The 144179-nt window shown below is 43.9% G+C and overlaps 1 protein-coding gene and 1 long non-coding RNA gene across 4 annotated transcripts; both read left to right on the top strand.

Annotated features, from left to right (window-relative positions):
* Positions 1 to 32780: 32780 nt before the first annotated feature.
* CDH11 (cadherin 11) lies at positions 32781 to 116207 on the top strand. Of its 3 annotated transcripts, none has more exons than XM_063167593.1 (13): positions 32781 to 33019; positions 74719 to 74839; positions 96861 to 97219; positions 99052 to 99346; positions 100106 to 100225; positions 100620 to 100787; positions 102989 to 103176; positions 104647 to 104900; positions 106087 to 106223; positions 106421 to 106542; positions 107510 to 107627; positions 113332 to 113583; positions 114898 to 116207. In XM_063167593.1, the coding sequence occupies exons 3-13, from the start codon at positions 97028 to 97030 to the stop codon at positions 115392 to 115394; spliced, it is 2343 nt and encodes a 780-aa protein (XP_063023663.1). In that variant the 5' UTR covers positions 32781 to 33019; positions 74719 to 74839; positions 96861 to 97027; the 3' UTR covers positions 115395 to 116207. The 3 variants fall into 3 exon arrangements, with proteins under 3 accessions (XP_063023663.1, XP_063023665.1, XP_063023664.1); XM_063167594.1 differs by lacking the exon at positions 32781 to 33019 and adding an exon at positions 45624 to 46179; XM_063167595.1 differs by lacking the exon at positions 74719 to 74839.
* Positions 116208 to 118031: 1824 nt separating this feature from the next.
* On the top strand, positions 118032 to 140456 carry LOC134424024 (uncharacterized). The gene is made up of 3 exons (XR_010029303.1): positions 118032 to 118395; positions 134822 to 134980; positions 140162 to 140456. It is a non-coding gene; the product is annotated as an uncharacterized LOC134424024 (long non-coding RNA).
* The last annotated feature ends 3723 nt before the right edge of the window (positions 140457 to 144179 follow it).

Genomic DNA, 144179 nt, shown 5'->3' with positions numbered 1-144179 from the left:
AGCTGGGGAGTGGCAGATCCATCTTCCCTGAAAGGCAATTCCTCGCTGCTCTTTAGGGTAGCAGATATTAAATATTCTTTGTTTTGCCACTCACATCTTTTAAAAGTCATAAATTGCTTTCTCCTGAGTAATTAGGGTAGCTTCAGGTAATAGGGATCTGAATTATGGATCCTTTTATTCTGCTTTTATTTTTGGAGGCAGAGGGGAAGGATGATTTTATTTTACCTTTTTAGAGAAGTAAGGCTTGCCTTACTTGGGGAAGCTGGGGCTGTGAGAAAAACATGCACTATGTCAAAATTTGCAATAACATAATGAGCTCTCATTAACACTGCATTCCACCCAAAAGTTTCCTCCTCTTCCTAATAGCTTTTCATACCAGCACAGTTTCCCCCAGTACCATTAGGGACTATGTATAGTACCTAACTTTAAAATGACAGATCCATTCAAAGACGTGATGCTGAGAGTTTTACTTACCCATTAGCTAAAATAAATACACATTTCCTTCTCATTTCCATGGCCAGCAAAGTAAAGACCCACAATTGCATATTGCTAAAATGCTACGTTTTTCAGCTTTTTTGGAGGGGAAACTTTTTCTAATATACAGATTTCTGAAAATGTGTGTGATATTTAAAGAGAAAATGTTAACTAAATTCTTGCAAGAGCTTTCAACAGGATTTCTATGAGGAAAAAGAAGCCAAAGCCCTAATAATTTGAAAGGGCATTTCAATAAAGATGGGGGTTATACATTTTTTTTTAAGTAGAGTCATTCTAGTTATTTTCTCTCAAACCATCACCAAAACCCCACCAAAGCAGAGGAGTTAAAATTATATTAATCTCCATGAAGACACAGGGACTGCATGCACATTTAGATGGCTGTGGTCTGTTTATTCAGGTCTTGAGAACCACAGAAAATTGAGTTTGCAATGGGGCAGGCAGCATGTGTGGGTGGAGAGTGGATGGGAGTGAAAGGCGAAGTGGGAGAGCGCTGGTTGCATTATAAATGTTTCAGCAGGAGGTATTTGGAATGGCTCCCTCACTCCCATGTTGTGAAGTCAGGAGGGAGTTCTGCTGCATCCCAAATGAGTGCTAATGAAACCTTTATTCTCAGCACCATCGTGGATCCTGCATATGCTACATACGAGGTGGGAAAAACTCAAATTAAGATTGAGGGAGAGGGGGAGCATGCGAGAGAGAGGCAGAAAGGGTTTATCAGCATGAGGTTGGGAGGGGGTGCCTTAGTCACAAAAGCAAAGCTGAATTTATTAGTTCACATTTTTTTCTCTCCCTCTGAGCCCTCAGTCTTGGCACTCGCTGGAGAACAGGGGCTTATGGGCACAGGCTGCAAAAATAGTCTCAAAAATCTATTTTAAAACTCCTTTTCATCTTTCAATAAATACTTTTTTTTTGACAATATATGAGATGGCTTGGGGTACAAAAGTCTTACCAGCACTTGTTTGGAATTTTCTGCATTTCTCACCCCTAATTTTAGTCTTTTGAGTCTTTTGAACTCTCATATCCCAGCCTTGGCCTTTAATCAAGCCAATGGAAATAAAAAACCCCTTCTAAGAAGGAACTCTTCTTTCTCAACCTTCCCTTCTCCACCACTAAACACTTTTTCCCTCTTCCTGGACGTACCATTTGCTCCTCCCTCCCCAAGGCCCAGCACTTGGACCCTGTGCAGTTCTGGGATGGTGAGTTTGGGGTTGTATTCCTGGGGTGATCCAAGGCTGCAGGGGCTCTCCCAGGTTCATGGAATGCTCCTGGAGTATTGCAGCTCATTTGGTAAAAAACACAAAGATTTCTGCCTTTCCAAGGTCAGCACAATTTCCAGTCATGCTGCCTTAGGAATCAATAAGTATTTAAAATACTTTAAAAAACAGCCTAAATCCATAGTTGTGAATCATTTGCCTGGTTTAATGATAGAGAAACATGCACTGTACCATCCTGATGCACCTGCCTGTCTTCACCTCTGCTTTGAGAGATATTAGTGCACCCCTCTCCCTCTGTCTGTGTCATTCTGTTTGACCTGTCTGGGGCTGTAGGAGCAGAACAAACAGCAGCAGTGGGAGCTTTTAATGCAGTGGCTGAATTCTGATTTTCCTACTGGAAATCGGCAGAAACAGTCTTTAATAGAGGTGACCTTAGTTACACTTCAAGATAGGCAGTTCCAGAGGGAGGGGAGGACACTGAAGTATGAAGGGTTTGTGGTATTAGTGACAGGAAAAGCAGTGCAAGTGTTTTATTCCTCATTAAGGTCATCTGGTCATTATGTTCTTGCATCTATTCACTCAGAGCCTTGGAAGCAGAAACTCTTTCAGATTCCACAAGGAGGGGTCAGGTGGCATGGAGGAGGATTTTTCTTCCCATGCCTTCCCCTCTTCCTGACCTGATGCTTTCTCTCAGCAGGAGCAATTCCTCACCTGGCTTTCTCCTGTGTGCCCAAATGAGTGCTCTAATTACACACCCTGCCCTCCCAAACCATTCTTTATCTACAAAGGAAAAATAAAAAGCAGATAGGAGGTCCAGAAGATTTGTGCCTATACCCAAAAAAGCTTCACCTTCTTTTTTTTTTTGTTTTATTATGGTTGTTTTTCTTGAATATATTTTCTCTGATTCATGGATAACAGGGAGAAAAAAATTCAAATAATGGAAAAATAAATGAAAACTATTCTTGCCATAAATCTTCCTTTTTCTCTATTTACTGGAACAGAAAATTGGCTGGAAGTTGAAATGTAGTGTGTATGTGTGTATTTGTGTGCCTCTGAACCTCCCTTTCCAATGTAAGTAGTGACATTTTCCTAATTTCAGTTTATATAAAAAAGGCTTTGCATGACTTTGATTTTCATAACATGAAGGTCAAACAATTCAGAATAGAAACAATAATATTCTTTAGAAATTGACCCATGAAACTGTATTTAAGTTGGGTCTGGAAAACTGCCCTTCAAAGCTCCTTCCCAAGTAAACTTGCAATGACATTTCAAAAACAGAACGTGGGCACCAGTAGCTGTGGGGAATTTTTGGATTGTTTCTACTAATTTGGACACCACACACAAAATACCTGTTACACAAATCAAAGTCCAGTAATTTACTATCCAGGAACCTGATCTTGTAACAGCCAACATGCTGAGAAACGTTTGAGGATATTCAGCTCAGCCTTATATACGTTCTCTATTGCTTTTTCTATTACTTTGATTGCTGATCTTACTTCCCAAGGCCTTTAACAATGAGAGGGATAAAGCTGCTGCCCTGTTAAGGCACAAGGCATTGAAATATCAGAGTAATTTGATGTCAAAGGGGTCATTCAGTTGGGAATTAAGGTTTCATCATGGTTTTATATCATTTTTTTATTATTGTTTGTCATGAAGAAGCAAAGCGTGGTATTGCCTACCTGGACTCGGTTGTTTGGGAAGGTGAATGTCCTGTCTGTGTGGATGTAACACCTGTGTCTGGTAACACCTGGTATTATATTGGTATTATATTATAGGCGTGGGTGAGGGGGGAATGGGGCTGGACAGAAAATGGGAAAGAAAGAAGTCTTTAATTAACCTTCTTTGGATATTCTTTGGCCTTTGCTTTGAGCTCTCTTCTCTGTTGTAGAATATTACCTGAGTACATAAATATAAAGAGTACTTTCTGAATATGTTAAATAATGTGTTGGGAGCATGCAAATCCCCACAGTGATGGAGATCTGGTGAGGGATAAAAATCCCCATTTCTGACGGGCTGTGCAGGGGTGTGGAAGGGCTCACATGCAGAGAAAGCTCTGTGCTGACAGCACAGGGAACCCAGAACACCCAATTCCTGGGGGAACTTTGCTTCATAGCAAAGTGGTTTTGCCTAGTACTGGCCTAGTGATTCTGTGTGTGCAGTGCCTGGATCCTGGGGAAGAATTTCCTGGCATCAGCTCTCATTAGTGATTATCTTCCTGCTGCATGCTAGATAGAAATTCAAAAGCTCTGTTGAATATCTGGTGGATTGTTATTTAATATATATGTATGTATGTATGTATTTAAAAGTAAAGTGTAGCCGTGGGTGAATCCATGAGTCCACTGGCCCTACAAAGACATATCCATGTCCATACCACCCCACAGCTGTCCATGTTTTATTTTTAACATTTTGGGAGTGATTTCACCATGAATCTTCTACTTTTTGCCCTCTGGATTGGGTTATTTAAATACAGATCTGACTAAATTTCCTTTTTATTTTTTCCCCCTCTGCATTTCTAAATGTTTTCAGGCTGAAAACATTATGCCACGATTTCTAGAGGAAATACCATGTATTGATCTGGAGTCATGTGGTCTGTTGTAGCTGACATTGTTTTATTGCCTGGGTTTAATGGTTTTTATTGGTTAAAGCTTTTAGTCTCAAGGCCCAGCAGTTACAAGGGAGCAGTGAGTGTCTTGTGGCTGTAGGAAGGGTATTAACCTGTCTGCTTTAACTGCCAGCTCATTCCTCTGGAGGCATCCTGTTTGTCAGATCATTTTTCAGCTGTGCCACACAGGCCTGGGAGTGATGGTCATTCTCTCTGTAACAAGTTCTTTAATTAATTTATAGATGGGACACTGAGGAGTTCCATGTTGCTGCTTACTATTGTTATTACTTTTAAAATAAATTTTGGTTAAATCTTTGTTTTGCCAATGTTTGGTATGTTTCATGGGAGGGTTTGTTCTGCATTGGATAAAATCTTGTTATGAAGAAGCTCTGAGGGTGACAGGGGTCTGCTCTGGTTTAGGTGTGAGCACAGCAGGACTGGAGGGATGGTAGGAGCCAGTGGAATTTCTGTTGTTGTTACTCCCAGCTCAGCTTCCAGTTGCTTTCAAGACTTCTTGGAGCCAAGGCAATCCCAGTGTTATCCCATGGTTTGTGTGAAGATGGATTGTGAGGACACCTCAAACTTTCCAAGGTTCCAGTTTCCCAAATTTGGGGCTGCTCAGCCTGGAGAAGAGAAGGTTGCATGGAGACTTCACAGCGCCTTCCAGAAGGAAATTGGAGAGGGGCTTCTCATCAGGAATTGGAGTGACAGGACAAGGGGGACTGGGTTCACACTGAGGGCGGGGCTGGATGGGATCTTGGGAATGAGGAATTGTTCCCTGGCAGGGTGGGCAGGCCCTGGCACAGGGTGCCCAGAGCAGCTGGGGCTGCCCCTGGATCCCTGGCAGTGCCCAAGGCCAGGCTGGACACTGGGGCTGGAGCAGCCTGGGACAGTGGGAGCTGTCCCTGCCATGGCTGGGGTGGGATGGGATGAGCTTTAAGGTCCCTCCAGCCCAAACCACTGTGTGATCCTATCCTCAGGTAATTTTTCCTCTCCTCCAGAGCTGGAGCTCCTCATTCCTGGCTGTCCCTCAGAGCTGGGTCCCCAATGCACAGAAGGAAACTCCTGGAGCCCCAGCTGGGATGGAATCCCTGAAGATCCAGCCCTGAGAGGAGCCAAGGGCAGCTCCTGTGCCTGGAAAACATCACTGAGGTGAAAAGCAGGGAAGGCTTTTTTCAACTTTAGTTTTCTGCCTCCTTGTAGCTCCTGTCAGTCACCTTTATCAGCCCAGGGTATTTATAAGGCACATATCACCTCAGGATCTAAACCTCCCATGGAAGACAGTCTAGATAAAATAACTTTGTGGAATAATGAACTGACAACTGCAGGGTGTCCTCCAATGGGAATTCACTCGGGACAATGAATACATCCCACAGCATTTAACTGCTAATATATAAACCCAATTGTAAATATTTATACTCTACACTATAACAGAGAGTTTTGGCAATTGTCCATAAAATCTTGATATTTTGAGACAAGCAGAATTTAATTTTCATATATTTCATGCAACTATATTTTTAATCAGTTTTCTACTGAATTGCGTGCTGAACTGCAGCAGGAGTAAAGTAAATATTAATGAAAATACATTTGAAATAGTATTTTAATTATTAAGATGTGCTGAAACATTATATATACAGAAATATTCATGGCTAAATCCTAAACTAATACTGCAAGATAAATTTCCAGAGCCTCAATTAGCAGATGACCAGTGGAAGAATGATAGGTTTGGAAGAGTAAATGTTTTCCTGTAGGTATGAGGTGTGATGGGTAGAAGCATTTTTGAGAATGTTGCTGAGGTATCACTGAAATGTTACTTTCTGCAGCACTAAAATTCATCACCAGAATTCTATTGCTCTTTTACTTAACTTGAATTACAGGGAGAAGTATTTCAATTTATCTCTAATAAAATACCTGGCAATCATTATAGTGGAAACCGGAATTATTCAGAAGATGGAGGTTACTTTAAGAGGAATATGGTAGGAGTAAATTAAAGAATTCTTATCACATTCTAGTGAAAATGCTTAAAAACCCCTTAAATGTGCATGCTTTAACCAGAGGTTCTGGCTCATAGCTCTTAATTGTGCTCAAAGCTGTTCCCAGAAGTGCTGAACTCTGGATTGATGTATCTGTAGTAAATATACAAATAAGAAATAAGGGCAATTTATTTAGTTAAAGTCTAGAAATTAAGAGAATTGAAAACAAGTTAGAGATTTCTCGGGTTTGCTGTTATTAGAAAAGTAAAAACTGTGGGGCTTGGAGGAGGTTTTTAGTCGCTCACATTGAGTCCATTTCATATATTTGGGTGTTCTGCAGGTAAAAATACTGCCAGTCTCTTGAGAGAGCTTCAATTTATCCTATCTCATGAGCTCTAAATCTGAAAAGGTGACAAAAATGGCTGTTTCAATGAGTTCTTTCAGAGTGTCATGCCAGCCCTAAATCGAGACCATCTATTACACATGCACTGTGCTCTGAGCAAGTAGGAAACATGTTCTGATCCCAGAAAAAAGTTCAGTATTTTTCATCTGGAGTTGGTTTACTGTCAGCAAAAAAAAAAATCAAAACCAAAACAAAAACCCAGCCATGGATGCAGTTGTGTATTTATGAGCAAGTTTTATCTCTAAACAGATTTGTAACTAAAAACAGAAATATCTTTTTATGGGAGACAGCTGGTTGGGAGATTAAAGAAACCCAACAAGGGAGGGGAGTTCAAATTAACAAACATTCCTAGACAAGGAATGCCTGTAAGCATTAGCAAGCTTTTAGCTTGCGACCTAAAACATATCTAATCTCATCCATGGGGCTGCACTGATGGCTTCCACTTGGTCATTTGCTGATAAAGAAACCTTTGAAAAGCCTGGGGTGGAGCCATAACTCTTGGATGTCTTTAAGTATCAGACAGACCTCAAAAATCTGTCAGGCTAAAAATTTCCAATTATGCCATGGGTGTCATGGAGTTAAACCTCAGAGAGCTTTGCTGGTAGTTTTTGTTGGGACACACTGCTCTGAGTCTTCAGCAGCTTCCCTGAAAACTTCCAGATCCTGGAGCAGAGCTTTGTCACCAGAGATGGATTTTTTTCCTAGGGAAAGCAGAATTGTCTCCCTGAAGAGCCAAATATCTGAAGATGGGCAGGCAGGAAGCAGCTTGTCCACAGTGTGTAAATCAGAATGTCACATCAGTAACTGAACCCCCTTTTTGTCACAGGAAACTGTGCAGGACAATGTGTGTGATGTCCCTGTTGGTACCAAGGTGCCTCCTGGGACTGGAGTCCTCAGCACATTTTTGATGGGATGCAGAAAGGCAGCTCTGCAAAACAAGGCCATTGTTCTGTGCAGAGAGGCTTGAATAGCCAGACCTTGAGTGATTTGATAAATCTCGTTGAACTTTTCTCAGAAAGTATACAGCAATGTGTCAGTTAAAAATAGTTGGAGTATGCCTGTGCATATTGTATTCTGTCTTTGCTTGTTTAAATATTATTATTGGGAATGCTGCCAGTCTCCAACAGAACTATTGCTTGTTTTTAAATCAGCATTGTTACATTTGGAATTGTGTTCTTCCTTCAGTCTGGTTGGTTTTTATATGATTTTTCAAGTTCGTCTTATAAGGGCACATCTTCTGCTGGAGGAATCCAGCTCAGATTTACTGTCTTCCAATTGCACCAGAACAGCCTTATCTATGCTCAGAAAATTCCCAGAAGTATTTAGGCCAAGGAGAGAACCAAAGTACCAGCTTACTTAATACCAACTGCTTTGAAGCCTTTTTTTTTTTTTAATATTATTTTTTAAGCTTTACCCAATGCATGACTGTGTTTTTGTGCTCTATCTCATAAATATCCCCTAAAAATTGAAGGGTGGAAAATCCTGTTCTCAGTGCAGTTAGTTAAGTCCAAGTTTCCCAGTATCCATATTTTCACCTCTTCTGCTTGACTTGTTTACAAAGCCCAAGTTTGCTCTAAAAGATTGAAGAGAATAAGGGAAATTATAATTAACTCTGATAATTAATATGTGTATAAAAGGAGCAAAATGGCCAGGATGGGACTTTTTATGTCACCGGGAAGAACTTGGAGAAAAATTTGAAGGAAATTTGTATTTGTGCTTGACCTCAGCTCCCTCAAAGAGCTCCTGAGTACTGATATTTGGCCACAAAATGTGGCTCAATGCAGGGGATGCAGGTGGAGATGAAGAGAAATGAGTTGAGCTACTCAGTACCCTGATTTCTTGTCTGTGTTTCTCTTCTGTGATGTTATTTCACCTGCTCTGCTCAGATTCCAGGTGCTACATGGAGGATAATTTATGTCTGATATCCATATTTCTCAGCAGAGATCTCTTTGAAGACTTGCAAAATCAAATCTTCCTAAAAAATATTCAAACTAATTTGGGTGTTGTCCTCACCACAAATAGGCTCTGGGCCGTTTCTGGTTATTGCCTTTTGGATAGAACAATAAACTCTGTGAATGATGAAAAACACACAAATTAAAATTTAAAGGGGAAGAGTTGTAAAATCCTTAAACTGTGTTTTAGAGAATCAGAGATCCAGTGGAGAGTTTTTGTTTGTTTCCATTGGGTTATTAAGAAATGTTTAGCTACTTAGATATATTTTAAAGATATTTTGTTCCCTGCAGGATTGGGAGTTAAACATTTTAGGGGTTAAATGTGGAATTTTAGAGCTCTTCTATTTGCTTTTTAAAGTGGATTGAGTGCAGGTGCCTGTAGCAATTTATGCTTTCACCTTCCTTGTTGCAATTATGTACATACATTACCAAATCAGAATCCTGCCTCTGAAAATCTGTTTCTTTCAGTGCTTTGTGAGAGTATCATCAGTTTAGATCTTTCTCACACATGTTCCTGATTATATCCTAAAGAGGAAACACTTTTCAAATTCATAAGTTAAAAAAAAAAGGAAACTGTATCTGATTCTTGAACCCAAGAAAGTAATATGAGAATCATTCTATTTTGACTGGAATTCTTCCTTCATTATGTGCAATTCTAATCTAGACCACATTTTTATTACCCTCAAAGTGACATTCTTTCAGCATGTGCTCGGGTGGAGAGCTACAAAAAGATTTAAATACATCCTGACGGCACAAACTTCTTTTACATAAAAATAGTATTGGTGATTATCTATTCCATATATTTATGCTGGGAATTTTTCCCAGTTTTCCAGCCATAAAAATTGGGGTGGAAGGGATCCATGCATTGTTTGATGCATTTTTCTTCTGTACAAAGATATTTGCTGGATGTTTAGAAATTCAATTTGTTGGTATGGTGGCTTTTTCTGGGTTTTGTTTTGTTGATTTTATTTCTTTCATTTGTATTTATGCCACATTAAGTAATTTTGGCAAGTCACATCTTCTAGATTTCTGTAAGAGCTCACCTTGAATGCATTCTGGTGCATTCTTTTGTCCAGAAATAAAGTGATTTTGGATTGGAAAAAAGTCAAAATGGGTTATTTTTCATAAAAATACATAAACTAAACCTTTCCTGTGAGCAGCATTCACTTTTGCGGTGTGAATGGCCTCTGATTGACTACTCCAGACCATTCACCCCCTTTGTTGGAATATTCATATTGAAAACATCAGCCATAAAATCATAAGGGAGCATATGCAATATGTATTTACACACATTGTATGTATGTTTAAATATATATTACAAAAATATATGTATTTATATTGTATATATAATGTTAAACTGTATGTATTTATTTTTTTTTTAATTAATAGATCTCTTTTGCCATCAGTTTTTTTCTCCATAACAAAAAAAAAAAAAAAAAAAGAAAGAAAATCAATTAGAGAACAATAAAAAAGGTGAGTAATGGACCACATGAAGGAAATTCCTCCTGCTGCACAGGCATTTATGAAGATGTGCATGTGTATAGAGCTCAGAGAGCAAGTAAATAAAAGTATTTTTAATTTCAGGATTGGCTGGAACCATAAGATTATCTGTTTGACCTTTTCTGTGCAATAACTCTTGCCCTTTTCTGTGCTGGGCCCGTGATGTGAGGGAGGCAGCAGCGCTTGAACAAGGGCAGCACCTCAATGGGAGAAGATGAAGGTTCCTTTCCTTAATTACTGCTGTGTTCAATTAGCCAGCACAAACCCATGCCTGGTTGGGATTTGTCTGATTTCAGCATGGTTTGTGCCAGGTGTGTTTAGGATTTCCCCAGGAAAGTTTTCTGTCTGTGAGCTCACCATGTTTGCCAGAGAATTCACACTGTAAAATCAGCATTGTCCCGTCACATCCTCCAGTTGTCACTGCAAGTCCCCGTTGTCACTGTGACATGAAGAACAGTTGGTTGGTGCAGTTCTAGTTACAAACCAGCCCTTAAATTCCAGTGTTTCCCTGTCTTTGTGCAGGGGCTGGTCAGGATAAAGCTTCCCAAGTCACCTCTTTGTGCTGTCTCATCTTCTGGGGCTCACACCATTTTCAGCAAGTGCAATCAGTTTAATTTAATTTCCTAATAGCATTCCTGTGAGTGAAATTCATGGATTTCCTTAAAATGAAGAGCCAGCAGAAAGATTCTTATTTAATTTCAGTTTGACTTCTCTGCAGCTTGTTTTAAATGCTAATGTTAATATCTTTAATGCTTTCCGGCATTTTTGCTGGTACTTTCTCAGTAGCCATAATACTTAGAGTTATTAGTTCTGTTAAGGTGATGTTTATGCTCTGCAGAACTGAAATCATAAAAGTCCCTGGTAATAGGTAATATAATAGGATATCCAGAATTACAACAAAACTGAGTAGTAGGTGTGTTATTTTTTAATTTCAGCTTGTACTTTTTCCCCTCTTTGGCAGGGCCACATCAGCACCAGTGTTCTGGCACATTTGTGTCACCCATCAGTGAGAAGCCCAAAGACTCTGATTGTTGAAGCATACAGTGGACTGAAGGATTGCTGTTATGCAAACAGGTCTAGAGTTCTGCACAAATCCAAAATAAGTCTTTGGCAGGAAGATGGAATTCTGCTGGGGGTCTCACTGCCTGGCACTGAAGTGTTTTTCAGATTTTGGGAAATAATTAGCACCAATAGAAAGCAACTCAAATAGCAGGGAATATAGCCTTATCATGCTGGAAATATTAAGAAGTGATGTTAAAAAGAAGAAAACCACCTGAGATTAATACCAAAAGCAAGAAGATTATAGAGTATGCTATGAAATTATTGCTGCTGCTTAATGGTTACTTTAATGATGAGCTGAAGGTTAAATAAGAGTAGTAGTAAAGCGGAAAGAAGGAAAAGAAGCTGAGACAAAGATGAAAAGATAAAGTGGAATAATTTTATTGATAGCCTGGATCAATTTTATTCCCCGGGAGACTTTATGAGATATCCTGTCATTGTCCATAATTATCTCCTGCTAGTGGAACAGCTTTTTCTCTCCTCTCACAGCCAGCTCTGCATCTACAACATGCAATCCAACTTATTTCTCTGTCATATTCTTCATTCGAGGCATAACAACATGGAAACATTTCATTTTTTCACAGCGTTTCCACTGCTGTTTTTCCCAGTGAATTTTCCCTGATAGAAGCACTGTGCTGTCCAGCAGAAGTCCCAGGTGTGTAACCTGTGGATGCTTTGGGGTTGGGTTGGTGCTCTGTATTGTGGTGAGCAAGCCAACACCACCACGTCACAGATGGAGTCAGACTGACAGGAGATTTTAATCAGAATGTCTAAACCAAACATTCCTTCACTGGATGTTTGAGTGTGTGTTCTGGTGGATATTTTAGTCTTTATAAATCCCTTAGTGCTGTTAAAGTTGGAGAGGTTTTTGGCTTCCTCTGGGGAGTCTGTGCTAAGACTTTATTGAGTACAAACCCTCAAGATGCTGTAGAAGGTTTGAATTATGACTTGTGGGGCTGTTTATTCTCATAAACGAGTCCTTTCATACAAGGGAATTCAGAGGAAGAAAGTGGAGATGACACAGCTTTTCCAGCTCCACAGGCTGTGTATAATTCAGGTCCCAGCATGGCCTGGCCAGAAGGATGGAGGAAAAATGGAATTCTGTAACCCTGGATAAGTGACTTAAGCTTATCTGGTTTGGAATAAGTATTTCAGCTGAAATGGGATTGACATTTTAAGGTGAAGATCAGTTCCTTCAGTATTCTTGAAGCAGGAAGATCAGGTGGAAAAGCCAAAACAGAGCCCAGTATCCCCACCTTTTGTGCTATGGAGAGCTCAGTAAAGGTTAGAACAAAAGGAGTTATGGCTGTGTAAGAATTTATCCCCAAATCCTGTGAAACACTGACAGGAAAAAAGAAAGCTAGAAGGATCTGGTGTTTCTTTCTGCATTCCACACCCCATTACCTTTATTGTCCGCAGAGGGAAAACCAGCACCGACACGACTGTGTGATTTACTAATGTAGATCATTAATTCTGCTGGCCTTAACCTATTGAAATATTTGACTTCAAACATTAGCCAAACATACTCTTGCTGTGTTCAAAGCATCTGTGGGGGAAGGCCCAGCCAGTTCTCCTGCCAGCAGAGGTTGGAGTGTGAGACCACTGGGATGGAGTTGCTCCTGCTCCACAGGCCCCCAGAACCTTCTCCAGTGAGCCACCAAGAGTGAACTCTAGCCAGTGTGTCCTGAGACAAAGGAGCAATTTCAGCCACCCAGTCAGGGCTCTAAATGTAGAGGAAGAGCTCCAAATCTTCCACACACTGCATATCTCCATGGTTCCAATGTGTACAGCTGGGAATAGATATTCCTGCAAATTTCTGTTGGCTGAGTGAGGATGATACCTAATAATCAAGCAGAAAGTGCATTCTGATGGGTTTAATTTAACAGTAAATAAAAACCATGGTTTAAAAGCAAACTTTTCTGTTTCAAAGTGATAGTGTCAGGTGAACCAGAACAGAACAGGCCCTGGGAGTCCTTAAACTATATTTTCTGTATCTCCAGATGGTTGTGCTAAATGGTACAAATAATCACGTTAACCTGCTCACTAAGTCATTACTGACAGGATGCTGCAATGATTAAACACTGAACTGGGCTCTCATGTTTTGTTTTACAAATCCAGTGAGTTTTGGTGCAATTTACACAGAATATTCTGGGGGAATTTTTTTCCTCCTTGAGGTTTGAGTCGGGTGGTTTTGCTTTGTATTTGAAGTGTTCTACCTGAAATATTATTCTTTCATCTAACAGGAAGACGAGGGCTAGTTACAGTGCCTCTGAAAATTGCCTACTTTTAAGATGAATGGCAATTAGCACCTTTTTATTTCAGGATTTTGTAATATCTCTCTTCTTTCACCTTTGTACATTGCCTTGTAGCCATTATTCTCTGCTGTTTTTTACGGTATTTGATGTCTTACCTAGGTTTCTTCTCTTTTGTGAATCAAACATCAAGTGTTTATGGTTTCTGTAGGTCACTTGAATGTTATATTCACACTGGATTCTTTCAGGCAGTCGGGGCTTTGAACAGAAGCAGCAATATGCAGCTTCCCCCTCTACCTTTCCTTTCACTTTATATTGTTTTCTTGGGCTTCCTCGACAATGTTTCAGATGAAGTTTTATTGGAGGATCAACACTTATTTACACTATTTTTTATAATCACATTGTGAACGGGAGACAGAAAAGGATCAACATAGAAAGAACCAGAACATTTCTCTTTGCCAGGGGCAAAAATGCAAATGAGTTAAGTGGTGACTTGAAGAACAGCAGCACATAAGAGAAATTGTTTTCTGAACCAGGGGAATGATCCAAATGAGTAGCCAGGGAGAGCAAATGGTGCTCTAAATCACATTATTTTCCCTGTGAACCTTGTGGCCCTTCCATAGAGAGCTGGTTGTCTGCAAGCCAAGAACCCACTGCTGGTTCTTTTACCCGGGTACAAGGATGGGAATTCCAAGCAGTTGGCACCTCTGGCAGAGCTTCCCAACAGTGGTGGTGTGGCCTGCTCTGATCCTGAGCCCTGAGTGTGTCCCAGGTGTGCCCTGCTCTGATCCTGAGCCCTGGATCCTGTCCCAGGTGCTGTGCTCTGCTCTGCTCTGATCCTGAGCCCTGAGTGTGTCCCAGGTGTGCTCTGCTCTGATCCTGAGCCCTGAGTGTGTCCCAGGTGTGCCCTGCTCTGATCCTGAGCCCTGAGTGTGTCCCAGGTGTGCTCTGCTCTGATCCTGAGCCCTGAGTGTGTCCCAGGTGTGCCCTGCTCTGATCCTGAGCCCTGAGTGTGTCCCAGGTGTGCTCTGCTCTGATCCTGAGCCCTGAGTGTGTCCCAGGTGTGCTCTGGCCTGCTCTGATCCTGAGCCCTGAGTGTGTCCCAGGTGCTGTGCCCTGCTCTGATCCTGAGCCCTGAGTGTGTCCCAGGTGTGCCCTGCTCTGATCCTGAGCCCTGAGTGTGTCCCAGGTGTGCCCTGCTCTGATCCTGAGCCCTGGATCCTGTCCCAGGTGCTGTGCCCTGCTCTGATCCTGAGCCCTGAGTGTGTCCCAGGTGCTGTGGCCTGGTCTCGTGGGAGGGGAGCAGAGCTTGCACTGCAGGGCTGCAGATGGATCTGTTCCCTGATGTTCGAGGGAGGCAGGGCATAGATAGATTTGAGGGGTGTTTAAATTCTGCATTGTCTTTGGGAATCACGTTTAGAAAGCCTCAGCCCTGTGCTTTCCTGTAGCAGGCCCTTCAGCAGGCCAGCAGAGGCAGGCTGTGGCAGACAGCTGCACGTCTGCGGTGTGGAGCTGTGGAACTGGATGACCCCAGGAGCACAATCCTTGGTTTCCTCTGTCTGATCACCACTTAGCAGACAGGATTAGCACCGTGCTGATCATCCCTCAGCACGATGAGCAGCTCTGGCCCGTTTGCTCTGCTGGCAGGGTGGGATCAGGGGGAAGAGCAGCCCCCCACCCTCTGTTCGTGCTCATGTGTCCTTTGGTTTCCCCAAACCATCCTCTGCTGAGACATGAGAATGCTGATCATTATTTCCCAAGCCATCAGAAAAAAAGCAAAAGGATCAGAAACCGCTCCCAAACTACTCTGCTGGTCTATTAAAAGTAACAAACACGTTGGTTTCCAGTGTACTCTTATGGAAAGCTCCTCTGAATATCTGATATGTTGTTTCCACAAAGAATTACTGACACCTTGAACGTTATCAAGGCAAAATGAACCCATCATTCCTTAGAGGAATTTACATCAAAATTAAGCTCTTCCACCCCCCTATTGTAAGTAATACAGTGATCCTACTCTTTATACTCCCTTGGTTTTTCAAGCCTTTTTTAAAGAGTTGTACAATACAATACACTTGATTTAAATAAACTGTTTCTTGATAAAAACAAGGAGCCTGGCAGAGCTGTTCTGTAATTGTGGGGTGTCAGAAATAATGGGCAGAATATTCTGCACATGAAAACTGGCCCAGCTCCATTAACTTCAAAACTGTTCTGTGAGTGAACAGCAGAATTAACAGCCAGAGGTGTAATTTGGGCCAGACCCTGTATGTGACTGGTCAGCTGCAGAAGTTTGCAGACTGGTTTGGGTTTAACTGGAGAAGGACAAGGATAGCTTGATCCTCTCCAAGCAGGAACAAGTTCCTTCAGCAGCAATCAATAAAAGTTCCTTTTTTTCAGGAGATTTCCAAAATCTTTAATACACATATTTTCTCTCTGCCCCAAAACTGTAACAAACAAATGCAAAGCAATTCAAGAGAGAAACAAAACAGAAAGGAGAAGTTAATTACGATTTATAAATGTATTCACTTGTTGAATATTCTAATGAACCAAAGCAGGAATTTAATTTCAGGGCAATTCTGCTAAGGTGTGCTGTCAAAACCAGCACCTATGGCAAGAAAGTAACATCCATCAGATCGTGGTTAAAGATCAGTAAAAAATGTAACCTTTTAACCATTGATGTCATTTGCTTACTTCCAGATCAGCGGGTAAAAGTGACAGATTACCAGCACGGCATAGCTGAACCTTGCAAAGAATCATTAATATTTCATCATCAGAAACAGCAGTGGCAAAAGGCAGAGCTTGGGCTCGTGGGGGCTCCTGCAAAGCTCCCCACAGATTCCTCTGCCTGGGCAGGTGCTGCCTGTGGAAATGCTGCTGCTGTGTCACAGGGGATGAGTTGCTGCTGATGTATGGGGCCACAATCTCTCCTTCAATAGCAGCACAGCCCTGTTATTTTAATGACACAGATGTCAAAGTGAGCCTGTGTTGCTGCCTAGATTGGCAAAAAAAAAATCCCTAATCCTCAGCTAATCCTGAAGAAATTTTGAAGGTATTCAGTGTAACTGTGAAGTTAAACTATTACCGTATTCAGGAGGATATTAAAATAAAAAATGCTAATATAATAATAATAAATTAAAAAGAAATGACCTTTAGCTTTTGCATATTATGCATTTGTATTATTTTTTTTTTTTTTGCACTCTCTGTGCAGTATTGTTTAGAACAGCATTTGCATGAGCTTGGAAGAAGCAGATGATTTGCCCACTGTCCTGGGTGAGAGGAGCTCTGGAATTGTCTGCCCAGTGTCCTGCAGGAGAGGAGCTCCTGAGCCAGAGCTGCTGCCCATGGAGCTGGATGCTGAATTGATGCTGCTAAGCTCTAATTCAGATCCAATTCTCTGTGCAGCAGTCTTGGGGCTGGGAGGGAAGGGTTTATTCCTGACAGTTTCCCTTCCTGGAGACAGGTTTGGATCTGATGGCAGCAGCAGCTTCCCCCAGGACTAAGTGAGGATTAAAATCCCAAATGAATTGCTGTGGGAAGTGCCCTTTCCTGAGCCACCACGTCCCATGGCAATGAGGACACCCCTCTGGATCCTCGTGGTGGTGCTTTGGCACCTTTCCTCTCAGGCTTTCAAAGCATTCTACAAAGGTGATGAATCACACCTCGTGTGAAGGGGATGAATGACAAGTCTCATCAGAACTGCCTTATTTTCAAGGCCAATTTTTAGCATTTTTGTTTCATGGAGTTATGGCATTTTGTTTGTTAACGTGGCAGTGCTTAAGTTTTTAATACATTGGCAAGCCTGTAGTTTCATTAGATGTAGTTTTATTTAAATTAGTCATTCTTCCCCTTCCTTGATGTTGATCATCATTCTGTAGATTAAAATGGCTGGGAATCTGATTAGACTTGCAAGTTTTCTTTCCTCTTGCCACTGCTAGTTTTCCAAAATATTTCAAAAAAATACTCTGGAAACATTTATTGCTCTGGACAAAAGGTCTTCTTCTTTAGAAAAAAGATGTGTGACTCTTAGAGTCACAGAACCACAGAATGGTTTGGGTTTGAAAGGGACCTTAAAGCTCATCCGATCCCACCCAGTGCCACCCCTGCCGTGGCAGGGACACCTCCCACTGTCCCAGGCTGCTCCAGCCCCAGTGTCCAGCCTGGCCCTGGGCACTGCCAGGGATCCAGGGGCAGCCCCAGCTGCTCTGGGCACCCTGTGCCAGGGCCTGCCCACCCTCACAGGGAGGAATTCCTTCCAAATATTCCATATGAACTTCCCCTCTTTCAGTCTCTCTTCCAAGCACTGAGATGTCTCTTCCCAGCTCTCAGCCACCATCAGCACACCCAGGTCAGCCCTGTATTTAATGGCTGTCCTGGGTTTTGCCCAGGAAATTTCTAATTCTGTCATTGGGGAAAGCTCTATTTTTAACAAATGAATCAATTCTTTTTTTTTCTGAGTGCAGCTCGTGGATACTACAAACCAATGCAGTGGTTTTATTTTCTGTGGAAGAACCACACTGTGTAGTTGGGAACAACACTTACTACTCAAATTTTCCTCTTATTTTTATGCATTTCTCTACTTTGCTTGTTATATAGCATTTTATAAACATGGATTAGCTAACTCCCTCTCTTTGCCATCTGGATGCACAGGTTCTCAAAGAGAACCTACACTTTCAAGGACTTGGGCTGCAATACAGGATTTTGACCTTCAATGAGTTTTTCTGTTAATTCCATCCCAAAAATGCACAATGGAGTGATGACCTCGTTATCTTGAACAGGGAACTGCTTTTGATAGACCCTCACTTTGCCATCTTCATCAGTCCTCAGATGCCTTGTAATCTGCACTGTGAATAGGGTGACATTGGCGCTCAGTCTTGATATATCTTTATAAATGTTTGGTTTTACACATTTTAGCTGCAGCCTTTCCACATACCACTGCCTTTTAGTTGTTTAATATGTATAGAGATAGGTAAAAATAGGCTGTTCTTTTTTTATTTCTGGGAGTATGTCAATTATAAAAATATATTTATATACTGGGCACATTAACATGAGAACCTATCCATAAGATCCTGGGGAACAAAGGTCATGGAAATACTTTTTTATCAAACCAGTGAATTTCATAATTTACAAGTTCAGTGGAATATTTCTGTGCATGTCATTATCATATTACTTGTTACCAACATTTATAGGTGTTCCCATAAACTGTATTTAAACTGAGAACTGTTTTTTCCACTTTGGTCACTCAATGAAACAATTTAAACTTTTTTTTTTCTGTTTGAAATGAAACTCCCAAAATGTATTTACAGTTGAAATGAATGTTTTAATGTGCTCAAAGACAGTTTTAAACATTTAGGTTTGAGAAATTTAGTTACATTTTGTTTTGATTTATATTTATAAATAACATTTTCACACATTTTGTTTAAAATATATTAAAACAGTTCTTTGACTTGTCTACAATGTTTCCCTTCCCCATTTGTCTCAATCCCATTTGCACACTGGATTTAATGTCAATTTATCAATAATTTGTTGCCAAAATGTCAGTTTAATATTTTGACTAGCAACAAAGAAAACAAGTAAGTCCATTATGGAATTGAACAATTTAAACAGAGGCTGAGAAAAGCACATACAAATTCTGGCCCAAATTGCACAAGGCACTGAATATTCTGTGCTGAAAAGAAACATCCCTGTTGTTAATTGGGGTTTTAATTGGAAAAGCTGAAGAGGAATGCTTTGAGAGGTGAGACATTGGGGGCCAGGAGGGCTGCTGGATTAGGGACAGGGAGGCGAAATCCATAGAGGCCATGGACACAACTGGAAGTAATGCAGAAATAATGACATTTAAGGGATTCCTCAGGAATGTCATGTGGGACAGGCTCCAGTACCTGCCATATTCTTGTTGGGATTTTTATTATAACAAATGAAAAAATTCCTTTCTCTATTTCCTAGTGGCAGATTTGTTTCTAGAGAATTAAGTTATATTGGCATCTGAATACTTTCTTTGATCTTTTACAGGCAGGCTCTGCCCCCTTTTTGTCTGATTTCATGCTGTAATTGCTCTGGGCAATAAAATTAAACTATTTTACTTGTATATGTATTTCAGTTTCATTTTATTCCAGAAAAAGCCCTACATAATTGTATAAAATTTGAACTAGGTCACTGTTGCATCATAAAAACACAAACAGTAAAAAAATCACTTGTAAATTAGAGAAGATGCTTTCTTTAAGGATTTTCCTCAGCCAAATTTAAGGCCAGTAGGATTCAGGGACTTTTTCAAATTAGCCCATTATATAATGTTTCATGTTTAATGTATCATGTCTGTAATGTAGTTTAGATTATTTAAAATTATTCTCTTGGTATCTTTAAAATCTGCATACTTTAGTTACTACAGCACATCTCTGAAGAGGATGATTTACAGAGCTTGATTTTCAGGGTTAAAGGTACAAAAAATTTTGTATGTCTGCTTTGTGTGTGTTTCATTCAGTTCTTTGGTGTACAGAGCCATTACAGTTGGGCTCAGAAAGCCTCTGTAGATCTGTTTAACTTGATTTCTGGGCACTTTGTACATAGGTGCATAAGGAAATTTAAAGGGCACGCGATGCTCAGAACTGCACACATAGTTGGAAGAGTGGAGCATTAATTTCTTCTTATACCTCTTACTCAAAGACCAGCACCAAACCAGGCTTCATTCTTTGTTTATCAGTTCTTTGAGGTTCTCATTTATTCAGGAAAATTTATCAACCGAGCCTATGACTTTTAAAGTATGAGAAGATGGATATGGTGTCCTCTTATGGCAGATGAGAAATTAATTTGAGTGAAATGAAACTCATCCTCTGTTTCAAGAATTACAGATTGGATTGTTGTGCTCCTCTCGCTGATGCTCTGAGAGCTCCCTGCAAATTGCACCTGGAGAGACCCAAGAGCACAGGTTCCAGACAAAAATTAGTTTTTCCATTAAATTCTGTAGAAGTCCTGTTTAATGAATGAAGGAAAAGCTAGATGAGGCATCAAGGTTGAAATCAACACTCAGACATGGAAATGCTGAATATTAATCTTGTGCCTTCTGAGTTCTTTCAGCACAAGTTTTGAACAGAAGACAGGCAGCTGAATGATATCAAAATCTGATATCTATGCTTTAAACCTAGACTCAAATTTTTACTGAATAAGTGACCAGAGCATAAATCCATCCAATATCTGAGTAGAATTAATCCAGGAATGCCCCTGTGCACCCAGAAATGCTCTCGGATCTCCTTTCCCTCATAGCCTCCCTTGTTCTGTTACACTCCCCCAGGATGTTCAGCTCCTCTGCCAACTTCCAGATCCTTAAAACAGGTTCTTTTGGCAGCTGCAAATGCTCTTATCAACAACTGCATTTGAAATTTATCCAACTCTCAGACAGTTGTAAAATCTTGCAAATTGAAAATCCTCGAATCTCCTGGGAAATCACTGTTTAAGATCATGTTTAATCTCCTTTTAATATCCTCTCAGCAATTTGATCCTGATCCTACAGTGATGTAAATTTAAAGTAACTCTCCTGAAGTCAATGTAAAATCTAAGTAAGCCAATAGTGTTATTTTGGATTTATGGTATGAGAATAGAATCTGGCATGGCCTCCTTATGTTTTAGTTCCTTGAGGGAGCAAGTGGGAAAGTTTCTGAATCCTGTGCTCTTGTTTCCTCATCTTTACCTGCCAAAAGGTTTGTTTTCTTTTTTTGAGCTTGACCTGAAGACTTCAGACATCAATAAGTAATGAATCATATTCTCTAATGTGGTGGTTTCAGTTCGAAACCAGGCAAAACCACCAATTTCATGTAGCTGGCTTCAGACCCTCCGTAGCTTCGACTCCAAAATCCCAGTGGTCGACCCCGAGTCTCCTCAGGCACCTTCTGCCAAAGGCTCCAGGACAAGCCATAGCTCCCGGCTGCAGAGTAGAGCACGTTCTTCACCTCTGGTCCTGTCCTGACTGGGCCAAGAGCCACTGCATGAGTGACCTCCTGCTTGATCTGTGCAAAGGCTTGTTGCTGCTCAGGGCCCCAGTGGAAAGTGTTCTTCTTACGGGTGACCAGATAGAGAGGGCTCACGATCTGACTGTACTCAAGAACGTGCATCCTCCAAAATCCTGTGGCACCCAGGAAAGCTTGTGTCTCCTTCTTGCTGGAATGAACACAATGTCTTCGGTGGAGACATTGATGTGATTTTATTGATGACCTCAGAGGGAATCTGATACCATCCATCTTGCCACTTCGCTCCCAGGAACTGGATCTCTCATGCAGGTCCCATGACTTTGCTGTTCCTGATAGCAAAGCCAGCTTTTAGGAGAATCTGGATGATCCTATCTCCTTTCTCAAATACTTCCATTGCCAGGTTCCCCCACACAATGATGTCATCCATGTACTGCAGATGTTCTGGAGCCTCACCCTTTTCCAGTGCAGTCTGGATCAGTCCATGGCAGATGGTGGGGCTGTGCTTCCACCCCTGGGGCAGTCGGTTCCGGGTGTACTGCACTCCCCTCCATGTGAAGGCAAACTGAGGCCTGCATTCTGCTGCCAGAGGAATGGAGAAAAATGCATTGGCAATGTCTATAGTGGCGTACCACCTTGCTGCCTTGGACTCAAGCTCATACTGCAGCTCTAATATGTCTGGCACGGCAGCGCTCAGTGGTGGAGTCGCTTCATTCAATGCACGATAGTCCACAGTCAATCTCCATTCTCCATCATACTTATGCACAGGCCAGATGGGGCTGTTGAAGGGTGAGTTGGTCTTGCTGAGCACCCCTTGGCTCTCCAGCTCAGGGATCATTTTGTGCATGGGGATCACAGCATCTCGATTCGTTCGGTACTGTCGGCGGTGCACTGTTGAGGTGGCAATTGGTACTCGTTTCTCTTCCACCTTCAGGAGAGCTACTGCAGATGGGCTTTGAGACAGTCCAGGCAAGCTGTTCAACTGCTTGACACCCTCTGTCTCTACAGCAGCTATTCCAAATGCCCATCTGAGTCCCTTTGGGTCTCTGAAATACCCACTTCAGGGGAAGTCTGTGCCCAAAATGCATGGGGCCTCTGTGCCAGTCACAGGAGAGTGTTTCTTCCAGTCATTTCCAGTCAGGCTCACCTCAGCTTCCACCAAAGTAAAATCCTGTGATCCCCCTGTCACACCAGCAATAGAAACAGACTCTGTCCCCACATGTCTTGATGGGATTGGTGTGCACTGTGCACCAGTGTTGACAAAGGCCTTATATTTTTGTGGATGTGCCAGGCCAACAAATCCACACAGTCCAGAAAACACAGTTTTCCCCAGCCTCTACCTGGCTAGAGGCAGGGCCCCTCTAAGCCTGGTTATCCTTCTTCCCTTGGACATATGTCTTGGATGTTCCTTCAAGGGGATCAGACATGTCATCATCATCATACCTGGCAGTTTGGCTATGGGCAGTTGGAGCTGCTTTCCTTCTGGTGGAGCTCCTTTTCTCAGCCCTGTCTTCCTTCAATTCACGCACCCGTCGTGCCAGAACGGCAGTAGGTTTTCCATCCCATCTCCTCATGTTTTCTCCATAATCATACAGGAAGAACCACAGCTCAGCTCGTGGGGTGTACCTTCTCTCCCCCTGCTTTGCTCTCAGAACCAGTCTGAAAGGTGCAAAACTTATTCTGGGCTAAACAGACAAACGGGGACACAAGCATCACAAAGTCAACCCAGGACATCTGACTTCTTTGCCCCATTTCTTTCGCCTCTTTATTTTGCAATTCTCATAAAGAGTCTTTTTCAGTTACCTTTTCAACAGAACAGATGCTGAAATGGTGCGGGGACAGTATTAATTTAATTGCATGAATCACAGCAATGAAAGACAATTAATCTCTCTTTTCACTGCATGATCAGGAGGTTCAAACATTCAGGCATATTTTTCTAACCTTGGTTTTGTTGGACCATCATTGTAACCACCATTATTACTAATTTTAATATAACAATTAAAAGTCAAAAATTTCACTAGATCCAGGTTTAAATGTATAAACATGTGTAACTCCTGGGGATGCAGGGGTGTTATTTATCAATATTGTATTTAAATTCTCTGTTTCTGGTAGTCTTGAGTCAAACTTTCCAATACTATGTTCTACCACAAGTAGTGCAGTCCAATTAGATCTTCAAAATAATGCCAAGCTGCATTGTCAAACTAAAAAGGAAAACATGTAGGCCTATAATATAGTTCTGTGTACTTTATCATGACACCATAAAAATCATAGAGTGGTAAAGTGGTTTGGGCTGGAAGGGACCTTACGTCCCACCCAGTGCCACCCCAGCCATGGCAGGGACCCCTCCCACTGCCCCAGGCTGCTCCAGCCCCAGTGTCCAGCCTGGCCTTGGGCACTGCCAGGGATCCAGGGGCAGCCCCAGCTGCTCTGGGCACCCTGTGCCACGGCCTGCCCACCCTCACAGGGAACAATTCCTCATTCCCAAGATCCCATCCAGCCCTGCCCTCTGGCACTGGCAGCCATTCCCTGGCTCCTGTCCCTGCAGCCCTTGGCAATTGTCTCTCTCCATCTTTCCTGCAGCTCCTCCAGGCCCTGCAGGGCCACCCTGAGCTCACCCAAAGCTTCTCCTGTGCAGGTGAGCAATGCCAGCTGTGCCAGCCTTTCCTCCCAGCAGAGCTGCTCCATCCCTCTGCTCATCCTGGTGCCTCCTCTGGGCTCTGTGCAGCAGCTCCAGCTCCTGGCTGTGCTGGCCCAGGGCTGGGGCAGCTCTGCAGGTGGGGTCTCACCTGAGGGGCAGAATCCCCTCCCTGCTGCCCACGCTGGGCAGTCCATGACTTCATTGCACAAGTCCAGATGGGACTAGGCTGAAATAACTGACTTTTAAAAGCTTAGGAAAGTGGGAACTGGGTCATTTTAACATCTTGTGGGTATGGTCTTGAAATTGGGCCAGTATCTGGGTCCCTTCAGGACAGGTCCCAGTGCCTGGTGTGGAGCACTGGGCAGGCAGCAATGGCAGAGAGCATCCACTGGATCCTGAAAAGCTGCAGGAGGCCACCCCTCTCCAAGATGCTTGGGAAAGCTACGGAGAGTCACAGTAATCAATACATCCCCAAAGGTGAAGCAACTGCAGAGAACCTCTCAGAGGTTTCTGCATGGCAGAGCATTGCAGGTGCTGCTTTCCATGGAAATGAGTTCATCTAGATGCTAAACAGTTTAGTGAGGGCTCCCTGCACATTCCTACACGGCAGCGGTGGAAAATGGAGAAAGATGAGGCTTTCTCTGAGTAGGTCTTATGGAAATGAAAGCATTTTCCATGGATTAAGGGCTCTGCAGATCCAGAACATATGTAATTTTTTCCAATACTCCTAGGAAAGAGCCATTCAGCTGTGTTAAATTGTATGAAATGCTTCTGTGAAGCGTTGCTTTGTGTTGTATAACCTGAACAGAGGCAGAAGAGGCCTAGTCCATGTGCAAATTCCCATTTGTTTCTTTTTTAAATACATAGGTTTGCTTCCTTTGTTGATTAAATTAGGAGGAAGGGTGCATTGGATTCTCAGATGGAATGTGTTTGTCTCCTGCTTGCATTTGACAGTGTGGCATTACACTTTGGGCATGTTTTTCAGGATTTCTTAGCACCCACAATATTTCACTTGGAAAAAACCCTGACATTGTTTGATGCATTAAGCATCTGTGTTAATCTACCTCCTGATTTTGAAAAACGGAAAACAAACAGCAACACATCTCCACTGTGGAATTGACAGAAGATTTGTAGGTTGGTTTTTTTGTTTTATTTTTTTTTTTCCTTAAAAGCTAAAAAACATCACCACTTATAAGGAAAAAATAACCAAAATCAGCAAAGGACCAAGCAACAGAAAGGCATTCTCATGATTTCTTATAGATGCCCAAAGGACACCATGTTTTTCCACAGAAGCTTGTTAGATATCTATCTGGGTGAGAATTAAAGGCAAATAGATGGCTGAGCTTCCTGCCTGTTATTTTCAGGCATCTCTTCTCTGAGTGGGATTTATGATCTCTGACTTCCTTGTACATGGAACTAAAAATGGTATTCAATATTTCATTTATATTATTGGAAAATAGAAAAAAAAAAAAACCCAGCAGACTCTTCAAATAATTATCTGGGCTCAAGCAAAATGATACCATATTATACACAGGATTTTAAAAAGATTGTGCTGTGTGATCAATGAGATTTTAAACCCTGTGGCAGATTTATAGTAAAGAGGTGCCATTTCATTTTTTTTTAACAAGTTTAATAACCGAGATTGTTTTCTTGTTTTATGATTGATTATTGTGTGAATCATCTGATGTTTTCAGTTGTGACTCATCTGACAAACTCCAAAGTCTGTTATATTTTTATCTCCTGATAAAATCAATAATAAAGAATTATAATCTTGGGGACTTTAAATAGTGAAGTGAACATATTTCTTTTTATAACTTTTTTACTCCATTAAAGCCACCATGTTTTTACCAATAGCAGATAGATGTGAAAGCAGTGACAGCACATGATTTATGGATAAAACTTCATAATTTTGCCATTATTTTGCTAGTCTACGCACAATTTATAGCTGTTGACTGAACCCGAGAGTGGTTGGTCTCTTGGATCATGGCTATTCACACACAGACGTGAAAATGCCTTTGATTACAGCCTTGTGTGGAGAGATAAGTAGCTCCCAGCTCCGGGTGCCTGGAATAGTGGGGGGACATGGGCAGAAATCTCCAGGAACAATCTGAAATACTCGATGCCTCGCTGGGCGAGATTGACTATCTCAAGCTGTGGGCATTCAATGAAGGAAGATCTTTGTGCTGGATAAGCATGACTGCCTGGTGTCCCTCAGCACAGGGGGCTGAGCAGGGAGATTACAGGGACAGCACTCTCCTTTAAATCTTCCTGAGCACAGCCAGGGCTGTTCACAAACTGATGCCTGGTGTGCCCAATACACACAGAAAGAATATTCCCAGCAGAAGTACATGCTAACAAATCAAACGTGATTTCTCCAAACAAAACAGGAAAATGGACAAAAAAAAAAAACCACTGTGAAGATGATCTATTTTTTCTTAGATTTTGGAAGAAATAGTCAATCATTAATTGTACAGCACATCCTGCACCAAAAAACTGACATTCAGACCTGGAATGAAAAGACATGATTATTAGCAGCTATTTAGCTGTGCTATGTCTTACTGTCAGATGTGTGTGCAAGCTGTGCATGCTCTCTAGGAAGATGCAGTGATTTTTTTTTAACTTGTTTCCTAACAAGATAAATTAATAAGCTATCAGTTGACTACATTAGTGGAATATATTCAGAGGTGTTATCCTGCTTGGCAGCCTGTGCAGACAGTGCCTTACACATGGCTGGAATCACAGAACCATGGAATTTTGGAATCTCCTGGGTTGGAAGGGACGCACAAGGATCATTTGTCCCTCCATTGCTGACTCAGATCCGCCTGGCCATCCACCAGGACCCCCAAGTCCCTTCTCATGGCTTCTCCCCAGCCTCTCATTCCCAGCCTGTCCCTTACTGTGTGTTCATACACATTAAAAAATGCATTTCTTTCTTTTAATGCACAGCGTCAGAAATAAATGAGCCTCAAGTTCCTAACTAAATAATGCCTTCTCTAAATGAGAAATTTAATTTTAGTATTTGTGTTTCTAAAGAACTTATTAGCAGATGACATTTATAGGTTAAAAAGTTTATGAGGTCAGTCTGACTCATCCATGCAAGCCTTTTTTCCCCTTGGATTCTTTGTGCTGTAATTTTTGGATACTGGGTTGAAGCTATAAATAGTTCACAGTTGTGAATCTACACTGGTCAGCAGACCCTTTAGTATACAGCATTTTTGAATTACTGCCCTTACAAATAATGTTTTCTGTGATAATCTACTTCAGTGTGGTCAAAATCACCCAGCTGGGGCTTGATCCCTGCGTGGGCCAAGTGTGTAACTCAAGGCAACTAAAAGTGTCCCTGTGCTTCTGGAAACCTCCCAGGCTTGAGAGCTCCTCAGGACAAAAAATCTGACCAGTCCAGTCCTGCCTGGCCTTCACTGCCTCCCAGCAGAGCTGAGGAAATGGGATGATGGCCAGAGTGCTGCTGCATTCACAACAGTTACTTACCACCTCATAAAACTAAATAAAATAGGGTCAAAAGATTCAGAGGACTGTATGAGGGTAAGATGATCTCAAAGCTCAGTGACAGCAATGTTTCAGTGTCCATGCATTGCCAAACATCCTCAGATTTTATAAAACAAAGCCATGAAGGGAGCTCTCCCACTAAAGCCTTAACGCAAACACACCCAGCTTTATAAGGTCTCTGAACACTGGAGAAAAATCAACTGTTGTCACTGCAGCCTAAATGAAACTGGACTGCATTCTGTTGTCTTCCGTGGGCAGGAAGGTGCTGGTTCTGTGGCCTGAGCCTGGATGCCTGGGTTTGGCTGACAGGAGGGATTTTCATCTCCATGAAGAGCTGTTCCACTTGGGATAGGTGTTTCCAGCTGACGCCTTATCGGTGTAGCCTGCGGCCTTGCAAAATGCTCCATGTGCACATCTGAAATTTAAAACCACCCCCAAATCCTCTGTCTATGATTGTACTATTTCCATAGCTCAGTTTGGTTTTACTGTGATCCTCTTCCCACTTCAAAATTTCCTTTTCCCTTCAGGTTTCAGTGCTTCAAGTCTAACCCACAGAAAATGTTTGCATTGCTAACTTTGTGGAGATTCTGTATCAGTTGTTTTGTGTATATTTGTTTTAACCTCAATTGTTTTGCCTTTGTTTTAACCTTTTTCAAGTAAACAAGGAAGACATTTGTTATTGGAAGAAATGGCTCTAGGTAGCAGCTGCTTTGAGCTGTTTATTATTTATGGTGTAAAAGCCTTGCTTCCTTGCCACAAGGAAAACACTTTTGTTACTTATACTCTTTTTACACACTTGTCTTCTCACTGGGCTGGCTTGTGACTTTAATTAGTTTTCCCTTTTTTTGGCATTATTAAGAACAAGGTTTTTTCTCTCCTTCAATCCTGGCCACCTTTCATGTTTCCACATAGGATTTAAATTGTGCTTTGATTCATTAGCAAAATGACACTGAAATTGAAGGACATTTTGAACAAAGAACTTTGTTCTGGTTTTGTGGAATATCCTTTCCTATAGACCTCTGCTTTTCCCGTTCCTTCCTGTGCTCCCAGCTCCTGCAGATAGCAATATGCTACTCATGTGCCTCTTAAATCTCTAATATTTTCCAGGTGAGAAGAAAAGTGAAGGAAATTGCAGGTCTGTTAGAGGGAGCTGAGAGAAGAGCGTGTGTTGGCAAAGCCAAACAGGACTGGGGGGGCTGCAGAAAACAGGGTCAAAGAGATGGAAAGAAGTTTCTCCTTTCCTATTCCCTGTGTAAATGCGCTCAAGCTGCTGCGTAAATGGGGTACTGATAAATTCTTTTGAGTTGCTAAAGGCTTTTTGCAGTTCAGTTCCTGAAGTTCACAGTTCAAGCTTTTCCATGCACCCCAATGCAAATGTCCAACTCAAACTTGCAGCTTTCTTACCCTTATTTATAAACTTACAGTTTCCTTGAACAATAATTCAATAAGCAGAAGTGCATGTATCCCTTTAGATGCTTAGAAAACAAAGCAGCCAGCTTATCTTCAAACAAAAAATGGGTTAATTTACCCAGCAATAAGCATAATTTTTAAAAAACTTCAGATTCTGTAAACCCACAGTAGAAAAGAAACCTTTTATTTTTTCAGTTTCACAGATTTGTTATCACAGATGTTCTTAACCTAAATATATGGATATGCAAAAACAAATACTGTTTAAAATATGTATAAACTTCCTTTATTTATGTCTGACACTGATTTTATTCTGACTCCAGGTTTCAAGCAGCTGGAAATGCTAACTGCAGGGCTCAGTGTGCTCCCCTGCTGCTCCCCATGCCTTCCTTGGCAGCAGGAGATCTCAGCCTGGTTTTTGGGGGTGCATCTAACATTTTGTGAAGAGAGCTGACAAGTGTATTTAGAGAAACTTTCCAGCAGTGAATGTGACACTGAGTTTAGCTTGGTTCAATGTGCCATTTGTAGAGGGACCACCAGCCCAGGGCTGTGAAGGTGGGGAGTCACCAAAGGCAGAAATGGGCAGTGGCAAATCCACTTTTCCCTGTGTCCGTGCGTGCTGGGAATATCAAGGTGTGGCCTGGGCAGGCTGTGAGCTCAGAGACACTGGCAGGAATCCACAGGGCAGCTCTGCAGCCACTGCAGGCTGCCCTTCCTCCCTGCCCATGTGTGCCCTGCTGTCATTCCCTGGGCAATGCTCTTCTGGAAAGATGGCATGGCGCTTTGGAGCTGCTGCAATGGGAGCTGCAGTGGCTGAAGGAAATATTCCAAATGTCGCCATTTATCAGCATCATGGGCTGACTTGGGTTTGAGCACTTCTTTTTTTTGTGTCCAACAGAGAAAACAGGTCCTGCCTCTTCCCCTCCAGCTGGCAGATAGATGGCTGTAGGTAGGGTTTTAGTGAGGAGGTTGTCTTTGGGATACAGAGAGGCTTATCCAGCTAAAGGCCTGTCCCAGCCCGAGGGACTGTCTATTGACATTGACTGGACTTTTTCTACACACAGCCTGTTAGAGATTCAATTTTTAAATGGTTTAAGGTAGGTGAAATTAATTCCACAGTGGTTATTCAGGTAATCAGCCTTGGGACTTAGCCAGAGATACAAATACAGATTCCAGCAGGAGTTTTCCTTCAATTTTGTTTGCAGATAAGGACCATCCATCCATAGATCCTACGGGAAGATGAACAAATGAGAAAAATAATAGCAGAATGTGATTAGTTTATGCTGAGATTTCAATGCAGAAGGAAGGGAAGACACAAGGCTCTCTCCAGATCAGATGTTACTGCACTCATTTGTTAACGTGCGTCCTTGAATGGAATTAATGAAACCTTTCATTATAGATCAATATGCTCTTTGACTAGAGAATATTATGGGTACCTATTGTATATGCTTAATTAGATTGAAATTGCTTTCACATTTCCTTTATATTCAAAAAAATCTGATCTCAGCAGTTTAAAAAAGGGAATTACAGAAGTCATCCCCTCTGCCATGTGCTGGAATCAGCAAGAGAAGGGGAAAAGGGAAAAGCTCCTCTGGCAGCTCTCAGGTCTCAGCTTGGTGTCAATTATGGCAGAGCTCACTTGTGCTGCCATGTACCCATGACAATACCAAATGGTAATTCTTTTACCATCACCAGGAGATTGACTGGTGTCCATTGAAGGCAACATGTTTGGAGTGGGTCTATAAAATCAATTTTGGGACATACTTGTATTTTTTGTCCAAAACCAATTTCTTGACAAAACTGTTGTCAAATTAATGTGCACCACCGTCCTTCCTCATCCACATCTCCCTAAAGACGTTCTCAAACAATCCTTTGCATCTTTCATTTCTTGATGGCCTTTATTGCTCCTTGAATTCTCTCTCAAAACCCAGTGTTAGAACGTGTTATCTTAGTCCCATAGCCCTATTCCTACAAAAATAAAGCCCTTAGACCTTCAGCACTTATCACTCTGCTGTGCTGTTACCTCATGCTTTCAGCTCAGTCCCTGGGGTGTTTCTGTGTCTGCAGGGCTGTCCCAAGCAGGGCCCTTGTTCCTCACCCCCTTCAGCCACCCAGGTCCCCAGGCATGGCCCTGGGGCTGTGTCTGTGCTCCAGCTCCATCCTCCCCACTCATGCACACCCAGACCTGTCCCTGGGCCCTTCTCAGCTCAAATGGCAGCTCTCAACCACGCTCTGAAGCACTTTGTGTCCTTAATTCTCCAATCCCTGCTCTGCAGCCAGAAGGCTCCTGCTGTTTGCCCCAGGCTGCCATGGGCCTGGAGAAAAGGAGGCTCCCTCTCCTTAGAGCTCTCCACAATTCCCTGACAGGACGTCGTGGCCTCCCGAGTAACAAGGAACAGGACAAGGGAAAATGGCCTCAGGCTGCACCAAGGGAGGTTTAGATTGGCTATTAGAGAAAATGTCTTCACTGAAAGGTTTGTCCAGGGAAATGGTGACTCAAGACTCAAAACTTTGCAGATGTGGCACTTGGGGACAGGGTTTAGTGGCAGATTTGGCAGTGCTGGGAGAGCAGTTGGACTTGATGATCTTGCAGGGCTTTTCCAACCTAAACAATTTTATGACTTAGTGTTCCACTGTGCTACGTTCAGTATCCCTCAGCCTCCTAAGGATGCATTGTTTATCAGCTTTCCTCCTTCCAGATTCTTTGTTTGTACAGTGGCAGCTTTTGTGCCAATTTTTTTCCCCTCCTTTTGCCTGGAGTTATTGGCAGAGCTAATTAGCCACAGAATATAAAAGCCTTGTTCTCCATGGGCGGGCAGTGCTGTCCCAGAGCAGAACCAGTGCTGCCTTGGGGAACGAGCACAGGGATGGGCTGCCTGAGGATGGGCAGGATGTCTTCACAGAGAGGTACCAGGTTTATTCCAGCAGTGAATGCAGCTCTTATCCTGGAGCAGCCACGTGTTGCATCCTTCCCTGCTCCACAGCCACACGGATGGCACCGGCTGTGCTCACAGGCTGGCACGGGTGGGGCACGCTGGATGCTGGTGGAGCAGAGGGGGTTTGCAGGCTCACCTGTGCCTGTGTGGGTGTGAGGGGAGGGCTGTGAGCCGCCTCTGGGCGGGGATGGGTGCCCGGGCTCGGGGTGCTGCTCCCTGCGAGCTCAGCCACACCTGGGAATCACTGCAGGTGAGGGGAACAGGCAGTGGGAGAGGGGCAGCCATGGGGCAGGCCTGGTTGGGAAGGAAAGGGCCCCCCCTCCAGATCCAGGCCTGGCCTCAGCCTCTGGCTGTGAGAGACCAAGATTTTTCCACATGCAGAAATGCTTGAAGAACTTTTTTTTTTTTTTTTTTTTTTTTTTTTTTTCCTCTTTTTTTATTCCTGGACAAATGTCTTCTCCTGACAGGAAACATGACTGGATTGAGTATAAAATGCTGGCGCTGTCGCTGCCCAGCCGAGCCCCGTGTCGGTGTCCCCACACGGAGCTCTCGGGGGGTGCCCTGGGCAAGCTCGCCCTGCAGAGAGGCGACAGCGAGGGGACAGCGGGCCCGGGCAGCAGCCGCGGCATGGGCGGGGGTCCCCGGGCCCCGCAGCCCTGCCCGTGGGTGCCTGCGTGACCGAGAGGGTGCGGAGCGACCCGTGGGGAGGGCACAGCCCCGGGGGCAAGGACGGACTGCCCCGGGCCCCTGCCCCGCTGCTCGGGCCTGCAGCCCCCGCCAGGCCCCGGAGCAGCAGCGGAGCGGGGCCTGAGGGAGGGCAGGGCCGGGGGCTGCGCTCCCCCGGGGCTGGGGGAAGGGACAGGAAAATCGAGACGAAGCAACAGTCTCCAGCTTTTCCCTTCCTCTAATCTTGCTTCACTCCCCTTGCTCCCTCTCCCTCCCTCTCCCCTTTCCCCTCCCTCCCTCTTTCTAATTCCTGCCGCTAGCTCGGAGCCTCATTCAGCAGCCGCTGCCGCTGGAGTGTAATAGGCTGAAGATGCTGCCGAGCCCGCTCCGCGGCCACTTGTGAATGGGACTTGCCGGGTGTCCCCGCTCCGCAGGCGGCCGAGGGACGCGGCCAGCCCCGCAGGTGAGCGGGGAGCGCCGGGGGCACAGCGGGAGCGGGGCAGCCCCGCCGGGGAGGGCACGGCGCCGGGGAGGACAGGGAAGCGGCGGGGCTGAGCGTGTGGGCAGCGCGGGAAGGAACGGAACGGAACGGAACGGGGGATGCTCCGGGCCCCCCGAAGTTGGCGGCGCCGGGCAGGTTCGAGGCGAGCGGGGCCGGGCGCGGTGCGGGCGCTGCGGCGGCCGCGGGGCCCCGGGGCGCGCTCGGCTCTCCGGAGGGAGAAGGAAAACGCTCTGGCAGACGCTGCTTTATTTTTTTTTTTTTTTTTTCCCTGCCTTCAGTTCTTGCTCGGGGGCGGGGAGGGGGATGGCGAGCGTTTGGATGTTTTAAAATGTTCCTCCGGGGAAGCAGATGCCGAAAGCTCCGAACTGAAAATTTTTTACTTGCGCCGTAGCTCCCAGGCACGAAATGGATATGCAGGAATTAGGAGTGCATAAAATGAAGGATATTCTAGCCAGAATGAAAAAGGCAAAGACTTTGATTTATCCCCTTTCTCTCCTCCCCCCCACCCCCCCAGTCCCTTTATTTATTTAATTAATTATTTTGCTCGCTTTCAAATGCATTACTATTCACAAGGTACCAAAATGGTATCTGTCTCTAACACAGGCTAGTCCAAAAAGCATTAGACTCCTGGGTGATGCATGCATAAGCACATCCCCAAGGAAGGTAAAATAGATCAGGCTGCGGGTCCCCATAAATACCATTAAGTTCAGAATAAAAGTGCTTCCTGTGCAGCCCTTCGGGAGCACATATAGCAGTCTGACATCATGATACAAGTGCCTTCACCTCCTATAGAAGTCTCCCTTTATTGTCTACTTTTTAAATATTCATTTGGTGAGGAGAGAACCAGTATATGCTGGGAGAGCTTCTTTGTACCGCTGCTACAAAGGACAGAGTGGCTGTGTAACACAGTATTTACCTACCCAGATATCTGTGACAAAGGAACCTCTTTAGCAAATGAGGTCACTAATTCAGAAATTGGCCCTTTATGAGGAGAACGCTCACTTCTTTTTCACGTTCCAATTACTAGCAAGTCTCTAGGAAAGACTTTCTTCCTGTTGATTTGTGACGGTGCTACGATAAGGTTTTCACAGACTCCGTGCCTCTCTATTAAGAAATTCAATGTTTTGAATTATTTACTAATGGAACTGTTGAACGAGAGCGGCAGTGCGGGCTCAGGGGCAGGGAAGCACGCATTCAGGCGCTGCTGCATGTCCGTCTCCTTCCCCCCTCGCTCTGCCGTCTGCCTCGCTGCTTCCAAAGTCTGTGTGATTCTCCAGGTAAATACTTTGTTCTCCTTTTCCACGCTGGCTAAGGAATCACAATGAATAAATTGCCTTTCAGTGTAGAAGTCCTGCAGTAATTAACGTGACTTGAGCCTCAGCCCGGTGTGTCCGGGAGGTTTGGAACACAAATCGATGCTCGTGCTCGGTCCTTGGGCTGGCTGTATCGGCAGGGATGTGTGAGCCCATAGCAGGGGATCTGCAGATGTTTGCGATCTCCCTGCACGGCTCCTGTGGCAGGGAGAGCAGGGGAAATGGGGAGCGGCAGGTCTGAGCTTCGTGCTCAACACACCAGGCGTTCTTGGAGCACGTTTCTGAGTCTAGAAAAGTCTGTGCTCTAGAAAACACAAGTTCCTGGCTGCAGTTCCAAAGCAGTTCTCCTGCCTCTTGCAGAAGAACAAAATAAAGTTACAGGACTAAGAACAAGGTATTCAGTAAAAGAATTGGAAATCCTTTAGGAAAATTTTACCTAAAGGACATCTTTCTTTGGCACGCTCTTGTTCTTAGGCCCTGAAATAGGATTTTTTTTTTTTCACCTCAGCTTTGCACATCAGAGAATGAGCATGGACAGACAATGCTATTTGTAGGTTTCTCCACATCAGCTTTAACTTTACTACAATTGTGTTGCCTGTCCAAAGAAATCAGTAGGAACTAGATTACTTCATTACCAGAAATGCTGCTACAATAGGGCATGCCAGGGGATAAGTCATTGCAATTTATCAGCAGCAGTTTCAGAGGAAAATATGTATAGAAATGGTTGATTGAGAGATAGGGCAGCTAAATTAATTTTTCTTCTGCATAAAAATATGGGGAAACTGTGAAGATTGGAGTGATTTCTGTGATTTATCTGATAAAATGATTTAAAGTGTATAATGTGATTTCAGCTTCAATTAATATGCTATTCTGACAACATCTGACATATTTAATTTAGTGTAAGAAACATATGTGAAGTTCAGACTTACAGTAGACTGAGACTAGCATTCTTATTTTCTGCAACTGCTCTAGCATAACAGCATAACTTGACAAACAAATCTTTGAGTGATGAGAATTCCACAATAGAAGCTATTTGTAGCTCAGACATCATAGAAATTTCAAATAATCTCACACCTAAAATTGGCATATCTTCTTTTTGGTGGACCCCCTAACTGAATTTTGAAGCCATTTTGTGAGCTGGATCTTTAGCAAAATATCTTCAGTGTGCGAGAAGCGGAGGTCTCATCTGGAATCAATTAATTTGAAACAGTTTAGCAACATACTTCCTGGACTTTGTGCGTGCGTCTGAGTTTTTCTACCAGCATTTTAAGCTAAAATCTCTGTACAGTTTCCTATGCCATAACAATTTCATTGTTTTTAATAGCACTTCAGCTTTCATTGTTTCTTTGTAGAGGCCAATCCAAGGCTTGGGGACAGAAATGACATGGTGGCCATTGATTTAAATGGAGATTGGGTCGGGGGCTTTGTCTGGGTGAACTAAGAGGACTTTATGGTCATTTTATGCCGTCTGTATCTGTGTACATCAGATGCGTTATCTCTTACCGGTCGAGGAGCGCTGTACCCCTCTGCTTGGATTCACGCTGGACACGGAGTGAACCCTTTTACAGTCTATGAGGGGCGAACGCAGCGGCGGCTGTGTGCGGGGTTTGGCGCCGAGGGCTCGCGCCGCGCGGCGGGCGGGAGCGATCCCCGCCGGGGAGGGCGCTGCGGCGGGCGGGCGCCAGGGGGCGCTGCTGCGCCTCCCGAGCCGCTGTGCGCCGCCATGGAGCCGGCGCTGTGCCCGGCGCTGTGCCCGCGCCGCCATGGACCCTCCGTGTGTGCCCGGTGCTGTGCCCGGCGCTGTGCCCGCGCCGCCATGGACCCTCTGTGTGTGCCCGGCGCTGTGCCCGCGCCGGGATGGACCCTCCGTGTGTGCCCGGCGCTGTGCCCGCACCGGGATGGACCCTCCGTGTGTGCCCGGCGCTGTGCCCGCACCGGGATGGACCCTCCGTGTGTGCCCGGAGCTGTGCCCGCACCGGGATGGACCCTCCGTGTGTGCCCGGCGCTGTGCCCGCACCGCCATGGACCCTCCGTGTGTGCCCGGCGCTGTGCCCGCACCGGGATGGACCCTCCGTGTGTGCCCGGTGCTGTGCCCGCACCGGGATGGACCCTCCGTGTGTGCCCGGCGCTGTGCCCGCACCGGGATGGACCCTCCGCGTGTGCCCGGTGCTGTGCCCAGTTCTGTTCCCCCATCAGGATGGACCCTCCGTGTGCCCGGTGCTGTTCCCGGTGCTGTTCCGGTTCTGTGCCCGCACAGGGATGGACCCTCCGCGTGTGCCCCGTTCTGTTCCCGGTGCTGTGCCCAGTTCTGTTCCCCAACCGGGATGGACCCTCCGTGTGCCCGGTTCTGTTCCCGCACCGCGATAGACCCTCCGTGTGTTCCCGGTTCTGTTCCGTTTCTGTTCCCGGTTCTGTTCTGGTTCTGTTCTCGCACCGGGATGGACCCTCCGCGTGTGCCCGGTGCTGTTCCCGGTTCTGTTGCCGCGCCGGGAATATCCCGCGGGATGCGGGGCCGGACCCTCCGCGTGTGCCCGGAGCCGTTCCCGGTTCTGTTCCCGGCTGTTCGCGCACCGGGAGCGCCCCGCGGGATCCCGCCCGCGCTCCCGGGGTTTCGCAGCTCTCCAGCCGCTGACCGCCTCAGCCCCGGCCTGCGCGGCCCCGTCCCGGCTCTGGCGGGGGCGGTTTGGGATGCTGGAGGTGCGGCCCGTCTGCAGACAGGCTGACTCCACAGCTGGAGGCTGGGCCCCTCTCGGGAGGGTTTCTGCTCCATCTCTCGTCCCTTTTCAAAGGCAGGGTCGGTTCGTACCATGCCAAGAGTTCAAAGTTGGAAAACAATGATACAGCAAAACAAGATGTATTTCTTTCAGAGATGGTATCGGGTTTGAGAGATCTTATAAAGAAATCCTTGATAGGAGGGAAAAAAAATTATAAAAAAAAGACATATTAAACCAAATTAGACTAGTTTTATCAGTTCACATCCAGGTCAGTGGAGCTTACAGCTGAAGGACTGAGAAAAGCAAATTGGTCCAAATCACTTCCATATATCCTGCAGCACCCTGGAATACAAAAGATGTTACTACCCACAGAATCACAGAATGGTTTGGGTTGGAAGGGACATTAAAGCTCATTTCCTTCTACCCCCTGCCATAGGCAGGGACACCTTCCACTGTCCCAGGCTGCTCCAAAACCCATCCATTCTGGATGCTAACCAGCACGGACATATATGCTCATATAGATTTGGAATGGTTGCAGGCATGGAAAGAGGCTTATTCCGGCTGCCTTCTTCTGATGTTCTTCTAAACATTCCCTTTGGGGTGTTCCTACAAACTGGACCTTTGATTTGACTCAGACCAACCACATTGCTTTATGGAAGAAGGATGTACCACAAATAACAGTACAGAACTCTACAAAATTGCAGAACATCCACTAGGTGCAGCCAGAGAAGTTCATTAATGCACCTAATCCAGGTTCTTGCCTACACCAAAGCCAGGCAGTGCCATGACAGCTGTACAGCTTTCTGTCCGTGGCCTGAGAGAGACTGTTAATTAAGAATTATCTTGAAGAAACAACCCTTGGTGAGAGCATCAGTGGCTCCTGCACAGGAGGGCACATTTCCTGGCAGGAGTCCTGTCAGTGCCCATCCTCTGTGCCGCAGGGCCGGGAACAGCCCTTCAGCTGCTCCCTGGGCTCAGGCTGGCACGGAAACTCCAGCTGCCAGCGCTGCTCGAGGCCCCCGGGAACATCCTGCATGGCAGGGACAGGGACAGCAGCAGGGACAGGGACAGCAGGAATTCAGACGGGCATGTGGAGCTTGGCCGTGCCACTGAGCAGTGCCCAGGCACGGTGACACTCAGGGCACGGTGACACTCAGGGCATGGTGGCATTCGGGGCATGGTGACACTCTGGGCACGGTAACACTCAGGGCATGGTGACAATTGGGGCATGGTGACACTCGGGGCACAGTTTCATTCAGGGCACGGTGGCACTCGAGGTACGGTGACACTCAGGGCACCATGACAATTGGGGCACCGTGACAATTGGGGCACAGTGACACTGGGCACGGTGACACTTGGGGCACAGTGGCATTTGGGGCATGGTGTCACTCGGGGCATGGTGACACTCGGGGCACGGTGACATTCGGGGCATGGTGTCACTTGGGGCACAGTGACACTCGGGGCACGGTGACACTTGGGGCACGGTGGCATTCGGGGCACGATGTCACTCGCGGCATGGTGACACTCGGGGCACGGTGGCATCCGGGGCACGGTGGCATTCGGGGCATGGTGTCACTTGGGGCACAGTGACACTCGGGGCACGGTGGCATCCGGGGCACGGTGGCATTCGGGGCACGATGTCACTCGCGGCATGGTGACACTCGGGGCACGGTGGCATCCGGGGCACGGTGGCATTCGGGCTCCTGTGCCTGCCAGAGGCACCGGGGCTCCGTCCCCCCGGCTCGGTGCCTCCCAGGCGTCCCCGTCCTGCCCAGCTCTGCTGGCTCCACCAGCCATAATTTGGCCCCTCGGTTTTGAAGTGCTGGCTTAAGCGAATTCTAAGGAGGTTTTGTGTGTGTGGCTGGTTGCTTTTTTCCCTCCGAGGTTTGGCAGTGAGTGAGAGCCCTCTCCCTTCTGAATCAGCAAGAGTTCATCAGAATTCTTAATTGGAATGCAATGGCAGGCAGAGCTGGAGTAGTAGAAATCAATGTAAATGGATTAAAAGAAAAGGACCAAGTAACCGAATGTAAAAAAGGAGCCAGTTTTCCAGAGTGATTGGTGAACAGTGCAGCAAGAGGTTTCCAAATACAATTCATTATTATAATGATGTTTAATTGTTCATCAACAGGTAGACTGTAGCCATATTATAGATACACCAACAGAAATTGTGGATCACGGAGCATGATAATGCAGACAGAATGGACAGGACTTTGATATGTGAATGTCAGCTGTAGGAAATGGTGTCTCAGACAGTAATTGCAATTAGGGTTTGATTCAGTGGTGTTGGTGCAGCCTGACACTGTTGCAGTGAGCCCTGGGTGATGCTGTGAGGACACCAGCCCATGCTGGGAAACACTGAAGGGATGAGCAGGAGGAATTTTATTCCAAACCCCTTGAAAGCAGAGTTTTTGTGTTTGTGAGCTGCAGAGCACTGCGTGTTTAACTCCCCTGCCTTTGTATGGTGCACTGGTGCAGGTTTTGGTGCCCTGTGAGCAAGCTCAGCTCGGCTCAGCCTGGCTGGGTCAGGCTTGTCCCTGGATCCAGGGGAGCAGTAAATCAGAGCTGTGCCCTCTCACAGCCTGCTCCCTCCCCCGTGAGCCCCTAACCACAGTCTGTGCTAGCCTGGAAGCCAAATCCCATTGAAGGGCTCCTTCTTCTGCCCCACATTTTAGTGCTCCTCCTTTTACAAGGGATATTCCAAGGGAGAGAGTCATGCTTAAGGTTAAACTGCTGCCATATAAACTCTAGTTCAACATAATTTTGATCCCAGTGAGGTTGCTGATATATACTTTTAAATAAAATCAAACTTCAGAAACACATTAATTGGTCTCAGTGGTTAAGTTAAATAGTTAAATACATGCATGCATATCATTCTGCCAAGGCTAAGTCATTAGTTCGGTGGAAAGCAGAAATGATGGCTCTATTGGAATCAGGAGACTAAACCCTATTTCCATTAATGCTAACTGTTTTATTAATACATGCATGTGTCAGCATTAAGTAATAAATTTAAATGGTCTGCCCCTTCTTGATTTAAAGTAATTATCTCACTGATCTTGGCTGCTGAATGAATAACTCTGTTACTCCTTTCATCTTTTATCAACTAAGGTTTTTTGGGTTTTGTTTTTGGTGGTTTGTTTGGTTTGGTAGGCAAACCAAAGAAATAGACTGTGGGCAAAGTTGGCTGGTATTTGAACCATTTATAGAGGTGGCTGGAAAACTTTGATGGAAGCAACAGGTAAAAATTGCAACCTTCATATTGCTAAAGGAAAATGCCATTCAAAAAGTTTATCCCTAATTTTTTGACACAGTTTATTTGATAAAGAGTGTCCTGAGGCAAATACAGGACTTTGAATGGCATTTAGAAATTAAGAAATGTCTCATTAGAATAGAAAGCAGTTGAAGTGTTGGATTCAATCTCACCCTCCTCAGAGCAGTGACCACACACTGGTGCAGTTAAGGATTCCCCAGCATCACTCAGCTCATGGTAGATCTTTCAAGACAAGGGTTTAGTGCATTTCTTGCTTTCAGGACACTTCCTGTTCAGGCAGGAATGGTTGTGAGCTGTTTTCCAGGAAGGAGCAATACTGAAGCAGCTGAATGGTGCCAGGTTAATTCAGCACAGCCAGAGCACTGATCCAACCCTCCCATTCCATATTGCATGAGCCACAGGGATCAGCAGCTTGGTGGAACTGAGAATCACTCCAACATTTACCCAGCGCACACAGAGAACAGACTTTTTTTATGATAATGGCTCCTTCCTATTCCCTTTCAGGATATTTTTCTTGCAATTGAAATTCCAGACATCTTCAATATTTCACATTAGTGAAAAGTCACTGTTCATTCACAGTTTCAAACCCAATTTCTCCAGACGGAAGAGGTTCCAAAATTTTGAAAAGCAGCTGAATAATTTTACTTGGGGCTCTGATTCAAATAGAAAATTTTGTCCAGTGCTGATTGTTGCCTTTTTATTTGTTACTGTTCCAATTATAGCTGGTATAGCTGGGAGAATATAGCTGATTAGTATGCATTTCAATTCTTTTTAGCACGGTGGCAATTTCCATAGCATTTCTCTTTCTAAAGCAAGAAGAAAACAGAGCAGGCAGTGGCATTTGCATGCAAACAATTTGTCATTTACATACAAAAGGGCTGATTAGGTAGCAATACAAGTGGCTGTAGGTCAGACAGCCTGTAGGTCATAATTGCTTTTTCTGTCCTTAAAATTAGGAATTTTGTAATATTTATATGAAAAAATTATACTCATAAATTCATTATGTTCATGTTTCAAGTACTGAGTTACAAATCCTCTTGGAGATCTCTGGTTTCTGTGGTGCTTTGGCTACAGCCCTGCGTGTGACACTGGTTTCAGCTGCTGCCTTGCTCAGCGCTCCCCAGCCCGGTGCTGCAGGTCCCAGTCCCCTGCTGGGACAAGGAAAGCTGCTTTGGAGCATTGGCAGCTGATGGGGCCCTGCACAGCCTGGCTCACAGGGAGCCACACTCAGCGGCTGGGCTGGTGTCTCCGTGCCCTCAGAGTCCTGCCTGCGCTCCCGGCCTTGGCCTGGGCTCTCTCAGGTTCAGCACCTTCAGCTGGAGGTCACTCACCTCACGGGGTGTGCCTGAGATTCCTTGCCCCTCAGTTTGTCAGGTTCTGCTCTCCCTGTGCAGCTCCAAATCTAATATTCAGTGAACACTTCACCCCCAGACTTTCCCACTTTGCAATGCAAACTTTGCCCTGCTGTAACCTCACCTTTAGCAGGTACAGCAGCCTCTTCTGACCTTTCTTTTTTAATTTTCATATTTCTCCTTGACTCAGCCAGCTCCATTTGTGTTCAAAAGGTGGAGACATTCTTTGAAGCTTCCTTGGGTCAGGCTTATCCAACATTTGCCTTCTCCTCTGGCTCTTCCTACTCCCTGAATTGAGCAAGGTTTCCACATCCAGCCTGCAGGGCAATCACACTCCTCACTACGAGCTTGGAGTGATGTCCAGTGACCTTCTGCTGACATTATTTCACTTTTTTGGATCCAACAGCAAAAGCTCATTTGTCTGTGTATTTGTGTCAGTAGATATCAAAGTGCTGGGAGCAGCTAAAATTAAGTCTTGGTGCATTTAATGACTTCAATAATTATTTACTTCATGACAAAGAAAACCCCACATTGAAATGAGGCAAGAGTGTGATCTGAGAAATACCTGAGCACTCTCCTGAGAGAGGAGTGGGAACCAGCCCTGCTGCCTCACTCAGAAGCGCAATATGCAGCTGTCACATGGAACTAGGACACGATGAACTCCTTGGAAAAGGTGGCACAAGGATTCACTCCGGCTGCAGTGATGTGCTGTCACTCTGGAGCACCACAAATTACCAAGTGGCTGCTGGCTTGGGCTTTAAAGGAGCAGTCAAAACACATGAGGAAAATCGAAAGTCAAAAGTAAAATTGCTGATTTTTTCCTCATGGCATGGACTTGACATTGAGTTCCACCTTATTGTGCCCTTCAGTGTGGATTTGTACTTTTGGAAGGCACTGGGAATATCCACCTTGGTTAATACATGCTCAGAACTTTGTTATTGTGGTTAGCAGCCTTTTTACAATATTTTTATGAGTGGGCAAGTTTAAGCTGTTTATCTGATGTCTGCACCTCCTGGCTAAACTCAGACTGGTGAACCTGGAGTGCTGCTGGAGTCCATGGGTTATTCAGTGACACTGGGATTACTGAGCAGCACCTTTGATGTGGCATTTCAGGGAGTTTTGGTGGTTACACTGAGTTTGTGTTAGAGTTTAGATGGAGCTGTGCATCCCAGGGCTCAGCCAGGTTTTGGAATGTGTTAGGATTGCACTCAATGCGCCATCAAATGGATGAAATTGCACTAATACATGTTTAATTATCCAATCAAGTTGAAATTAGTTGGGCTGAAATAACCAGCTCTGCAGAGGAAGTGCCAGCTCTCAGATCTACCAAGATTTACCAAGATTTGCCGTTGCTCGTGGTCCTGACCTTGGCTTTTTCGGGATGAGCTGCAAGTCAGGGAATGTGCATTTCTGTCTCCCAGGCATCCTGAGGGCTCCTACCAGACTGTGCAGTGTCCCCCATCACTGAGGGACTGGGTGCAATTCTGTATTTTGATCACAGAGCTGTGAAATCCTGCTTGTAACTGTCCCCACAAACAGTCTGGGGAACAGCTCAGCCTTTAAGGTGTTTCCCTTCAGAAATGAGTAACCAGCAAGTCATTTCTTGGAAGAGGTACATTATAGGAGAGCTACCAAAACTCAGGACTTTTAATTTCTATTTACTTTTTTCTGCCCTAAATTTACAGAAGGCCATTGATACTTTATAAAGAAAATAATGTAACTTAAATTAATCATGTCTACAAAAGACTTTGCCATTGGAATTTAGTCATTTTGCCTACTGGAGGAGAGAAGGAGAATGTTTTTGCCTAGAGGCATCTACCATCTGGAAATCACATCAATTTTTACTAGAAATGAAATAATTCAAAATAAACCAGAGTAAAGCTTGTGTTTTAACTGTTTCCATGTTCTTTAAAACATACTATATTTAACCCATAATTGCCTTGGGCATTTTATTACTCTGGGCTAATGAATGCTAATTGCGTGTTGAATTGGAGATCAGCAACTCCTCCTTTAACACTTTTCACTGGTGTTACCAGGAGTATTGGCTCAAAAAGGAAGGTTTCCCATTTCTCATGTTAGTTCTATGTGCAGCTCCTTTGGCTTTATGGAAAATGCATAAAATTGTGTGTACATTGACTCCTTTTCTCATTCTTACTAATTCATTATACATATTTCCCCTCTGGGCTTTACAGAAGGCCCCAAGTTTTATCTTCCAACAAATCAGAAACATCCCAACTTTTTAAGAACTTGTCAAGCATTCTAAAGTAAATACATGAATTTCCATCTACATCCTCATGGCCCAGAATAATTTGCCTGTTATCTAGGGAAAGGCAGGCGTGCTCGTTATGCTTTTTGCAGGCTGTACCCTGTGAATTGAGATGTCACTCTGCATGACAGGGATCCTTTCCCCAGCTGTGCTGTGAAGGACAGATGCCTTTCTGCCGTGAAAGACCAGAAAAGTCCTGTTGCAGAACTGTTTTTGTCACATCTCAGTAGTCTGGTGAGGTCATTTCCATCATCCATGCAACTGCTGCTAAAATTAGGGATGTATCCATGGCTGTTTTGTTGGAGCTGTGTAGGAACTGAGTGAGAGATTTCTATATATTAATTATGCCTTCTAATTATGTCCTTTTAGTAACCTCCTCATGTCCCAAAAGAATCTTAGAATGAATGAAGGGGAGCCTAACTCCTCATTTATGTGGAGGAATTCTCTCAGTAATCATATTCAGAATGGCAATCAGCTGAGAGCACAGTGTCTGCATTGACTAGTTTCTGCTTTTCTGCAGGCAGTACCACCAGGGCTTTGACTTGGTCATGGCACAGATTAATTCATCCAGGTGCCTGTATTTGAGGAGAGGGAAGGCTTAGATCTACTGGATTTTCCTGTTTGAGGAGTGTTCTTTCACCTGACGAGAGGAGTCTGTGCCCACTCCCATTTCTTTTGGGGGGAATTGTTGGGAAGCATGAACGTGATGAAATCTCTTGTACAGCCAAGGCAAACCCCTTTGCTCCTCAGCAGCATTTTTATGTCTCAGCGCCATTCCATCCAAAGAGCAGCTCCCAAAAATGCTTTTAACACAGGTTCACTCACTGGGAAATAATTTCAGCTTGTTTAGAAGATGAGCATCCCATCCAGTCTGGCACAGGGATCCTCCTGGACCTGCCATGCCTCCTGTGCTCCTTCTGGAGCAGCATTCCCAAACGATGCTGGGAGGCTCGCTTGGCAATGCCAGAGCACTGCTGCAGTCTGGCGCCAAAGGGGTTAAACCCCGTGCGGGCCGGTTATCCGTGCGGAGCTGCAAACAGCCTCCATCCACATCAAACACGGACCGCAGCGACTCCTTGATCAAAGCCCAGGTAATTGAATTATTTGCCTTCATGAATCAAGGGGTCCTTGAACAAGCTCGGGATGCTGGATATTAGAATATGGGAAATTTATTGTTGCACTCCTTCTAATGTTCCGACATCAAAGAGAGCCTGTTCCTATAAACAAAGCAGTGGGAAGTCAAAGAATTCAAGTAAAAGCTAATGTGGAGAGACTCAGTTTTCTAATGTCTTTGTGAGCTGGAAATTAAGATGATTCCTGTGGGGTGAGATATTTACCGCTGTGATTCTTTGTGCCTGTTTTATGTAAGGAAGCATCTGTCCCGCGCAGGAATGCTCAGTCCCACCCTGCCCAGCCCCTTGGCTGCAGTTGTTGTCCCCGTTCCTCAGTTTTGGGCGATGTTTCGCAGTTTGGGTTGCAGTCTCTGTGTGCCGAGCTCTGAGTGGCTCTCTGACCGCGTCACGCTTTGAGATTCCAATTAGCACATCGTAATTAGCGCGGGCAGCCGCGTGCGGGGGGCCGGCTCCCGCGGCACGCCGGCCAAGAGCGGGATAAATGCCGGGATAAATGCCGGGATAAATGCCGGGATAAACTCCGTGAGGGAGCGGAGCTGGCCCGGGGCTCCCGGAGCCGCTCCCGATGGATGGGGCCGGGATGGGCCGGCATTTCTGAACCCCAGAACGCCCCGACTGATGAGGCAGAAATGGACCGGCATTTCTGAACCCCAGAACGCTCCCAATTCACGAGGCAGAAAGGGACCGGCATTTCTGAACCCCAGAACGCTCCCAGTCCATGAGACACAAGTGGACCGGCATTTCTGAACGCCAGAGCGCTCCCAGTCCATGAGACACAAGTGGACCGGCATTTCTGAACCCCAGAACGCTCCCCATTGATGAGGCAGAAATGGAGCGGCATTTCTGAACCCCGGCCGAGCAGAGAACCGTGTGCTGCCCCCAGAATGGATCCTCCGCCCGCACAACTAAATGTCGCTTTATTTCTGGGAGAGATGAACTCCTTTGTATCTTTCCCTTCTCTTTTCATTTTAACATTCTCTTTTCTCGCTCTGCCGCGTTTTCTTTCGCAGCTGGGGCCTGACCCCTGTTGTTTCCTTGTTCATGGAGCAAACATAAAATGCTAGAATTTCCTCTGGTAAGTGCCAGCCTCGGTGTGTGTGTTGTGTGTTTGTGTGCTACGTCATTTCTGCATCAAGGCTCTCTCCTTGCCTGTGCTGCCCCGGTTTTGGATGCGCTTTTGGATGCGTTTGATTCGCAACCTGCACCAGTCCTGTGTGTGAAGCTGCTGCTGAAGGCAGCGAGATGTCTCTGTGCCTCCTCATAGCTCAGCAGGAGCCAAAATAAATTAGTGGGAGACAAATCAGCAGAGAGAGGAAACAAATGCAGTCACTACGTGCAGTGACAAATGTTTCTGAGAATGGTATAAAAGTTCTCTAAATAGAAAATAAAACAGTGGCTCATTCCACCTGCTCGCATTTACCTGTGCAATAAGAGCCACAAATTTCTAATGATGCAGATCCTTTTGCAAATGAATTTTTTTTCTTTAAAAATGCGATGGGAATATTTTAGAGGAAGGGCTGCAAAATGCAAAGTATGAAAAATAAACTGTTGAATTATTTTATTCAACACAGTAAATAATTAAGATAGCAGTGCAGTATTCTGCAGCTCACCGGTGAGGAGCTCTACAGAGAATTTTGTGTAAAATGGTGAGAGGATGCTTGGAGAGATGTTCCTGGCTTGGTGTAAAGGTGCAACCTTCACCTATTGATTTACTGTAGAACAGCTCTATCAGCTCTGTGCATATCAGTTCCCTGCAGATCACAGGATTTAATCAACTGAGCTCCATTCTAGTGACATTCCAAATTCCTACAGCAAAACACAGGCAACTGTTATTGGAAGAATGTTTTGTTTGAAACTTTTAAAACCTTTGGGTCCCATTTTTCTGTTTCTTTAATTTGGACAGGGAGCTTTTAGCCTGAAAGACTTAATTTTAATTTCCATGAACTAAACATGGTCAGTTTGTTACCAGGTGAAAATCCTATTCCTTATTTTCTGAGAAGTCAGCCGTAGAAAGGCGATTGTTTTGCTCAAGGGGAAGTAGCATCCAAGACAGCCAGGCAGGATTGCCAAAAAGTTTTCCAGGTTGGATGGGGTTCAGAGCAATCTGATCTTGTGGAAGGAGTCCCTGCTTGTGGCAGGGGGGATTTTTAGCATCCTTTCCCCCCAAAGCACTCCATGATCCTGTGTGAAACACTCACCCTCCTGGGTGAGTCACTGAGCTCCTGTGACTCCTGGTGCCAGCAGGGGTTTCTGGCAGCCCCAGTGTGTGCCCCGGGGCTCAGGGGCTGGTGGGCAGTGGGTGATACAGCTCATGGTCATGCCACTACCAGAGGAGGAGGAATTGATTAGCAATAACACACTTCATTAACACTGCACTTGCTCAATCATTGCAATTGTGGCTCTTCCCCTAAAACATCAAGTGGATCAGGTTTTGTTTCAACCAAATCAATCTAATGTGTTAGAATTTACATAATTTCCTCTCATTTCGTTTATGGAGCAGCAGGAATTTTAATTTGCATTGTCTGTATAGCCTATAATCAAAGTGTTAAGAGCACAAGGTTTATTCATTATGTATGGCATGTGGTGACAAATTTGCATAATGGGCCACATCTTGCTGAAATGTTCCTTCTTTCCCCACACCCACCTTGGCAATTTTGCCTATAAATGATTTTCTATAAACCTGGTAATTCAATTACACAAGACTTTGAATCCCTTGGAATATTTAGTGGGGATAAGTATCCCTATAAAAATTAAAAAGTGGATAAAATATCATACTGAAAGATGAGAAGGGCTGAGGGAAGTCCTTGAAAACTGGGCCGTGTTTTGTGATTTAGGGAGAAAGCTGATATAAAGCCATTGTTGCTGTAGAGTGAAGGTGAATATTCAGAGGATGAATTGGAAGGTGCCTTTATGTTTATTTCATGGCAACTCCTACACAGACTCCTTCCTATGAAAATTTCAGGTCTAAGTTAGGGACTAAAAAGCTATTGAGGTGCTGCAAATGAAAACCTCTATCATACACTGTTGTCTGCCAAGGCCAACATTTTCTTTATGAAAACGAAGTTCTTAGCACAATTTAATTTTTTTAATAGAAGATTATTATATTTTAGTACACAGAGAAAAAAATGTAGGAGCTAAAAATATTATCTAAATGAGGAATGCAATGCATCCTTTGGTTTGGATACCCAGGCCCTTCATGGAGCATCTCAGAGCATAAGAGTTCTCATTTAGATCTTCAGTTGGTGAGTTTTGGATTTGGAACAGTTTCATTCTCCCTTTTGCTGCCTGAGGATAGTCAGACTAAAATGTAGGAATATACATTTATTTCTATTTTATCCAGCTATCTCACAATCCAACAGTATAAACAATATCTTCTATGTGCTAACATGAACAGAAATTCAGGTAGTACAAGATTTACCCACCTTTGATCAAAGCAAAGCTCCTGACAGAAATGCAGAACATCTTTAGATACTGACAGCCATGCTCTTTGTAAGAGTACATGGACAGGTGTTTCAGTTCTTTTAGGAAACATTCATACAGATCATTTTGTTAAACACATCCTTAAATCCCTCATCTGAGGTGAAGAGTTTAAATCTCCCAAAGTGCATTGTATTATTTTAGCTAAGAAAAGGGGCTGTGGGTGTCGTACATGCATGGTGACTTGTGTTTGCAAGTTATGTAAGGAGAGGAGCAGACACAAATCTGACATTTGAATCATGAATCTTTCAATCTCTGCTTGAAACTGGAGTGAAACTTTGACAAGGCTGTTGGCACCCAAAGTCTGCCAAAAGGCTTTTAAACAGAGTTGTGTCACTGTGGATGCAACAACTGCAGACAGGAAAAGGATGGGAGGACTCTGAGTTCACACTACCACAGTGTCCAGAATAATGCCTGGAGAGAGGGTTGCTCAGTTGGTTAAGAGAGGTGCAAAGGACAAAGGTAAAGCCACTTCGCCTTTGAGAGAAAGAACATCCCAAGAGAGGGGAGGCTCATTTTGCACTGGGTTCACCACTAAGAGGTCCTATTGAGGTGATCAAGCTGCAACACTCTCAAGCCCTAACACTGGTCACTTTTTTCTCCAGCTTTTCACAGAAGTTGCTGTATGTACTGCACAGTCTTTGAAAATGCCATCTCTTCTCTCCAGCTCCTGTGGCAAGACCTCTCTTGCCTACTTTCCATCTTTTTACTTGCTTACTTATTTTCCTGCCATTTCTCCATGTCCATTAAAAGCTGTTGAAAAATCTGAAAGGATCTCCCAAGGTTTACAGAGAGAGACAAAGGGCAAGTCAGTCTTGGGTGTCTCTTAGCCCAGCCTATTCTCAGAGATAAGCCATGGGTGCTCAGGATTCACTTCCTTAGAGAGCTCCTGGATGACCTTCAGAAGAGGGGGTGAGGGAATGTGTATGGTTATTTTAATTGTGTCCCCCACCCCCCTCATACCCATTGTGGGCAGCTGCAGGCACCCCAGGCTGATCCTGGGAGCCTTGCAGAATATTCTTGTCAAATTGAAATCTCTCTTGGACCACACCAGGCTCTGGAATCTGCTCGAGCATCAGCACATGGTGCTGATGATTAAGCACCAGGTGAAAAAACACCCAAAAATGAGAATGTCCCCCGAGCTCCTGCTGGCCACCAGCAGGGAGCCAGCCTGTCCAGCTGAGAATTGCTGCTCCCAAAAGGCCAAGGAAAACCAGGGGAAAGCTGAAATATGGGAAGGGGCATGTATTAGGGGCAACACCAGCTCATCCCATCCAAGGACATGCCCTCTCTGCATGGCTGCATGGAGCTGCAGCTGGAGGCTGGGGGAATCAGGAGCAGCCCTGTATTTGTATTAAGAGAGGGAATTAAATCTGGGAAGCCACGAGCAGCCCTGTGTTTGTATTAACACAGTGAATTAAACCAGCCAGGTCAGCTTGGGTAATCTCAGTGTGCAGCAGCACCTCTGAACTGGCTCTGTCCTTTCTGGGGGAATCAGAGCTGCTGAAATCTGAGCAGTGCACTCAGCCTGCTATTGCCACGAGAATGAAATGCAATAGTCAGGGCAATATATCTTAACCCAGCTCAGCAGCTCCTGGCTGCTGCAGGTGCTATCGCTCCCAGCCTGCTCCTTGCAATTTCAGATACAGTTTTTCTTGTCCGTGGCTTCAGCAGCTGTCATGTAGATCAGGCTCCAGCCCAAATCTCTGTCTGTGGCACTCTTAGTGAATAAGAAAAATGTGTTTTACAACTCAGTGTGAGAGATGAAAGCCAAATCAGATAAAGTTAAAATGTTTTACAAGTTTAGCAAGTTGTCTCTTGAAATGGCTGCAGAACTTGGGCAGCCACTAGAACAAAATGTACATGAATCAGTTGGAATAGCAGCTATTTGTTGTGAATGCTGTTATGTACAAATAAAGAGGAGCACTTTTATTTTTGTGAAAGGCTATGGCTAGTCCATTCAGAGAAGTGCCTACATTAGGGTAATTAAAACACCAACTGTGGGGCATAGTTTGGCACCCAGGCAGGAGAACAAGGGGATGTTGTGGTTTGGACAAGACTTAGGCAGGCTTGGGTCACTCAGTGGGGTTGTTTTCCAAGTTGTACTCTTCTTCCTTTGGAACATGGAATGGGATTTTATTTTTTTTTTTAATAGTATCATCCAGGGCTTTTACATTGCAAATATGTTCCTCTTCCAGAATATGTGATTGATTTCTCAAGCTCTATTCATATGGCACTTCAGGTTTTCCATTTTCCAGTGCACATCTGAAGCTTCCTAAACTCAAACCTGTCTGCTGCTTACCTGTGATGGTGTTTCAGGAGCTGCACCTTTTCCATGTCCTTTTTTATTCAGTAGTGCATAGAGGCAATTTCTTTGATAATTTACATGATAATGTAGAAGGGAAAGTAGAACCCCTTTGCCTTAAGTGCCATTATTTATAGGGTACTTGGAAACTCTTAAAAATATTGGCGTTGATAGCTTTCAAAGGAAATAGATCTGGTGCAAATAGACAAAATATTCCACTAATGGCTCTTTCTCTCCTTGATGCTGTTTCAATCCAGGGACTATACAAAAGAAAAACCAGTGGGCTTAGACCTATTAAAACCTATTTAATAGGTTTTTGGAAACTTAATTTTAAATCAGGGAAAGATCAGCAATATGACACTGCCGGCTCGAGAGGCAAAATGAGATGTCTTGTACCTGAAATAAGTGCTACAAGTCTTTGTGAGGCAATGGCTGTATTTTTTTCCCCTGCCTGATTAGATTTTATAAATATCCTGCCTTGTTCAGGTGTGTTCTCATCTGCCCATCAGCAGCGCAGGGCTGTGCTCCCCTCGCAGCTGACAAGCAGCCAGCAGCTGTTAATGACAGCTCTGGGATTTTTGGCACCTTTTTCACACCGCTCTGACTCCGTGCTCACAGGGTAATTATCTCTGGCTCAGTTCTGTGGCACTGAGCACAGCGTGTGCATCACTGCTCCTTCCAGAAATTTCCCAAGAATTTCTGGTGATTTGAGGGGAAAAGGACCCTTCACTTCATATATGATTCATGCAGGGGTATTACCAATACCAGTTCCTTCTTTCTCTTTTCTGAAATACTTTCAGTGAATTTTGGGCAGGTTGCAGCATTGGGCTGGGAGATGATAAGCAACTTTGTATATTCTTGGATATCAAAGGAATCCCAGCACATACTTGTGTGGAAGGCATCAGAACTTTTGAGGATGATTAGTAGGGTTAAATGCGGGTAAATACAGAGATCACGGAGGTGTTGCACCTAAAGCCTTTGTTTCATGTAAAGTTTGACCCTGCAGGAAGCTCCTTGTGGGCTCCATGATGAGAGCTGAAATGTAAAATACACTGAGAAGTGCCAGAGGCAAGAGGAACATGGATCCTCTTTGCTCTATATGCCCTTTCTCAGATGAAAGACAGATATAAAATTCATTCTTATTCAAAAATTTTCACCCCAATGTTGCTTCATCTTTCACCTTTTCAGTGCCTGGATCTTTTATCCTATGTCTCTACTGCCCATTTTTCAATATCCTCTCACCATGGATTCCCTTTTCACATTCTTGATTTCCTTCAGCTCCGTGAAATTCTTCCTGCCTCAGGTCTGAGGGTTCACAGCGCCACATACAGTGGATTCCCAACTTCAGTTCAGGGTTTCCAGGACACTTAATACAGGGATCCACAGGGATCCTCCTTTTGTGTTTAGGTTTCCTTCCTCCTTCCCTTCCCTTCCCTTCCCTTCCCTTCCCTTCCCTTCCCTTCCCTTCCCTTCCCTTCCCTTCCCTTCCCTTCCCTTCCCTTCCCTTCCCTTCCCTTCCCTTCCCTTCCCTTCCCTTCCCTTCCCTTCCCTTCCCTTCCTTCTTTCTTTCCTTTTCCTTCCTTCTTTCCTTTCTTTCTTTCTCACGCTCTCTCCCTCCCTCCTGTAATTGTAATTATTTCAAGCATGATTACATACTTTAACATTTTGAGAGTAGTAAACGTTGCAAAACACTGAACCAGCCAGTTTAAATGCTCAGAACCAAACAGTGTCAGCGGTTTTTGAAGAGGCCGGGGATTGCCGAAGGCAGTGTGAGGAGTGTTGGATTTCTGCTGCCACAGCCCTCAGGTGGCTCCAGCCCAATGCTCCTCAGAGGAGTTCCTCCTGAGGAATGACCAAAATGAAGCTGTCACAGCCCCCCCAGCTCAGCTGCACAAGATTTCACTGCCTGAACCTGCACTGACCCCTCCAAACCAGGTTGTGCTGAGCCCCACCCCAAACAACATCCTGAGTCAGTTGCTCCTTGTAAAGTCACTTGGAGGAAACACCACTGGAATGGGAACTTTGAGTGAAGGAACACCAAAACTTGTCTTAAAAGATTCTGATAAATGAAAATACAGAGTGGAATTCATTTTTTATACTCATCCTGTTCAGATTTATTTGCCATCTTTTGGATCAGAGAAGCCAAATTCTATTTGCAGTGTTTTTTCTGTATAAAACATCTGTTGTGCTCTTTCAAATTAAATATTGCGTGTTTGTTAAATTCCCACAGAACCTGGGAAAACCAAGGCATGTATATTGGATTAATGGACCTCTAGTGAAATCCATAGTTTTGTCCTTACAGTTTTAAGAATAAATTTTGTAAAAATTCCTCCGAGTGTATCAGTTCACAAGATGTTCCCTGTATTTCATTTGTTCTTTTCTGACTACTTCAATATGACTATTTCAGTTCTGATTACTTGTTCCTTCATTTTAAATAGAGGAAATGGAACAATTTTATTCCTGTAGTAAAATGTTCCTTGAGGAGGTGTGAGAGTACCACAGAATGAGACAAAATTCAGATAAAACTCTGCAATAATATCTCAAGGAACCATTAAGGTTTTCAAAAGAAAGAACATTAAATTAATACAGGGTAGTCATTTCTTTCAAGTATTTTCCTCAGATAGTGAGATACAGCTTTGGTATTACTATACTACGGTATAAAATTGCAATATTTATTTTTCTTATTCTTGAACTGTTATTATTTTCTCCAGGTTCTTTTAGGATAATGTTGTCAGGTATCTATTTCACTCATAAATCCAATAGTTGCATCCTTTATGCAGAAAAGAAAGGACATTTACTACCTTGGAGTGATGGTTTCTCAGATGCTAAAACAGGCAAAAATCATAAAGCGACAGACTTGCTGTAATTTTAGCTACTTATTTCCTGGAAGAAAAAAACCTTGAATTTTTAATTCAGAAGAAAATTAATTCCATCCCTTAGTATTCTTAGTAAATGACTCATGTAACAGTTTTCAGGCACCAGCAAATCTGTCTTTGGGTAAGACATAAGATTGAACTTCAGAGGAACTGCTGACGCCCACATGGTGTCAGTTGGACTCAGTTGACACTACTTGCCAAATTTATTTCTTTGTCTGCCTCTTGTTTCTCTGTAGGAGAATATGTGGATATCTTGGAAGGCGCACAGAGCATGGAAATGTGCGTGCAGTTGGTGGGAGAGCCTTTGCTTTGTGTAACAGCAGTAGTAGCTCTGTTCAGAGGGGTGGGAACAGAGAAAAACCACTGGCACAGACCCATGGAGCTGTGGAATAGAGGTGGACTTCACAGGTCAGAGGTCTGAGATGATTCCTGTTTTTAACATTACTATTTGTAATTAGTTTTAGGTCAGGACAGTGGCAGGAAACAGAATCTTCTTCAAATGGAGACGTTATCTTCTAAAGAAATGTACTCTCACCACACCGTCTGCTCCAAGTGTGGAGGTTTTTTGTGGTTCAAATTTTAAAAAGAAAAAAATATTCTCGTGAAGAAGACATGTTTTGGGTCCTGTTCTGCAGCAGAAAGTGTTTGCTGATAGAGTTCTGCCAGGATAGCTGTATCAACAACACTCCTTATTTTAAGCACAGCATGTGCTGGCAAAGAAACGCTTTTATCGGCTCATGGATAAAACTCATATGGCAGAAAGGACTTGAGTTTTGCCAGATGAAAAACTTCTCAGGTTTTTGTCTTACACTGTCAGGAGGGGCTGAAGCAGCTCTGATGTAGGCTGAACCCAAATTTTCAGGAAGCCAGAGAAAGTGAGACATTGCTAATTTAGACATCTCTAAAGTTTCTGCTATTTTTTAGACATTATTTCTAGAGTCACAATTTTAAAGAAACACTGTTATCACCAACACAGAGAGGTGTCAGTGCAAGGGATTTAAGGTCTTGTAAAATCTGACAGAAAAGATTGATAGACTATATGGTTAATGTCACATTTGCTAATCTAGAGACATCTGAGTAAAAAATGTGGGTTCTTTTCCTACCACTGTGGATTCCTTTAGTGACTTGTTTTATGGCCTTTATCCAGGCCATTCATCTCTTTGCACCATCCCAGGTGGCTGTGCCCATCTCTTGGAATAGGTTTGCACATGGTTTTAGAAATCTAGAGGCTTTAGGGAGATAGGTCCTTCTGTCAAGGCAGGAAGAATTTCCAATCTAAGTAATCTAAAATGGATAAAGACTTTTCTTACATAAAAGCTGCGTGCTAACCTAAAAACCTGTGGATGTTACAGTGACCAGCAGTGTCCTTCAGTTCAGAACCTTCAGGAGCTGTATCTCACTAGCTCCATCATTATTAAATTAGCAAAATTAAGCACTTCATAGCTTGAAAACGCCACTAATTGCTGGTGAACAATGGGTCATTCATGCACCATGCACGACAATCCTCAGGGCAAAGCACCATTTCCATTTTCCTCTATAAGCTCCTACTTGCAGAATGTACTTACTCCAGGCCTGTGGTGTTTTTCTGAGAACAGAACTGTTTATGGAGAGGTAGGACAAAAAAAACTACAGAAAGTTCTCAAACCTCTCTGCCTGGATCCTGACAGGAATATCCCAGGTGTGTGTCTGGGTCTGCCCACAGCGGTTATGTGAGGATACTGCTGCCCCCTCTGGCTTCTCACCCACCAAGGCATTTCCCAGCAGTGGCTCCAGAGCCTCTCTCAGCTGTGCAGAGAGCTCTTCATGACTGCTGATAGCTGAGGGATGTGCCAGCCTTCTTTCAGACTCAGCTGCCTGGCTTTTCTTTGGGTCAGAGCTGTGGCTGGTGCTGTGGCTTGAGACAGGCTCGAGCGGCTGAGCAGGGATGAGACACCAAGGCAGATGTTCAAGGGGAAAAAGACGCAAGGGATGGGAGATACAAATGCAAGGAGTGTTCCTTTCCATTGGAGCCTTTGCGGGGCTATTTCCCTTTCAGCATTTTTGGTTTATAAGCAATGAAACTGTGAGTTTATACTGGGGGAGGGAGTACAAACACAGGGTGAGGATCAGCTGACACCAGATCATTTCTTTGCTGGTAGGTTGAGAAAAGTGCTAGAGAAACATATAAATTATAGCCTCATATATTGTATATATTACTGTATAGTATGTACAGCAATATGTACTCTTTTGACAATATTGTCTTTACCACGATTTCTGTTCTGTTTGTTTGTTCTTCTCTCTCCAAAAGTTACATTTAATGAAAATATGCTGCAGGTTTGGTTTTTATTTTCTGTATATAGGAGAGAGTTCTGCCCAGTGTTTTATATTCCATTTTCTTTCCTGCTCTGTATTTCATAGACTGCTTTGGATTTTATTAGTTGTCACATTCTCTACATACAAAATGCATGTGAATTAAGCAAAACGTGTTCTTTGGTTTGGGGATTTAGGACTTAGGAAGTGAGTTAGGTCAGCACAAGAGTTACCAGTGTAGATGCACAGAAGACGCTTCAGGCTGTGAAAAATAAAAGAACAAGAAAATTTTAAGGCATTTAAAACTTGCCGAGTTAGGGATGAAAGGCCTTGGCACAGCAGCTGTACTGAGGAGATCCTGGCAATGGCATTCTGGCCATCCAGAAAAGGCTGTGCTCTTCCTAAAGACACTGTGAGCCCCATCCTGCCTCCCCTTATCCTGAGCCCTGCTTGAACTGGGAGCAGTTACAGGGTGTTTCACCTCCTGCTAAAAATCTGACCTAAAACTGCTACTGAAAATGTATTCAATGCAAGGCAAGAAAAAAGTTAACATCAATTTACTGAATTGTAGTTCTTCCTTCCCAAGAACAGGAAGAATCTACTCTTTGTGCTGTTTATTTGGAGAGGTACTAAATGGTGATGAAGGAGGATAGAGTGCTTGCTAAATACTGCAGAGATGCTCCAATAGCAGCCTGAGCTTCTGCTCACATCTTACCAGGAGTGCAGAATAATACACCAGCATGGCTTCAGCTCTTAATAATTCTTCTAATGAGCTGAACTTGTGCTCAGATTGTCTCCTTTTCCCTAATTTTGTGGACCTAAAATCTGAGTATAAATCAGAAGTCACCTGACTGCCTCTCATGATATTTGTTGTTTCAGTGCAGCAAAGCCATTTATATTGTTGAATAATAAAAGTAATGCTAAAGCTAATATATCTTATCAGGCTTCATGTCAATGGAAGTAATCTTCACCAAACCTGTATTTCAGCCCAAGTGGGGGGAGTCACAAAACCTCACAGTGCTGTTTGTCATTGAGACAGCCATCATGTTTGCTAATTGGAGCTAATGATTGCTGTAAATTGGGATACAATTAGTCTGGATTTGACAGCAGAACTGTTGGGTGTTCAACTGGATGGAGCTAATGAGAAACTCTAACTGTGATTATTATGGTTTATTCAAACAGATGCTCCTACCTTGCCATAAAATCATGGTCATGCGTTCTCCTTTCCTTAGAATTTATGTGTTAAAATTAAACAGGTGGATGTGACAGGGAATGGCTCCTACTGCCAGAGGGCAGGGCTGGATGGGATCTTGGGAATGAGGAATTGTTCCCTGGCAGGGTGGGCAGGCCCTGGCACAGGGTGCCCAGAGCAGCTGGGGCTGCCCCTGGATCCCTGGCAGTGCCCAAGGCCAGGCTGGACACTGGGGCTGGAGCAGCCTGGGACAGTGGGAGGTGTCCCTGCCATGGCAGGGGTGGCACTGGGTGGGATTTAAGGTCCCTTCCAACCCAAACCATTCCGTGATTCTATGACTCTAAGAAAAATATGCTGGTTTGGTGTAATTAAGAACATACAGTAATTTTTTTAGATTATTTTAATAGCATTACTTAATTTATTACAAGAATTCATTTAGTAAAGGTCATCCTGCTTTTCCATTTGCAGTATTTTCATGCAATAATTACATGCTGACATAGTAATTGAAAATTAGTTAATCTCAGTGAAGACTCATGTATGTGATCAACTTTTCTCACCTCACTTGACTATTTGCACAAGGTCACTGACATACACTGTTGGTGGAATTGTGTTTATTTGGGGTTTTTCTGTGAGCTGCTTGGTGCATTTTGAGCTGGGTTGATGTGATGTACAAGTGATGTGTGATAACCTTCAGTTTCCTAAATAGATGTGTAGTTCTTGGAGTTTGGATCCTGACAGGAATATTAGCAATGACAACTTGAAAGGCTGCTGTGAATAGTTACACAAAATATGCTGTTTCAGCAAATGCACTTGATAATATGGATTCAGGGAAGCATTTGCAGATGTAGGACCTGAAAGTGTGTGAATTTGATCAAAATGTTTTAATCTGAAATGAATATTTATAGTGCTTTGGCAATATTTGCACAGCTTTTAAAATGGCTCGTGAGTGCATCAGACTACTTTCATTTTCTTACCATGGAAAAAGAATTAATTACGTGGGGCAAGCAGCTAAATGGAGACAAACTTTGCTCCCAGGGGGTTGGAGTGAGGTTCTCATCACAGCTGATGGCTGAAATGGTGTCCAGGAGCCCAAGGCACAGCTGCTCAGCTCCGTAAGGCAGAGCAGTGAAATCCACGGTTCTGCTTCCAGTCATAAAATCACAGAATCATTAAGTTTGGCAAAGTCCTTTAAAATCATCAAGCTCAACGAGGACCACCACCACGTTCACCACTCTGAGAAACCCCTCAGCATCCCAGCAGAAACTGTAGGGTCCCCCACTCAGCCTCGCTGTTCCATGCTCACAGTTATTTTACATTTGTTTGTGTTGTCTGCAGATCCAGAAATGAATACATCTCTTTTTTTCCTACTTAAAAATGTCAGTGGACGCAAGAATCTAACAAGCCTTTTTCCCATAACACTGGGGAACTTAAAATGCTTACATTGTTCCCTCACCCAAAGATGAAAATGAACTTGTGGGTCTTGCCTTCTGTCATGAAGCTGAGAAATTGTGGATTTAACACCAAGTGCCTGTAGAAAAAATTCATTATAAACATTTCCTAACAATTCCCAGCTTTTGATTAAAGCTATCCACCCTTGCCATTAAGGCATCAGAAAGTTTGCAGCTAAGCCTTCCTGATGGTTTTTTAATGCATCAAACTTATTTTTAACCTTTTATTTATTTGTTGCAAGCTGATGCTTTCAGGTCTCTGATGCCATTTTTTCCCTGACATCTGAATGAGTCATAAGGTGCCTTTTATTCATTGTTTTGTTATTTTTCCTGTGTTGCTGATACATCTTTTGATCTACCTGGCTCACAGATTCTTAAGCTTGGAATTCAACTGCAAGATCAAGCACTGCAGCCTTAGACTGTTTTCACCTTTTAATTTTTATTTACTTGGCCACATGAGCATTTAATTAATACTTTCCAGTTATTTCCATCAAGGTCACCAGATTCTTCATACCCTTCAATATCTTCTGTAGTCAGGGCCTTCCATCATTGTCCAATTCAGCTTTTAATTTTAAATCTCTCCCAAGTTTTAATATTTGTTCTGTGGTGACCAAAAATCAGTGGGTTTTTGATTTTGTTTCCTCTGGAGTTACTGGAACTTTCTTAGAGTAACTTTCATTTTCCTGGTTGTGATCACTACTGATAACTGGATTCTGAAATTCAGCTTTTACCTTCCCTTAATGCCTCATGCATTTTATTATTGAAGAGTTTAGAATAAAAGGTAATTTTGGATAAAGGTTAAATGTAAGCGGGTAACTTTCAGGAAATGTCAACTTAATTTTAGCAAGATTATATAAACTTTTTTTTGCAAAGCTTTAGAAGATGGGACGTGCTCTGGTTCTTAAGGGCTGCACAATCTCCAGCATTTTGGACAGTGACCCTCTAACCAAATTTGGGTGATAGTTTGGTTGAGACTATGAAAGTTGGATAAAAGTAACTTGTCCTTGAAGTTTTATTCAGATCATTTTTATGTCCACACAAATTTATTATGACAGATGTTTCTCCTCTGACTTACTTTAAATTTCAGAATATTTGATGATGTTCCAGCCTATAATTGAGTTAAAATAAGACCTATAAGGAACTTCCTTCATCTGACTGCCAGCACAGGTGATGCACCTAGACCCTGCCTGCTGCCAGCTGATGAACCCCCAAGGAAATCCTGCCTCTCTTTTCTGAACTTTCTCATCCAGAGGTTTTATTTCTTTGTGCAATTTACTTGTTAAAATTAGGCATTTTCGCTGTTTTCTCATAATTCCTATAAAATTTCTGGATCCATCTCAGTCATTCATACATGATTTTCTTATAATTTTTTCCAGCAAAGTAATCTTGGGTTCCTTCTGAGGCTCCAAAATGTTATTCAAAACCAGAGGCGTTTGTCTCCTCCTGGTTCATGTCAGTTCATGTGCTCAAGTAGATGTTAATTAACAGAACATTTTATAAATTTTATAAGAGCATAATTTCTGGATCCACTCTTCATTTTAAAAACCATGTCTGCTCTACAGCTTGGGGAAAAAAATAAACAGAGAGTGGCTCTTGCATCCTTGTTCCCAAGCAAGATCTTTCTTTTCAGCTGCTTAAAGTGCTCATTTTAAATATTGTGCTGTACAATTTACAGACAAGATTGTGGAAGGGAAAAGAGTGGCAGGAGCTCTTTTGGCTGTGAGCTGCAACCACAGAATCCCAGAGTTGGGCTGGGACGTTAAATCCCACCCAGAGCCACCCCAGCCATGGCAGGGACCCCTCCCACTGCCCCAGGCTGCTCCAGCCCCAGTGTCCAGCCTGGCCTTGGGCACTGCCAGGGATCCAGGGGCAGCCCCAGCTGCTCTGGGCACCCTGTGCCAGGGAGGAAGGGAAGAATTTCTCTCCCATGTCTGCTCTAACCCTGCCCTCCTTGAGCTTGGTGTTGCAGGAAGCCAGCAGTGAAGGAGAAAGGGGCTGTGCCTTGCCTTGGTGCTTCCCTGCCCTGCAGCTGGGTCAGGTGGGCTCCCAGTGAGGTTTTGAGGAAGTTTAATATTGTGCTGCCCTTTTTACATGACTTGAGACAAACCTGAGCTCAGCTGCTGATGTGCAATGTATTTCTCTTACCAGCCAGACCTAACGAGGCTCAGCCAGGGAGCTGCTGGGCCTTTGCTCAGCTGACTGACAGCAATGGGAGCTGAAGAACAAGACAAAGCCTTGCAAGTCTCATTTTCCTGCCTTGCAAATGCATATGTACTGCTATACATGCTGAAAACCCAGCTCATTTCATCATGTGGTTCAAAATACAAAGGTTGTATGTCCTTTAAGTGTGGGCAATAGCCTTCATTGTAGTGCTCAAGTTATCTCTTCTTTTCTCCTCCTCTTTAAATCTAAGCACATATCAAATCTGTTTCATCAGATCAAGATATTATTTGTGTGGAAGGCAGTAGAAAACATTGTGAAGTATCTCAGTATTTCTCAATATCAGCTCAGCGGGTAAGCTGCTATTGCTTTAAAAATATAATGTGGAAACTATAATGAGAAAAAGTTTGGATTTGGGCCAAAAAATGTAAAACCTTTATGGTAGATTAAACTGTTTTGCAACTAAATACTGCTTTTCTCTGAAACAACCCATTCCCTCACGCAGCTAAACACTGCCATATGTTTAAATTCTTGCAGGCCTCCTAAGGCTGACCCAGAAGAAATGTCAACAAATGTTTGTGAGTCCTTGTGGCCTTGTAACATTTCCTTTAAAAAGTGAAGAATGGAACAGCAGGAGCTGTAACACTCCCCCAGAACAGACATATGAAGGCATATGGCTGACATGGGAGCCTGCTGGCTCTTCCAAGATTGCTGGCTTCATTTTTAAGGATCCTTTTTTTTTTTTAATTCCTCAAGACAGCTAAACTTGTCTCTCTGTTTAGTGAGTTGCTCTGCTCTGCTCAGAGCAGCGTTTGGGATGCCTGGGGTCCTGTGCAGCCCCTGCTGTGCCATGAGAGGGCCCACAGGTTGTTCCTACACGCGGCAGATGGGGAAATGCAGGGAGGGTGAGACGTGGTGGCTGCGAGCTGGGGGTGCCCCAAAGGATCTTCAGGCAGCTCTGTACCCTCAGGAGCTTGGGTAGCTGGGGAGGTTTTCTCTGTAGAGCATTAACCCAGTGCTAGCTCTGGTTTTGATAATTAAAATTACATTTGCTGAGCAGCGCTGAATAGTTGCACTTTCATTGCAGATGTGGGTTTATTACTTCTTAACTATAGGGTTTGAGTTTGCTGATATGGGGAAAGATCTTTAAATGTACAGGATCTCAAGTTTTTTCCAAGCCAAAATAATTTATTTGTACAAAGCCATTACACTTCCAATAGAATTTGTGCTCAAAAAAATCTTTGATGCCTTGGATCATTTTTCTTCTTCCCTGTAAATATCCTTTCCTCCAATTATTATTTTTAATTAATTGAAATATTCCTGTGCTGTTCTGAAGTAACTCCAGCCCTGGAAATCTCAATGGCACAAAGCAACCAGAAGGGTAAAACCAGGTCCACAGCTCAACTTCCAGCAGCCTGGGCTTCATCTCCCTGATAGTGTGCATTTTCCTCCCTGTTCCTAAGGCACTTGGGAACATCTGTGTCCTTAAGTCCAGCTCTGCAGGTTTTTGTGTTCTCAGAGGCTGCTCCAGGCCAGCTGGGTGAAATTGTGGATTATCACAAAGAGAAGGAAGAGCAGTGACTGTGCCTTGGGTACTCATCCAGATTTCTTTCTTCATCTTTCTGATGAAACACCAGATCTTACTCTCCAGGTTACAACTTTTGGTCACTTTTTTCTCAGTCCATTGTTCCAGATTTGTGGATGTGCAGTGCTTTAGACCCTGAAACCTTGACCTTTTGAGTTACAGCAGTGAGTGTTTCTCAATACCACAAGATATTTCTTCACAAAATATTTTGGAAGGTAATTTATGTAATTGCTCATAAAATTATACTGTCTTGATGTGGGGACTGTTGAGGTTTGTTTTCTCCATTGTGGCTAGGGCAGTTTCTGTGCCCTGAAAGATAACATAAACCCAGCCTTTGAGTAAAATGCAAACTGTAAAAGAAAAAAATCCAACCTTTAGTGGAGTTTCTGTGGTTTTCTCCTCATGCTCTTTTTTTTCTCTGGGCACTGCCGTTACAGTAATAAGAAAACAATTATGTAAAAACAATGAACATCTTGCATGAGATTGACAGAATGAATAATTAGATTTCTTTTTTTGAAAGGGAGTGGGGAAGCATATTATTGGCGTTTGAAACCTCTCAAAAGAATTTTGTGAAGTGTTCAGCCACAATTGAGCATGCAGAATGCTGTCTGTTAGAAAGGGCTGCAGTGTAATTATCATTTCTGTGACTGGAGAACCAGCAAGGTGTTGAAGCTGAGCTGTCCACGCTCTCAGGTAAACTCAGGGGGCTTGTTTCCCTGTAACTCCAGTTGACTCTATCTGAAAATGAAATAACAGGTTTGTTTAGCCATGTTGAGCTGTCAAGTACTCATAAGTCTAACAAACTCGAAGCTGATAGCACAGACACGAGTGTGTGTTTATGTTCTCCAAGTGGAGAGCTCACCAAATTGAACATTAAGTGTGCAGACAGCTTCAGTTTGGCTCAGTTCCACAGCACACATATGGAAAAAGGTTGGCTCCCTGAAGAAATAATTATATGGCCATCTCATTCTGGGTTTAGAGCATCTCGGCGTTGGCAGTGCGAGATGCTCCCCTCCCCTGCCGGCCGCTCCCAAGCCCGGCGTTAATTGCTGTCTGCAGCTCCCGGAGCTGAGGCGCAGAGCCCGCGGTGACAGAGCTGCTGTTGGCAGATGGCACCTCAGCAGCCCCGTGCTGTCGCCGTGCCAGGGCTGGGGGAGCAGCTCTGCTCACAGCGCTGTGCCCCTGTGCCCGGGCACACCGTGCGGGCTGAGCCAGCGCCAGCTCAACCCGCAGCTCGGGCAGGAGGAGCTCGCATCTGCCCGCTGTGCCCTGTGGAGACACTCCCAGCAAAGCTGCCCAAGGCCACCCAGAATGGCCTGGAACATTCTTCCACCCCGGGCCAATTCAGCTGAAAAGGAAAAATGCTGTGGGAGAATTATTGCACTTATCTATTTTAGACAAGCCTTTGGCAAACAGGCTTCTCTGTGCTTTTGGGGAGAGTCACATTTCTGCAGAGCTGGTAAAGTGACTCCATTATTATAAAGTTATCTTTGACTTCTATTAGTAATTAGAATCATGGAATCATAAAATTATTTAGCCTGGACAAGCCCTCCCAGCCCACGGAGTGCCAGCTGTGCCCGATGCCCACCCTGTACCCAGCCCAGAGCCCTCAGTGCCACCTACAGCCCTTCCTGGGACACTCCAGGGATGGGCACTGCAAACCCCCCTGGGCAGCCCCTGCCAGGGCCTGAGCTCCCTTTCCATGGGGAAATTCCTGCTGTGCCCACCCTGAGCTGCCCTGGCCCAGCCTGAGGCCGTTCCCTCTGCTCCTGTCCCTGTGCCCTGAGCACAGCCCGGCCCCCCGGCTGTGCCCTCCTGTCAGGAGCTGTGCAGAGCCACAAGGGCCCCTGAGCCTCCTTTGCTCCAGGCTCAGCCCCTGCCCAGCTCCCAGGGAGGTTATTTCCATGCAGTCTTCCTTTTTCTCTAGGCATGCTAACACTGGGCACTCCTTGCTCAGCCCCAAAAAAGCCACTGAAACTTAGGGAGTAGCTGTGCTTCTGCAATCTGGTGAAACAGTGGAGACAGGTTCTCAGCATTTAGCCAGTGAGGGTTCTTGCTTTCTTAGTGTTGTTTTCTGTTTCATCTTTGTTTTGTTTTGGTTTTTTTTTTAATGATCCTTTTATTTTCCTAAATAGATCCTCTTGCTGGTTGAATATAAGTTTACCACATGATTGCAGTGGTACCCTGGAGCTCATTTATTGTTATTTAAAGAACTGCCTACAGCACCTAGGACTATCTCCACCAGGCAATGTCACTGACAGACACCAGCAGGAATTTTTCCCTAATTGTGCAGTTTCTCTGGAATATGCAGAGCACTTGCACTGTTATTGTTTGGTTGTGTGTATTTCTACTTCACAACCATTGTTTGGAAGAAACCTCCTAATGCACTTGCTTGTAGCTTGTTATAATTACACCACAGAAAATTAAAGCTTTGGGTGGCATATTGAAGAGCAGACAGATGTTAAATATTAATATTGTCAACTATTCTGGTTCGTTTTGGCTGTGAACTTTGGTGTTATGAACATGTCATTACCTGCTGCAGCTGAAATATAGATATGTGCTCAAGTTACAGCTCCAAGAACAGATGGGAAGGCAGGTTAGCAAATAACAAAGTAACTCCATAAAAAATATTAGTGTATTGTAATTTCTGCAGTGATATCCTGAAATGATTGGTGGTGGAAAATCATGTCATCCTTGCTATAAATATTGCTGAAATTCTGCAAAACTCTATTAGTTGTGAGTAGGAACTGCACAGCAGGCATCAAGAAATGCTCCTAGTCCTTTCTCATCTCCCAAGTTCTTACTCACTAAGTATTGAGCTCTGTTTTTAATGGATATTTCTTAATTTTATTAGATATTTCTTAAAAATTATATGCATATATATAATATACATAAAAATATATATTTGTGTATATATTATATACAAATAAATGATATTATTACAGTATCAAAATATCAATTGCTCAGTACTGTTCAGTCCTGAAAACTGAACCAGTTTTACCAGTTGAAGAAGATCTGGGGGTTGTTTTCCTTTTTGAATCAGTACTGTTTATCTTGTCTGTCTGCACTTCTTCAGGCTTTCTTTTGTCCACACTTAAAGACTGCTTCATGGACAAATTAATGTGCTTGACATTGCCTTGCCCTTGATTGAGAAGCCAAGTGTGTAATGTCCTTTGAGGAAACACAGAAGGAAATGAGGAAAAGCCAGTGAGGAAGGACAGAGACAGAATGGCTTCTGGGTGACCTAAAATGAATTTACAATCCATTTTCCCTTCCTGCCACCCTCCCTAGATCTAGACAAGCTGTGACCTCTGGGAGTCTGGGAGGAGAATGGAATAGGAATAGGCAGAGGGATATATTTGGTCCAGAAATAAGAGTGAATGAAACTTTTTTAAAAGCCTTACAAATGTTTGAAGAGTCATTGCAGGGTTTGCAATAGGGTCCCCAGAATGAATAATGAATCTTCCTGGGCTGACAGAGATATTCAGTGAGTTGAATGAGGCTCACAGAAATTCAGAAGCATCAGATCTCTGGGGTGGCTTTGAACAACTCCTCTTTTCTTTATTTATTAATAAAAGGAAGAAGGTAGGAAAAAATGTCCCTGAGACCAAAGAATTCTGTCTCTCTTGAGTCTCTTGGACAGACTCTGAACTATTCTCCTTTATGGTATCTCTGATGTCCCAGAATTATTCTTCCTTGGGTGTCTCCAGTGGACCTGGAACCAGCAGGATGATTTTGTAGAACATTTATATAAAGATTTTTCCAAAGGTTAGTTGAATTTATTTTCTGTGCTGAGTGTCCCCTACAGCTTGACTAATGGGGGCATTCAGCATATACTTCAGTGGCTCTCAATTTTTAGGTTTTCTTTTCAGATCACTAGAAGAGATTGATAAAAGAGAGCAGAAGAAAGCCAGAGGAAAGAAATAGAGAACAGCCTTCTGAAAGATAATATAAATAGAGCACCAAATGCTAGTGAAGACAGCCTCTGGTACGGATTTGCTCTAGAGGAAGGATCTGGCCATTCATGTTTAGTGGAAGAAAAGCACCAAAGAATAGGAAGATGGCAAGGGGAGGATGCAAACCAGAAAAAAGCCCCCAAAACTGTAGGGCAAATTTGCTATAAAAATCTTTCAGTGCCGACAAACTCCCAATCCGTGGTGTCTGACATCTGCTGCCAGTGGAAGCTGAGCTCCAGTGTGACTCAGAAGGCTTCAGAGCAGCTCTGTGTGCCTGCTGCACTGGCAGGAACTGATTTGGTATGCTCTGCATGTAGAATTTGCTTTTCCAAGAGAGAATATATACGAGCCTTTTACTGGTAGCGGCTCAAGAACAAAGGTTTGAGATAATCTGCTAGACAACGAAAATAAAAAGTCAAGTTTTTAGAGTACAAATGAAGTGCTTTTTCCACATGTAGGTCATTTGAATTATATAGAGTGTGGTACATAGAAATATTTATTTAAGCATTAAGAACTTGTATAATTTTAAATTCATATTTTTTTACATGCATATACATCTCTATAAGTGTGTATGCACAAAAGGTCTGTAGCTGCTTGCTGTGGATCCAAAATGCTTCCAAATTTAGATTTTAGAGGAAGCTCAGGGAAGTTGGAAACATTGAAACAGAGGGCTTGATTTATGATATTTAAAATGACAGAACACACCTGCCTGCAGGCCTCCCAACCCACTTGTATTCCTGGTACCTGGGTAGGACAGGGTTGCAGCAGCATGAGGATAATTAATACAGACTTCCCCCTCCAGGGCCCATCGTTTGCCTCCAGGCCCTGGTGACCCAAAAGCAAGAAAAAGCTGATAAAGTCATATTGTGTGGGTGAGCACAGCACTGGGCACTCATGTGATTTGCAGGGGGATTTTGGAGGGAGGTTAATTTGTTCCTTGTGAGCCCACATGAACCTTTTCTGTCCTGCTGGGTAATTTGGCCTCAGATGGGTGAGATTTGGGCTTTAGTCTGCAGACTGTTAGCACCCTGCAAAGCACTGAGATGCGGTTTTGTCTCTCAGGAGAGCACACAGCTGCTCTGCTCCTGAGCTTCCTTGCTGCCTGGTTGGAGCCCTCCCAGCTGGGTGCTGGGCTGTGGGTTTGGCAGAGCTGCTCTGCCCTCCCGGCTCCCTGTCTGTGCCACAGCAGTGTGGGTGGACAAGGGTTGGGAGCACCAGGGGAAATGTTTGGGCAGAGTATAAAGTCAGAACAGTTCAGAAGAAAGCGAATCAGGCTGTTAACCTGCTTAGAGCAGAACCTTGTCTGTGTGAAACCTTCTCTGCAGCCCTCACGTGTTGTCCTGCACAAGGCATCCCCCTCGAGTGCAGAGGTGCTTTCCTCCTGGACAAAGGTACAGGACTGTACAACATTTGAGCCAGATTCTGGTTTTGATCCTCATTTTATGTCAGGCTTCTTGTGTCGAGAAGGGCTCCTCCAGGCTGAGCCCTGTGTGCGGACACAGGCATCAGCTGTGCCCTGCCTCGGACGCAGAGGGCAGCAGAACCATCTCAGGTGCTGCAGGGACAGTGTGTGCTCCTGTCCTGCTGCTCAGAGTGAGTACGGGGCAGGGAAAACACCCCAGCTCTGAAATCAGAGTTATTTATTTACCCTGGGCTGCCTACAGACCTGTCACTGGGGGTGTGTGGGGAAAGCAGGTTATCCAAACTGCTCTTCTGTCCTTTCTGCTGCAATTCTTGCCCTTTGCTTTGTTCCACACCTCTGCACCTGACCATATTTCAGCACAGGATGGAACCCTTACATGTCCATGTCCACACAGGGACCTTGGTCATGCTGCTGGTGTCAGCTGTGGACATTAATTAAGTGACAGCCTTAATAACCTAAATGAATTTTGAATTTGGAGCTGCTTTGGGCGGTGCAGTTGGACCAGGTGTCCTCCAGAGCCCCTTCCCATCTGAACTGTCCTGGGCTGCTCTGTTGGTTGCTGACTGTGGGATTCCCATTGCTTGGCTCAGCTGCCTGCAATCAGAGGGAAAAACAGTTTCTCCTCAAGGTGATTCCAAGCATGAGCTTATTTCCTTGCTAAGATAATGGCTAGCACAGGCGCAATTCCTACACAGCCAAGGAAAATCACCCTGGCCAAGGCCCCCAGATCTGAGTTCTCCAGAAGGGTTAAATAATCCCTGTTGTATGCTGAGACTTAAACCCCAGTGCAGATCCATTTTTTTTTATACCTAAACAGAGATTACTCTATATAAAAATATGGTGTGGTGCTGTGGTGTGTATTAGGGCCTAGAATAAAACTCAGAGAGCTGACAGGAAGCAGGTTTTGTTGAAACTGTGTTGCTGAAATGCAAATTGCAGAAATAATCATAATAATTTCATGCAAATTATATTTATACAGATGATCCAGCTTCAGGAGAAAGGGGAGTTTGGGTAGTGCATAGCACAGAGTATCAAACACCAAAAACAGCATCGGGGAAGTCAAGTGTAAACTTTATTTTAAGACAGAACTTATACCTACATCTTTAGAACAGTTAATTATTCAGTGAGGAGAGAAGTGAGAGAAGAAATGGGGAAGCTCTGCACCCAAACAGCAGAGATCCTCAGCTGGCATGTGGGAGCTCTGAGTTTTATATGGATTCGTGCATTTTTCAGAAGTGAAATGTTTTATAGTGTGCCTTTGCTCACTTTCAGCAATGGCTCCAAGGTTAAGTGACATGTGGCAGGGCCAGACTGCAATTCACGATAGAACCATGGAAAGCTCACATTTTCCTAAACCTTTGTGATTGTGAGCTCAAACCTGCATAATTTTTATTTTAAATTACATTAGCTTCTTTTCTTTTTCTTTTTGTTAACTTTACCATTATTGATGTTGTTTATTGCATACATTCTGAATATTTAATACGAGTAATCTGTTTCATAGGTTATGAATACTTGCATTTTTTGTAGGCTTGTAATAATTAATCACAGGGGGGAAAAAGCCCTAGAGCCACGCAGTCCATTGGCCTGGGCTGTGTAAAAACTTTGTTCCTGTATTGGATTTGAATAAGTAGTTTATGATCAATAATTCAGTCAAGAAGTTTTGACTTCTCCAGGTTTTAATTCAGCCATGCAGATGTCTCTGGCACTTTGAATATGATCAGCACTCTTTGCTTAAGCAATAATTTAGATTATTAGGGTTTTTCTTTAATCATTGTGTGTGGTGTCAGTTGTGTTTCCATAGGCACTTCTCCAGCAAATTGTAATCAAATAACTATTTATGTGGAAACCTGAGGCAATGGAGTTCTGTGTTAGAAATGCTTTTTGAAGTGTCATATTTATGGAATATTTTAGTCTCTTTCAGTCAGTTCTGTGATATTTACCAGAATTTTCATTGGGCTGAAAAGAGTTGCAAAAATCTGGCACCATTTCATTTCAGAAACTCATCCCTGATGCTTTTGGATTTCTCTGTAAGTGGGACCTAAACATATGTAGTTAGAAATCTACAGTTTAAATCCTTTTGTGATTGTGAGCAATTTGTCTCTATTTCATTAAACTCTCAGATATGCTCCCAAGTTTATTTCTGGAACTGCTCTCCTGGAAATATTTAATTTTAGGGGTACAGTGGATGCTATTTTTCTCCAACTTGAGATTGTTGTGGATTTCTAATATTTTTCATCTCTTTTGATAAGAGTAATGTACCTGGGTGTTTTTTAGAGGGACAAATGTGTGTGCAGTGCATCAGGAAAAGGGAAAATGAAAATTAACAGAGGTTTGGGGTTGTTTTGGATTTCCTCGGCATAAATTTGCGTATTTTGCGTGCACCTCGATTGTATTGGTTTATTCACTTTGCCAAATGGCCCACAAAGCTGTGAATATTTATTTAATGCTGTTCCTAATCGTTTTTCTAATAGGGAATTATTTGGGTACAATGAAAGACATTTGTAAATGAAGCAGATAAGCGCTTTGGCAGACAAGGAGTGTTTTGTCCAACACAAGAATTCTATTGTCCACTGCTTTAGTTGTCAAGTGCCTGGGGAGCCCAGGATTTATGGTGATGTTACAATGGCCCTTTCAGAGGGACTCTAAGAAGCTGTGAGATTCCGTTCCTCTGCTTTTCAGACTCCCAAACCTTTTTGTGGGGCTGGGACAATGCCGGATTCAGGGGCTGCCGGGCGCTCTCCCACTGGCCTTATGCGGTGATTTCCCTGGGACAATGGGCCGCTCTCCCACGGGCACTGTGCGGTGATTTCCCGGGACAATGGGCCCTGCTCCCACCCGCACTGTGCGGTGATTCCCCGGACAATGGGCCGCTCTCCCACGGGCACTGTGCGGTGATTTCCCCACGACAATGGGCCCTGCTCCCACCCGCACTGTGCGGTGATTTCTCCGGGACAATGGGCCGCTCTCCCACGGGCACTGTGCGGTGATTTCCCCGGACAATGGGCCCTGCTCCCACCCGCACTGTGCGGTGATTTCTCCGGGACAATGGGCCGCTCTCCCACCAGCACTGTGCGGTGATTTCCCCGGGACAATGGGCCGCTCTCCCACTGGCCTTATGCGGTGATTTCCCCGGACAATGGGCCTTGCTCCCACCCGCACTGTGCGGTGATTTCCCCGGACAATGGGCCCTGCTCCCACCCGCACTGTGCGGTGATTTCCCCGGGACAATGGGCCCTGCTCCCATGGGCACTGTGCGGTGATTTCCCCGGACAATGGGCCTTGCTCCCACCCGCACTGTGCGGTGATTTCCCCGGACAATGGGCCCTGCTCCCACCCGCACTGTGCGGTGATTTCCCGGGACAATGGGCCGCTCTCCCACGGACACTGTGCGGTGATTTCCCCACGACAATGGGCCCTGCTCCCACCCGCACTGTGCGGTGATTTCCCGGGACAATGGGCCGCTCTCCCACGGACACTGTGCGGTGATTTCCCGGGACAATGGGCCCTGCTCCCACCCGCACTGTGCGGTGATTTCCCCGGACAATGGGCCCTGCTCCCACCCGCACTGTGCGGTGATTTCCCCGGACAATGGGCCGCTCTCCCACCCGCACTGTGCGGTGATTTCCCCGGGACAATGGGCCGCTCTCCCACGGACACTGTGCGGTGATTTCCCCGGACAATGGGCCCTGCTCCCACCCGCACTGTGCAGTGATTTCTCCGGGACAATGGGCCCTGCTCCCACCCGCTCTCCCACCCACACTGTGCGGTGATTTCTCCGGGACAATGGGCCGCTCTCCCACCAGCACTGTGCGGTGATTTCCCCGGGACAATGGGCCGCTCCCCCACTGGCCTTATGCGGTGATTTCCCCGGACAATGGGCCTTGCTCCCACCCGCACTGTGCGGTGATTTCCCCGGACAATGGGCCCTGCTCCCACCCCCACTGTGCGGTGATTTCCCCGGGACAATGGGCCCTGCTCCCATGGGCACTGTGCGGTGATTTCCCCGGACAATGGGCCTTGCTCCCACCCGCACTGTGCGGTGATTCCCCGGACAATGGGCCCTGCTCCCACCAGCACTGTGCGGTGATTTCTTTGGGGCACTGTGCGGTGATTTCCCCCGGACAATGGGCACAATGGGGACAATGGGCACAATGGGGACAATGGGGACAATGGGCCGCTCCTGCCCCGCTCCCGCCGCCCTCAGAGCGGCCCCGCCTGTGCTCGGCATCCCCGGCCCTGAGCCGCGGCTCCTTCCCCACAACAACCCTTGTCAGGCCGTGTGCTGTAAAGAGACACTGTGACAAATCTCTTTCGAGCATTGCAGCTGGTTAATGGATTTATTTTTAAAGTTTTCTTGTACTTGTAATTGGACTTTGAAACTGTAAATACAGCAGTTGGAGGCCCTTGGCTTTTTGCCCTTTTGTAAGCTTTATAAAGTTTTTAGAACTCCTGAAGGCATATTCAGCTGCAGAGGAAACAGGAAAATAAAAATGTTATACAATAAGTACTAGGCATCTGATGAATGAAATGGTAAGAGAAAGTAAATAGGTATCTGACACCTAAATATCAATTACTCAAACTGTTCTGTCTACAGTCACAAGGATGGAAATAGTCTCAAACTATATTTTTCATGAAAATTGACATCTGGAGGAGTTTCTCCTTGCTTGATGTTAGTATGAAGATTTATTTACTTCTAATAATGATTAATGCTACAAAAAGTATCCGTTTGAAACCCCTGATATTTGCTGAACTGCAGTGTGACTGCAGAATAGAGGCTGTGATTGGCAGTGAAATGATCATTTGCCATTTATTATCTTTTATTCTTTGAGATGCTTGCAGCCCAGCCCACTCTGGTTCCATGACTGGTGCCTTTGCTGGTGGCCCGGTGGGTGCAGGCAATGGAGCTGCAGGTCAGGTGGGGACTGGCGGTATTATCTAATCTCTGAGGCTTTTAAAGACGAAAGAGCTTTAAAAATTGGATGGTAGGGATATTAGGGAGGATATTTTGAGAAGTCCTTATCCAAGCAAATTCAAATGTCTCGGGCATAAAGTAGTCTTGGGCTGCAAAGTCATCCATAAAGATGTTGTTTCCTGTAAAGATATTGAACAAATTCTCAAAATGAGGGAGTTTATTCAGTTTTAGTCATTCATATGAATTGTGAATTAGTTCAAAAGGGTCCTTTATTTAAAAAAAATACTTGCAAAATGAATATATTTCAAAGTGCCATAGGTACTTCATAGCATGAATGTGTGGAGTACTTTTACCAACCAAGTGCTTTTATATTAGTGGCTCAGTCATCACACAAATCATCACTTCACAGAGCTTAACCTTAGCAAAATGCACTGTCTAAGAATGTGCTTTTATGGCACATGTATCCCAAGTTTTTAAAAAAGACTCAATGTATTTGCAGTCGTGAGGGGCCACAGAAGCCACATGAATTTATTTATTCCTTTGGTGGAGCAAGAGTGAAATATGTTTGTGCAATACTGGATATAAAATAGCCAGTCAATGCCTGTTTCCTTTTCAACACTTATGCTGAGAACTCTGAAATTCCACCTGTGCTGCTGAACTGTTTTTTTGCAATTAAAACTCAATTGGTTTAACAGGGGTGAAAAGTGGGTATAAAATGAAGGATTGATACAGATGAGGTATCATCAGCAATTAAACACTACAGAAAATTACTGACTTGGATCTATTAGCCCAAATTACAGAGGTTATTTCTTAATAATTAAATAATTAGTTCTAGAAATTTTCTAGAGCTAATTATTCTAGAAACATTATTTTCTAGAAATTATTTTCTAGAAATTTGGAGGTACTAGGGAATCTAGCCTAGTTTCCTTGGCTAGAATGGATCATAGTGCTGGAATTCAGTTAGGGCTGTGTCTATCAAGGTCTCAAATTAACCTCAGGAATGCAGTGTCTGTACCAGTAGGGAACAACAGATCACACTGAGTTTTTCCTTTGCATTCAGTCACATTAATTATATTTTATCTATATTTTACTTGTGTGGGGACATTGTCAGAAACACCTGGGATGATGAGGTGTGAAATGATGAGGTGTGCGGATGACTGCTCTGGGAAATTGTGACCATCCTTAATGTACCAATTTAAATTCAAGACTTGTCATGAGAAATGATTCAGCAGGTTTCTTTTTTGTTCTTGCTCCCTTTGTCCAGACTGACTCAACTTCCTGCTCTGTTTATGAAAGAATTGTAACTACTGAAACAGCTGTAGATGAACTTCTTACAGGCACAGGCGCCTCTTATGTGTTTGGGGTTTTTTTGGGTTTGTGATTTTTTGGTGGGTTTTGTTTTGTTTTGTTTTTTGTCTTCTCTTATGTATTTTTTCACTACTGTAGTGGCAGTTCCACTTCCTAAAATAATCTTCTCCCTTTTCCATCATAATGATAAACCCACTAATTTTCTAATATGCCTTTAGAGCACTTAGAAATGTTCAAAGCACGTCTTGCTGGTTAATGGCATCTGCAGCTGTTCCTTTTTTCACTGCAGTGTGTCTTGTCTTGGATAACATTGCCAGAACAGATTTTTTCCATAGTTAACACAAAAGAGATGTGAAAGAATTTTGATATGGCCTCAAGCATTTTAGTTATGGGAACATTGTAGCAAAAGTGAGTCTTAAATATTCCAGGCTGGACAGGGCTGGGATGGTGGGAGGTGTCCCTGCCCATGGCAGGGGTGGCACTGGCTTATCTTTAAGGTCCTTTCCAAACCTGGACTTCTGTGATTCTAGGTAAAAGCAATTTATTAATTATAAATAGTACTTAATTGCTTGTCTTTAGACTCTCTTTAGGCCGCTGTGGTAGTTTATAGGCCAGGCTTCAGTTTCCTTTTTTATGGTCCCACCAATAGTTTGGATTTCAAATGTCCTTTTCCTTCTTTGCAGCCAGAGTGAAGTAGTGGCTGAGTGGCAGCAGAGCGCTGACAGGTGTCACAGCTCCTGAGGTGCCATTTCAGATGTGTGGAATATGCTACATCAACTGGCAGCAGGTTTCCAGTGGGTGAAGGTGAGTCCGGCATCCAGCCCTGTCATCTCCTGAGGGATGTCAGGGGTCCATGGCTGGCACCTTGTTTCTGTAGTGTCTACAGTGTTTGTGCAGTATGGGGAACATTTCTGCAGGCACTGATCCCTCAGAGAGTTTAACTAGAGCTCCTGATAGCTGTCAGCTGTAGGACACAGACCATCCTTCTACCTCTGTACAGCACAGTTTGATAAGGGACATGTTTTGAATCCCTTCTGTTGAATTTCTTGTTTTAAACATCAAAGTATCACTTGAAAACTCACAGCAGTGGAACGCTGAGGAACAGGAATGTAAGAATTTTTCTGATATTTAGGTTTGCAGCTGGAAGTGATCAGTCAAACAGGTTCATACTTTCCTTATTCTAGTGAGTGATTAATTCCACATTTGGACTCTTTCTCTGATATTTTGTGCAATCTGTTGAGCTCAGTATAACCGCTCAGACTTGGGTTAGGAAAGTAACTTCATGGTGACCCTTAGGCTTCAGAGCAGGTGGAAAGTGTGGAAGTGTAGAGTTTAGGAAACTAGACATAAAACTAGTTGGATCTGCTGCTCTGATGCCTTTAATTGTTCAAATCGTCTGGGACTTTCAGTTGTGCTGTTGCTGCAATTCCACAGAGGTGAGAATTGCTCATTTACAGGAGTGTCCATTGTTTGTTTCTAAGTTTAACACAGAAACAGATTAGGTGTAATAGATAATAAACATCTAATCACTGTCATTCATACAGAATCAAAGGCACGAGCCCACCTGAATCGTGTGGGATAAAAAGTACAGCGCCAGGATATAAAAGTTCTTTGTCTTGCTGACTCATTCACACTTTCTACATTCAATTCACTCAGGTCCTGCTTGACAGACACTTAATTTCAGTGAAAATCCCTTAAATGACAATTATCTTATTTCTGGCAGCCAAATGAACCAACACTTCAACGTCCTTGTGAGCAGCTCTATGGGCTGTGTGTGTGTGCTGTGCTCAGATCTGGGGAGGGGACAGCAGCAGCCAGGCTGGGTGACACCAGCAGCACGGGGCTGAATTAACGCTGAGCAATGGCAGAGCTCAGCAGGGCAGATTCTGGTCCTGTCTGAACACAAAAGCCACAATTGCAAACAGTGCTCAGCTCTTGTTCAAATACAGTTTCTCAACAGAAATATTCTAAAGAGGGTTTGGTTTGAGGACATCCTAGGTTTCAAATTCATTCCTGGGTATTAAGAAGACGTAGAGAAAATATCTGAAATTAGTTCTGCATGTCTCTGCTCCATGCACAGTTACATGAATTTTCTCACCACAGTTTTGCCTCTTTTGGTATTTTCTAATATCTCAGTTCATGGTTTAGTTCAGGCCCCTTTCTACTCCACTTGTTCTTGACTTCAGAGCTACTTCCAAACAGACTTAAATTTTAGAAATTAAAGGACTGTGAGGAATAAACTTAAAGGAAAACAGCCCATCACTCTCACTAGAGTGTGAGATAAGTGAACTTTAACTGGGTCTCTACCCAAGTTTTATCTGACAAAGTGTTGTCTTTTTTTTCATGGACCTCTTTGCATTTCAGAGTTAAAGCAAATAATTTGTGAAAGAAAGCTTCCTGCAGAGAGACTGTGGGATGTTCCCTCTGCTTGGAGTGTGAAGTGTCTCCCTGCAAATGAGGAGGAACAAGAGCTGCTTTTGTTGATTATCATGTAAACCTGTGACTCCATATGCTTCCTAAATTCTCTTCCCTTCTTTTGAAGGATCTTTCTTAAATTACTTCCAGCTGTGCCTATTCAGGAATGCAAATTTCCTGTTACAGTATCTGGATAATGACAAGAGTTGAGAAGGTAAAATATTCATGTTTAACTATTGTTCATGGAACAAAGAGCAGGGGCAGACAGCAAGGCCCTGCTGAGCTGCTGGGGGCTGTGACACAGCCTTGGCTCAGTCACTGCAGAAGGTGACCAGGGAGCTACAGGAACTGGGAATATCCTGACTGGACATTTTCTTCCTGTGCTGCATGGATTTTCTATAGTGAATTTCAAGAGAGATTGAGGATAAGCACAACAGATACACTTCCCTATGATTATACTACTCTGTAAAGCATCCCACAGGAATAAAGGGTCCTCAGGACCCCAAAGAACAATACTCTCATAGAATCATAAAATCAGGGAATCCCAGAGTTGGGCTGGGACCTTAAAGCCCACCCAGTGCCACCCCTGCCATGGCAGGGACACCTCCCACTGCCCCAGGCTGCTCCAGCCCCAGTGTCCAGCCTGGCCTTGGGCACTGCCAGGGATCCAGGGGCAGCCCCAGCTGTGCCAGGGCCTGCCCACCCTGCCAGGGAACAATTCCTCATTCCCAATACCTGACTGAATTGCCCCCTGTCAGTGTGAAGCCCCTGCCCCTGGCACTGCAGCTCTTGGTGCAGAGCCCCTCTCCAGCCCCTCTCTCTCCCTGCAGCCCCCTCAGGTCCTGGAAGGTTGTGATGAGTTCCTCAGATGGGATGAGAAACTGAAGTTCACTTCCTAAATCCATAAATTAGTGCTGTATAATGCATACTTTGCCTCTTTCATGTGTAATATTTCATTCTTATCTAGAAAGACCATAATGGGAAAACCAGGCTGTTCACAATGCACAGAGCACATCTTGGAATGAAATTCCTCTACAGTTTTGTTTTTGCACAGATGGCACGTGGAAAGAAAATTAATTTTCCTTTGGAATCCCTGTCCTGCATGTTGAACCCAGGCTACAAGTCAGAGCAGAGTGTTCCCTCTCCAGGTGCCTTTTATCCTGTCTCACATCTTCACTTCGCTTCTCTACAAATATCCACTTCTGTAGGTTTTTAAAACCTGAATTTTGAATTCTCAGTGTTAGCCCACAGAACAGACATTCAGTGTACCTGCAGGATTAGCTTGTTACATGTATTTTAGGATGGATATTAGTAATCTAAATGAAACAGGCTCACATGTGAGGGCAAAAGCTTTGATTTTAGTAGGATGACACTCCAAAGTACAGAAAATCTCCAGCTGGCTCTTAAAGAAATGCCTGAGAGTGAACTGTTAAGAAGAGTAAGTGTCATTTCACATAGTCTGTGCAATGAGATGGAGTCTGAATTTATTACTTCTGCCTTTTTGGTTCTCTTCAAGACCTTGCTTGAGCTGAAAAACCTTTGGAAACATTATTGGGATAATTATAAGACCTATTCTGGTCAAACAGATACTAAAGAAGAATGCTTATTTTGTTAGGAATTACAATGGCTTCAAAGACATCAAGTGGGGAAATACATTGACACTGTCCTGTCTCTTATGGTCTCAGTACTTACTAACATGGACATTTCAGGTTTTCCTATCTACTTTTTGATAGAAAATTATTTCCATGTTGCCTTGAAAGAATCTTCAATGTAGAAGAATGCTGAAATGAGTGATTTGTTTTTGGAAACAATGAACATGTACCTGAGCTGAAATTCAGCTTTTCATGGCAAAAAAGTTTGTTCCTGGTTGAATCCTGAAACAACTGAGTCATCAGAGACTCATCCCTGCATTTTCCAGCTTTCTGGGGAATCCCAGCCATGTCTGGGCTGCAGGGTGGAGCTCTGGAGCAGGATCTGGAGCAGCCTGGCTGGGCTAAGGAATGGGAAACTCCAAAATTCCCCCAGGATGAGATTCCCTAAGGAATCTGCACTGCACAGGCTGCAGAGATTGGCCAGCAGAGGAGAAAGGCCATTAAAAGACTGATCCATTGACTGAAAAACTCCCCAAAACTCCCATCATTTCTGGGTCTAAATAACCTCAAATACTTGGAAATTGTGCTCCAATAAAATGAACTGGTAAAAGTTACACAGCTGCTTCAAAGGTGAAAAGTGGGAATTAAAAGTGAAATTGGAGTCTTTCTGAAACAATTTTAATGGGAATTTGTGGATAAAACTGTTGTCAGCTTTAACAATAAATACATAAATATACAGTGTGTATATATACACACATGTATACCTATATACATATATCTCTATGTATATATATATATGTATGGATATAGATACAGATATAGATATATAGATATAGATATAGATTAGATATAGATATAGTTGCTCACTTTCTGTTTTAATAGTGATGGTGAGGAGGAGAATAATAACATATTTAAAATTTATACTATAGTGTCCCCAAGAAAAAAATACACATAGCCAGGGCTAGAAAAATAAACCCAAGAGAAGAGTAAATAGCATGGCCTTCACATATATATTGCATATGAAAAGATGGCTGTGCACTCAGCCTTTCAAGGTTTCATATGCAATAAAAACTATTTGAATTCTGCTCAGATGTTAGTTTGCTGTCTCAAAAATTGACATATTCTGCATGCCATAAAATAAATCACAATTTAGTGTATTTAATTCTTTTGAGGTGTTTAACCCTGCCAATTACATTGTTAGTCACAGTTGAAGAAAAACTTCTTAAGAATGTATCTTGCAGGAACACTTGCTGATATAACCATGCAGCAGATGCAGTTTCTGTGGCTTTCCTCATCTGTATAAACACTAATAAAGACACACAAGTAGTGATTGGTAAAATCTAATGTAATGCAAAGGTTTTTCCCTCTCCGTTCCTGACAACCTGCATTTGCAAGCACTCAGTTACTTTTGTTTTAAAATGGCTTTTCAATTACATTCTGCTGCTGTAGGGGAAAGCTTTTTGACAAAGGCATGACATAAACCATTTCTATTGCAGCTCCATCATAGCTTCCACAGCTAAACTAGACTGGACAGTTCATTAAAAAGAAAAATTAATAGTACAAGGTTGTAGGGAAACAATAACAGATTATGACTGGCCTGTGGCAGCCCACTGAATGCATGTAGTGGAATAAAAATGATTCCCTTGTCTCATAAATGAAGGTTTGTTCCAAGGTTTTAGGTGAAGTCTCTCCTGGTCTTTTACAGGAAAAAGCTGTTCCAGTTTCTGGTCTATAAAAGCAATACTTGTAATCACTGCAGGAGAATAATGTGGATTTTTTGGGATAGAAAGCACACATTTGATAATAATTGAATATATAATAATAAACATAATATCAAAGAGAATGGCATAGAATACAACATACTAAACAGATACCTTAAAACAAAAAGGTAACTCTCTCAGGGCTGGTCAGGGGGAGGAAGGACAAAATGAGAATGGAGTCAGGACTTGATCCTATTTTTATTTATCTAAGGTAGTAACTGCTGTAGACCAGGTTAAATTTGCTAAGTTCAGTGTGCCAAAGCCAAAGTGTTTGTGATTCCATAGCAGTGCTTTCAGGTCTGCTGCTGCTACCTGTGTAGCATCATGTGTGATTTCTCTCTTGCTTGGGGCTGTTCTTAAACTTGGTTTAACTTGTTCTCTGACTTGGTGCAACCAAGTCCTAAAGCCTCCCTCTAGATGGGAGTGCATATTTTCCCCAATTTCCTCAGGGTTCTGTGGCTCAGATTTTCTGTATAATTCTGGTATGTGTGGCAAGCAGACAGACTCAGACTTTAATGCTGTAATCTGAGTTTCATTATATTGATGCCATAAATTCCTGTCTCAGAAGATATTTCAAAGAATATGGGCTCTGGGATGCATTACCCGTTTCTTTTGGCCAGTAGCCACAGCCTCCTAATGAATTCAATGGGATAATGGGAGAGGCCAGGAAAGGGGAAGTCTGAGCCAACATAACATTTGGAATCAAAAGCAGGACTGACCCTGAAGGGTATTTTCTGGTTCTGTTTATGAACACAGTCTTCTTTTAGAAACAACAGCCTAAAATCCTGAATATTCATGGTCATGGGGTCTGACCCCCTGTTCTTTTGCAGCTTTTCCCCTTCTTTTACAGGAGAACTTGGCCATTTGGCCTCCAGCTCTCCCATCTCTCCCCCCAAAAGAGAGAGCAGATTACATAAGCTGCACAGCCTGGCCACTGTCAGAGGCCTCCTGGCTGTCCTGGCTGGGGTCCGTGCCATCAGCTGCATGTTGTGAACCAGGGTGTCACTGAAGCAAAAATAACCAACCAAGCCAAAGGCTCTGCCTTGACCTCCTGAGCTGCTCCCATACTTTCTTACTGCAGGCAGCATGTGTGACTTGCAGCACGCTGGGTAGAAGACATTCCCTGTTTATTCCAGAAAACGTGCTCACACAAACACGTAGCACTCACTAATGAGCTGTTCATCCCAAGGCTGGGAGCCAGCTGCAGCCTTCCCTGCTCTGCTGGCCTGTTCACGAGCCCAAAGGTGCCAGCTGTGTCTCCTGTCCCCCTGTGCCATGTGTGAGGCCCAGGAGAGAGCAGCCCCATCCCAGAACGGGCTCACCCCAAGGACAGCTCAGCAAAGGCTGTGCTGGGCTCTCTGCCAGTAAAGCCCCTGTGACCCACTGGGTATCACCCCTCTGCTGCTGCCAGCCTTAGCACAAAGACCCCAAAACTGTGTGTCCAACAAATGGAATGCCCACTGTGACCGTGGTCGCAAGGGTTTTGAGGATGAGAGAAGAAAATGTTGACTCTATGATCAGAAGGCTTGATTTATTATTTTATGATGTATATATAACATTATAACTATACTAAAGGGAATAGAGAAAAAAGTTCTCAGAAGGCTAGCTAAGCTAAAAAATAGAAAAGAATGAATAACAAAGGTCTGTGTCTCAGAGAGAGTGAGACCCAGCTCTGCCGTGAGTGGTCAGTAAATCCAAACATCCACAGGAGACCAATCACAGATGCACCTGTTGCATTCCACAGCAGCAGATAAGCATTGTTTACATTTGTTGCTGAAACTTCTCAGCTTCAGCAGGAAAAATCCCAACGAAAGGATTTTAATGAAAAGATGTCTGGGACAGACCACTTTTCTCCTTGTTGGTTTGTAGTAATTAGATTTGTTTTATATTTAACAAATACAGAGATAATTAATTGTTTAAGTGGGAAAACTGTCCAGCAAAGAATAGAATGGTAATGACTTTTTACCAGCTGTCAAAAGCACTCTCCCAAGCAGGGGCTGCTGCTGTCTTGGGTTGGGGTTATCCAGGTTCCCTGTGCTCCCCAGTGCTGTTGCCTGTGTTTCCTCTGCTCACACACTGCCCTTTGCCCAGCTGTGTGCTCTGCCTCTGAGCAGCTGTGGAGTTACATCCAGGTCTCAGTGCAGGGTCCTTCAAATCTCCATCAGTTTAATCTGCTGCAGCTTGTTGAGCTCATCTAACCCAAAAGAACAGAAATTAAAAGCCAAGAATGTTCTGTTGGCCTAAATTCTAAAGAGTCTAACCAGAGAATTGTCAGTTCTGCCACACTGAGCTCTTATAAAATTATGTACAGTTAAAAGTGATGCAGAGGAGCCTCCCTGTCCCTGCCTTTTCCTGATGGAGAGGAGCCATCAGCTGCCCCAGGCAGAGGTATTGAGGCATTGGGGGCAGGACCTTATCCCAGAGAGCTCAGGGATGGATCCCTCTCCCTGGACCCAGAGCCATTGCACTGTTTCTAACACGTTATTTTTCCAGAGTCCCTGTTCAATTTGCAAACCTGCTCCTCAGGCTGCACTTTCCCCATGGCTCTGTAGGGCACGTGGCAGCCCGTGTTTCTGTGAAAGGTGATTTTCTGGGTGTTGCTGTGAAAGGTGATTTTCTGGGTGTTGGACAGCACCCTCTGCTCCCTGTGCTGCCTCTGAGCTTTGTGCAGCTCCCAGGCTCAGTGATTCCATGGCTGAGCCCTGGGCAGCAGTTTCCAGCCCCACCATCCTCCAATTTTCACATCTCCTCTCTCCTCCTGTGTTGTTTCCTGGCTGCACGAGTAGTTCACTGTGTATGGAGCGGTGCATTATTATTTTTACCCTTTCATTTCAAACATACACATGAACCCACTGTGTTACAGCACAGAGTCATCCTGAGTGAAGCAATAAGCCCAAGCAAATCAGGCAATGGCCCTTTGGTCCTTAAATAACTTCTTACAGCCAAATAAATCAACCAAATTCATAAAACCAAGGCCTGGGCAGGCCAAAAGTGGTGCTGATGCTGCCTAAGAATCCAGCTGGGTCCTGCTGCCTGTGCTGGCAGCTCACTCCAGCTTGGGCATGTCACAAGCAACGGTGACACTGTCCTAAAGGCTTACAAGGCACTGAAATTTTAACAAGTTCACATTAACATGTGGAAAATTATGTTTTACACTATTTATTTAAGCCCCCCATTATTAAATAAGCATTTATAAACACTCCTATTGGCAATCTCATTGTTACACCATCATTCGTGTCACGTATCATGGCTAGGTTTAGTTCAAGCTGTGTTTACAAACATCATTCAAGTGCCTGTGCATGGCCTCTGTAATTATTCTTCCTGCTTGTAATATGGATTTGCCATTCCTTGGGTCTGATTCTAAGCTCACTTGCTGAAGCTTAAGCCAGAAGGGGTTCACAAAATTTGCATGAAGAGTTCAGAAAAAAAAAAAATCATGTTAAGTTTTTTATAGCAATGTTTACCCTGTCAGCCATCCATTGGAACAAGAAATATGTCTGTCTGCTCAGAAAGATGTTCCCTGTTCTTGGATGAATCCCCAGATCCAGTTTCTCCAGCTGGTGCCTGTCTGCTGCTTTATTCCCTCTGACCACTGGATTTCCAGGAAGCTATTTCTTACTGTCCTTTTGCTCACCCTTGTGAGTTTTTAAGTTGGAAACACTGTCTTTGGGTCTTCAGTGTGGTGAGAAAGTAGAGGTTCAGCTTGCAGACAAGCACTGGGTCACTGTCCTTGGGTGGGATCTGGTAAAGATCCATAAAGAAATACAGATACTGATCCACGTGAGTTATCCTTATGCAATATTATCTCATATACCAGAGAGATTTAAAGGAAAAGGAGGATGGGTGTTTCAGCTTCACACATAAAGGAAAACATAGCCAAGGAATTAAAAGAAAAGCTTTAAAGGGAAAGCTCCCTGTTCTTTGCAATGTGAACAATACTAGCAAGCCCCAGAATTTAATTCGATGAAGTCTGAGGTACCAGACTAAGTCAGAGAACAAGGTGAACAGAAAACAAGCTTGTTCTGAAATCAGTGCTGCTTATCAGAGGAATGCCAAATCCCCACAAATGAAAGGGAATCCCTAGCAAAGGTAAAAGAATTTATTCTTGGAAAAAAAAACACCTCAAAAACTCATGAGATGCTCAACATGCTACACCTAGCAATTTTAGCCTGGTTTGGAGCCAAAGCCAAAGCACAGCTGGAACATAAAGTTGCACATTTGGAAATTCTGGAGCTGTGAAAGCCTCGTTTGCCTCTGTCAGGGCAGGCCAGGTTCCCAGAGAGGGGATGCATTGGAGCTGATGGATGGGCACACACAGAACCCCCCCAGCTGCAGCAGCCCAGTCCCCAGGGCTCCCACATGATGGATTAAAGGAGAGACTGCTCCACTTTGTGCCCTCCTCTGGATCATCACTCCTGGGCTCTCCGTCCCCTTCATCTTGTTCACCATCCACTTGCTGTAACACTGCAATTTGGCCTTCCAGTTCTCACCAGCCCTCTTGGGCTTAATACACAGAATTGAAAAGCTTTCTATTGACACAACTTCCATTTTCTTTCCCTCTGCACTCCCAGCACTGTCAGCAGTCATTTAAGCTTGGTGCTTACTTCAGTTGGGAAGTTGACATTTCCTTTAAAAAAGCTAAAAAGGTCCAAAGTTTTAAAGTATTCCATCCTTCTTCCAATAAATGTAGCAAGCACCAATGTTTCTAGAAAGATTATGTTTGGTGACAGACTCTCATCTCTCTTTAACCTAATAGTTCCTTTCCCAGAAAAAACCCCAACGTAATTACTGCAAGAGCAATTTATTTAATTACTGTTATGGGAGACTTCAAAGGAAATTGGTTGGATTAAAATAGTGATATTACCCTGGCAACATTTTGAAAAGAACATTTTGGTAGAAAACATGCTGAATGTAAGGGCATGTTTAATGTGAAGGAAAAAAATGCCTAATCCTGTTCTGGTGAATGGAGCTTTCAGCATTTTTATGTGTATATTTGTACATGCATGGCAATTTTAATTATAGGTTTTTTGATTTATTTCACTTCTATAAATGTAAATTTCTCCCTTCTACTTGCCTCATATTGAGGTCATTTCATCAAAAAATGAAACTGTTCTCAATCCAGCAGTCCTACCAAATGTCAGGTTTTCCTCTTTCTTTTTCCCAAACTCATTTTTAAGGGCACTTCAGGCATTTTCATTAATGAGAAAATTGTTATTGATGTGGAAGGTGAAGCTCCACCTGCCTGGACATAGGTTCATTCCCACTCCAGTAGTTCCATGACCTCCTGTTGGTTGAGGAAGACTTTGCTGGTGCAGAAATGAGGTTGTTGTTCCAGGACCTGCAGATTCACCCCCTCAGATCTGGTTATTGCACTCTTAAGGCCAAGGCTTGTCTTTGGCACCACAAAAGGTATTTATAGCCTCAAAACCCCTAATGCACTTCCAAAATACATCTAATGAAGTTGATTCATCGATTCAGCTATGAATATCACTAAGCTAATTTTTTAAATGCCCATTTTTGGCCAATTTCCCACTACAAACTCTGTGAAATACCAGTTCAGGTATTTAAAATTTGCCTTTTCTGCATGGTAACAATGAAACCAAACATCAACAATGACACCAGACATCATTCCAGCTAAAGCAAGGCTCTGCCTTAAATGTGTTGTTGCTACTGGTTCTGCCCCAGGTATAGAAATGAAATGTTTTGCCACCATCATCTGTAATTATAGGTCAGAAATAGTGCCAGGCTGGGTCTGGGATGTGTTTGTGGTTCATGTGATCAGTTAGAAAGATGTGATGAACAGTTTTAACTCAGAATGAGTTATGCCTATGAAAAATATGCTGAATCATTTGCCCTTTTTTTTTTAATGGGTCAGTTGAATGAAAACCAAATTTTAATTGCAAGCTGACACCAGTCTGTCTTTTTTGTGCTATTATTGTATTTATTTGTATGCTTAGCATCTCATTGCATCATCCTAGCACCTGTTGCTGGATTTTTGGGTTTGCAATAAAAAGTTGAGAATTATGCCTTAGTTCTTACAGCCTGTGAACCCTAAAAATCCATATAATTCCTCTGATTTTTGCCCAGAGCAGATCAGGAAGCCAAAAGGAAGTTGTTTTAATGAAGATGGTGTTTTCTTTGTGTTTGTGTACTTGGGGTTTCTTAGGTTAAATGGAAATATTCTGTGGTGACTAATTACAGCAAGGCATCTCAGGAAAGAGTCATGCAAACATTGTTTTAATTATAATCTTGTGATTTAATAGCTTGCAAATAATAATAGAAATGTGGAGATTTGGTCTTTTCAGCTGTAGCCTCTCATTAGGTATTTAAACAGTGATGGTCTTCTTTATTAGTGCCAGTGAGGCTGCTTTGGGAATGTGTTTGAATATTCTGAGGTTGTTATCTCATACATTTGAGCCAAAATTGGTCTCCTCACAGACAATCTCTGCCTAGGCAAAAATTAATTATTGATTCAATTTTTCATTCAGAAGTCTCAAAGTGGCTTTTATGCTCTTTGTGGAAGAAATCTGCACTAAACTGGAATAGTTAAGCAAGCTATCAAAAGAAGAACCTTCCATGGGCATGGCTAAAGGATCTGAGCTCTTCCTTCTGCAGCTCCAGGAAAGCTGGGGACAGGAGAAGGCTTTTGGTTGCTAATTTAGCTCTCACCTTTCTCTTTTTAGCAAATGTATTTGTAAAGGGAACTCTCAGTAATTCCCTGACTTATTGAGTTTTAGAAAGATAAATGTTCCAGGGCCTGTAATGTGAACCTCTCTAAGGAGGGGAAGTCTTTCATCAGGAACTTTCCTGCGTGAGGGAGACCAGACTGAAGGGGACAAGGGGATGGAGGAGTCCAGCAGGATTGAATTCAAAGGGAAGAATGTTTTGTGGAGGAGCACACTGGCCACACAAAGACCACCCAGCAGGCTTTAGTAGTGTGGCTTTTGGGCAGCGCTGCTGAAGCTGCCTCTGGAAATGAAGCTGTAAGTGCAGAACCACAGGCTGAATTGAGATTTCTGCTCCTGAGGGGGCTGCCAGCCTCTCAGCAAGGGGTTGTGGATCCGAGCAGAAATGGACTGCTGGCTGGAATTCTGTCTGCCTTGGTTTGGGAGCTCAATAGACCTGCCTGCAATCATTAGTTTTTGATAGGTTTTCACCCTTTAATCTTGACTTTCTTTCTCATTTCTGGCACAAACCAAAGAGATTATCAGTCACAGCACAAATGCTAGTCAGATATACATACATATCAATTCTTAGGGGGAAAAATATTCAGGGTTGGCTTAGCATGTAAATACAGCATTAGTGGTTGCAAGTAAGTTGACTTTAGTTGTCATTTGTGTCCTCCTCAGGCTGTCATTGATAGCCACTTACATAATAACAAAATGACTGAGACTATCATGGGCTTGGCTGCAGCCTTGCTGGCCTTGGAGCATCCACAGAATTATGAGAATTCTAGTTTGTCTGAGGAGCACAAGAACACAATTACTATTTAAAATAAACTCTACCAAAAGCTTAGTCATTACTTGAAATGACTCTATCAATCACCATGTTCTTTAATAAGACTGCCTTTCTTATGCTGGTTGTGTTCCTGTAGAGTTTATGCTTAAAACCAGACAGCCTCTGTCACATTTATCTTAAGTGGATCTCCCCAGGGCAGCAAGTAAATGTAAAACTCTGTTTACAGCCATTTTTCATTTCCCAAGCCTTTTAATATCACTCTCTCAGGCTTATTTCTGTGTCATTCACTCCATAATGTACTAAGTTGTCTTCCTGCTTTCCCCTGCTTTATATGAGGTACAGCAAGAGGCAATCTCACCCTTCCCCAACGAGCACAAATTAAATCAGAGCTTGGGGGAAATGCCCTCCTTCCATGATGAATTCAGAGGTGGATGCTGACAGATAGCACATCACACTCTTCAGGGGGTTATTTCTCTTCCTCTTCCCTGCACAATGACTTCTGTTTTCAAAGAGCCATCATTTTCTGGCTTTGTCTGTGGTTTTGTAATGCTGAGTCTCAGTGCTGCTACAGGAAAATGTGGCTACATTTCAAAAACTCTTCTTTGGAGCAGGTGGGGATTATTGGCTTTAAACATCTCAGTAATCCAATACAGTGCTATAAAACATAATTTAAAAAGGCAAAGGATTAAGATTTCCTTTCATAGGATTCTACAGAACTCAGAATAGGATTCTAGAAAACTTGCTTAGCATTTTTGAAGCAACTTCTATTGTCAAGATGCAAATCACCAGTTCTGTAAAGATTTCACTTCTGTATTTAGTACATACAAATCTTGCCATGACCTAGAATTCCTCTGTGGTAGGATACCTCTAGAATCTTGGCTGTTTGCTCACCAAATACAAAGTTATATAGAAAGTTATATATACACTTATCTCTGTAGAATTGCAGTCTCAAATTCTAATCCTTTACATTGCAGGGTAAAGCACTCCCATGCAAAACACAGAACATGAACTGGGGGAGTGTGAGGTTCTCATTATTCAGTGCAAGAACTAAGAGAATTTTTTTCCCCTAAGTATCTTTAAATATGAAGAATTTCCTTTTCTGGACTAAATACTTTTGTCTCATAAGACTAATTATGTTTTGTGAATGGCACAGAAAACTTCATATTCATTTGCATTCAGTTGAGGGGTTTTTGCTGTTCCCTCCAGTGAGGCCTGGAATGTGCTCCAGCAAGAGGCACCCAGAGCTGCAGAGGGGCTCCCAGGGAGCAACTGCTGCTGCTCTGCTCTGGGAGCACACACTGGGAAACATGAAATTTGCCAGCTGCCTATACTGCAGGAATGTATAGAGATCAGAGCTCTTGTCATCTAAACAAAACATTTTACATGAGACCAGTGCACATTGGCGTTTATTAAAAAATTCCAGAATGGTTTTGGCTGGAAGGGACCTTAAATCCCACCCAGAGCCACCCTGCCATGGCAGGGATACCTCCCACTGTCCCAGGCTGCTCCAGCCCCAGTGTCCAGCCTGGCCTTGGGCACTGCCAGGGATCCAGGGGCAGCCCCAGCTGCTCTGGGCACCCTGTGCCAGGGCCTGCCCACCCTGCCTTGTTCATTTTTTTCCCCTAGTATCTGCTCTAAATCTTCCCTCTATCACTTGTCCTGTCATTCCACGCTCCTGGTGCCTGATTCCCAGCACACACAGATGTACATGACCAGACTCTGGGGCTGCTCACAGGCATGGAGTCACTTTGATGCAGAGGGAGTCCTTCAGTTTTTAATTCTCCTGTTTCACACATGGTGAGTGAGGCCCATGGTGCTGGCCCTGGGAGGGAACTGTGCTGGTGCTGTGTCCCAGTGCTGCCCTCATTTGAGGTTCCTCATTTGAGGAACCAAAGCTCCATTTCCTGACCGGAAATACACAGGAAGCCCTAAACTGCTGGGGTACAGCTGAAGGCTGATGTTGTCTCATCTCCCAGTCCTTTTAAAGGAGGCCTTGCAAATTTTGACACAGCAGAGTTGCATCTCCCTAAATTCTGCTCAAGGGTAAATTCAGCCTGCTTTCTAGTTGCAGTTCTAGTTTCTAGTTGCAGAAAAATGCAATAATCCTCATTTGAGTCTTGTCCAGATTTAGCACACCTGGAATTTAAAATTTCAGCTGTTTTCAGGGCTAAAGGTTTATTTGAAGAACTGGCATTGCCATATGTGTCATGCAACTGAATGTGCTGCAAAGCAGATCTTGATATCATAATATTATTTTGTGTAAGTAAAATGAGGAGCCCTTTTTTGCACAAGTTTGTGATGAAGTTCAAGCTAAAAACTATTCAAAGATTGGTCTGATAATGCAGAACAGTTTAAAATCAAAAATTAATGGAGAGAATTAAGTTAAATGTGCAAGGTACTGATTCCTGGTGGTTTTTTCTTGCTTCACAAACAAGAAGGAAGAGGTTATCAATTTACTTTATTATGTTATTTTCTTGAAATGACTCAGGAGAACAACATTTTGTCAAAGAGGAAAAAAATAAATGTTAAATGTGGGAGACTGTCTGGTTAGGGCTGAATAGCTTTCTGCAACAATAACTTTTATCCTTCAAAAATCCTTTCTTATTAATATGCACCAAATTTCTTGAAAATTGGTAGGCATCAAGGGTTTGCATGGAGAAATCTGCAGGAGGATAGAGATCTGTGGCAGGCTGAGCTCCTCCCACGCTCATCGATGCTCAGGAGAATGAAACCCTTGTGCACAGAACTGTTCCACATCCCTCCCCTCGTGTGTTTCATTAAAACTCCCAGAGTTACCTTTGTGATGTGCCCTAAAGATTAGGCAGCGTGACTCGACTGATTGTTGGATCTGGGGAGGTGCTCCCCACCTGCTTTCCCTGGGAGTGCTCCTGTCCAAAGGGACCTTGCAGTGTCCAGGGAAGGGACAGTGCAGTGTTCAGGGAAGGGACCTTGCAGTGTCCAGGGAATGGATCCTGCAGTGTCCAGGGAATGGATCCTGCAGTGTCCAGGGAAGGGACAGTGCAGTGTCCAGGGAAGGGACAGTGCAGTGTCCAGGGAAGGGGCCCTGCAGTGTCCAGGGAAGGGACAGTGCAGTGTCCAGGAAGGGACAGTGCAGTGTCCAGGGAAGGGCCCTGCAGTGTCCAGGGAAGGGACAGTGCAGTGTCCAGGAAGGGACATTGCTGTGTCCAGGGAAGGGCCCTGCAGTGTCCAGGGAAGGGGCCCTGCAGTGTCCAGGGAAGGGACAGTGCAGTGTCCAGGGAAGGGACAGGGGCCCTGCAGTGTCCAGGGAAGGGATCCTGCAGCGTCCAGGGAAGGGCCCTGCAGAGCACTGAGGTTAAACCATGCCAGGGGAGCCCCGGCTGCTCAGAACAGCCCCAGTGCCGGAGGCAGGGATCTGTGCAGCTGCTGGGAGCTCTGCAGTGCCACATCCCATGGGGACAGTCCCTGCCCTGCTGGGGGCATCACCTGCACACTGCAGGCCCCTCCCTGCCTCCCAGGGCTCCTCCCGCCGAGCCCCATCTGCACCTCTCTGCCCAAAACTCCGCCACCCTGAGCTCCAGAACTAATATGATCCAATATTTATTCTGTCATTAAAAAGCTATTCATTTCCTTGTCTGATGATAAAATTATGGTAGAATAAATCCTTCATCTTTTCAGCTAATTCTAATTACAGCTAAAATCTCATTTAGACTGGGAGTTTGCTATGTTTACTTGATACTTTTGCAAAACATTTCAGAACATAATCATCCATTATTATATTGCAACACTGTGATCTTGGCTGCCTTCTGCCAAGTGTATTCCTGAGAACAATTGCTATTTTAATGCATCATCCAGAAGTTATGGCCTAGACAAATCAGAAAAAATTGTTTAGTCTATTATAATTTGGCATATGGTCATTTAACAGCATACAGGAAATCATCATGAACGCTGGAGATTATTGTTGCTATAAAAATAATGAAAGGAATTTAAAGTTGGCTAGACTTCACTTCCGCCACTGCTCTTGTCATTGAAATCATCTCTGCTGCCTCTTCATTTTTCACTGTTGGTGTCTTGGAGCAGTCATTCAGATCTGTGTGAAGCTGTGGGGAGCACACTGACTTTGCAGAGTGGCTGCTTGCAATATGGTTTCCACGTGGACATGGATATATTATTTTTCAGGTGTTGTGTTCTTGATTGAATTCTCAAATGAACAGCGTATTTCCATTAGGAATATTGATGGGTGTTATTTTCTAGCAGTCTAACAGACTTTTCTTATGTTAAGATTGAAAGTGGTGAGGTTTGCATTTGCTACAAGCACACAGCACAGCCACGCTGTCTGTGCAGCTAGAAATGCCCAGCAGGCCTGTTCTCACAATTGTTTAGGGACACATTTTATTTCCATGCAGACATTTTGGTATACACCTCCTCATGCAGGTTGTTTTTTAGAGTGTGCACTAGACTTTTAAATATTTCTCTGTCCTGTATGCATCCAATGATATTCAGGGATTTCACTGCACTCATGTGAAATGAGATCAGGCCTTGTGTGGTGGCTGACTAACTCTTGTTCACCCTTTACCCCTGATGACGCTGTTACTCAATACCAAAATTGCCAACATTCATCTGTACACAGTTCAAAGGTATTAATGGAATTCCTGCTTTTCAGTACAAGTCCCTCTTGGTTCAGCCAGAGCAGTCTGAGACTTCCTCCTCCCCAGAGACAGCTCCCAGCTCTGCTCAGGCCAGGGCAGCCCCAGGAGGGGCTGGGGCTGGGCCAGGGCAGGCTCAGGCTGCAGAGCAGGGCAAGGTTCTGCTGCCCCCAGAGGGGGCTGGCACTGCCCAGGCTGCCCAGGGAATGGGCACAGCCCCGAGGCTGCCGCAGCTCCAGGAGCCTTTGGGCACCAGGGATGGACAGGGGGGATTGTTGGGGGGTCTGGGCAGGGCCAGGGGCTGCATCCATCACCCTGGGGGGATTGTTGGGGGGTCTGGGCAGGGCCAGGGGCTGCATCCATCACCCTGGGGGGATTGTTGGGGGGTCTGGGCAGGGCCAGGGGCTGCACCCATCACCCTGGGGGGATTGTTGGGGGGTCTGGGCAGGGCCAGGGGCTGCATCCATCACCCTGGGGGGATTGTTTGGGGGTCTGGGCAGGGCCAGGGGCTGCATCCATCACTCTGGGGGGATTGTTGGGGGGTCTGGGCAGGGCCAGGGGCTGCATCCATCACCCTGGGGGGATTGTTGGGGGGGCTGGGCAGGGCCAGGGGCTGCATCCATCATCCTGGGGGGATTGTTGGGGGGTCTGGGCAGGGCCAGGGGCTGGACTGGATGATCCCTGTGGGTCCCTTCCCACTCAGGATATTGTATGTTTCCATGAAACTTGGGATCCACTATGCTCAAAGAAGTGGGAAACAGCTTTTCTTACAGATTTGTTAGGAAAAATTGGGATTTCAAAATGATACCTTGCACAATTCTAAATAATAATGCAAAAAAAAAAAAAGAAATCAGGATGTTTGTCGATTAACCTGAGCCAGCAATTGAGCACCACACAGGCACTGCTCACTCCCTGCTACTCCCCAGGAATGGAGCAGAGATTTGGGAGAGGAAAAGTGAGAACACTCATGGGTTGAGATAAAGACACTTCAATAGGACAGAAAAGAAAGGAAATAGTGATAACAGCAAGGAAAGAATTTGAATATACAAAACACGTGATGCACACTGCAGTTGCTCAGCACAACTCTAACTTCAGTGTTACCAGCATCATTCTCCTCCTAAATCCAGAGCACACCACTGGAGCAGCTTCCAGGAGGAAGGTTAACTCTATGCCAGTGTTGCAGTTTGATCAGCTGCCCACTGAGACTGGCTTTGCTGCAGTTGAGGATTGTAACCTATGGGCAGAGATACTCAAAGGTGTCAAAGATTGTGACTTTTAAAAAGGCTGCAACCTTTCATGGCAAATCAGTCTGACAAATCTGTGCATCTGAATCCAAGTGCTGCACACAGAATTCTCAGGTGCTTGCTGGAGCAGCAGCCCAGCAGCTGCAACAATTGCCATCCTCACATTTGTATTCCAAACTCTCAGTCTTATGAGGTATTTTTCCCCAAGAGAAAAAGGAATTGCTTTATAAATTGTTTAGCTGTTTTTCCATGTTTTCTGCTTGAAGTAGAAGGAAACTATCGGCTTTCAGCAGCTGAATTAATGTTGAAATGTTTGAAATGTTTTAAGTAGATTGTTTGGAAAATAAAGGAAGGAAAAAAGAGCTTTGGAGTTGTTTTTTGGGTTTTTTTTGGTAAAAGCTACTGCTTCATTTTTTAATTAAGTTCATTTTAGCTTTAACTTAAGAACATCTTGTGCACCTAATCTTTTAGAATACAAGTAGTTCATGAAAATCCAGACTGTAGCTGGTTTGAATTTAAGTAATTCCACAGCCTTCAGTGGGAGCCTGTTGATTTATGCTATTTTAGGTTTTCTGGGGATAGGAGTCAGAGGTTTTACTGCTGCAGTGAACACCATGTGAGCGAGCAGAGCATGAACTCCAGGAGGGGAGAAGGGGCAGGAGGAGGCCAGGGCCGCGCTCTTGCAGCTCCAGCTTTCCTGGCAGCCTGTCTCACCTGGGGGTCACTGCCTACAGAGCCAGCTTGGAACTGCTGCCAGCACAGAGCCCTTTGCCTTTATAGCCCAAAGCAGAAGCAATTGCTCCAAACAGCCCAAGGGATTTGTTCTTAGCCCCAGAGGAGCCTGGCTCAGCCAGAACCCCCTGCCCTGGGCTGAGCCCAGCGTGGGCAGCAGGGAGGGGATTCTGCCCCTCAGGTGAGACCCCACCTGCAGAGCTGCCCCAGCCCTGGGCCAGCACAGCCAGGACCTGGAGCTGCTGCACAGAGCCCAGAGGAGGCTCCAGGATGAGCAGAGGGATGGAGCAGCTCTGCTGGGAGGAAAGGCTGGCACAGCTGGCATTGCTCACCTGCACAGGAGAAGCTTTGGGCTGAGCTCAGGGTGGCCCTGCAGGGCCTGAAGGAGCTGCAGGAAAGATGGAGAGAGACAATTGCCAAGGGCTGCAGGGACAGGAGCCAGGGAATGGCTGCCAGTGCCAGAGGGCAGGGCTGGATGGGATCTTGGGAATGAGGAATTGTTCCCTGGCAGGGTGGGCAGGCCCTGGCACAGGGTGCCCAGAGCAGCTGGGGCTGCCCCTGGATCCCTGGCAGTGCCCAAGGCCAGGCTGGACACTGGGGCTGGAGCAGCCTGGGACAGTGGGAGGTGTCCCTGCCATGGCAGGGGTGGCTCTGGGTGGGATTTAAGGTCCCTTCCAGCCCAAACCATGCTGAGCTTCTGGGATTCTCTGAAGAGGTGGATGAGAGAGAATAGGCTTTTTTAGCTTGAAGACATGGAGCCTTATTGCTTCATCTCTGTACTTGTAGAGGATAAAACAAAAGATAACAAAGAAGTTTGCTTTAAATCCTTGTTAGTAAATAAGCATGGATCCGTGATTAACATTTTTTTTCCAGCACTTCACACTTGAATAGCTGATAATAAGCAGTGTGTGTATCAGCTTGGCTCTGCCATTCTGGTTAAGCAGCTTTAAAAAGTGTTTACTGGTTTACATAACAGCATTGAGGAGTTGGGAAGAGTGGGGGGATTTGTTTATTTATCTCTGTAGCTGATATCATTCTGTGATGCTAATGATGAATGACTGTCAGTGAGTTTAATTTGCAAATGCACCCCAAGTCTATTAACATAAGAAGTTTATTTACAGCTTTTAGGTTGGGTTTTTTTTTCACAGCTGGTTTAGAAATGCACAGCTGTCCAGGAATATCTTCCTGTTCCATGTTTGGAGTATGTAAGTTCTTTGTAACATGCCAGGAACCCAATCCCATCTAACTACTGCACATGAGTGATCCCTACAGCACAAATCCCATCCTTTTCTATCCCTATGCAAAGCTGGGTGCAAAACAAGCATCCAAATTAGGTGAAATCTCAGTTTTCATACCACTTAAGCCTTTCATTGTTTTTACCCCTCAGCAAGATGGAGACATGAAACCACAGACCTAATGCTCTACACTTCACACACATACATTGTGTCAAAATAGAATAGAATTTTTTCCTGAGCAAAATCATAGGGATTGTTTTCCTTTGTATGTCTTCCATGTTGGTGTGAGTAATCTGTAATGTGTCATCATGTAACAATAGGAAAATGCCAAATGGATACACCAAATCTATTTAATAAATATGCTTGGGAAAGCCAGACTATATTTGCATCTGTGTATGAGAATGTCATTTCATTCATTATGCTGTAGTTAGTTTGGTGCTGTGATTTCAGTTTTCAGTAAAATAAAATTGAAAGCTAATCTTTTTTGAGGAAATAAGCCAATATATTTCATTCCTTATTCATGAACCCCTGTCAGCCAATGTATTTTTATGTAACTGTAAAAGGAATGTGGAAGGAGAACATGACTGCTTAGGATGTGAGAAAGACAACCCCAAATGAGTGGGTTTGGGACTGAGATGTTTGTCTGTGGCTGGAGTTACAGAATGTGCTTAGCTTCAAGCTTTTGCCTATATTCACATTTTCTCTGCTGAAAATACCATTAAGATCTCCCTACTTCACATTTAAAAATCATTCTGTTTTACAGTTAATGGTGGTACATATTTATATATTTGCCTGTACAAATATAACATCAAACTTTTTATCAATATCTTGCAGAAGAGTAAAGTGAATCACACCAAAAGCTAAACCAAACATTTTAGGGACCTTGTAAAATTTCTTGCTGTGTAAAGATTTTAGGAGAATATGTTGGAAACCCAAGGGATAAGTGGAAGTGGCCTTTGTGATGGATTGAGGGCTGCTTAGTTCAAGTTTCACTGTATAATGCAATTTCTCCCTCAAATATTAAATCTCACCTAATGTTTTAAGAAGTATTAGAAAGTAGGAGATCAATGTAATTTGATCATTTTGATCACCTAGTAATTTGACATCCAGGGAAAGTAGAAAAAAATAGTTAAATCAATTGTTATCAAAAATATCTGAATGCATCACACTGGCAATCAGTGCTGATGGTGCCTTGATCCTCAGAGGTGCTGCCAGGTCAAAATCCAAACTGGAGCTCCTTAGAGGTCTGCCAGCCCCTGCTCCTGCCCAGAGAAACCAGGGGTGGTGATGTTCAGCATAAGGATGTGTTGATCATGATCATGCAAGGGCTGGTGGAGAAATATTGCATTCCTGATAAGTCTTGGGATCTCCCTTGTATCTGGACCTCTGCCTTAGCAGCTTATATCAAAGGCTTATATCTAAGCTCCAAAGAGGGATTAGGTCTAAATTAGGTATTTCTACAGTTACCTTGCATTTTGGGCTAAATCTATTTGAGAAGATCATGAGAAAATATGATTCCCTATCTATCTTTCAACTTCCAGCCACTGAGTGGCCAAACAAGCCAGCCAGGAGATTGTGCAAGGTGGCAGCTGCATGTAGCAAAACATCAAATCTGCTCATTACTCAGGATTTCATCAGCATTGATGTTTTTATTTTAATCTTCTTATCTTGATATCTACCAAGTCCTAGTTTTGTTTTAGTAAATTAAAAGCCCTACTAGATCCTCAAACAACTGACGATTTTTTCCATTTTCCCCTCTTGCAGGAACTGAGCTGGGAAGCTGCAGAGCATTAAGGTGATGTGTTTAATGCGTGGTGGCATCCTATGTGCACAAGGGTTGGTCTGAACCTCCCCGGCGGCCCCAGACTTGCTGACTGCCCAGGTGGAAGGGGTGCAATCTCGGACCCTCCCGTGCCCAGGCTCTGACCAACATGAAGGAGGAGCGCTGCGTGCGGGCGGCCCTGCTGTGCCTGGGGGTGCTGTGCTGCAGCCAGGGGCTGCACGGGCACCGCGACCGGGGCAAGGAGGGGCAGCTGCTGCACCGCTCCAAGCGCGGCTGGGTCTGGAACCAGTTCTTCGTCATCGAGGAGTACACGGGGCCAGATCCTGTGCTCGTGGGAAGGGTAAGAAACCATTGCTTTTCCAGCCATTCATTAATATGCTTCATTTTTATTATTTCTGAGGTGGTTTTCTGTTTTTTTTGCAAGAACCATGCCAACAACCAGAGCAAAAATATGTCTCAAGGATATCATTCTCAGATCTTTAAAAACGGCAATTAAAATTGAATGTCTAACCCAGCAGCTCAATAAAATAGGTATATTTTATCCTCTCATTTTCAAATTATCAGTAAAATTAAATATATTGAGGGCTGTGTATAGAGGAAGGTAAATATCTGTGTGCACATGTATGTGTACACACATCCTGGACTGGTTTTTTATTCTGCTACTGTCTAACACTGGTAAAATATAAACAGGTAAATAAACCAGTATATTTGGCAGTTTCTAAATGAGCAGCAGAATGGTGTTGACTTAACCACAGCACAAAAGGAGTGGAGAAACAGGATTAATGTCAGCAAATACCATGCTGGGTATTCTGGTTTAAAATGGTGCAATTTGTAGCTGTCAATATAAAATCAATAAATCTGTAATTTGGCTCAATGTTTCCCTCATTCATCAAACTGAAATGTGCACTGGTTTTGGAATTAAGAATGTTTAGTAAGCATTTCTTGTCTCTTTTATATGAGAGAGGGCGTAATTAAAAACTAGTTGGCAATCACAGAATCACACAGAATCACACAGAATCACACAGAATCACACAGAATCACTGACATTGGACAAGCCCTCCCAGCCCACGGAGTGCCAGCTGTGCCCGATGCCCACCCTGTCCCCAGCCCAGAGCCCTCAGTGCCACCTCCAGCCCTTCCTGGGACACTCCAGGGATGGGCACTGCAAACCCCCCTGGGCAGCCCCTGCCAGGGCCTGAGCCCCCTTTCCATGGGGAAATTCCTGCTGTGCCCACCCTGAGCTGCCCTGGCCCAGCCTGAGGCCGTTCCCTCTGCTCCTGTCCCTGTGCCCTGAGCACAGCCCGACCCCCCGGCTGTGCCCTCCTGGCAGGAGCTGTGCAGAGCCACAAGGGCCCCTGAGCCTCCTTTGCTCCAGGCTGAGCCCCTGCCCAGCTCCCTCAGCCCTGCTGGGGCTCCAGCCCCTTCCCAGCTCCCTCAGGGATTCTCCAGGCCCTTCCCAGCTCCCTCAGCCCTGCTGGGGCTCCAGCCCCTTCCCAGCTCCCTCAGGATTCTCCAGCCCCTGCCCAGCTCCCTCAGCCCTGCTGGGGCTCCAGCCCCTTCCCAGCTCTGTTCCCTTCCCTGGACACCCCCAGCCCCTCCATGTCCTTCCCGAATATGGAGGCCCAGAACTGGACACAGCCCCGAGTGTGGCCTCAGCAGTGTCCCCAGTACACGGGACAGTCACTGCCCTGCTTCTGCTGGCCACATTGTGCTTGCTACAAGCCAGGGTGCCCTGGGCCTTCTTGCACACCTGGGCACAGCTGGACTCATTCATTTATCACTTAACTCATCCCATTTGTTATTTAACAGCATTTTACATGCAACCCAGTAGAACAGGGCTCACTGAAGTGTACAAAAGCTTTGTAAAAATTACCAACTTCATGCGAATAAAGAACCTGCTATAAGCATCTTTTTGTGCATTTTCTTCCTTCAATCTGAAATTTTGGGTTTAGCAGAGCCCTGCATGAGGCAGGAGGCATGTCTGGGCTGGCATTGCCCTAGATGCAGAGTACCTGTGGTCACAGCATGTCCCTGGGTGTGGATTATTGCCTGATGGAAGCCACAATTGTTGAAAACTGTGAAATGATAGCAGTTCTGCATTTCTTTGTTTTATAAGCGCATCCAGGAAATGTGTGCCCCCATGTTAAGGTATGTCTGTTTCTTCTTTTGTAGCTTCATTCAGATATTGATTCTGGAGATGGAAACATTAAATACATTCTCTCAGGTGAAGGAGCAGGAATCATTTTTGTTATTGATGACAAATCAGGGAACATCCATGCAACCAAGACACTGGATCGGGAGGAGAGAGCTCAATACACCCTGACAGCTCAGGCTGTGGACAGGAACACAAACAGACCTTTGGAACCCCCCTCTGAATTCATTGTCAAAGTTCAGGACATAAATGACAACCCGCCCGAGTTTCTCCATGAAAATTACCATGCCAATGTGCCCGAGAGATCAAATGTAGGTGAGTACTCAGAAGGGCACTGCCCTTGTGGAAGGTGCTGCACTCTCAGGATATCTTGGCTTTATTTCATTCCTGTTGTCAAGGATTCAGGGAAGTAAAATTTACTTTCGTGTTCAGCCGGTGATTCACTTGATGTATTTAATCTGCTGCCCAAATCAAACCCTGCACAGCTCCTACCTGCGAGACTGTCCTAGAATAGAACTATTTTTCCTCCTAGGAAGGAGCAGAAGAGTCCCCTGGAATTTATGGAGTGTGAATCCTCTGGGGTAAACACAAAGATCATTCCTTTGGCAGAGCTGTGTAATAAAGCTGGGAAGTTACTGCCTCACCAACTATTCCATTTTCATCTCCTGTTTGAGCTTGTGTCTGTCTCAGAGATTTCTAGAGGAATGATTTGTCTGAAACTCACTGAGAAAAATGTAAAGGAAAACTCTATTGTTTGGCTGTCTAACGACAAAAGCAATATAAGGCTTAAACTACTGAGGGGAAAAGCCATAACAGTGCAGGGTGACTGCTGACTTTTATATCTTCACTGCTTAGAACATTAATCCACATCACAGCTGGTGATAGATCTTTTTGGATCATACAAGTATATTTTGTTACATAGAAATTGTAAAGTAATTTTGATTTTCGTTTACCAAACATGGAAATAAAAAATTTTAGGAATAGCTCTGCTGTGTGACTGAAAGCATCTCTGCATGATCCTTGTAGACGTGTTCGCCTCTGACTCTCCCTCCTGTGTTTGCTCTCCATTTTTAGGTACATCAGTTATTCAGGTAACAGCTTCAGATGCTGATGACCCTACCTATGGGAACAGTGCCAAATTGGTTTACAGTATCCTTGAAGGTCAGCCCTACTTCTCAGTGGAGGCTCAAACAGGTATTGTCAAACAGTTTATTTGAGTGGCACCTCATGACCAGAGTGCATCAATGAACTGCATGTACTGGCAGGGCACAGCTGCTGCTGTGTCTGAGCACATCTTCCTGCTCTGCTGCAGGTTGGTCTCCTGCATCTGCTGGAGCTCCTGCACCAGAAAGCTGATGCTGTTTCTGGGTGTTCTGTGTGCTGTATGACTGAAAGGCTGTTTCTGTGCTCAGCTGTAATTCTGCAGGCCTGTCCTCTGGGTGGAATATTGGGGCTGCTTTCCTCACAGCAATGCTCAGGGAAAGCAGAACCTCCACCATCACTGCAAATATTGCTGGTTTAATGCACTCCAAATGCAGCAGCCAGGTTTTCATTAAATCTGTGTTTGGCACCTTCCTCGTGCCTGCAGGAATCATCCGAACTGCCCTTCCCAACATGGACAGAGAGGCCAAGGAGGAGTACCACGTGGTGATACAGGCCAAGGACATGGGAGGACACATGGGAGGCCTCTCAGGGACAACCAAAGTGACAATTACGCTTACAGATGTCAATGACAACCCACCAAAGTTCCCACAGAGTGAGTACCAACACAGTTCTTCTCCCATCTCCTACCAGGACCTATGTTTGTGAAGTATCAGACACACCCAAGGCTTGAAGAGGCAATAACTGATGGGTTATTGCACCACACGTGAATAAAGAAGTTGTGGCTAGTAAAATATGGAACTTTAGTGTCTGGAATATTTGCTTTGTGTTGCAAAGTGAGACATTTTTAGGGCCAGCATTGAATTGCAAAGATTCCTGACCCTACACTTCATTTTTTAAGCTACTGGGCCATGCTGTATAACTTATATGAGCAGAGACCTATGTATATATTCTTCAAGACTCACAGTTACCATGACAAAGCAAACTAAATTTTGCACAATTACATTTTTAAATTGTTGAAGTGTATTAATGGAGGTCGAATACAGCAATTTTTTTATACCTGAGCAATTTACTTTTCACATATAAAATTAATCAGGGCTGACATTACCAGACTCAGCCTTCACAGCTGGGTGGAAGTACATTAATGGGCCCACACATCTGTTCTGCAGCTCATCTCTGCGTGGGTTTGGGGTTTTTTGAGTGCTGAGCAGACTCACTCAAAGCTGTCTCAGCCCACCGTGTTTCTCCTGTGAGCAGCCCTTCTGAACCTGGTGTGTCCTGGCCATGGCCATCCCTCTAACAGCTCTAACAGCTCCTCTTCCAGTGCTGCAGCTCCCTGACTTCTCATGCAAGAGCTGAATGCAAAAATCTGTGCCTGCATTATTTACCCTTCAAAAAGAAAAGGATTAAATAATAAAAAATCAGGTTTTATGTACCTTACAAACAAGCCTTTTCCCTCCACATCATAACCTGGGACACCAGGATACAATATTTTGTTAGCCCCATCAAATTATGGATTTTTTTCTATGAATTCAAGCCCCTTCACTGAGTGTTTTGCAAGAACATGTTAAATTATCAGAAACGCCCAAAGGCAGTTCCTCTACTTAATCATTCATCCCCAGGTTAAATCTGATTTGGGAATGTTTCATAACTCAGAACCAGGGTTTAGCTGTCTGTATAAACAGCCAAATGACTGATATTTTCATTCTTATTTTCCTTTTTTCTGTTGTTGTTTTTTTTTGTTGTTTTTAATGTTCATTGCTCAAGCTGTTAATGAGTTATATGCTTAAATTTTGGGTTCTTTGTGACTGGAGTTAATGACCTATTTCAATGACATGTGGCAATTGTTTTTATGGGTAATGAGCCAAGTCCCTGCCTGGTGTAAGTCTCCTGATGTTCCTAGGGTGCCCGTGGAGCAAAGAAGAGCAATTACAAAGGGGAATAAATTAGATTATTTTATTTTATCATCCCCCTTTTTTTTTTCCCTCCCCAATTTATTATTGCTGATGATGTGGCAGAAAATGCTGACATAGATTTATTTATTTAGGATCAGGTTATGTTATCTGAACTCTGGAAGTGGATGGGAAGTTCTGGAATCAGTAGTGCCTAAAGGACAACTGTTGGAGAGATATCCAGGAATAGTGTTGCTCTTCTCTGGTGTCCCTGAATACACAGGGAAACACCTGTGGGATGTCTGGGGATGGTTTTCCTATTGGAGCTTGCCATGGGAAAGCCATTTTTTGTTTGGCATGAAATCACATACAAATTGGTGCATACTCTCTGTGGTTGTGAAATTTTAATAATCATAGTTGCTCTACACTCACACTCCAAATTCAAGCCATAGAAAGCAGCAGATTTATACTTTAGCCAGCACAGCAGACAGGATTTATCCAGTTCACTGTATCTAATTTATGGCTCTTGAATGAATGGGCAGAAATGAGAAACAGAGATGAAGGTTTTACCACGAGTCATGTGAGAGAGTTCTCCTTCCATTTTTGTAATAACATCTCTGCTCTCTGTGGTAACCTTGATGCCACAACAATTGCTGCATTCTGGGGGCCTGGCTGTCCTTTTAAGCCCCTCCCTGAGCAGAGGGGTAACAGGGAGGAGGTCATGTTCTACACATTATCCATGTGGGTTAAGGTTTCACAGCTGACTTGCTGCTCAAAGCTCTTCACAACAGAACAGAACAGAGCAGAGCACAACACAACACAACACAGCATTCCTCCACGGGGGTGACAATGCCAAAAATCGCTGTGTTTATTGGAACTCCCAAGTTCAAAGAGTAAAGACCCAAGTGGGGAGCCCCTGCTCACTCGGGGCACACGCCTGTTCTCCCTGTGCTCCCTGGCCCAGGTGTGTACCAGATGTCGGTGTCGGAAGCAGCTGTCCCAGGAGAGGAGGTGGGGAGAGTGAAGGCCAAAGATCCTGACATTGGGGAGAATGGCTTGGTGGCTTACAGCATCATCGATGGAGATGGCATGGACATGTTTGAGATCACCACAGATTATGAGACTCAGGAAGGGGTTGTGAAGCTTAAGAAGGTGAGTGATGCCTACTGCTATGTAGTGTTTTTTGCTGACAGAATATTTGGTAATAATGGATTACCACCTAAGCTAAAATATTACTAAATGCAAATGTCACTTAATTAATTTTTCAAGGTGTGATTAACTCTTAATATTCCATTTCCCCATTAGCTGAATTGGAATGGAAGAAAATAACCAAGAAGAGTTACATAAATACTGTACAGTGGATTAATTGCACAAACTAAATGAATTCATAATAAAAAGTCACGGTAAAATACGATGCCATCAGCTTCATTGTTAATGAAGTTTTGCCTAGTGCTGATAAGTAGCAGACATTCACTGTTGCTTTATGTTCAGTCTGAAAAGCCTCATACCCTATAGTTTGAATTCTTCAGCTGTGCATTGTCCACAACAGTGTTCTGAAGGAGTCACAGGCTATGGGAAAAGCAGCAGAGGGGATTTCACACAGAGCCCGTCAGCGGGAGCTTTGAAAGTGTTATCAAATTAATTTTAAATTGCAAATTACAGAACATAAATCTTATTATTATGGAAGCATTATCATTTTGCCTTTTGTATCTTTGAGCTATTTATCTCTCTTGAAGATAATCAGAAATCAAAGGAGAAGGCCTGGTCAACTTCTGGTCAACCCTGCCCTGCCCTTTAGGGCAGACCATCAGGAAGGGACCCAGAGGTCCTCTGCTCAAAACTGCCCTGGTTTGATTTCTGTCTCTGTTCTAGAGGTGGGAGTGGATTTTTTGTGTGTTTTGAAATGTGGGTGAGCTGTCACTCCCCTCTACTGGTGTTAACATACTTTGTGAATTGTGATTGGCGCCTGTGTGATCATTTTGAGGTGCAACCCTGCAGCCGCTTCATGCCAATGCAGGTACAGAGGTGCTGTGGCTTTGATCAGGCTCCCAAAAGGACTTGTCCCATGGGGCATTATTCCACCTCCCCTTTGGAAAGTGTTATGAGTTTTCTGTGCTGGAAAGAACTGCAGGAATGAAAGCACTCCAAACCATCTTTGTATTTTCTCCACTACCTAAATAATTAAACTCATCAGTATGCTATCTCATGGTGCACCCAGGAGCACTTGAAACCACATCCACGTGGAATGCCTGCCAATCTGGATAAAACCAGGCCTCTTGTGGGAGCCCCTTTCCCATCCCTTGCACTTTTGTGCTGCCTAGAAGGCTGGATGGAGACAAAATTCACATTTCCAGTACAGATTATTTCCTTAGTGATACAGCAAGCAAAGAGCAAGACCAAGACTCTGTGGTGATATTTTGAGTGCCTTTCTATGCTGCTCCATACATAGAATGTAGCTCCTTCCATTTGAGTCTTTATGTTTTTAAATACACACATTTCAGTCCAAGCTCGTTGACAGACGCTCACCTTTGTTTGATGTCATTGAACACTGGGGCGCTGCCTGCTGCTCTTACAGCCTGGTGTCCCTGACTCTGGAATGCACTGTCCTCTTGTTTCTCACAGACCTTAGATTATGAAACCAAAAAGTCCTACAGCCTGAAGGTGGAGGCAGCCAATGTCCACATCGACCCCAAGTTCATCAGCAATGGGCCCTTCAAGGACACGGTGACAGTGAAGATAGCAGTGGAAGACGCTGATGAGCCACCAGTGTTTTTGAAGCCAAGTTACATTTTCGAAGTAAAGGAGAATGCAGCATCTGGTACTGTGGTTGGAAAAGTACATGCCAAAGACCCGGATGCTGCCAACAGTGCTATAAGGTTTGCTGGATTTCCTGTTTCCTTCTGAGCATTAGCTTGTGGAATTGTTAGGCAAGTTCTGAAGACAGTGTGACAGATCTACAGACACCCAGAATATTGAAAGTTTAACCATCCAGCATTGTTTATGTGCCTGTTCCACAAGCTGCCAGTTTCTCAAAGCCTGTATCATACTATAACTATGTCTAATTCAAATATACTTAAGGGCATCTTTGGTAGACTCTATTCTAAATTAAATTTTCCACAAATATCTTGTGCTGTTATCACAGCATGGATTTTTCTCATCATATCAAAGTCTAAGATGTAGATTAGGGATTGGGCTGGGTAATTGTTAAGTGTTAATTATTAAAGACAAGCCCACACAGACCCCTACTTTCTGCAGTTATGTTGGATTGTCTTGGAATCACAGATTCATGGAATGGTTTGGACTGGAAGGATCTTAAGGTTCATCCATTTCTACCCCTGCCATGGGTAGGGACACCTCCCACTGCCCCAGGCTGCTCCCAGCCCCAGTGTGCAACCTGGCCTTGGGCACTGCCAGGGGCAGCCACAGCTGCTCTGGGCACCCTGTGCCAGGGCCTCCCCACCCTCATAGTAAAGAATTCTTATATTAGAATAGCTTTCTATTAATTTAATTTTATTTGTCATGTTCTCAGTGTAACTTAAATTATGAAGACCTCTTTTGTGGGTATACTTAACATTTCAAAGAATTTCAACGTGAAGTTATGAAAGTCAGAGTTGTGTAAAGCTGTACAAATGTGCAGAGAGTGGATAATAGCTGATAAATTGGTATGATCAATTAATATTCCAAGTAAACCAAAGATTGGAAGACTTAAAAGATCATCAAGATTCATATGAAACAGAGAGAAAAAATATCTCAGTAGATATTTTTATCATGTTTTATAAGAGAAGAAAATAAGGAATATAGTAGAGCTTTGATATAGAGACTTCAAAGACCAGCATTTTCACTTAATACAAACATTCTGATGTCCTGTTTTTCTAAATGTAGAAACCAACAAGGTGATTCTCCTTTTAAAAGAACACATATCCTTTTGACAATGATGTTGAGGAAAACAATAGGGATACTACTTACAATTATTTAGAAATAATAGTTATGTAGAACAAATCTGGGTGCAGGAATCTCCTAAGTCCTTCTTTTCTCTAATTACTGGCTTTCAATCTTCTTTAGATATTCAATTGATCGACACACCGACCTTGAAAGATATTTTGTTATTAATGCAGAAGATGGCAATATCAAGACAATAAAGACTTTGGATAGGGAAGAAATGGCTTGGCATAATATCTCTGTCTTTGCAGTTGAAGTCCGTGAGTATTTCACTGAGGTGTTTGAGAATCAGTGGTACGAATCTGTAATCCTCCAATTGTCTCAGTTTGATAAGCTGCAAGAAATCTCAGCAGAATTACATCAGCATATTTGATATTCCCTTGGATGCAGCTGGGGATTTGTTTGTCTTGAGGGGTTTTCCTGCTTCTGTCTCATGTCAGTGTTGCCTCTCCCGCAGACAAACAGCACCAGGAAGCCAAAGTTCCCGTTGCAATCAAGGTCGTGGACGTCAATGACAACGCTCCCAAGTTTGCGGCTGCCTACGAAGCCTTCGTGTGTGAGAATGCCCGAAGCAACCAGGTATGGCCTGCCCAGCACCTCCTGTGCCCAGCACCTTGTTTTCACCACCTCCTTGTTTTCACCACCTCCCTCTGCCCACCATCCTCCCCTGCCCCACCTTCCCTGTGCCCACCACCTTCCTCCGCCCACTGTTTTGTGCCCACCATTTTCCTGTTCCTATCACCTTCCTGTGCCCAACACCTTCACTGTCCCCACCACCTTCCTTGTTCCTCCCACCTCCCTGCACACACAGCTCTTCCCTCAGGCATTAGCCCAGGTTTGTCCTGTCAGCTCCAATGAGAGGGAGCAAATGAACATTTGTTTTGAGCTTTTGACCAGAAAGCCTTGAGCACCCAGAAAGGCACTTTGTTTCTGAACTGCTATCAGCAGTTATCCAGTGCTTTGTGTATGGAGCGGGATTGGTGTTGGCTGGGAGTACCCACTAGCACAGGGCCAGTGGAGCTGGGGGCAGCTTTCCCAGTTGTGAGACTGGTTTGGATATTACAGAAATGGTCAGTGGGAATGGTCTTATGGGAAGAATCGCAGTGCAGTGCCTGTAGAGTCTAGCCAACAATTTATTCCTGGCAATCTGTGAGGAAGAGGGGTTAGGATCACAGAGAAATACAGTTCTGCACATGGTCTGTGCCTCTGCAGTCAGCGTAGAAGCTTAAAGGAGACTTTCTCAGCTGCTGAGTTTTCTGCAGAATTTTATTTAATCTGTTGTGTTACTATTAACACATATTTGTGTACAAGAATGTCGAAGATATGTGCTTTTACAGCTGTAATTCTGGGGTGGTTAATGCAATAGTAATTAAAAATTGCCTGTTGTAGTTTGGAGTCAGCTCTGTGTTTCTACTTGCTTATATTTGAATTTGAGAGGGGTTCTGCTATTTTACAATTCTTACTCAAGGGCTGTCTCAGAATGCTGCCTGTGTGTGATATACCCAGAGAAGGAGCTGTTTGTTTACAGAGTGCTTTTCTTTTACAGCAATTTATTACAATTAGTGCTGATGACAAGGATGACTCGGCCAATGGACCAAGATTTATCTTCAGTTTACCACCTGAAATTATTCATAATCCAAATTTTACACTCAGAGACAACAGAGGTTTGTGTGAAGATTACCACTCTACCAGAATCCAAAGAAATGACAAAGTAGAACTAATGACCAATGTAATGTCATGTAACAGCATTGTCATTAACTTTGACAGAGTGTCTTTCTCCAAGATTTAGGGGAGGAAACCAAAAGCATACAGCTAAAATGCAAGGATGTTCTTGGGAAAGTGGGATGTTTGTTAACTCACTTGAATTTTCTTGAATGCATATTATAAATTACATAATAATACCCAATAGGAAGAATCCACTGCCATTTTATCTCTCAGGAAGAGAATAAAAACACTGCCAAACACTCAGTAAATGGAATTGGCAGATCTCTTTGAATTAGACAAACCTAAAATTAGCTGAGACAGCATAAATTATTAGGCTGCTTGTATTTGTTCACCACTGTGCCTGCCAGCTTTTGTAAATTATGGATCACAAGAGATGTGGGCTAGATTCCCAATGGAATCAAATCACTGCCCAGTGCAGGAAGTAAATCAGGGATTTGTGCTGTGGAACATAACTGCGCTGGCTGTCTCAGGATCTGCATATCCTGATCCCTTTGTCAGTTTCATATTCACAAAATAAAGTAGAGCTTTGCATTCAGATTGATGGCAAGATGTAAGAAATTTGTAAGCAAAAATCGTCAGGCCTGGATGAGTGTCAAAATTCAATTGATCACAATATAATAACATCAGTAACCTGAACTTGCCAGAGGCTGAGGGAGCAGAGGAAGCGGGCAAACTGAAAAAAAAAGACAGGTTTGGCCATTATATGTATTTATTCCATTTATTTAATTATATTTAGATTCTTTTTTTTTCATTTTCAAATGTTCATTTTTTATTTCCCTTCACAGGGCAAAAACTGTTTCAGCTTCTAAGGAATTGATTTTGATTAGTAAGCTTTAATGTTTGAAGAAAACTTGACTGTTTTCTGAAAAGTAAAACTTGGTTGAACTGGCTTAAATAATGAATCCAAGAGTGCCAGAAATACAAAAGGCAACACAATCCAGATACATGATTTCAGTAAAAACTGCTCTGTTGAGGCACACTTTATATCTCTCTCCTCATCTGAAGGGAGTGTAATTATCATCAGAGTTTCCAAACAAAATCTCTGTTATTCCTGACTGATCAAAGTAATACTGTTGCCTGGTGCTTGACACTTGTACATACATAAGCAATTCATAAAGGAGCCAGTGCAGGGCATATATTTATTCTCTTTAAAGTAGTAAAACACAAGTTTTGAAAAATTCATGGGTGTATTTTTAGAAAGGAGTAAATAAGCATGTATTCTTTGCTTGAGACCCGGAGGCCAAGTCTTGCTATAAAATACATTTTATGGTCACCACATCAAACTGAAATTAGATTAGATTTTATAATCTAGCAGAGGAAGCGCAGCTCAGAGTGGAGATACTCTGAGTGGTGTTATGGTTCCTGACTCCAGCCAATCCCTCTCATCCTTCATTGCCATTTGCAGCAAAATTTGTTACTGACAAAATTAACTCAGATAGAATGTGTTGTAGTTGAAATTATGATGTCAGTTTAGTGTAAGGTTTCTACCTGACAATAATGCAAAAGGTTATTTCAAGAAGATAGTATTAAGGGATTGTATCTTCCCATATAATTTTCTTTTTGGGAAATGAATAGTCTGAAGAAATTCATTCATTTCCATCCTTTCTTTCCCTCATTTTGTTCAATCCTCAGTGTAATTATGTTATTAATGTACATATTCTTGTGAGTTTTTTAAAATAAGTTATACTAGAACAAAGTAAAAAAGTTAAAATTCTGTGTACTCCCATATAAAAAAACTTCTTAGGGAGAATGTGTTACCATTTGCAAGTCAAATAATGTCCATGGTCATTCAAAGTTGTTTTTTCATTTATAAGTCAGAGTATTCTATAAGCCATGCCACAGCTTTCAGAGGGAATTGCTACTTTCAGAGAAAAATGGCTTTATTAACTGTGGAGAACAGTTAATGAAAACTCCAGTGTTTGGGCCTATTACAGAACTTTAAAGTGCATACAGTCTCATAATTATCATTTAATAGAGTTTCTTTTTACCAGCTCCTGAAAGTAATCACATATTGCAGTAATCCAAAGAAGCATAATCACGTTCTACATCCTATTAATAGCCCACTGTGTTACCAAGTCTTCAGCTGAGCCCATCTCCCATAGAAAACATGAGATAATGGCTTAGCCCACGCTGGGATAAAACACAGAATTACTTTTGCACTGTTTCCTTATATTATAGCTCATAAACAAACAGCACTGTCTGCCCGGGCTCTGCTCAGTTCTGCTCCCACTGAATTCAGGCCTTCAAAACAGCAGCAGAGGCTCGTGGCACTTCACAGCAGAGGCAGATTTTGAGTAAATGTGGATTTCCTGCTTTTGACCCTGCTGGGTCCTGTGCTGAGATGCCCTTTCCTTGGGCTCCCTCAGCACAGCATTACTGGAATGGCTGCAGTCCCAAATTCACAAGTTAGAGCTTTACAGAGACTGAAATTAAACTTGTGAGCCCCCAAAAATCAGTGACCAGAGTCCACTTTTTAAATTCAAACATGTGCTTCACACTTTTTCAACAAGAAAATTTTGAAACAGACAGTCAAGTCACAGGATTTTGTCATGAATTATCCACAGTGATTGCCACTGCTGTTAAGGTAAGGATTTTAGACAGCTGGACCCCTGAAATTGTTTCATTTTCTGACTGAATCAGCACTCACACCTGATACAGGTGATAAAGTTCACACTGCAGTCACCTCCTGTAATCTAGAATCCTCCTTACACAATCTATGTGTTAACAAGCCCCAAAAACTAAGCTACATTTGCCTATGCACACAGGAAAAATTGGAAATCATCAATAAGATCACCAGAGAAAAAGACAAAAATCAAAGGTCAGAGAGATCAGTATAAGTATCACCAAGAAATAAGGCAATTTTAGCTTCTAAATCTAAAGATTTCATGGAGAGCACAGGGAATCTTCACTTGTAACATCTTTGGATATTGGATAGCCAAGGCAATAGTAGCTGGAAAAATGTGATATATTTTGGGAATGGCCTTGAGATGACTGTTCTTTTCCTTCTTGTGTTAACCCCCATTGTGTTAATTAGGACTGACAGTCAAGTGGCTCCCATATGTGTTAAGTAATAGTTTTAAGCTGGTATTGACATTTAACTTCTGTTGGCTTAAAAAATGCCATTTTACCAGGATTAGAGTTCTACTCCTGGGCCTTGAAAATATTAAAAAAGCAAGAATGAGAATATTAGCTAGGATTATATGTTATCTTTTATCTAGGTAAGGAGTTTTTTTTTCCTATAATGGATATTATGTTTCTTCTAAATGTGAGAAGTGAACATAAACAGTAGAAGTTTGAAGAATGACCTTTTAGGCTTGATGTATTGTATTTCTTTTTAAACCTTAGTCAGGCATGTTGATTGGATTTTTCTTTTTAAAAACTTATGTTAAACCAAAAATCGCTTCCCATTAAAACAGATAGATCAGCCATTGGATCAAAATCAGTTTTGTTTTGTGTAAGTGACTGCAGTGGACCAGGCCAGTGTGCATAACAGCTAAATAATTTGCCATCCTTTTCTTATTTTAAATTAGGAATACTATTTCAGCCAACAAAAGGTAAGAAAAATAAAATCTATGATAAAAAATGCAGAGCCAAAGACTATATATACTAATATATGGTATTGTCATTCCTTACACATTGCCTTGGCAGCCTTGAGGCAGCTGTAGCTCAGCCCCCGTGTTTTTAGTTCAAGTTTGCTGATAGGTTAATAGATATTAGATGTTGCATTCCTATTTGTACCAAATTGTTACGAGCCCATTAAAGTCCTAAAATAAGGCTTTTGTCATGCAGACATTGGTATCACCAAGGTCCCATAAAAAATTGTGCCTCAAAGTTTAGATGGCATGTAAACATTCAGGAGATGAGGAGCACTCTGAGGGAGACACCTCCAACAGGCACTAGTAATAAACAATCAGATCTTTATCAGTGTCTCTGTCCTTAGCAAATGTGACATTGTGCAAAGGAGAAGTTAACAAGCTCCTTTCTACCCAGCTGTTGTTTTTGTGAGACTCAGCAGCAGAAAGCAGCAGTTGTGTCAAGGCCAGGTGGCCATTCAGGGCACCAGGGGTGCGGCTGGCAGGACAGGGGCAGGTATGGGGGATGGATTCATTTGCTGTGTAACAAACAGCTCCTACCTTAAATATTCATCCTTTCTGGTGAAGTTCCTGGGAGAGTCAAGCAGTGCAATCCTCCTCATCCCATAGATTGACCAAATTTGGGGGCAGTTTCAGACCTTGTCCTACATCAGGGGCACTGCCTGCAAGGGGGGTTAATGCAAGGCAAGAACACTTCTCTTCAGGTATAATTTATTCACAGATTTCTGTGGAAATCACAGTGATTAGATCATTAGGAGAGGTTTTATGGTTTGCATTATTAAATTCTGGGATTTATGCTGACTCTTCAACGGGAAAAAGATTAATCTGCAGAAGCCTGAGGCAGCAGTAAAGTGGGTACCTTAGGAGGTGAACAGCCCTCCCTCAGAAGATAAAAGAACTGCTCTTTTTCCCCTCCCTTTCTGTTATACAGTGAAAAATAAAGAACATAGCAAGCCAGGAAAGGTTGTATGGAATAAATCTTCAATATAAACTGGCTTTTGGAGGTCTGAAAACCATGGATGTGATTGCTTCACTTTATTTACTGTGGGATGTTTACAACTGTTATAAACTTTGGTTTAGGCTGAGGTGAGAGACGGGGGCGGGGGCACAACAAGGGAGGCCTGTTGGTGTTCTGCTGAGAGCAGGAAGCACAGGCTGCCTCAGCCCAGAGTGTCATCTCACACTGCCCCTTTCCAAGGCTCTAGCCAGAGGAAGTATGCGGGACCATCCACCTGCACCAATGTCCTGCACCATGGCAGGTCGCCTCTCATGAGGGCAATGGGAATAGAGTTACAGAAATACTGCCAGGAGTTGGACTCACGGGTCCCTGTGGGTCCCTTCCAACTCAGGGCGTTTTTGAGTCTGTGATTTAACTCTTCCTCACATCCACATGATTCAAAATGTGACCAGACATACTGTGCATGTATGATCAAGCTCTCTGAATTATGGCTTTGGAAGTTTGGGTGAAAAACAGATTCTGATAAAACACTGTCACCTTCAGCATTTCTTGCTGAAAAAACAAGGCTCAAATTTGCTCATACACAGGAAATGTTGGCTTCTGTTATGATGGGAGTCTCATTATCAGAGCCCATTTGGGGACAGCATCTACCACGCTTTTAGATGTGACTCCAAGAACTCATAAGGGAGACATGGGTTTTACCCCTCCATTGAAAGCTTTAATTCTGGAGAGACACTAAAACCAGATCAGACAGCAATAAGAAGGTCCAGCCATTTGGGTAGTTAGTTGAAAAAATATTGTGAATTTCTCAGTAAGTTACAGATACTAAAATGTGCTATCAGACAGAGATTATCTGTGTTGCTTGTGTTAATTAAAGAATTAAAGCTGAGTGTTGAGCTATATGAATTAAATACAATCTGTAATTGCTCTTAGGTCATTACAAAGGCTGCACTTTCTACTGGTTTATTGTAGAAATGACGCTAAAGCCCCAGAAAATTGAGAGCCTTTGCAGCGAGATAATTTCCTTTTCAATATTGGCTAAGAGCACGACTATGGAAGAATTAACAATGACCCTCTCTCTTCTTCACCCAGATAACACAGCAAGTGTGCTGGTCAGGCGGGAAGGGTTCAGCCGGCAGAAGCAGGATTTGTACCTCCTCCCCATCGTCATCAGCGACGGCGGCGTGCCCCCGCTGAGCAGCACCAACACGCTGAGCATCCGCGTGTGCGGCTGCGACGGCAGCGGCTCCCTGCTCTCCTGCAACGCCGAGGCCTACGTGCTCAACGCGGGGCTCAGCACCGGCGCCCTCATCGCCATCCTGGCCTGCATCGTCATTCTCCTAGGTGAAAAATGCTCCTTCCGTGCTGCTGCTCTGGGCTTGCGTTAGAAAACTAATCCTGCCCTCAGCTCCAACATGGAGAAATGAATCTGAATTTTTTAGCTTGTATTTTTATAGGGAGTGCTGATCTGCCTGGCTGTGAAAGGCTTTGGGCTGAGCTCAGGGTGGCCCTGCAGGGCCTGGAGGAGCTGCGGGAAAGATGGAGAGAGACAATTGCCAAGGGCTGCAGGGACAGGAGCCAGGGAATGGCTCCCAGTGCCTGAGGGTAGGGCTGGATGGGATCTTGGCAATGAGGAATTGTTCCCTGGCAGGGTGGGCAGGCCCTGGCACAGGGTGCCCAGAGCAGCTGGGGCTGCCCCTGGATCCCTGGCAGTGCCCAAGGCCAGGCTGGACACTGGGGCTTGGAGCAGCCTGGGACAGTGGAAGGCCCTTGGCAGAGGGTGGCAGTGGGTGAGCTTTATGGTCTCTTCCATCCTAAACCATTCTGGGCTTCTGTGATATCTTCAATAACAAACACCAATGGACTTGTGTACATATGCTCAGAGAATGTCCTCCCGTGGCCTAATGCCAGCTAATCAGGGACACTGCTTAAAGGAGGTCATGACATACAGTTCTGAGTTTTGTGTTCTGCCCTGGTTGACAAGTTCCTTATTGAGGTCAGCCAGGATTAATGGCCCCTGACAGCTATTTCCCTCAAACCCTTGTGTTGAAACCAGATGAGTGACTTGGAAGACCCGCTTTAAGAAATTGCTGCAAAATGTTTCCTGATGATTTGGAAAAAAATTACACAATATTTTCTAATTTCCCTGCAATATTTTATAGCGTTTCTTTTTTCTTTCAGATATTTTATTTTATAAAAATTTGAAGTGAGAATGCAAAACAAACACATCTTTGAAGGTGTTGCTTAAAAAAATTCCATTTTAATGGAAATGACACACTGGAACTAGTTAAGCTTTGGACCTACAGGAGAGGATAAAGATTCATCTTTGTTTTGTTGCAGATATTCATGTGCTTGGGCTGCTCAAAGGCAGTGTCACAGTACTCTGCAGCACTTGAGGCCCCACAAACACTTCCCTTGAATTAGTGTTGCAGTAATGAGCAATTAGTAAGAGCACTGGCATGCGGCTCAGACAGAAAGCCTCAGATCAGTATGTTTAGTTCTGTGTACAAATATCTCTGCTTTTACCTAGCAAGGAGCATTAAAAATGCAGAAGTTTGCAACAATCCAGCAGAAAAGCCAAGGGCTCGGGGATGCAACAATTACTTACAAAGGCGCTGCTGTTTACAGCGCAGTCTAACCCATGCTTTGTTTTCCCAGTCATCGTGGTGCTGTTCGTGACCCTGAAGAGGCAGAAGAAGGAGCCGCTGATCGTGTTTGAGGAGGAGGACGTGCGGGAGAACATCATCACGTACGACGACGAGGGCGGCGGCGAGGAGGACACGGAGGCGTTCGACATCGCCACGCTGCAGAACCCCGACGGCATCAACGGCTTCATCCCGCGCAAGGACATCAAGCCCGAGTACCAGTACCTGCCCCGGCCGGGGCTGCGGCCCGCGCCCAACAGCGTGGACGTGGACGATTTCATCAACACCCGCATACAGGAGGCCGACAACGACCCCACTGCCCCTCCCTATGACTCCATCCAGATCTATGGCTACGAGGGCAGGGGCTCCGTGGCTGGCTCCCTCAGCTCCTTGGAGTCAGCAACAACAGATTCTGACTTGGACTACGACTATCTACAAAACTGGGGACCTCGATTTAAGAAACTTGCAGACTTGTATGGCTCCAAAGACACTTTTGATGATGATTCTTAACAATAAAGTTTAAGATTTGGCCTTAAGAACTGTGTCCGAAGTTCTGAAGAATCCAGAGGAAATGTAAGCAGGTATTTTTTTAAAAATCAAGAAAAATCTCATTTAAACATTTAAGTTTGACAGAGAGGATTCATTTGATGAAAAAGGACGTGAAAGTGGTAAATACTGTGAAGTACCTTTTCCTACAAAAGGCAAATCTGGAAGCTGGCTGCCAGCTTCACTGAAGGAAAAAACCCACTTAAGATATGAGAAATATTTAAATGAAGGAAAATGCTAAAAGCAAACCTACAAATAAGGGAAATCTTTTACGTGTTATGAACATCTAAATCTTTTATTTCAAAGAAGCTTCCACAAATTAGAAAAGATAACAGTTCTGAGCTGTAATTTCGCCTTAAACTATGGACACTCTATATGGTAGTGCATTTTTAAACTTGAAATATATAATATTCAGCCAGCTTAAACCCATATGATGTATGTACAGTACAATGTACAATTATTATGTCTCTTGAGCATCAAACTTGTTACTGCTGATTCTTGTAAATCTTTTTGCTTATTCTTTCATCTTAAACTAATACGTGCCAGATATAAAAACTCTGTCTTGTTCGGTGGGAGGCACCCTATTTCTATGTCATTTTTAATGTATCTATTTGTACAATTTTAAAATTCTTATTTTAGTATACATACAAATATCAGTATTCTGACATGTAAGAAATGTTACAGCATCACACTTATATTTTATGAACATTGTACTGTTGCTTTAATATGTGCTTCAATATAAGAAGCAGACTTTGAAATAAACTGATTCTTTTTTAATTCTTGTTCTGGTTATTAAGCATATAAGGAAAAACATAGTGTTTCTAATGTCCCATTTATAGTTCTGACTAATTTACTACAATTGTGACCTTTTAATAGCCTTATTTATTATGTGTTTGTAGTTGGTTTGTTGCCTTGTTAAGTGATTATTTAAAAATCAAGTACATTTTACAAATGTTTTTTAGATTAAAACAAATGTAATGTCTGGTGAACATTTTGTACCCTCTCTATCTACGGCTTGTGGCTGCTCCCAGAACACAGTAAGAATCATCATATAGTCCTACTGTGTTTTCTGGATTAAATTAAGTGTAATATCTTTCAATATTTCCCATGTAATAGCATTTATCTTATATCTTAGAGATTCCCAAGGCTTCATGAGTTTTTGGGTGGACGGGAGTACTCTGTGCTTACACTTTACTCCAGCCTTGTGAGTTTCCGTATCTGTGCTGAGCTTCTGCAGGTTCTAGAGACTGAAATCTGACCCAGTTTAGCTGTGACTTCCCTAAGGACTCTTCTACCTGAATTACCTTACCTGAGTAGTAATTAATATTCTGGTACTTAATTCCTATTTTTCCTTTGGCTTTTTTTTTTTTTTTTTTTTTTTTTTTTTGGGGGGGGGTGGGGCATGGTTTGTTTGGCTTTTTTTTTTTTCTTCTAATTTCCAGTAGAATAGCATCATCTGCAGATAGGGAGACATTTTAATTTGTGATGACAGAAATACAGAATGCTTTCAGAATTGTTCTTTGTAATGCATGTTTTTAATCCAAAAAGGGATCTATAACTTTTTTTTTTTTCTTTTAAGTATTAGTTCAGAGGAAGCAAGGGATTGGGGTATGTTCTGCACATCAACATCTTCTGCATCTGTGTACAGCTGTACCTCTGCTGAATTTAATATAGTTGGCTGTTTAGGGTCAGAGATCAGCAGCTGCAATATGGGAAGAGGCAATAAATAAAAATTATCTACATTTTCCTACATTTGTTTTACAGACCCTGTCCTTCATTTGCAGTCAGGTACTAAACTGCTTGATCTGAGAGGAAATCTGATTTGTTGGTGTGTTGCTTTTCTGAAGACCCCCCATATATGTAGTTAGATTAAAATTTAACTCCTAAAAATGATGACTGATGTTTCAGCTCTACATCCCTAACATATTCACTTGTCCCATTATATCCCTATGTTTTATAAGGCAGAGTTTGCTAAATTAGCAGATTTGCTCTACAATGTTTATTGTAGTATTTCACTTTATTATAGCTGTATGCATTCTATATAATTCTATAGCTTATTATTAACTTGGTTCAAACTTCTTTGGTTGCTGATTTTTCTCTGTTTATAATCCAAAGAATATTTTGCTAGATTTGCACATTTCTCCATTATAAATTTAAATAAACATTAAAAAAAAAAAGAGAAAGCAAATGAGTATCACTTTGAAAATTAACAAATTGAAATAAAGTAAAAAAAAAAAGGTAATTTGTAGGACTCCATCTTCATTGATGCTATCTGGATTTATTTCACTTTTGAGCAAGTTTTAAAATTAATAACTGCATTTTCTACGTTTTTATGTTTAATTTTTAAGAAGGACATTGTCAACTACATTTTTTAATAGTTTCAAATGCTTTGAGTTTTAGTCTCTATTGTTTGTAGCACTCTCGTAGACGCTTGGAAATAAATTTTCTTTCCCTGCTGGTTTTGTCCTTTTTCATTTGATTATTTTTCCCCTTCCCAGTGAACACGCAATTGTGATAGTGCTTTTTTGAGTTATGCTTGCTAATCTCAGCCAGGGCCAGCCCTGAAATGCTGGGAATCACCTTCAGCCCGGACTGTCTGCAGCACCCTGGACGAGCAGCGAGTTCTGGCACCACGACAGGACGTTGCTTTGCGCTGAACTTCACCGCGGCGCTCACGGAGCCTCGGGTCTTTAATCCCAGCTTGGTAAAACCCAGCCCAGCTCGGCGGCTCCGGGTTAGCCCCAGCACGCCCAAGAATGCTGTGGGCCCTGGGCTGTTGCAGCATTTCCAAAGATCCAAGGCACCTGGGAAAGGATTCACCCACTCCGGTTGCTTTAGCGCAGTGGCACTGCCTTCCCCAAGGACGGAGCCTCACATCCATGGAAGACAGCTGAAAAGTTAATTACAGCCTCAGTGGGTCTGGAGAAAACCCTGACCACCAGGAGGATCACCACAGCTGAGCCAGGTAAGGCAGGGGATGGTGGCAAGTGAAGGTGCTGCTTTGGCCAGGTTTGCCTCTTGCAAGCCTCATTTGAGGGGCCGCAACAACGCCCCTCCAAACACCATCAGCAACAGACAGCCTGACCTGGCCAGAGGGAGTTTGTGGTGAGCTGAGAGAATCCTGAGCTGCAGCTGACAGAAGTGCTCAGCTCCTGGTCTAGCTGGGTATCACCAGGAGAGCAGGAGGCTGAGGTGCCACAGTGTCTCTGCAGCGTTTGGAACTCTGTTCCTCCTCCTGGCAAGAAGCAATTAGGGAAGCAAGTGCAGGGCTGGTTGCTAAGGGAGCTCTCCCAGCTCGCACTGATGGGGAAGGGGAGGGTTTGTCTGGGGATTCTCAGATCTCCTCTGCCGTGTTCCTGCCACGATATCAAGCAGTCTTTAATACCATGTTAAGGGGTACAAGCTTGCAAGCTCACCACCAGCATTTCTGTGATCTCGGGCAAGATCCTGCCCCAGACACTGCTACAACTCAGACGAGAAAAGCTTTTTAAAGAGCTTGTAGGTTCTGTTGGCTCCATGTGGTTGACTGACTGGCAAAATAAAATGCTGAAGCTTACCGTGTTGCTGCTGGTAAGCTTGGAGGTAAAGAGAACAGTAGGAATTTAAATAAGGCTCACAAAGGGGCAATCTTAGGGACCCAGAAGTGTGAAATTCTTGTACATCTTCCCCATCTAACTGCATTGCTAGAATTACTTTTGTAATGAAAGAGTCAGTAAGCAAAAATCCAGGTAGGACTTGTGCAAGTTTTCCCTTTGGCCTGTGCTCTAAATACTGAGCTACTGTAACCAAAACTGATTAACTGGCATCAGAATTACATTCCATATCAAGGGGGAAAAAGAAAAAGAAAAAGAAAAAGAAAAAGAAAAAGAAAAAGAAAAAGAAAAAGAAAAAGAAAAAGAAAAAGAAAAAGAAAAAGAAAAAGAAAAAGAAAAAGAAGAAAGAAAAATATGAGAGCGAGAAAAGAAAAGAAATGGCTTGGGAGAGGGACTGAGTGCGCTTTCCAGGGAGTGAGCTGCAGGTCTCTGAAGCTCTATTATTGTTTCACTCTTATAGCCTGAGACTGGGGATCAACCATCTTGACCCAGTTGCATTCCCTGCATTGCCCAAGTTTTCCATTATTTATTATCATTGATCTCTGTGTTTGATTAGAAAGGCCCTTTCAAGCCTGACTTAGCTGGACTGGCTACAATTACTCAAGCCATAGAACAATTTTAGACCACTCCAGTTCATGGATTCATAGTAATTTGAAAAATATTTTTCTTGTGTTTCTGCATCTTGAGCCTTGCCTGCTCGCCAGCTCTAGATCTCTGCACTCCCTCCCTTGATGAGCTGCAGATCCCACAGAGGGCATCCTCCCTGTCCCAGAGCAGGGGCAGAAGCTGCAGCGGCCCTGCCAAGGGAACTTCATGTGTGAGCACACACAGGGGGCTCTGCTGATGCCCCAGACCTCCTCCTCCTGTGAGGGGTGTGCGTGTCAGGGACAGCTCCTGGTCCATGGCTGGTCTGCAGAGGGTACGGAGCACTTCGTGCTTCCCTATGGAGGGAAAATGAGAGAAAGAGGGAGAGACTTGCTTGGGCTATGAGTGACTCTCAGAACTCCTTCCAGAGTCTTTTGGACTTCCCAGTGAAGCCGGTTTGTGTTTTATAAATAAATATTATCTAGGGCAGGGAATTGAACCTGAGATTTTCAAAGTCCTCGTGAGTTCTCTTAACTGTCAAACTAAAAACCTGATACTTCTCCTCCTGCCCTTTTTGTTTTCTGTACTTGTTTAGTCCATTTGCAGTAGTTCATAACTGCATAGAGAAGAGCAACGGCTGATACACCAACCAAGTTTGTGGGTAAAGTATTCCATGGCTGGGGGAAAAGTGCTCTGTAGTGGCAAATTTATAGCTGATGGTGATGGGGAAACAATTATTGTCTTCTACCCCGTGCTGCCAGGAGATGGAATAGCTTGCCACATCTCTTGTTTTCTGTATTTCTTCTTCCTTTTGTGTTTGTAAAATCAGGACCAATACCTGATTGCTCAGCTATCTAAGCCAGGAGAAGACTTCATCTTGAGTCCTCTTTGCTATGGCTGTTTGGCAGACTCTTGTTAAAAGGAGTGCCCTTTTAAAATAAAACAAAAGCTTAAAAGTTTGGCCTTTAGCAACTTAAAACTAGAAATTTAAAAATAATCCCAAAAAACTTACCCTGTAGGTTTTTTAAGAATTCAATTTTAATTGAATTTTAGGGCATGCCTTGCATTTTTGGTGGTTAGTGAAAGAGTCTTGGACTTTGTGACTGCTTTGGACTGAGGTTGCTGATTGCTTTCCCTTTTTGTTCTACTTCCAAACAAGGGAAAAACATGTTTATTTTAACTGAACAAATCCATATGCTGTTGTCCAGACCTAGCTGCAAGTGAAGGCTTTGTTTTGTTGTTGTTGTCTTCTTTTCCAACCTAAATCATTCCATGAGTCCATGACTCACTGCATTTGCTGCCAAGGCAAATTTCCCGCAGTTCTGTCTCCAGCAGGACTTGCAGGCACACCACTCCTCTCTCTTGCTGCATATGAAGATCTTCTGTACTGTTCTCTGTGATGTATGGGGGGCTTTAGGGGCTGAGGGTGGCTTTTTGGTTGTCCTTTGTGATGTATGGGGGGCTTTAGGGGCTGAGGTTGGGGTGTTGGGTTGTTCTTGGTGATCTAGGAGTGCTTTAGGGGGCTGGGAGGTGGATTTTTCCACCAGTGTTTTGGAGCTATGAGGCTTTTACTTCCACAATTACAAAATTGGCTTTCATGCTGTGCTCAGTGCCGTGTCTCTGGGTGGTAAGGAGCAGTTTTCCAGGGAGTAATAAACTCCCTCCAGCTTGGCCGGGCATCTCTAGAAAGGCCCATTGTTCTCCTGCTGCCAACACTGCCCTTCCTCCGGGAGCCCATTCTCCCTGCTGCAGCCCCCGCTCTCATTCTCCTTCTTCTTATTAGCACACTGGAGAAAGTGATCATTAATCAAATGCAAGCACATTTAGCAAAGTTCAATGTGTATGAAAAATTTATGTCAACCTTTAGGCTCTATGACAGTCCCAAGGCTTCACTTAATAAGTTCCATAATGACTTACTGTTAATGGACAATTCACATTATCTCTTTGAGGTCTGCTGGCCCTTTCAGGAACATTTTCTGTTATTGATTCTAGACCTGACATAGAAACAAAACAATTGTTTACATTCTTTCCTTTCTAAAACGGAAAGTTGGATGCCTTTAAGTGCGAAACCCCAGAGAACACGGTTTGCTCTCCTGTTATGTGTCTCTAGCACAGAGTGAATAAAAGAGCAGCAGTTTGTGGGGGCTGGCAGAAACCCTAAAAAATGACTGGAAATTTGATAAATCTCTTCCATTGATTTAGCAGAAATCCACGCTTCAGAGGCTGTCCTCAGCCAGCCATCCTTCACCCTTGCTAAGAGTCTTACAGGAGCTGAATGGCCCCCAAGTTCTGCAGTTTTGTTCACTAATGAATCATAGTTAATCTCAGACATTCAATTTCTATCAGAGTTTTATCTGGGTAAAACACCTCCTGACATCCAAGAACTGCCCATTTCTGTGGCTTTATACAATTCTCCAGCAAATGTTTTCCACTAAGTGCAGTCTCTCAGGATTGCTCAGTTGTCATAATTGTATCATTTTTCAGAGCCTGGATCCTGTGTACAAGCTCCTGCACAGTGTTTACTACTGTGAGTAAATGGCAGCACTCAGGACAGTCAGTGTAATGAGCCAGCACAGCTGGAATCCGAGTGCTCCCACACTCCTGGAGGCTGCTGTGTCACATTGTGTTTAAACATCCTAAGATGAAGCAATATGGACACTCTGTGTGCCCACCCAGGCTGCCCCTGCTCTGGAGTGCCTGGTGTCACAAACCATCCATTCCTTTCGTGAGGAAATCCCTCCAATAACACCCAAGTCCCCCACTAAGAACAGGTAGAAAGGCAGATTTTTTTCCCATGGCCACCCAAAGAGAGCTGACTATTTCACTCACCTAAGTAAAAATACACAAGTGTAGTAAGAATAAAAACAAAAACAAATAAAGACATAGGAGCTGCTTTTGAAAAAGAAAGAAAAAAATCAGCAGAAATTTGCTGTATTGAGAGCCACTGTAAATCTCCAGCAGGGTCAGCCTTGACTGTCCAGCCACTGTATCACAGAATGGTTGGGGCTGAAGGGGCCTTGGGGACGATCCCACTCCCACCAGGGACACATTTCACTGGAGCAGGGCTCAGAGCCCTTGCCCAGCCTGGCCCGGGCACTCCCAGCACACAGGTTGTAAAAACAGCATCTCTGGTTATCTCTGGCTGCCCTCGCCCTCTCCTGTGCCACCTCCAGGTGAGAGCAGCAAGGCCAGGACCCCCCCCACAGGACACAGAGAGATATCCTAGAGAGCACAGAGATATCCTACAGAGCCACCCTACAGAGCACAGAGATATCCTAGAGAGCACAGAGATATCCTACAGAGCACAGAGACACCCTACAGAGCAGAGATATCCTAGAGAGCACAGAGCCACCCTACAGAGCACAGAGCCATCCTAGAGAGCACAGAGATATCCTACAGAGCACAGAGATATCCTAGAGAGCACAGAGCCACCCTACAGAGCACAGAGCCATCCTAGAGAGCACAGAGATATCCTAGAGAGCACAGAGCCACCCTACAGAGCACAGAGATATCCTAGAGAGCACAGAGATATCCTACAGAGCACAGAGATATCCTACAGAGTACAGAGCCACCCTACAGAGCACAGAGATATCCTACAGAGCACAGAGCCACCCTACAGAGCACAGAGCCATCCTACAGAGCACAGAGATATCCTAGAGAGCACAGAGATATCCTACAGAGCACAGAGCCATCCTAGAGAGCACAGAGATATCCTAGAGAGCACAGAGATATCCTACAGAGCACAGAGATATCCTACAGAGTACAGAGCCACCCTACAGAGCACAGAGATATCCTAGAGAGCACAGAGCCACCCTACAGAGCACAGAGCCACCCTACAGAGCACAGAGATATCCTACAGAGTACAGAGCCACCCTACAGAGCACAGAGATATCCTAGAGAGCACAGAGATATCCTACAGAGCACAGAGCCACCCTACAGAGCACAGAGCCACCCTACAGAGCACAGAGATATCCTACAGAGCACAGAGATATCCTACAGAGCACAGAGCCACCCTACAGAGCACAGAGCCATCCTAGAGAGCACAGAGATATCCTACAGAGCACAGAGCCACCCTACAGAGCACAGAGATATCCTACAGAGCACAGAGATATCCTACAGAGCACAGAGCCACCCTACAGAGCACAGAGCCACCCTACAGAGCACAGAGATATCCTACAGAGCACAGAGATATCCTACAGAGCACAGAGCCACCCTACAGAGCACAGAGCCACCCTACAGAGCACAGAGATATCCTACAGAGCACAGAGATATCCTAGAGAGCACAGAGCCACCCTACAGAGCACAGAGATATCCTACAGAGCACAGAGATATCCTACAGAGCACAGAGCCACCCTACAGAGCACAGAGATATCCTACAGAGCACAGAGATATCCTAGAGAGCACAGAGATATCCTACAGAGCACAGAGATATCCTACAGAGCACAGAGATATCCTAGAGAGCACAGAGCCATCCTACAGAGCACAGAGATATCCTAGAGAGCACAGAGATACCCTACAGAGCACAGAGATACCCTACAGAGCACAGAGATATCCTAGAGAGCACAGAGCCATCCTAGAGAGCACAGAGATATCCTACAGAGCCATCCTACAGAGCACAGAGATACCCTACAGAGCACCGAGCCATCCTAGAGAGCACAGAGCCACCCTACAGAGCACAGAGATATCCTACAGAGCACAGAGATATCCTACAGAGCACAGAGCCACCCTACAGAGCACAGAGATATCCTACAGAGCACAGAGCCATCCTAGAGAGCACAGAGCCACCCTACAGAGCACAGAGCCACCCTACAGAGCACAGAGATATCCTACAGAGCACAGAGCCATCCTAGAGAGCACAGAGCCATCCTACAGAGCACAGAGATGTCCTAGAGAGCACAGAGCCACAGCAATACCAAAACAATGGTCATGGGGCATGGCTTGTGCTGTGCCCAATGGCTCATTGTAAAATCCCCTAAATGAAATCCATTATGTGCCTTTTGCATCAGCAGCTTCATGTTCCTGATGCTGGGCCAGTGGCTGGGTGAGGGAGAAGTGGACAAGCACGTTCAGAAATCTGCTGGCTGCTTTTCAAGTGAGATCACAGCGTTCACAAGCTATTTACCGACAAACTCTTTAAAGAATTAAAAGCTGTGCATAACCCTGAATATTCCAAGGAGATTATTGCTGGCAAAGTGCTCTCAGCCATAGCAGATAATCAGAAACTTTAGCAAAAAAACCCTTTGCTATTAACTCTGCCTCAAAATAAAAAGGGCATCTGTACTTGACTGTCATAAAAAACTAGTGCAAAAATGTCTGCATGGTAATAACAGAGACCACAGTTTTAATGAGAGCTGGGGAAAAAGAAAGAGTAGAATTTCTGACTGTTTATTTGCCCTTGGTGGGTTATGAGATGAAATGAAAGTCCCTGCTTTTTTTAGCATGGAGGTCAGAGTGGAGTCATGCTAATAAAAGAGCATTAGACTCCCAGTGTACCTATAAAACTCAGAGCCTAAACCAACCCTTCCCATGCAATGGAGGCAGCCAGGTGCCAGAAATTCACTGCAGCCATGGCCCCTTCCCAGCACACGCTCCAGGGGTGAGCCAGACCAGGAGCAGTCGCTGCTCTGTTGGTTGGTGCTGTGGGGGTGGCTGGAATCCTCTCTCTCCACCAGCCCAGGCTATTTCCTTTCCTCCCTCACACCTCGCAGGTGCCATCGTGCTCTGCTCCCATTTGTGCCGGCTGCACACCCTGAGGGCAGCATTGATGGAATATCCCTGGGAGCCGCAGGCTGGAATAGCCCCGGATGGGTGAGAGATGCAGGGCTCCTGCCCATGGCACCCCTGGGCTGCCCTGGCAGCCGTGCAGGGCTGCATCTTCTGAGAGAATGATGTGCTGTGGCCACACCACCAAAACCACCACCTGGCAGCCAGAAAAAAAAACATTTTTTCATTTGGGGAATCAGGAAACAGTGGGAGAGAAGCATTTCTGAGGAAGGGAGCCTGCCTGAAAACACCAGACAGCAGGGGAAGCAGGAGGAGCTCACCTTCAACCATCCTGGTCTCTCTGAGCTTTACTCTTTGTCTTGAAAATTCTTTCAGAGAAGAGCAGGAGAAGATGCAGGCAAAGTGCTTTGGGTGTGATTGGCTCAATGTCCTATGGGGCAAGAAACCCAAGCCAACAAGGCACACAAGATAATCTGAGTTTGTGTGAGGGAGTGAGAGGGACTCAGGCCTTCATGCTCACCTCAGCCCCACTTTGATTGCATGGCCATGATGGAGCCCAGCTCCAGAGCACAGCCAGGGACACACAGCCAGGGACAGGGACACACAGCCAGGGACACACAGCCATGGGACACAGGGACACACAGCCAGGGACACACAGACAGGGACACAGGGACACACAGCCAGGGACACAGGGACACACAGCCATGGGACAGACAGACAGGGACACACAGCCATGGGACACAGGGACACACAGCCAGGGACACACAGCCATGGGACACACAGCCAGGGACACACAGCCATGGGACACAGGGACACACAGCCATGGGACACACAGCCAGGGACACAGGGACACACAGCCAGGGACACACAGCCATGGGACAGACAGACAGGGACACACAGCCATGGGACACACAGACAGGGACACACAGCCAGGGACACAGGGACACACAGCCATGGGACACACAGCCAGGGACACAGGGACACACAGCCAGGGACACACAGACAGGGACACACAGCCATGGGACACAGGGACACACAGCCATGGGACACACAGCCAGGGACACAGGGACACACAGCCAGGGACACACAGCCAGGGACACACAGACAGGGACACACAGCCATGGGACACAGGGATACACAGCCAGGGACACACAGCCATGGGACAGACAGACAGGGACACACAGCCAGGGACACACAGACAGGGACACACAGCCAGGGACACAGGGACACACAGCCAGGGACACACAGCCATGGACACAGGGACACACAGCCAGGGACACACAGCCATGGGACAGACAGACAGGGACACACAGCCAGGGACACACAGCCAGGGACACAGGGACCCACAGCCAGGGACACACAGCCATGGGACACACAGCCATGGGACCCACAGCCAGGGACACACAGCCATTGCAGTGGGTTGGCTCCTGTGCCCCAGGGAAGGGCTGCTCTGCACCCTGTGAGTGGGACCAGCTCCACTGACAGGCCCTGCAGGTCTGCTGAGGGTGCAACATTGGAAAGAATCCAGGTCCCTGCTGACTTCAAATGTCACCTTGCAGCTCTTAGAATCTCTTTCTCTCACGAGCCCATTGATCTTTAAGAGTGACAGAGCCCTGAAAACTTTCATCCCCTCTCTACTGGGTTCCTTCCCAACCCTCTTGTCCTCCATGGCTCCCTCCTGGGCTCGGCACGTCACTGCTGTCTGAGAAGAGAGTCAGGCAGGTCAGAAAACCAAAAGCAGGATAAATCTTTCCAGTCCTTCCTTCCGGAAAGCTTCTGTGCCCACAATGGAATGGCAGGGAAGCAGTGTCCAGCTGGAAGAAGGCTCTAGTTCCTAATTGGCCGAATTCAGAGTTATTTATCTGGCAAAGAGTTTCCATCTCTCTCAGAAACTTCAAAATTAGTCTATCAGGTTGAATCCCATCATCACTTTAACTCAGAAGACTGCAACGTTTGCAGTGTTTTCTTAGCTCTGAGTTCTGACACGTGAGCTCTTCCTCTCCTCTGGACCCTCCAAGAAAACCCAATGCACTTTTTTTGCTCTACTCACACTACTCACAACAAACCTTACATGCTCAATTTGTCTGGGGTTTTTTTTGTTGTTGTTTTTCCTGAAAGATGGTGTTTTCTTCCTTGATCTCCTTTAGAGTCCATTTAAAATGTGTTATGTTTGCCACCCTGAGCACTCCATTAATATCCCTGCCACAAACATCCACAACTCCATGTATTCTCTCCCTTAAGAAAGTCTAATTTGTTTCAGTTAAAGATCAGTGTTGTCATAGAGGAGCAGAATATCACCCTCACCAGTTTAATGAATAAACAGGGTAAATGCTAAATCATTGCTCATTTCTGCAGGTCCCTCTGGTTCACTTGCAGGAGCTGCAAAGGAGCATGATTATTGTCTGTGAGGGCAATTTTCCTGCAGCTTGGGACCCTTCTCCACCAGAAATGTGGTCAGATGAACCCCTAGAGTTACTCTAGGGAGAAAGGTGGCCATATGCAAATTTAATGCAGAATGGCCTCGCCCTGCCAAGGAAAAGAGAAAGAAAACCACAGAGGGTTTTAGGAGCTGCCAGTGCATATTATTCAACTTGCATTAACTCTCTTAACAACAAGCCAGAGAATTGAATTTGGATTCTTGCTGCAAAGCTAAACTGCAGCCCATCTGTTTTCCATCCCAGACAATGGATAGGCCAAAATTTACACAACAAAATAGTGCCTAGGATTTGAAGGTTTGAATAGCATTCACCTCAAAACCTGGTGCGCCTCCACTGCATCAGGGCTGTATTTTAGGGGAGATCTTCGTGTTCAGGCTTCTCCTGGCTGTATTTGAACACTGCCTGGGATGATTCAGGAGTTGTGCTCGACAAACGGGTGTTGTGATCCAAGGCCCATCTGGCTTGTTTTGGAGTGTGTAAAGGTCAGTGCTTCTGTTAATACAACTCGTACAAATACTTCCCTGCCATCTGACGGCGTTCCTCCTCATTCAGATTGGCAGCCATTCCCCACCCCCCACAATCTGTAATCTCCTCCCAACGTGGGCTGTTGAAGTGGGGATGATCACAGTTTTAAAACCAAAGGTTGAGTGCTTCTGTTGAGTTATACTTGGAAGCGACCATGTTCTGTACAGTGAGAACATCCCATATGGAAAGGACATATGTGTTGGAGACAATAATACATAAATAGTGAATACAATTTTATATAACCCTTACATTCTTATGGCTCTTACATTTAATTCTCTAATGAGACAGGTGAAATAGATGACTTCAATACTGATATTTAGGTCCATCTGTTGAAAGCTTACACAATAAACAGGGAGTTTTAAAGACAGATTTAGCTGTACATAATTTTTCAAACAATTGCAGTAATATAACTTGAAAACCCTGTTGGGCTGTTCTTACATGATACTGGAGATAGCACTGAAACCTCACCCTAACACCTGCCTTGAACAGACACACATACAAACATCCATAATTTGTCAAATATAAACGATTTAGACTATTTTTTGCCCTGGCTTTGTTCAAAGAACACCAAGTTTCGGAGAAATAGAGCAGGTGAAAAGTTTCAATGGACAGGCAGAGCTAAGATGAAGAGAATCCTGGCAATAGTTTTGTTATGGAATGTCAGCATTGCTGAGTTGTGGGGGCTGGCAGGATCCTGGGTAACCACGTCCATTCATCACTGATCCTGCCCTCAGAAAACCCATCCCAGTGCAGGAGATGCCTAAGCCTGGCTGGGGAGAAGGGGAGTGAAGACCTGTTAGCACTTGGCAGCCAAATTCTCTCAGGATTTTCCCATCCTGCCCCTGTCCTCCCCAGCTCAGCATCAGCCCCCGAGAGGAGCCTGAGCACTGAGCTGTCTGTTTAAAGTAGGGGCAACACAATTACATTCCTGCTTATTTGAAAGGAGATTAAATAGGGGTTTTGCCTAAGAAGTTATAGTCATTTTATGAACTTGCATTACCCAGTTTCAGAAATCAGGGAACAGTGATGATGCATGTCATGCTCACATTAAGTTAGCTGCAATATTTTTTCCTCATCATCTCCATACTGCTTCACAGAACTTCGGGAAATATTTGTTGGAAAAAAAAATTCCAATTTTTTATCTCTTTGGGTTTTGTTTTTTTTTTTTTTTTTTTTCATTTTTGTGTCAGTAAATACAAAACACTGACATTGCCTGGTGAGGACCTTTTGGGGAGGAAATCTGGGGATACACTTCATTCACTTAACATATGTTCCCTGGAAATTAATCACCTATAGATGAAGAACCTAATGGTTTGTGGTCATGCAGTATTAAGGCACATTAAGCACTGAAATGGAGCTGCCTTTTTTCCAGCACTACTCTGAAAACCAACAAGCCTCAGAAAAGAAATCCACATTCTTATTCTATGCTTTTTCATATATCTGATTACAAATTAGCTGAGTGTTTTAACTGAGCTTGGTGCCAATGGCTTCTAAAAGAATCATTTAAAAGACTTCAAAGCTCTTTGGTGCCTAGTGGAGGCTTCAAAAGACCCTAAATGTGGTGTCCTTTTCTCCCAAAGCATTTCCTGAGATCCTCCCTGTACAAGGATCTGTGTTCCATGAACCTTTCTGAAAGTTTCCATCTTCTTGTGAAACGAAGCAATTTTGTATTTGCTTGGTTGTTTGTTTTTTGTCAAAACAATCCAAAATGCTGTGAAATAAACTGGGTGAAAAAAAAATCCTACAGTGAATTCCAATGGCCAAAGGCCAGGCTATTCTTTAATAGTAGTTTAACTATTAATAGTATTTAATATTATATATATATATATATATATATAATAAACTATTTAATAGTAGTTCAACACTGCAGCATGGGATTTTTTTAATCAGGATGACCAAACTGAACTGCACTCAGGAATGAGGGTACTTCTCACCCACCAAATGATTCCTTAATGAACAATTATGCAGCTTTACAGCCCTGAGAAGCAAAAAACATCTGACTTCTTCCTAAGCTTACAGACTGACTTACCTAGAAAACCCTTCAGTGATTTTTTCATAGCAAACTTATTACAACCATTATGGACACAGTCAGGCCCTTACACAAGTTTAATGAGGATTTTCACACTGCCCAAAAATCAAAAAGCAAATTTCTATAGGTTCCCTCTACTAACCATTAGAAAAGCTATGGGGGAGGGCTGCAAGGAGCCTTCTTGCACCCTCCTCCTCAGCTCTCAGTGTGCCAGCTCTTATCCAGCCTTCTTCTGCACTACTGAATATTTATCAATTCATTAATTTATTTATTTGCAATTGACTTTCACAGTGGCTGGTTTAACGAGCAGAAATGGCAAAGCAATAAGCAAATGAACTCAATAAGAGAATTTCCTGGAAGCCACCCAAGCTGGATGCAACATTTTACTCACTGTGATGGTGACCCTTCATTCTTATCACGTCATCCGAGCCCTGCAGGGAGGAGTTGGCGCTCAGAGATGCACAGAATTCCGGTGGCCCTGGATCTGCAAGTCATCCTGTGCATTATCTGTACATCTTTCCCTTTAAAAATATGCAGACATTCTCTAAGGTTCCTTCCACAAGTCATTTCCATGTAAAAAATTTGCTCTTATTTTTTTTTTAATTTCATGTACATTGACTCACTCTGACACATGTGCAGAGAATTTCGGGTTTCCAACAGATTACTGAATCTTTTGGCAGCCTTCAACTATTAAACTGATTGTGTTTTTATAGGATAGACTAATGGTTTTGATAGCCCTTAAACATTGCTCCTATAGCAACTGCTGAATTCCTGGGGTACTCCAAAGAAGGAGGAATTGAAATATCAACAGGGAGAATTAACCAGTTAATGTTTGAATTTGTGTGGAGAGAAAGGGAGGGAGGAGGGAAGGAGGGAGGGAGGGAGGGAGGGAGGGAAGGAAGGAAGGAAGGAAGGAAGGAAGGAAGGAAGGAAGGAAGGAAGGAAGGAAGGAAGGAAGGAAGGAAGGAAGGAAGGAAGGAAGGAAGGAAGGAAGGAAGGAAGGAAGGAAGGAAGGAAGGAAGGAAGGAAGGAAGGAAGGAAGGAAGGAAGGAAGGAAGGAAGGAAGGAAGGAAGGAAGGAAGGAAGGAAGGAAGGAAGGAAGGAAGGAAGGAAGGAAGGAAGGAAGGAAGGAAGGAAATAGAGCTTACCAAAAAACTTGTAATCTAAGTCTTTGTTGATCATGACTGCCATAACAGAGTCTCCAAATACCAACTTCTCTTCTCTGCCATCACATTCTGCAGCAGCTGCATGACTGGTCCTGGCCTCTCTTGAACACCACCAGAATTGAACATCTTTGGATGTGGATTTGTCTTCAGCTTTCTCTATCTTTCTCTTTCTCTCTTTTCTTTCTTTCTTTCTTTCTTTCTTTCTTTCTTTCTTTCTTTTCTTTCTTTCTTTCTTTCTTTCTTTCTTTCTTTCTTTCTTTCTTTCTTTCTTTCTTTCTTTCTTTCTTTCTTTCTTTCTTTCTTTCTTTCTTTCTTTCTTTCTTTCTTTCTTTCTTTCTTTCTTTCTTTCTTTCTTTCTTTCTTTCTTTCTTTCTTTCTTTCTTTCTTTCTTTCTTTCTTTCTTTCTTTCTTTCTTTCTTTCTTTCTTTCTTTCTTTCTTTCTTTCTTTCTTTCTTTCTTTCTTTCTTTCTTTCCTTCCCTCCCTCCCTCCCTCCCTCCCTCCCTCCCTCCCTCCCTCCCTCCCTCCCTTCCTTCCTTCCTTCCTTCCTTCCTTCCTTCCTTCCTTCCTTCCTTCCTTCCTTCCTTCCTTCCTTCCTTCCTTCCTTCCTTCCTTCCTTCCTTCCTTCCTTCCTTCCTTCCTTCCTAGAAAAGGAAAACTGACTCTAAAGGCTCTTTTAAATAAGACCCTACATTTATCATTTTTTAAATCTAAGGGTTTTCAGCTTAGCAGTTTAGTAGTTCTGACTCACTGCTTTTATCTCTTGGGGATGGCAGTTTGGGAAGCAGATTTCATTACAATAAAAGAACAGGTGCCATTCTTATTCTTAACTTTTTTTTTTTTATATCACTGCATAACATACATCTGTCTCACTGCTACTACACAAAACACAAGCCCTGAGGACTATTTACTGATCATTCTGCACCATTTTTCATAAGAGCAGGACTGTTCCCCTGTTCTGGTCTAACTCTAATTAACAGAATGATAGCATCACTGTAACATTGTGCAATTCCTATTTAAAATAATGTTCAGTGTGTACTGCTGCCCTTTTCTGCCAAAGTATTTCTGTGTGCTTTGGCACAGAGATATCTGCATTTCTATATCTTCTACCAATTTTACTAAGGCTTTATAAGGCTTAATGAATAGAAAATGCTTTGAGAAGCTGTAGATAAAAGGCAATTTTGAAGGCAGTCATTAGTAGTAAATACCTTAATCAAAATTTCTCTTGCTAATCCTCTCTGCTCTGGCTGTGCAGGCAGTGCTGACAGACCGTTCCTCCAAGGTTATTCTGATGCCACCTCACAGACAAGCACCCTGAAAGTCACTTATATTCACAACCCTGCTGGCACCAGTGTCACTCAGCTCGGTTTAAACTATGCCACCTTAACACCGCAGAGCAATAGACAAAAGAAAAGAAATCATGGACCTGTTGAGTCCCACCATTAAAACTAATATTGTGCAACTGGAAATTAACTGCTTCAATTAATGAATTAATGGGAATATATGGCTTCATTTTGTAGGCACAACCTTTCCATTTGAAAGCTTGCTGACATATGGGTTCCCACTGGTGCTGTAATTACACTGTGCCTAAAAGTCATCATTAGTTTAAAATGTGGATGTGCCATATATATATATATATATATATATATATATATATATATATATATATATATATATATATAATGACCATTCTTGGCTACAAGGGCTTTTCTTCCAGCACCAGCTCCAAGGGCTCTCACTCACTGTGTTCCCAGTTCCACTGTGGTCCTCCAAGGGCCAATTCCAGGCTGACATCACCTGGGGTTGCAGGGTACAGTGCCCCTCTCAAAAGCACTCTGTGGCTGTAAGACAGTGCAGCATTATTGTTCCTGGGGTGCTGGGACATGCCAAAGCTCTGCACCCCACAGTCCTGCAGGAATGGGAATGTTTAACACACTGGATAATTGGGGTTTCGACAAATGAGACACTGGTGGTAGCCTGGGGAGAGTGACCATCAGAGAAGCAAGAGGGAAAACTGCCCTCTGAGCACCTAACTGTGCTAAGTTACCAAAATTTGCATTTCCAAGGTCATTTTTAACAGCCATTCTAGTGAGAGATGCTCATACAGTGCTGTGGCACTGGGAGCTTCTGGCTGAGTTTGAGCAGGAGGTTGTCCATGTCACCTCCAGATTAAGTTTTTGCCTTTCATCAATTAAAAAAAAAAAAGGTAGGTTTGTAAGAACAATATTTTTAAAGCTTGGGGTGTGGACAAACATGTACTTGAAGCCTTTACTTTGATCTGCACTGAACACTTCATTTTGTATTTCAGTATTTCAACAACACTTTTGTACAGTTCAAAGGGAAAGTTTACCTGAATTTGAAATAAACTTCCAAATGAAATCTTATGCAAATAGGAGCAGGGAAATATGTTTAAAATCTGTCAAAAACAAATGCTTTGATTTTTGTAAAGCATTGTGTTTGTCTTTTTTGGGGAGCCATGAATACTTTGATGACAGCAATATGTGATGGGAAAATGGCCATCAATGTCAAGAGTCTGCATTTGTCACACAGCTCCAGTAATCTGTGTTTTGGTTGTGCATCTGACAACTGTGGGTCTTGCAGATCCTCTAAGCATTTTGCTTCCCCAGACAGCCGCTTTGAGTACAGACCCCCACACCCAGCCACATTTCCAAAGGGGCACCAGAGAGTCACCAGCATCACTCAGATCAGAGCAATGGAGTTGAGACTATTTTCCCTCATCATCCTATCAGATACCTATGAAAGACCAGGAGATCTTAAAACATTAAGACATTTGGGCCTGATGTCAGTAAAGATGGAAAATAATCTTTTTTTATTGAGCTACACAAGGCCTCAGGAAGGTCTCTTTCTTGTCACCTATTACGTATGAAATTATTTCTACCTGTCATTTTTATGTCTTCTCTTCTCAGGCAACTTCTGTTTGGCGAGCAAAGCACCAGAGCAAGTGTTTTCCTGTGCTACAATGAGGCCTGATGGTGCCACCAAAACTGGGGTGGCAACAACATTTTTAGAGTTAGAAAACCAGAACATTTTTAGTGTTAGGCATTACTTTATTCTGGCCAGGATGTTGTTCTGGCTAGGACATGCAACAGAAATACTTTCATCCACACATAGCCCACATTGTGCAAAGAAAATCATTCCATGATACATGATTTTTACCATATTTTTCACATATTTTATACAGTCAAAATCCATAGAAATTCATTAGTTCAATGTTAATTGGTTTAAAGTTGCGCAATTCTCAGTGTTTTGTTTCCTATCGCATACGGATCCTCTGATGCTAATTAGGTCCTCTTTCTTCTCTCTGTTTCCCAGACCATTTTTCTCTCTTTTTTGACCATGGCAGAGTTGTTTGGAGCTGATGGTCATTGATGGCCATTATCTTTTGCTGCATGAGATGTTCAGGTCATCAGACCTCGCCTGGTGGAACAGTCCTCTGAAAAGAAACCTCAATTCCCTTCCCACGGCACGAAGGTGAGCAAAACTGACTAAAGTAACTTAAAGAGCTTTTAAACTTTGCATCAATTCCAGCAATGATTGATCCAGCACGGCTCGCTGTGCATCCCACAGAGCTCTCTGGGCTCCCCTGCAAGGGGCAGTGGGACTGGGAATGTTCCTGGCTCATGCAGCAATCAATTTATTATTTAATATGGTAAACTATGAGCAATACAGCGCTGGGTACAGTGGGGGAAGTTTTCCCTCCAACTGCACACCGATAATTGATGGTTACAGGTATTTATAGGGGTACCCATCAGCTTTTTCAGCAGTTTCTATTTCCAATTTTTTACTCGTCAGCTGTATTTATTCCAAATTATTACATCACAATTCTATACACTATTGTGATTTTAATTTCTCAGGATGTATCTCAAAGGAGCATCCCCAGATGGTGATGGTCCAGTTTCCAAAAGAAGAAAGACGAATCCCATCTGGTGGGGTCCAGCTCCCCAGATGTGTGTCCACCTTTTAATTGCAGAGACTCTAAATCTCATTACAGTGATGTCCAGCTTCCCTTTGCTCGAAACCATAAACCCTTGAGGTGATGTTCATCTTCCTTTCTCAAGCTGTTTTTCTCTGCTTCAATAAGGCGTGAGATAAGCATATTTCCTTTCTGTATATTCCAAAGCTATAGTTTCAAGGATACAAGTAATTATAACAAGGATACAAGTTCTAAAATTATCCTTCAAAAGGTTATTATTGCAGAGCTTTTTATGGATTAAATGCAAGCAAAAAGCAACATCTTTAACACCTTAATTCCAATGCTCCTAAATCAACTAGGGTTAATTTGCAAACAAAAGATAGGTTCAAAGGCCGTTTCCATGCTTTAATTTCCTCAGTAATTATTAGAATTCACAGCTCTCCCATTGTCGGGCTCCACACATTTTGCATTCACAAATACACACGTTGCCTGTTTGTACCTGACACGAAACACAGCTGTGCATCTCACACGGGTGCTGCTGTTTGCTTTGGTGCACAGCTCTCTAACCCTGCACCCAGCCCCTCTCCGCTGTCCCAGCCCACAGAGCCCTCCCGGGAGCTCCATCCCAGCCAGGCCCTCCAGCACAGTCACCCACACCCCTTTCCCTGACCCACATCAATTTCCCTGACCCACACCTCGTTCCCTGACCCACACCCCTTTCCCTGGCCCACACCTCGTTCCCTGACCCACACCTCTTTCCCTCACCCACACCTCTTTCCCTGACCCACACCCCTTTCCCTGACCCACATCAATTTCCCTGGCCCACACCCCTTTCCCTGACCCACATCAATTTCCCTGGCCCACACCCCTTTCCCTGACCCACACCTCTTTCCCTGACCCACACCTCGTTCCCTGACCCACACCCCTTTCCCTGACCCGCACCTCTTTCCCTGGCCCACACCTATTTCCCTCACCCACATCAATTTCCCTGACCCACACCCCTTTCCCTGGCCTACACCTCTTTCCCTGACCCACATCAATTTCCCTGGCCCACACCTCCTTCCCTGACCCACACCCCTTTCCCTGACCCACATCAATTTCCCTGGCCCACACCTCCTTCCCTGACCCACATGCTCCCTGCTCCCAGCCTGCTGGGCTGGGGATGCTCTCACAGCAGCAAAGCACAGTCGAGATGCATCAGACCAGATTTCACCCGGTACAGCCAAGTACAATCCCCTCGGCCAGTCATTAGGCTGTGTTAATTATGGCAATCAGCCTACTCAGTCTGACCTAATTATAAATAATTAGCTTATCCCTTTATTTCAAAACGTCTTCCCTAGTGAGACGGTACTTTAAAGATTTTTAAACTAGCAAAAGCCCCCTCACAGAGTTGCTTTTCTTTTTCTTTAATGTCAAGGTATAACAGCCTTGACATTAAAGGCCCAAGTCCATGAGAAAGGCATGGCCAGATCTCACAGACATAGGGGTGAAGGAGGTGCCTTCTCTTCCTTGGGGAATTAAAAACCTTCATTCTTAAGCTACTTCACTGTTGTTTAGGGCATTTAGTGGGATTTTAAAAAATATCTTTAGGCACCAAAATTCCCAGTTGCCCAATAAAAATATCTCTTTAATGCCATTTTAAAAATCTTGTGCTTTTGGATTAGAATGCTGCTTCTCAGATGTGAGCATGGCACAAATTTTAGTGCCCACTTATGCCCAGCAGCAAAGAAGATCATTGTACCCTCTGCACATAATTTGACACCATAATGTTAAAAATCATTTTCTTACAGTGAAAAAATGCAATATTTTTATTTTTGCTGCTTTATCTCCAGTTAGAAGTAACTAATCCTCACCAGAAAGACCAACTCCATATGCAACTGTGCTGTTTCCCAAGTTTATGTTTTGCTGCTGTCATTTAGGAAACGAGCACTGCACACATGGGTGGTGTGGGATCTCTCAGGAATAACACACTTGTAAGAAGAGGATGGTGTGTCCTTGCAGCCTCAAAATGTCACTCCAAATGACTCTTCCAATAAAAGCTCCCTGACAACATTTCTAAACCCTTCTTCCTGACCCAACTCATTTTTCCTTGAGTTCCTGGAGGTGATTTTCAGTTGTGGCCATGCCTCCATGTCAAGCAGGATAGCCCTGACATTTTTGCCACTTTTCTGCAGTTCTCCCTCCATGGCCACCACTTAACAGAGGCTCCTATGAAAGAAAGCACCCCTGGGTTTTAGGCATTGCCCACCCACATCTGGGAGATGTTGTAGGTATTCCCCTCTTGAGACTCCATGCCAAGCTCAACTTCATATTGTCATGCCCTGAAGGATCTCTTCCCCTTACTTTTCCCACTGACAGTGATGCACTTAGACCCATTCAGTGATGTCAGCCTCTGATCGTTATGAAATAATTCCCATTCCAAGGGTTTGTGCTCCTGGCTCATTCACACTAATGCAAAGTACTCCCAAACGCGTCAAAATTTCCTACTTTGAATACTAAGTCGAAGCTCATTAAAGCCAATTTATTTTTCCCCTCCAATGACTCCCAGGTTCTATGAATCAACCCCTATTTACAGAATTCTCCAAGAGTGCCTCATGCCTTGCCCTGCAAACGTCATTTGCAAAGTAAAGCCACCTTTATTTCCATGCAGGGCATTTACAGATAGTTAGATCTGTAAATAACAAAGCTCCCTGGCTGGTCAGGAAGGCAACCTGTGGGATGGCATTTTACTCCAGAAAAGTATTTAAATGACTTCAAGTGGAAACTGACTGAAAAACCCCTACTTGCTCTGTACCAGGAATTCTAAGCACAGGCTGAGAAAACGATAAAGTTACTCTAAAATGCAATTTTTCAGTTTTGTGGAGCATGTGTTTCTGGACTCTTCGCATGGCATGGCACTGGGATACATGGATGACTGAGCAATGCAAATTCCTGCACTCTGTTTTGCTTTACATGGAAGAAATGTCCCTGGGACACAGAAACTGCCTGGCTACAGTAGATGTTTTGTGCCAATTAACACAAATAGCTCACATTTGCAGAACAAGCTACTCTAACCAAGCTATCTGAATTTTCCTGTACCCCTGCAGTGTGAGCATTATTTTAACTAAATACTGGACTGTTAGATGTACTGGATGTATTGATGACACTGCTGGGATAGAGAAATGAGCTTTGATCAGAATGGCAAATTATAGAATCACAGCAAGGGTTGGGTTGGAAGGGACTCAAAGCTCTTCTCATTCTACCCCATCCATGGCAGGGACACCTCCCACTGTCCCAGGCTGCTCCAGCCCCAGTGTCCAGCCTGGCCTTGGGCACTGCCAGGGATCCAGGGGCAGCCCCAGCTGCTCTGGGCACCCTGTGCCAGGGCCTGCCCACCCTGCCAGGGAACAATTCCTCATTGCCAAGATCCCACCCAGCCCTGCCCTCTGGCACTGGCAGCCATTCCCTGGCTCCTGTCCCTGCAGTTCCTGAGGAACTGTCCCTCTCTGGGCTCCCCTCAGAGCCTGGAGGGAGCTGTGAGCTCTCCACACAACCTTCTCCTGTCCAGGCTGAGCAGCCCCAGCTCTCCCAGCCTGGCTCCACAGGGGAGCTGCTCCAGCCCCCTCAGCCCCTCCATGGCCTCCTCTGGACTCTGCCCAGCAGTTCCATGTCCTCCTTGTGCTGGGGGCTCCAGAACTGCTCACAGGTGGCACCACCCCAGCCCAGGTGGAGTCTCAGGACAGCAGAGTAAAGGGGGAGAATCCCCTCCCTCACCTGCTGCTCAAAGTATGGTGTATTTTTGGCAGCAAAAATAATAAATAAACAAAACCCTCCTGATACGAGTCCTATGTTATGGATGATAAATTAAACTATACTTTATAAAAAAGCCCCAAAACCTGACACACTTTAAGCTTCCTTTCTCTGTGGATCCTTGTTACTGCCTTTTCTCCAACCCTCTCACATCATCTGTCTTGTCTCTTGTTTTTGCCTGAGTACTACAAAATGCTCCTTCACTCTCTGGCTGCCCTTTGCAGCCCATTATCCTGCCCCAGAGGGAGCAGCTGCCTCTCTCCTGCTCCTTGCAGGAATTCCTGCACGCCGCCAGCCTCTGCCTGCCTTGCACAAAGCTCTGCTCCTGGGCTGCCTCTCCTCTCTCTGATCCAGGCTGAGGTGTCCGAGGGTCCCAGGGAGCCAGGAATCAACACCCCCTGTGCCAGCAACTCCTCAGAAGTTCTCTGAGTGACTGGGGTGCTTTTGGAGGTCTGCAGCAAATGGCACAAGAAGCTTTTACCACCAATATCCTTCATAGATCCTCTAAGCTGATTGATGGTAATACTGAGAATTAAATATTTATGGCTTAGGGGCATGGGGAAGTTTTGAAATACATATTTTAAATCTGTGTGAGAGGAGCAATGTCAAGGCATGTCAGAAGCTTCACAGAGTGGTTAGAGGAGTTCTGTCTCCATTCTCAGCTGTTTCCTTCCTTCTTCATTTCTTCCCCATTCTTCCATTATTTTAAATAAAGAACACCCTCAGGAAGCTGAAAACAATGGTAGATAAAAATCCCAAAAAGGAGAAATGGAAATCAGAAGATGTCTTAAGCTTTTTGTCTATTTAATCATTAGAAATAAAGAAACAGTCTGTCATGTTTCACATTGCTGAAGGTAACCCAAGGCAATATATACATCACAATAATGAATGATTCACTATGGCCATGTTATCCAGGGCCATGATCTCATGCTCTCCTCCTCTTCCCACAGCAAATGAAAGTTCCCACCATATCTGCTACCTTGTGTCTGGAAGATCCATCGATGTAAATGGACAAACATCCATTAGCAAATCAATCCTGCCCCATTCCATCAGCAGGCTTCCTCTACTCTGCCAGTGTTGAACATGCTGGAGGAAGTTTTAGCCTCATACCTTTAAAAACTCCCATCAGCTCCTCATGGCATTTGGGATGTTAATGCATTTTAGGATTTTCAGCCCAGGAGGCCAATTTCAGTGTTCTGAACTGCATTTTGGTACAGATACTGCCTTCCATCCTTAACAGGCCAAACTCTCCTATTAATATTCATTCTGTTTACCTTAATGACAGCAAAGAAGTACTTGGGCAAGGTTAAAGTGTGTTTCATTCCCTCAGAAGATTAGTGGCATTTCTATAATCTAAAATGTGAAGTCCTCTATATCCCAGATATGAAACCTGACAGCATAATTTTTTATTCCCATTCTAAGCAACAATTTGCATGGGTGAGCATTCTCAGGATTAGTTGCATAGTTCAAAAATGTCCAGGGCTTGTTTAGGATTAACAGACTGAAGAAACAAGATGTTTTTAAATTAAACTGCTGGGGTTTAGGGAATGTTTCCTTAATGGGTCATCACAACCTTTTTTCCTGACTGAATGGATTTTTCTAAACCACACTGTATTGAGAAAGTCTTTTCATGTCAGCTAAAAATACAAAGTATTTGGCTGCATGATCTACATAAATCAAACAAGAAAACACTATTGAAAACACAAATTATCTTCTGTGCAGGCCAGCATGAAGCCTGTGCCCTACATGAGTGCTCCTGGCAGCTCGTCAGAAAGGGTGATTTCACCTATAATTATGAATTGAGACCCAAAATACCGAGCATATTAATTGATTGCTTCCATTGCTACCATCAATATTCTTGATCTGAGATTAAACTTCAAAAAGTGAACTCAGGAAACAAGACAGCCGTGTCTGAACAGGGGGCTGGTGGCACCTGGGACCTCTGAAAAGACAATGTACAACTGAGCCATTAACTATAAATTCAGTCCCCCCTGCCCTTCAGAGCATGGTTGCTTTGAATGCAGCACACTCCCTTCTACTGGGGCTCAAACTGCATTTGGTCTTCCTATGAAAGAAATCTGAACAGGCTTTCTGCATAACCAAGAAATCATTTTGCAGTTCTGAGTTCTCCATCCCCAGTGTCCCTGCAGGGCCTGCTGGGTCTAATTTCTGGTCAGTGGAGCTCTCCTTTTCCAGCATTTCACACATTTTTGGGCATTGTTTTGGAAGAAGGCTTCCAGCACTTGCTTATCTACAGAATGATCTGCCCATCAGGCACCAGCAGCAGCTCCTTGAGAGATCCCCATCTTTTCAGGAAGGGTAAATAGTGGGACCAGTTTACCCATGACAAGTAAAGAGAGCATTTTCTGAGCTATTCCTGGTTTGGGTGAGGTCTTTCTTTAACACCAACATTCCACCAGGGAAGTCTGGTTTTAATATAGGCAGATAGACAACATAAACATAACAACAGCGAGGAGAGCAGCCCCAGGTTTATCATCATGGGAACACAGTCAGGTTCCATGGTTAGACAGCCAGCAGGACATTGAAAACTGGAATTTGAGCATTACATTTTATGGGCCTGGGCCTAAAGAATTGTGACCCATTTCCTTGGGAGCCCAATGTCAGAGCCAGACCCCTCTTTGTGCCTGGTTCCACAATGGAGCTGATCCCCAGAGCTGACAGAACCGAGGGAAATGGAGACACAAGGGAATGCAGGACTTGGGCTGGTATTGGGAAATCTGAGGTGCAAAGGCACATGCACAGGATCACACATCAGCAGGTGACAAGGACAGACATCCTACATCCTGCTCTTCTAGCTCTGCAAATAAATTCTATTAAAATATTAATTCAGGTTGCATATATTGACAATACTCCTGCCCATCAAGTCGTGTTGAGGTCTACAGATCTCAGCATTTTCCAATCAATGTTTCAAGGTGGTCAGCATGTGTCTACCTTTTTTTTTTTTTTTTTTTTTGTTCTTTTTTCCTATTTCTTACTACAATCAATTTTTCAAAACCAAGACCAAAAAAAGAGTATGAGCATAAATCAGAGACTTCCTGATTTGTGGTCAATCATGCATCAATACTGAAATCTAATTAAGTCTTACAAATAAAAGAACAGATGGCTAACTAAGCAAATTCTTGAATCAGAAATGGCAATGAACATGCATATCTAGTGCATTCAAAGATTGAATAGGATATCTGATGTCACATTACTTTAGAAGAAAATTCCAGCTAAATTTTTCCATCAGGTTTGAATATTCTCACATAATATTATCATTCGCAAAATATTTAGCTATTTACTACAGGATTCATAAATTCAGATATTTGCCTTGAATTACATCTATTAGGAAATTGTGGGGTTCTGTGTGGTTACTATTTCCTAAGGGAGTTCAATAACCTCTGCAGCTGATTTTCAGGTCCTGCTTTGAAGCAGCCAGGGTCAGGTTTTAAGCCACAAACATCAGTTTTGTCACTGATGAGTGACTTGAATCAAGTCAAGTCTTAAAACCATGAGAATTAAGGTGATCTGGGTTTAGGGCCACGTGTTTACTGAGAACATCAGGCTGTATAGGCTTTCAGCTGAGAGTTTTGATATTCACCCTGCACCCTAAATCAGGAACTGGGTTCTTCTGTGCATGTGGAGCTCAGAGCTGTGGATGGGCTCAGACCAGTGGGTGAACACAGTCTGGGCACTTTCAGTGTGAAACACGACAGGGGGGGTTAAATGCAGGCTGAACTCTCTGCTGCAAGCTCTGCCTTCCAGTCTAATCACAGCCACCATGGGGTTAATGCTCAGACCCATCTCCAACTGGGTTTTCTTCAGCTCATATTTGTATTCCAGCTCTGCAGCCTCTGTTCCATGAACTCTGGGGAGCTGTGGCTGAATTCAGGATAATGCAGTCAAGAGTGGGATGAGTTCCCTTCCATCCTATATCCTGCTCTAATGAAAACCAAACTGTGCATGCACACAAAACTTCCCGAATTCTGCAATGTTTGGAACAGAACCCTGTGATTTTGGCCAATATACTCAGAAAAATATCATAGCTTTGTGGTTGTTGCAGACATGAAGAAAGATTATTATTACTTTTTGTTTAGGTGCAGAGAACATGAGGATATTTTCTTGAATAAGAACAACATGCTCTTTCTCCCTGTAAACAGAATCTGTGTGTTCCATTTACTGAAAAATCCTGAAGAAAAAGTCCTGTAACACTGAGGCCGTGATGGTTTCTATGACTTAATGTTAAATTTGGTAAGATCTGCTTTAAAAATCACTGTTTGCATGTGCTAGAGCATCACTTGTGTTTCTGGAGATTGAAGAGGAATGCCTACACAATCCTCATAGATGTTCAAAGTTAATAAACATTTTCCACCAACTATATTTCCTCAGCAATTTCGTCTTTTAATTGCACTATTTCTTTTGAGTGCACAGATATTTTCCATTAGTTTCTAAATGGAGCAGATGTTTTTCCATCAGTTTGGGATTTTTCCTACCCAAATATTAACTTTTCTTTTCAATTTTGTATCTCATGCTTAGGGCTGGCAAACCTTTAAGAAGCAGCTATTCCTTCCTCATGGCACCAATGTTCTTCCAGCCTGATGCTGTTTCATTCCCAGAAAAATCTGTCACTGTGGAATTGCAAAGGGATTTGATAATTAAAGTATAAACTGTTTTTCTTTACAAAAATGTATGATTTCTCTTGTTCAGGCCTTAAGTGCAAATCAGCATAACTGATTTCAAAAGAGAGATGTTAACACTTACTAGGCTTTACCTTCTTCAGGTTTTTTTTAATGCTTTTTTTTTTTAAGCAGCAGGAAATGAATATTCATTATACTGATATTTAAATTGGTTAAGAGACTGTTATACAAAGCTTTTTTCCTGGGCGAATATCAGAGATTCATCCCAATCTTATATTTTTTTTTATCTTTCCTAAATCCAATCCCAATCCAAACCACAGATTTTTTTTTC

The sequence above is a fragment of the Melospiza melodia genome, chromosome 13 (genome assembly GCF_035770615.1).
Source record: "Melospiza melodia melodia isolate bMelMel2 chromosome 13, bMelMel2.pri, whole genome shotgun sequence".
In the NCBI taxonomy this organism is placed as follows: Eukaryota; Metazoa; Chordata; class Aves; order Passeriformes; family Passerellidae; genus Melospiza; species Melospiza melodia.
Note: the sequence above shows the minus strand (reverse complement) of the source record. Positions and strands in the feature narration are given on the sequence as shown.

Bases quoted from the DNA above. Each gene is read 5' to 3' on its own strand.
- CDH11 (XM_063167595.1), top strand. From the start codon at position 97,028: ATGAAGGAGGAGCGCTGCGTGCGGGCGGCCCTGCTGTGCCTGGGGGTG. The intron at 100,788-102,988 runs GTGAGTACCAAC...TCCCTGGCCCAG, and splicing joins CCCACCAAAGTTCCCACAGA to GTGTGTACCAGATGTCGGTG. The intron at 113,584-114,897 runs GTGAAAAATGCT...TTGTTTTCCCAG, and splicing joins CTGCATCGTCATTCTCCTAG to TCATCGTGGTGCTGTTCGTG.